A 104,138-nucleotide genomic window follows, 5' to 3' on the forward strand; every position below is an offset into this window, starting at 1 on the left:
ATGCGTAAATAAAAATTATATTAAAATTAATAAATAATTTTCTCCATAAACTGCCGGTTTATTATGAAATTATTATTAACTGGGGAAGCTAAGCTTTTTAGCTTACATTGACGCTACGCCACTGCTAGGTAGTGGATCAGAAATTCACTAATTTAAGCCTGGTTGTGAACAACGGTTTTTTAAGGAGCAAGAAACCCTTTGTAATGACTGTCTTAGGAAAGATAGGAATAAAGGAGGTCTCATGTTGTAGATTTACATACTTTTTTTACACTTTATTCTTGTTTATTTTATTAAATTGCTCAGTTGTAACTCCAATCTCGTATTCTGATGCGAGATGAGCCACAGTTTCTCTTTCTCATACCATTCAATTATTTCCATTTTTATATACTTAGCACAACACGTTTTCTGTTAATATCCGTGGAAGACATTTTATATACAAGTTATATTATAGAACGGCAATTCGAACAGTAGACAATGCTGTGTAACGATAAAGGCTTGTAATTAATGACCTCTCTAGCAAAAACATATGTATAACCTACTAATATGATGTACAAAACAGTATTTGATATAAGTTATTTATTTCTGAAAAAAAGAAGAGCCAGAAATAGACAGTCGGATAATCCACCAATCGGTTAATAGGGTGACGGATAATCGGGGTTCTACTGTAATAATTTTTGTCGAAGACTGTGAAGACATTCCATTTGTATGTAATTGTATACAATCTCTTTCCTTCTGTTTTTTTCTATAAATTTGTGAGGTGAAGGAAGCAGTTATATTACCGGTTGTTCTGTATGGTTGTGAAACTTGGACTCTCACTCTGAGAGAGGAAAAAGGTTAAGGGTGTTTGAGAATAAGGTGCTTAGGAAAATATTTGGGGCTAAGCGGGATGAAGTTACAGGAGAATGGAGAAAGTTACACAACGCAGAACTGCACACATTGTATTCTTCACCTGACATAATTAGGAACTTAAAATCCAGACGTTTGAGATGGGCAGGGCATGTAGCATGTATGGGCGAATCCAGAAATGCATATAGAGTGTTAGTTGGGAGACCGGAGGGAAAAAGACCTTTAGGGAGGCCGAGACGTAGATGGGAGGATAATATTAAAATGGATCTGAGGGAGGTGGGGTATGATGATAGAGACTGGATTAATCTTGCACAGGATAGGGACCGATGGCAGGCTTATGTGAGGGCGGCAATGAACCTCCGGGTTCCTTAAAAGCCATTTGTAAGTAACTAAGTAAGAAGGAAGCAATGAAGGGCAATATTACCAATTCACCAGTTGGTTTCTTCATTTTTTGTATTATTATTATTATTATTATTATTATTATTACTACTATAGTAACACAATTTTTATTTTCTTAAGTAAGCCACAACATTAATCATTGCTGAATGTTAGTGGCAAACTGTGACATGAAATGCTAAAGATATTTGACTTGCACGATTTACCTCCCCCCCCCCTCTCTCTCCATGCTAAGTTATAATATGTTAGAATCAGTGGCGGCTCCTGCATATTTCTTAAGAGGATGAAATAAATTAACAGCACTAAATGACACCTTCTTGAATGAAACATGCTACAAATTAGCCTACATGCATACATGTAAGACCAGGTAGTGTTGGGGTTGGCCTTCCCTTCTGTATAGCAATAATCTGTTCTTGTAAACTGAGTTTCCTAAATTGTCCAAAATATGTTATGATTTCACTTCCATTCATTGTTGAATAATTGCACAAATTAACAATTACAAGGAAATTCACAACCTCGTAGCATTTTTCGAGCACACTACAGCATCACACGTGTTGGAAGAGACCAGCTACTAACTCGTAACCGGAACCGTTTTACGGAAATGGAAATGGGAATGGGAAATAATCTAAGGAAAGCGAGAACACTGCACCCACCCACGTGATCCCTGTTGCCACATGTACATTTTACAAGTTCAGTATCACATGCTTTTGAAGAATGTCAGTTCTTGTAAAGTCATACTATCATTATTGTTCAAAGCTGCCGGTGGCCGATTAATTTTTTATGTTAAAAATGATGTAGTTTGGAGTACCTACTTTCAGTTTCAAATATATTTGTACAAAACTGACAACTTGGCTGATGCCCTGGCTAGTAAACAATGAATGGAAGTGAATTTCAGGGGCCAACTACGTAGAACTACTTCCTCTTTGTTTTACATTAACCCGACTTTAACTTTCAAATATCCACGAAAGTTTCAAACCATGAATAGCAGCCTATATAAAGTGCAATGAATAATATTTATGATTTATAATTAAAAAAAAAAGTTTATATGGTGTCTTTCAAAGCGTTGCGTTAAAACTGTTTTTGTTGTGCCTCCTCCTAGATGTGTTCTAGTCTAGTTGAATGCAAGATCGTTAGATGGCAGCAGTAACGAGCTTGCTGCACGACCAGTCGGTTTCTATTTCCCGCCCATGCGCTGATTCAGAGGAGGATCTCCTCCCTCTCCGTTCATGTACTCTCTTTAAAACTCTGGTTCTTTCTCTGGCCGCTAGTGCACTGTTATCTATGTATGTTAACTGCAGTAGAGGAAGAATGGAGTGCCTTTCCTCTACACAGACAATCTCGCATTTTTCTCACAGTTTTCTACAGCACATGAGCGCGCGTCGTTTAAAACTCGATCATCCGAGTTCTTCTTATAGCTGTGAACTTAAAAATTATCGAGTCTTCCTCGAATTTCAAGGCACATATTTTATTTGGTATTTATTTTCAAAAGAAGAAAAATGTGAGGAGGACGTTCCTCCCTTCCCTCCCCCGAGGAACCGCCACTGGTTAGAATCCACGTACTATAAAAAATTTCCACGTGTCAAGTTACGGTACACATGCCATACATTGAAAAGACCTGATATATTCAGTTTCTCCCATTTCTTAAATATATTTTGTTAAAAAATGTATAACGTAATATATCTTCCTGTTTTCTTTTCATTAAGGAGTGGCATTAAGAACTTCTCCAGTTGGCTTGGCAGCTTACATATTGGAAAAATTCTCAACATGGACTGAAAATGAGTGGAAGTCTTTGTCAGATGGAGGTTTGACAAGAAAGTACAAATTGGCGGACTTGCTAGACAATGTGATGATCTACTGGGTAACTGGGTCCATCACAACTTCAATGCGACTGTATAGTGAAACATTCAATAAAGCACAGTTTGCATTGCAACTGGACACGTAAGTTCCCGTAATGCATCCACATACTTTTGATTTTTTTGGTTTTATAAATTTATGAATGCACATTCTCTGAATTAGAATCTACGGGGTTCTTCGTATACGGTGCGATCAGTTTTGCTTTCCACTGGAGTGTTCTGACTATGGGCGAACTCGCACTTGTTAGCCAGTTAGCCGGTGATTATTGTGAGAGTAAAATAATATAACAAACCAAAAATATACAAACAAATTTACGCCACTCGTTAACTGGATAACCAGTTAGCCAAGTCTCAGTGATTAGGAGGACAGTAAAACAATAAAACAAATCAACCATACAACAATAAACAATAGTAATATGCGTTACAAGAGCTGTATGTTGAAGTTTTCATGTTCGAGGAAAAGTTTGAAAAAGTGAAACGTAGTTGAGCTTCTTTAATTTCCGAGAATTGAAAGAAAACATACCGCTCGTGTATCGTACATTATTGTGTGCGAAGATCGTTTATTACATACCTGAAAGAGGAATTTCTAATTAGTTGCAATGAAATCTCCATCTTGGTTTCTGTTCAGTGATGGCAAATTTGCAAAACAAAAATATCTATCTTCAACATTGTTGCTTTAAAATGTTTTCTGTGTTTACTATACTCCAGCAGGCCATGATATACGTCTGTCTTTTTTTTTTCCCCAGTCTATGATGAGTCTGGAATCTTGTTGATTTTTTCACGGCTTCCTTAATGTTACTTGCATCACGAATGCAGTAACTTTATAGTGGAGTTGTAGAGTTTACTTAATTCTTGCAAATATTTAAAAACAATAATTAACAGTGCAATTTAGGTGAAATTGCAGTGGTAAGTTTCCAATTTATAATTATTACTATGTTGAACGTCTCTAAAAATAATATGTTAAAAGCCTAAAGCAGTGAAATCAATATGTCACTTAAGCGGTAAGAAGAGGGAAATTGTTATGTGTGTTAGGTTGGGAATACTGAATGTGGAATTTTAAACTTTCCACTGATTGGTTTTGTGCGGAAACCAAGCAAATACGCACGATCTCGCACAAACAAATTTATGCCGCTCGTTAGGTGGGTCTTGATGATTAGCAGGAGGGTAAGAAAATAAAACAAACCAACCATACAACAGTACAGAAGCAAATTTAAGAGGCTCATTATGTACCAAATTATCAAATGAGCTGTTGAAACTGCCCACCTTCATTCTCCACACACTTTTCGCATCTCTTCTAAGAGAATTTTCTAAACCATTACGAATGTCATATAATCTTTCTTCGGTGAGAATCCTACATTGCTTTTTTGGTTTCTTAGACTGGACACTTCCAGTTTCCTGAAATTTATGATAAAGATTACGGACTGTCTACACCCAGGAATCTTTCTTGAAACCTTCTTCGAACTTCACGAGCCGACTGAGTTAACATATATGAATCGTAAATAAAGACACTCTGTGCCATTGTAAACTCATGAGGCATAAAACACTTTATGTATACTGTCGAATTAAGAAACGAACAACACAACACACACTCAGGAACAGCTGTACTAGGACTGCTACTCCTTCCAGTATGTGGCAAACGGGTGGGGACTCACTTTTAGGAAAACATAACTGATCGCACTATATATGGCTGCCATAGCACGGGATCTGGCTCCTGGATAACAGGTTGAGCATCAGCCGGTAAAATACTGCCTACAATGGCAGAAGCAGAAATGGATTATGAAACCTATCTTAAGTGGAGAAAAAGGGGGGGGGATGAAATTAATAAGAAATATTGAGAAAAACAAAAACAAAAGAAATAAAGAAATCAAGAAATTTATGAAAAGTGAAAAACTCGAAAACTACTTGCGATACGTGAAATTTGATTGCATAATTTGAAAGCTCGTTAAAATTTACATATATATTCGTACTATGTAGATCCAGTTCTGAAAGGTGATCAAATATATAAAACAATAATAAATTTTTGCGTGATTTTTTAATCATGTTATAATATTAAAATATTTTATTTACAGTAAAACAAATATATGAAAATGTAATTAACGCCCTTTATTTACTCTTTCATTTACTTACAGGTTTTATTGCTCTAAACTTAAAAATTTATGTACCGGTACAATGTATGGTACACTCCTGTTATATTTATTTTTAATTTAAACAGTTTATGAGTAAAATAAAAGGGCAAGGTAGAAGCAGTTCCAAGACAAGTAGTTGTCACTAAGTAGGTCAGAGGAATGCATACGAGGGCAACAACATGTTCTATTGTGCAAATCGTCCACACCTGTGGAGTAACGGTCAGCATGTCTGGCCGTGAAACCAGGTGGTCCGGGTTCGATTCCCAGTCAGGGCAAGTTACCTGGTTGAGGTTTTTTCCGGGGTGTTCCCTCAACCCAATATGAGCAAATGCTGGGTAACTTTCGGTGCTGGACCCCGGACTCATTTCACCGGCATTATCACCTTCATCTCATTCAGACGCTAAATAACCGAAGATGTTGATAAAGTGTCGTAAAATAACCTACAAAAAAAAAATAAAATCGTGCAAATCTGGCTTTCAGGTAATAGCTCCCTGTAAAGCAGGTTTGAATAATTTCAAGGAAACATTACTTGAAAGCCAGATTTGCATAATATATTTCGTTACTGGAGGTACGTTAACAGGAAGCCACAATTTAAGTCACACAGAATTTGTGTGCACTCAGAGTTGGGTTCTGGCGTCTTGTCAGCCCATTTGAGTTGTGTGGATATAAAGGGAAAATTGTGACGGTGTCGTGTATAGTTCCTGGGGTAGCTCAGTAGGGAGAGCATTCGTGCGCTAAGCGAAGGGTCTTGTGATCGATACCCGGCCCCAGAACAATTTTTGCTTGAAATTATTCAAACATGTTCTATTGTTTACAATCAATCTTCTTAATGTATCCAGCTGTTTGCTGACAACATAAAGTCCACTACAGTCCACTGTAGTCTATTCAGTTGTTGTTTTTCACGAGAAATGAGGGGTATTTTGATCGGTGTTCATTATAGATGCCTATTGCTAGTAGCCAGAGGTGGGGTGTAGTCAATATATACTGCAGGGCTGTGTCTTCTGCAACTGGTACTGATGATTTTAATTTACTTCTTTTGTGGTTTATGGATGGACAGTATAGAAGAATGTGTTCCAGATCTTCACCATGATTATTACACCACAGACAAGTAGGATTATCAGAAATGTGAAATCGGTGTAGGTACAATTGAGTGAAATGTGACCTGTTCTGGCTCTTGTTAAAAATGTTTGAACATGTCTGGGCAAGTTTTTGTACATGTCCAGGTCATTTGGTTTCTTTTGTACAGACTGTAAAATTTTTCCTTTGTCAGAAGAGAGCCAATTGTTGATCCATAGGTTTGTAAAATGAGACTTTACTGAAGCAAAAGCATTGGATAGAGATATCACTTGAAGAGGTCTTGGTTGCAAATATGTTGCCTGTTTTGCAATATTATCGACTTTCTCGTTTCCAGGTATACCACAATGACTAGGTATCCGTTGATATTGATATTGTTTACAAGAGCTGGCTAACCCCCCCCCCCCCCCAGCACCAAGCAGGAGTGACACTGCTGCCAGAAAAAGATGCGAACAAAGAGCCCAAAAGAACATTTCCTGACTTATTCTTTAAGAAACAGTGAAGGATCAATATTTATATTTGGTACTTACGTACACATTGTATAAACTTTTTTAAATACATATTATGCTTTCATGTATACAACTTATGAGTCAGTTTTAAGTCTAAAAAGGACCCCTATACAAAGGCTGCAAAAGGGTATCTGTCGGATACAGGGGGGAGAGCCATTAATCCTTCCCATTGAAGGCTTTAAAGAACCAACCTGGACAAATACCCAATGTCCCATCCCTACCTTCCCGTGGTGCAGCTGTTAGTAAGCATAATTTTACGAGCTGAACTAAAGGGAGGGGCTACTCATCCATTAGCACTGGTCAGCTTGATGAGTTAATGACTGAATTTGGTATAATTTTCCTCTATCCAATACCTAATTCCCTCTTTACCCTTTCCTATCCAGTCCTCTGACTGAACTCTTACTTTCTTCGACCCCGACGGCATTAGAGCATTCGAGGCCTAGGGGTTCATTTCCCTTTCCTTCCTCCTCTTTCTACTTTTCTGTTCCTAATGCTGACCTGCTATGGCACTAAAATCGTCCTCCAGTGGCTTAAGGAGGGAAAGCTGGTGATCAACAAGATCTCCCAGCTAGGTCCAATGGACCTGTCGACCAACAGCAGGTGTGGTCCTCCAGACATTCTGGGGGTTGTGTGTGAATGAAGTAGCCACCAAAACGTTAAAATATGGTGTTCACTTAAATCGGCTACAACTTGCCATTTAACATATTGGAGTGCAAGAGGTCAAATGACTTTATTGTCAAACGCCTGGCATTAGAAAACAACAACAACAACATTTTTATCCGAAATAAGTTCAGACCCCTTCATTTCGGGTAACAGAGGTTCTGTAGTTTGATCACCTGAAGACGAAGATAGAGCCAATCTTAAAAACTCGATTTCCTGTTTCATCACCAGCAATAGGAAAAGTCCAATCTTCACCGTGTTCAAACGATTCACCATTGCTTTCCACCTCATTTACACCTCAAATAGACATTATTCTTCGTTAGATTTAATGTGTCTTTATTGGGAAAAATAACACAAAATGGCGTTTTGCTTGAAATTGACTCCAGAAAGTAATTTTTCTCTCTCGCTTACAGCATCCCATGCAGAGTACCATCGGGATGCGCCATGTTTCCAAATGAGCTGATATATTCACCGAAGTGTCTTGTGGAGGAAAAATATCCCAACCTTGTAAGATTCACTGCCATGCCTCGGGGAGGCCACTTTGCTGCATTTGAAGAGCCTGCCCTTTTAGGCGACGACATCTGGGAAACATTCAAGATCATAGAGAGTAAGAAGAAGACTGCCTGAGTTACTGTCTGTTACTCTGCTAAAAGTTTTTTAAATACTGCTTTATACCATAACTCGACTATCTGAGTCTATTTCTCAACTATATTAGGTTCGTTCCAACAGGCGGTTCATGGATCAGTTCATGTACGGTTCCTGTACCATCTTATTCGCATGCGCTAGTTGAGCATCTGCTATGGGATTGAAACAACTGGACGATGTTGGAACGCTTTCTCGGATTGTTGTGTACTAAATCCAGAGATGCTATAACTGTGATCATCTTTGCTAAGAACGGGATGCTTAATTATTATCGTTTCACAGCTAATTTTAATTGCAGAAAATAGAATTTCGATCATTTTCTATAAAAAGATGACAAAAAATATGGATAATTCAATGTCTTGTACTGGGGGATTATCATCTAAAAATAGTTATTTTTTAAAATTATTATTAATATGTACGTTCTTTATTATACTTTTAATCAAAGCTGCATGTTGAAATTGTAATTAACTATTTCAATACCCAAATAATTTCCATTCCCTTTCTTTTTGGCGAAAATTTAAATTAAATCTCTAGTTTTATTATTCGTCTGCACTGTCACTTTTCATCTTAACCTCAATGATGTGAACAGTCGATCATGTCTTTCTTCAGTATCCAGGAGACGTTGGTGAGCTTATGCGCATGCGCGTCTCGCGTACTCTTCCGTACATGCCTCAATCCACTGACTACTTCTGACCGTTCCGAACCCGTGTCAAAAGCTTGTTGGAACGCCCGACTGCAGTACATGTTTCCGGTTCAGGACTGGTTCGGATTGTGTTGGAACGCTTTTTCTGTACTGCGCATGCTCACGTTAGTTACGGACTTTTCCTGACTGTCGTTGGAACGAACCTATTGGTGTGTATGTGTGCGTGCGTGCGTGTGTCATATTAGTTATTGTAAGATAGGCAGTGAGAGACCAGATTATATACACACATTTTAGGTAGAACATTATAAGAAAAATTCTATAGAAGTTGGTGTATACACTAACGTTATGTGAAGAACTAGAATTAAAAACTAGAAAAGATAGTCTTCTACTAGAAAAGAACGACATTTTGAAGTAGACAACAAACTAAACAAAGAAATAACGTGAGTCAGTGCAAACGTTAAAAATTGTTTTAGTTTCAAATTTTTTTTGGATAAGGGGGCGTATGTTGTCCCTAGGGTTGCCAGGTTTTCAGAATGCCGATAAAGGACAGTCTTGATGTTTAGCTCAAGAAAAAATACCGGTACGAATTTCTAAGATTGGGAGAAATCCATGCACATCATTCAATAGCGTGTTAAAAGCACAATATAAGGCAAACCTATCACTTTCTTGCACTCCGTATACGTTTGTATTAAAATTTTGGAGGCACAGTATTGATATCTGGGATTTTTATTTAGAAAATGTTATTGCTAAGGTCATGTTATAGAAAATTATTAAATGAAAGTATTGACCTTTTGGTAAACTTGTACATTTTTCTTAAAATGGTTCCTTTTTTTTTGGCATTTGTTAGCAATTTTCAATCTCTTGCAACTTCAAAAATATAAAATATAAGAAACTTACGACATAGTGTCCATAAATATGGGATTCTGACATCCTGTACCAGGTCAATATCGGACAGGATTTTTTTGGTCCTAAGTATGGGACACCAGGCAACCCTAGCTGTCCCTGTACCTTCTCACCCTTCCTGTGTGTGTGTATACGAGTGTATATAATGCAATCCTTATGGTTTTAGTTCATAACAAATTCCTACATTCCACAGTAAATATACATTCTACCAAAGACTCACCTGTGAATAACTAATACAAATATGAAAGGGCACTGATTTTTTTTTACAATCTAAATATATAGAGCATCACACAAGCCATTTCTATTCAAGAATATGGAACCCAGTGACTGAAGAGAAATTAAATTAATTTCTCAAGTTATAAGAAGTTTGTAAATAATTATTTTTAGGAAGATTTTTTTGTATGGTCTAAACGCAGGTTATAAATAGACTGGTTATTATTTTGTACGATGTATGTTTTTCTGTTTCACACATTGTAAAATACATGGAGCATTTAATGACAACAATGTCTTTGTTAACTTTGTATCTTTTATATGGAAGGTGTAATAAATAATATAGCAATATTGTCATTCATATCCTGTTTAATTACTTTGTATTTCAATTGTGTACATTAGATCAGTGGTTCCCAAAGTATGGGTCGCGACCCCTGGGAGGTGTGTAAAGAGCTGAGAAAGGTCGCGAGATGATTTAAAAAAAAAAGCTTTCTTAACATACATTTTGTATTTAAAAACATAAATATTAAACATACACAAAAGTTTCTGTTGTTATACAGTATAAAAATTATACAATAGGTGCGTTATGGCATTCCAAGGTAACAGCCAGTTAGGAGTAAAATTTGCATTGGAACCCATACATTAGAACAGGTAAACTCATTTAAATATTTAGGTTATAATTTGACATATTTACCTGTTACTGATATATCTGAAAATATTCAAAATTTTAATGGAGCCTTAAGAACCATCAACCAGGTTTTCACAACCACGAAAACCCAAAAACATACCAGGTTAAAAGCATATAAAGTTCTAGCAAGACCTGTCCTCATGTGTGGTAGTGAGGCCTGGACTGTCCGAAACTCAGATGTTCAACGCCTAACAACTGCGGAAATGAGATTTCTAAGGACTGCCGGCTACAGCTTGCTTGATCACAAAAGGAATGAACTAATTACAAAAGAATTGAAAATTACACCTATTCATGAACATCTCAACCACTATAGACAAAAATGGTTTAACCATGTCAATAGGATGGACTCAGTGAATAGGGATTATAAAGAATGGACACTTCGTGTCGGTACCTTTGATGTAGCCGGACTGATTTCAATGACCTTCAAGCCAGCTAAAGCGTGAGATTCTGCTTTCTCCCTAGAGTTGGCGCTGACATCACACCAGCTAGCAGTCGACACAGCAGAAATATAACACATATAATTAATACATCTAGGCACATTATGTACTCAAATAAAATAAATTGGATCCATAAAATAATAAATCCATCATTAGCTGTAATGTCTAGACTCTAGAGTTCCTTTATAATGAGAGTTGAGACGTTGACCCCAACAACAATTAAAATATGTAATGATTTGATAGCGCTGAAAATGGAAAAACAAAACTCTTACGAGAAGTAAAACCATATACCTATATTATATTATATATAAATATTAAACGAATTCGATACTTAATTTTATAACGTATTATATTATTTTATAATATAATTTATTATATCTGAAATATAAAATATTATTATTACAACTAGTTTGTCACTGAGAAATAAGGAAAAGCTGTTAACTTGAATTTATTTGAAGCAAAGCGTTAACTTACTGGATTACGCAATAAGGTAGGCGATGTTTGGATCCTGTGTCTCAACCAACGAGTTTGTATCTAGCTCGTTGGTCTCAACTCTATTCTCAGTTATTATCTTAGCGTATGCTCGATTACACTAACCTCTAGCGCTTGAAAGTGGAACTAAATGCTGGCGCACAGAGAAACAAAACATAGGAAAATTCGCTGTGTCCATTCTTTATAATCCCTATTCGCTGATGGACTGTTCCAGACTCCCAAGACAAATTCTCCGCTATATACCACATGGAAGACGATCTTTGGGACGCCCCCTGAAAAGATAGACGGATACCATAACAGGCCACTAGGCCTAATACCTGCAAGGACGATGATTATATTTTTTTTGAATGGGGACAAGTACCAGTACGGTAGTGGTGGATTGCAAATAAAAATCTTGCCCAAAAGTGGGTCGCAACTTCAAAACGTGTGAGAACCACTGCATTAGATGAGTTTTCGTTTCTCTAGAACGCAGCTCTGAAAACAGTTGCCTATGATGACTGCAGCAGCCTGTTTTAATAAGGGAGTCTTCATTGTATGGAATATGAAAATCTCCCTCCCTCCCACCTAGATCCCTATGTAAGGAAAGATGTTCATCAGGAAGGATGCTTAATCTTTGAGCAGTGTTAAAATACAGTACAGAAGCTTCCCATCTTGCTTCCCCCCCCCTCCATATCCAAAAACACTCTAAGACAGCTGTGGACAAAATATTAGAATCCCCGAACCAGTTAAGATGCAACCCGCAAAGCCATTAAAGTAACTAGCTCAGAGATGGAGAGGTGAAATGAATAATGCGAGCAGTGATGGATTGCTGATTCTGAGTTTAATTCCATATTACTTACTTACTTACTGGCTTTTAAGGAACCCGGAGGTTCATTGCCGCCCTCACACAAGCCCGCCATTGGCCCCTATCCTGAGCAAGATTAATCCAGTCTCTACCATCATATCCCACCTCCCTCAAATCCATTTTAATATTATCTTCCCACCTACATCTCGGCCTCCCCAAAGGTCTTTTTCCCTCCGGCCTCCCAACTAACACTCTATATGCATTTCTGGATTCGCCCATACGTGCTACATGTCCTGCCCATTTCAAACGTCTGGATTTAATGTTCCTAATTATGTCAGGTGAAGTATACAATGCGTGGAGCTCTTCGTTCAATATTAGCAGTTCTAAATTATACTCATATTCTTATATCAATACTATTTGCATTTCTTTCGCATTTGCCATCATTTCATGAAAACCACAGTTAATTTCAGTTACAACTATTTTCAATTGAGCCACTCAAGCACGATGTGCATTTTGATTTTGCATACTTCATTTGTGAAAACAATTGCTGACACAAATAAGTAGATGTAAGTAGTTTCTCGATTTTGGCTGCAAATAATATTATTTAGCTAAGTTTCATAAGCTTAGCATTTGAAAAACGTTGAAATACATCAATACCGGTACCTACTTTATATTAATACAGATGTTTAAAAATCGCATCATTTTGTACTGATATTAATTCAAGCTGGAAATTGATCTCTAAATCACTTTCCAAGTGTTTCAAATAGATAAATCGATCTTTTAAGAACTTGGTCTGAAAGACTGAAGCATCTGACATCTGGATTGTTTAATTCTTTCAGCTATTTCACCAAAGTCATTTTAATGAATTCCCCTGTCATTTATGATTATTTTTGCCACTTACAGAAATACATGCAAAAGTGTACAGTGTACCATTCTTACAAGGACACACAGGTTTAAGTAACACATCTCGTCATAAATCATACTAATCATCATCATCTACAAAAACAAGGATGAGGCTTATGGCCTGTAATTGCTTTCGCCATATTTTCTTGGGTCCTCCAATTAATCTTCTTTTATGTTCATACTGTGGATGGGTGACCAATTTCTGAGCAAAAAAAAAAAAGGGCCACTTGGTTTGGTCTCGATAAATTTTAGCAGGGTGCAAAGCCAGGGTTCGTTGTTGGAATAGTTAATATTTTTAATATAAAACTACCAATTTAATTATAATACAAATATGATTTAGATCGCAACATTTTGTACAATAATATTTTCAAATTTGCCTGTTTCTCAGTATTAACTTATTTCTATTTGTCAACAGGATACTGCAGAACATTCATTCTTTTTATCTTGGTATGCAAAAAAAAAAAAAAAAAAAAAAACTCTGTACAGTCGTACGTGCATACATTTACACCAAAGATTGCAGGATCAGCAGAACAGAATTAAGGGTCTTAATTGACAAATATCCCAAGTCCATTGACGCAGGCTAGGCCTATATTTTTCAGGAGAGCTATATAGTGTAAGAGAAGGCCCTATGGCCTTAACCCTGTCAAGATATATAAATAAATAAATTACTATTATTATTATTATTATTATTATTATTATTATTATTATTATTATTATTATTATTATCATTATTATTATTATTAGGAACATTGAATCCAGACGTTTGAGATGGGCAGGGCATGTAGCACGTATGGGCGAATCCAGAAATGCATGTAGAGTGTTAGTTGGGAGACCAGTGGGAAAAAGACCTTTGGGGAGGCCGAGACGTAGATGGGTAGATGGGAGGATAATATTAAAATCAATTTGAGGGAGGTGGGATATAATGATAGAGACTGGATTAATCTTGCACAGGATAGGGACCAATGGCGGGCTTATGTGAGGGCGGCAGAGAACCTGCGGGTTCCTTAAAAGCCATTTGTAAGTAAGTATTATTATTATTATTATTATTATTATTATTATTATTATTATTATTATTATTTTATACTAGTAGTCAGAAAGTATCGGAACTTCGGGTGGCAACGCCATACTCTATAGGCAACTTCTCTGCTTCGTCCGTGTGGTATGTGATATACTCTCCAGGCGTATAAACTCAGTGCGGCTACGTATGAGAATGGGGAAGACTAGCCGGGAACCAATCGAAATACAGTGCAGCTCTCAGCTTCGTTTAGTGAAGACGTGTAGGTATATGTGGTAAAATGAGCTTGAAAGAGCAGAGAGGTAACATTAAATTTTGTGTTAAACTCGGTAAAACATTTACTGAGACTTTGGCACTCATGCGCCAAGCGTATGGAGAAGAAGAAATGTCTCGGACCTGAGTGTATGAGTGGCACAAGCGCTTCACAAATGACCGTCTTTCAACGGATAATGATCCATGTTCAGGAAGACTCAGGTCGGCAAGAACGGAAGAAATGATAGCTCGAGTTGCACAAGAAATCAGACGAGACCGCAGACAGTCAATAGATGATGTGGCTACTTTGTTAGACATTTCGCATGGTTCTGTGCAGTCCGCTATGATTTGAAAATGCAACGTGTGTGAGAGCACGTTGTTCCAAGAAGCCTAACAGATGAGCAGCGGGAAGAGCGGCAACTGGTTAGTGGAGACCTGATTGACAGGGTGGACCAGGATCCAACTCTCTTGCACAGAGTGATCACAGGCTACGAGACATAGAGTCTCCTTTACGACCCGCAGCCAAAGCGGCAACGTGGAAATCTCCCGGCTCACCACGGCAAAAGAGATTCGGTTCTGTGCAGACGAATCAAAGGGGAAAGTAATGCTTGAAGTGTTCTTCGGGATCCAGGATCTCGTACATTTCGAGTTTATTCCTGAGGGTCGAACTATCAGTAAGGAGCCGTATGTTGCAATTCTTCGGCGTCTTCGTCATGCAGTTCGACGAAGAAGGCCCAACTTGTGGCAAGGAAAGAATTGGGTTGTCCATCACGGCAATACCCCAGGACATCGGTCGCTCTTGGTGAGCGAATTCCTCGTACAACACAAAATACCTGTCCTTCCACAGCCACCATATTCTCCAGATCTTGCTGCAGCAGATTTCTATTTATTCCCAAAGGTCAAATCCCTACTCAAGAGACGGCGGTTTGCGTCAGCCGAGGTGAAAATTAAAGGCTGGTTCACAACAAACCGGGAATGGAAACGACAACGAGAACGAGAACGGAAATAATGTTTAAATACATTTATTTTAACAATATTTCCGTTCTCGTTGTCATTTCCGTTCCCGGTTTATTGTGAACCAGCCTTAATGCTACAAACGCTCTGCGGGAAGTGACCAAAGATGGGCTGCAGGAATGTTTCGAGAAGTGGTATGGACGCTGGAAGAAGTGTGTCACTGCCTAGGGGGCGTACTTTGAAGGCGGAGTTGTGTAAATACGCCATCTGCAACAAAGATATCTACACATGTTCGCACTGAGTCTATACCCCTGGAGAGTAGGTTACATACCACACGGACGAGGCAGAGAAGTTGCATATATAGCACGGCGTTGCCACTCGAAGTTCCGGTACTTTCCGACTACTACGGGTAGTATATAAGTTTTATAAATTTATGAAGTTTGATTTGGTAATTTTGATTTATTATTGGTAAAACTTGTGCCAGCATGCAAAGTAAGAGTATTGAAATAAATATTTGTATGTTGCAAAGCACAGACTTAGATTCTGACTTAGGATTTTTTTTTTTTTTTTACAATATAGTAGCCTCTGCAAAACATGACATAGGCTATCAGGTAAAAAGTCATATTCGGTAAATTTTGGACTTGGAATGCTTGTCAACTCAGGTTTTCAATTCTATTGGTGGTACCTACTAAACGATCAATATTAATATCAGTTTATGTCTAAATATTATTGGCGAGCGTTATTGTTATTATTATTATTATTATTATTATTATTATTATTATTATTATTATTATTATTATTATTATTACTTACTGGCTTTTAGGGAACACGGAGGTTCATTGCCGCCCTCACATAAGCCCGCCATTGGTCCCTATCCTGAGCGAGATTAATCCAGTATCTACCATCATATCCCACCTCCCTCAAATCCATTTTAATATTATCTTCCCACCTACGTCTCGGCCTCCCCAAAGGTCTTTTTCCCTCCGGCCTCCCAACCAACACTCTATATTATTATTATGTATTAAACCTGGTGGCCTGTTACACTCTCACTCCATCCCTCATCATGATTTTCCACCTAACTTTTACTGTAGTGAGACTTCGAAGCAAATCTTTAATCCTTCCAATTGGTTGCTAGCCAAGAGAAAGCAAGTCCAGTGGTGGGCTTGCCACCTTTAGCCTCTGGACACGCTGAGGATACAGCATTTCCTCTGCATCTCATGGAACGGTTATACCGCCGTGACTCGGTCCTCATTGCCTTTTCTGTAGAAGCAGTGTACACCACGGACAGGTAAAGGTTGGAATTTGTGTAGAAGAGATTATGGAATGCACATCACAACCCCTTGCACCGCTATTATTATTATTATTATTATTATTATTATTATTATTATTATTATTATTATTATTATTATTAAGCTGTGTTGGAAAGAGTGGGCAAAGAAAGAATGACTTTGTTTTGTTTAAAAATAGAAGACGGTATGTGTGTTTGTTTGTGTGTGTGTATTAACGTAACTTAACATCCTTTTATTGGACCACCCCCAAAAGAAATTCCTGGGTGCGCCATTGGGGAGAATGTACTTCTCCCTAAAGGAATCAGCATAGCAAATGTTGCTACATTTATTATTGGAAGGATCTTTTTCTGCTTGTACAATGTTTCTGTCTGAGAAAGGACAAAATTTCACAACAAAAAATATAGAAGAAAAATGTATGTACTGCAATACCAATTATGATTAATGTGTTTATTGTACATTAATTGGTAAATTAAATAATTTAATTGTAACATTAACACTTACGTGTCAGAAGTCAGAACAACAGTTTGATAGAGTCATTAAAAATTATTGATAATTTTAGATACAGTACTGTAACAAAAATAAAGATTCTAACCACAATTTTTTACTGCTTTCGTCACTGTATACCGTAATGCTTAATACTCACTAATCACTTGCTTGCTTAGAGTTATTATACAGAGTGGGCAAAAAGTCCCTCTACACCCCTTCATTTTTCCTGGAAAACAAATCTGTGCATAAAAATTGTGTTCATGATATTGCCGGATTATTTCGAGATGTACACTGTTATTTCCAGTGTTGCCGTAATAACCAATGAACGTGTTGTATCTCCAAGTTACATGGCATGCAACAATGTTGGTAAGTATGCAAAAAAGAACATGATTGTGCAAAAAAATTAATAACAATTTGAAGCTCTGAATTCAACAGTTCTGGTGAGCTGTTCCTAACATCAGTCCACTTTTTCGTCATCGAAAACACCCTTTCCACGAAGGCATTCGAACCTAGTATACTGGATGTTCATTTCAAAATGTGTCATGACGTCACTGTTGTTGGGTCACCAATTTGAAGCGAGTTTCAGCTTATATGTTAGAGAAGTTGCCTATTATTTAAGGCGTCCTTTAATCTGAACTAGAGAACGTGTACGGTATAACTTGAACGTCGTAGCAACAGATGACGGTATGTACGGTCTGTGTGCTACCATAACTTCTTTCGAACTGTGTTTTGCGCCGGAAAGTCGTACGCAGGGTATTTGTTATCATCGGTTGCGTACGGTAACATTCCACAACACAAATCAAATGCTCCGTGTCCATGTTGACCGTCGAAGTTAATGTCAACAAATACGTAAGTAATCGTCTTAACCCTCTCCCCATATCCCGACAGTACGTATTTCCAAACAGTTCACATTCCTGCCACTACCGGCGTTACCGTACGTATCGGTACGTACTCTTCAGAATGAACGCCGTACTTGCTAGGCAACTTATCTGCCTCATAGGTTATACACCTCTGCGGAAGTATAGGAAGATTGAATTCTCTAGGCTCATCGGCTAGCCACATGACGGCATACAGCGAGCCATGACACATTTTGAACTGAACACCCAGTAGTCATTGTCAGTACTATAAAACATGAGTCGAGAAATATTTGTAACTTTGAGGCGCTAACGTGAAGAATTGTATCCATTTAGACACATCCCTCTTTTAACTGTACAGTCAGTAAAATTATCTTTCACATCACAAAATTCTGCATATAGCTCGTCCAAATTGACTTGATCTTCTAGGTTGAATTTTTAAGTTGAGAATTTCACTATTTTTATCTTCCCGTGTCTACCTGGTTGGCAAGTTGGTATAGCGCTGGTCTTCTATGCCCAAGGTTGCGGGTTCGATCCCGGGCCAGGTCGATGGCATTTAAGTGTGCTTAAATGCGATAGGCTCATGTCAGTAGAGTTACTGGCATGTAAAAGAACTCCTGCGGGACAAAATTCCGGCACACCGGCGACGCTGATATAACCTCTGCAGTTGCGAGCGTCGTTAAATAAAACATAATATTTATCTTCCCATTCAAAGTAAAATCTTCCAACTTTTCATATTTATTACAAGCTGAAAATTCATAATGGGGTTTGAGATATTTCAGCCAAAGTATCATATAAATTATCAAATTTACAGGAAATCTTGTTAAGAATTATTGATGAAACCTCGTTCATTAGTTTCTTAGTATCGCGCCCATAGGATTCATCATTCTTTCTTTGTGTGATCTTGATGTGGATCATGCGCAGACTGTTATGTGCTTCAAGAATAATGAGATCTTTCTTTTCCAGATAATTTGATACAGAGAAAGCAATGAAGCTTGCACCGTATATAGTCCATACTAGAGAACGTTCATATGATAAAACCTCCGTAAGGCCAAAATGTCCATATTGTCAAAATGTCCATACGGTGAAAATGTCCATACGACAGAAAGCACATATGATAAAACGTTCGTAAGGCGAAAATGTCCATGTACTAAATGTCCATACGACAGAAAGCACATATGATAAAACGTTCGTAAGGTGAAAATGTTCATGTACTAAATGTCCATACGACAGAAAGCACATATGATAAAACGTTCGTAAGGTGAAAATGTCCATGTACTAAATGTCCATACGACAGAAAGCACATATGATAAAACGTTCGTAAGGTGAAAATGTCCATGTACTAAATGTCCATACGACAGAAAGGCCATATGATAAAACGTCCGTTAGGTCAAAATGTCCATAGTGTCAAACGTGCATAATGTCCAAGTTCAAAGGAAAATTCTGCTTGAATAGAACACAATACATTTTATTCCATAACTCGTACAAATAAGTATAATCTGTGGTGTTCGGGTAAAGGGGTATAAGTCATTTTTTTGTGCAGATGGAACTTTGTTCCCCAAATGAACACACAAGTTAAATTATACAAGTGGGTGTGCAAAAATCAAAGAATATTAGCAGTTGATGTGTTTTATTTGTGTAGAAAATTATTTGTAATAAGGGTTCCAAGTTTAATTTTCACTTATATCCAAATTCATTTTTATGACATCTCCCTTTACCCAAACACCACAAAATAATAATCGGGAACCACTTTAAAGATGGTAACCAATACTTTTAAGGTAGCTATATGAGAATTTCTCCATTTTCTTGGTACCTGTTGTAGTTTTTCACAATCTGGAGAATTTGTCTTTGATTCGTCAAATACGCTTTATTCACCGGCTCTTTAATTTGTGTATGCCCCCCCCCTCTTGCTTGCAATATTTGTCTCCAAATTTCATTTCCTTCGCGCTTTAGGCACTGTATAAATCGCCAATTGGATGGATGATGTACAGCCAACACTCTTCCTCTTGCCTTAACACGGTTCAAGATGCAGTTCACTTCTATACCTGCTTCATCGGCACTATGTAAATGCTTATCTGTGCCATCCCTCAAAACCCGAATGTTATCCAGGTTGCTGTTATCATTGCAGCATTACAAATTTTCTTTCCCTGCATCGAAAATATATTTTTGTCCTATCTCTATTAAAGTCATGATGTTGGTACAGTTACCCACGAAAAGAAAGAAGTAGCTTACTCTTCTGTTATGGCACTAACTGAGGATTTCGTTCCATCTTCAAAAATTTCAGATCTGGTTAGTACCGTACTTGAAAATTTTTAAATAGATTACTATAACTACCATGAACAATGGATATAGTGTGCATTATAGAGCTATGGACATTATGACTCTGGAGATCAGAGTGAAGTGGACATTATAGAACTATGAACATTTTGACTCTGGACATCAGAGTGAAGTGGACATTATAGAACTATGGACATTTTGATTCTGGACATCAGAGTGAAGTGGACATTATAGAACTATGGACATTTTGACTCTGGACATCAGAGTGAAGTGGACATTATAGAACTATGGACTTTTTGACTCTGGACATCAGAGTGAAGTGGACATTATAGAACTATGGACATTTTGACTCTGGACATCAGAGTGAAGTGGACATTATAGAACTATGGACATTTTGACTCTGGACATCAGAGTGAAGTGGGCATTATAGAACTATGGACATTTTGACTCTGGACATCAGAGTGAAGTGGACATTATAGAACTATGGACATTTTGACTCTGGACATCAGAGTGAAGTGGACATTATAGAACTATGGACATTTTGACTCTGGACATCAGAGTGAAGTGGACATTATAGAACTATGGACATTTTGACTCTGGACGATTTAACATGGACATTTTCAACGTGGACGTTATTCCATGGACATTTTGATGTATGGACATTATAAACCTGGACTTTATGTCTGGTAACCGCAATGAAAGAATACTTTTACCCAGCGCTAAATTCGGGGGAAAAAGGAAGTGTTATAGGGGAAATAAAAAATGTAAGGCCTCAACCAAAAAAAAACATAAGAATACAGGGAAAATGTACAATCTAGCAAACCTAGATCACATTAGCTATACGTTTCGTTTTAGGAAACAAAAACATTAGCCTGCTGATAAAAGAGTAGATCTTTACATCTCGGTTGCGGACTTGAAAGTGAAATGATAAATTGATGATGGAATTCCATACTGCACAGGAACGAACAAGCAGAGACTTTCTACGAATTATTTTCTATTTATAGCCTAGCAGACCTTTCAATATTGAAAGATTTGACCTACATACCATTAATCTCTGTGACACCCCAGCACATCTATCTGATCGACAAGTGTGGCCGGGAAGTTCATTTTGCTGGCTTGGCGGTCATTCGACACAGTCGGATGAAGTCTATCTCCCTCACTCTCTCTTCCTCTCTCTCTCTCCTCCCGCCTGCATGGCATTCAGTGAAGCAGAGGCAACGAACCACGCACGACACGAGATCGCGGGAGCTGGTGTTAAGAAGTCGCAAGAGAGAAGTTTCAAGGCAGCAAATGAAAACTCCAGGAGAAGGACAAACAACGAAGGGGTATGTTATGTATTTTCGTGTTAGTTTTTCGGAGTGATTTTTCGCTTGTAGTGTTAATTGTTAGCACTTCTATTGAACTTTGGTAATAGATTCCAAGTTCACGATAGTTCACTACATACTTGTGTAGTAGGATTCTGTTGTCTTACCGAAGCATCCGTGATGGTAATGAAGCATCAATCCTAGATTGAGGTTAGAATTCTTTTGTGTATGTATTATACCAGCTATTCAGTGAAATTCAGTCTCGCTGCAAACTGTCATCTTCACTTATTACGTGAAAGAACTGTCAGAAGTGACAAAGGAAGTAAATAAGTGGGAGGCTACCCGTGAAAGCGCCAGGAAGTAGGCAGATTGTGTGACGTGAAGTTTGATCTTTATCTTCACTATCATTGTTATTTCTAATTTGATACTATTATTTCGTCTACGCGTTACATCTTTGTATTTTATGTTTTGTAGTCAAAATTAGAAACTTGTTATTAAAATATATTTAATGAATTTACTTAACCAATTTGTCATGATTTACTCCATCTGTAAGGACAAGGTTTTTTTTATCTACGATGTAACACTAAAGCGACAATACGAAAAGTGCCTTTTGAGACGGGGTTCCTTGTACCAGGGGAGAAGACATATTATTTTAAACAGAATTAAAGTTTTATTGGAATTTACGAATTACACCAATGCATTACAAGCTACCCAAAAATAACAAATTAGAAACAGATAACTACTTGAAAAAAATACAAACTGAAATTACAACATGTACAGAGAACAACAACAATTATGTCTAGGGCAAGATTTAGAGGACCAATGTAAATAAAGAGGGCGAAATTTGACCAGTGCAGTGGCTTAGCCAGGAATTTAAGATGAGGAGGGGACAAGTTTTTGAAATTTCACTTGACAAATTTGCTCGTCACGCAACATAATATTTAAAAGACAATAATAATAATAAATTATGAGGCATGTTTTTGTATGGGGCAGAAACATGGACATTACGACGAAGTGAAGAGAAGCGACTAGAAGCATTTGAAATGTGGATATGGAGAAGAATGGAACGTGTAAAGTGGAAAAACAGAATAATAAACGAAGCTGTGTTGAAAAGAGTGGATGAAGAAAGAATGATGCTGAAACTGATCAGAAAAAGGAAAAGGAATTGGCTGGGTCACTGGTTGAGAAGAAATAGCCTTCTGAAGGATGCACTGGAAGGAATGACGAACGGGAGAAGAGTTTGGGGCAGAAGAAGATATCAGATGATAGACGATATTAAGATATATGGATCATATGAGGAGACTAAGAGGAAGGCAGAAAATAGAAAAGACTGGAGAATGCTGAGTTTGCAGTGAAAGACCTCCCCTTGGGCAGAACACTATGAATGAATGAAAAATGAATAATTATTATTTAAGGGTATATGCACGTGAACGACCACAAATATCATAAATTGCAGGCTCTAAATTTCTAAAATTTTATAAGAAAATGAACTCACAATTGGACAAAAATTACAAGGTACCACAACAAGACTTATTAGAACTTAAATCTCTGATAAATGTATAAAAAAGTTACCAATAATATTTTTCAAACTAGTTTCATCAAAGTACGAAAAAAAAAAAAAAAAAAAAAACAATTCTGCAGTTGCATCATTTGGTAACCATATCATTGTTATGGTCTCTCTGACATCTTTAATATTTTTCCTGCTCGTAATAAACACTTATTTCTGAAAAGTAGACTACTCTCAGACATGTAGAGTTGTTTATTTTAATACTATTAATTTTTTATTTGCCCTATATAAAATATATTAAAATTTACATAATGCTTTGTGACCTAATTTTTATATTTTTAAAGAAATGGACATTATTGTAGTCTACCGTTTGCATAAATGTATGTTAAATCAGTGTACAACATTTCAGAATTCTATCTCTAATGGTTGTGGAGTTATGAAATAATATAGGCCTATGTGAAAATTTTCAAATTTTGGAAAGTTTAATTTAAAGTAAAAAGTGAATTCTAAAAAATATTATTAGTGACTTTTTTATACTTTTATCAGATGTTTAAGTTTTAATAAGCCTTGTTGTGGTACCTTGTAATTATTGTCTAATTGTGAATTCATTTCCTTATAAAATTTAGAGCCCGTATTTTCTGATAATATTTGTAATCGTTTACGTACATATACCTTTAATACTATGAAACTTAAAATTGAATTTAGACACTCCAAAAGTTGTTATAAAGCAAAATTCATTTCCTCGTTGCAGACGGCGACCCTAAATAAATTACTTGGACTATTTTTTTTTTTTAATAGATATTGAGAATGATAACTTCATAATTTCTTTGGAAATCATCGGCCAGTTAAAACAACTTGTTAGCAGAAATATAAAGGATTTCTTATTCATTGGAAATAATTTTTTCCGCTTATAGCAGAGCTGGGCAGCAAGAGCGGATTCTACTCTCTCACGGGGAGCCATATGATTTCTCTTCATCCCCTTTTTTTCCCTTCGAACACCGCGCAGCGTTGATTCAGTAACAGATGAATATTAAGCGTCCCCGTTTAGAGTCTGGATCCGCTCTCGACGCCTAGCCCTGGCTTATAGCGTAAATTGATTCTGTCTAAGAAAAGGCAAAGTTTCACAACACAATATTCAAAGTAAAAACCTTGTTATGTATAGCAATGCGAATTATGAATAGTGTGTTAATTGTAAATTCATTGATAAATAAATTAATTTAATTCTAATATTGACACTTATGTATGAGCTGCCATTGAGCAATTAGGCCGAGGAATCAATAATTTAAGACATAATAAAAATTAAAGTTTCTACCATAATTTGTTACTGTTTTTGTCACTGTATACCGTAATGCTTAATGTTCACTAATTATCTCCTTTTTATGGTTATTGTAGTTTGAGAGGATAGAATTTTAGGTGCAGAATATCGCATTTTTAGTCGCCTGAAATTGTAATTTTGGTGCCCAAATGTCGACTTTTAAGGGCCTAAAAACCGAGGTCTACATACTGTATAACTCTCCTTCCTAATATAGCATATCAACTGATACATCGTTACGCATTCTCCCCTGCTGCACGCATTATTTGAAACGCAAAAGCCGTGAATAAAATACCGTGAAGGAAATAATGAGAAGCAAGCATTATAATAAGCCGACGTAAGCAGAGCTCGGTATTTTATAATGTACTTGTAGAGTACATGCAGCATTCTGTGAGTGTAGCACTTGTGTAGTAATTCCTTTATTTTTAAATCTCTCTTCCTCATATACCATCACTCAAACATCTGGTTGACTAATTCAAAGCAATCCTCGTTTAAAACATCTGGTGACTAATTCTGTTCGATAAACAATGATGAGGTAATTCCATTCACTTTGCGTACAAGAAGTGTTGAAACATTGTTTTTGGTTTCTCTGAACGATGTGATATGTTTCACAGAAACAGTATGGGGAGACGAGAATTAACATCAGGGAAGAACGGACGAGTCTAGAATGGTGGAGATTGGGAATCTGGAGATTAAAAAATTGAAGAGGAGACATCGAGGAAGAGATATATGTCCGTTTTGCAGATAGAAAGATTACACTATACATATTCTACTTTCTTGCCCGAAAAATGATAGCACAGGGAAAATATTTATTGAAGAATCAATTCTAAAACTTAATTTAAGAGTAGCTTATAGAAAATTATGTATTATATTCATATTCTTTATTTGCCTGAAGGTACAAGAGTACAAGAGGCCTCGTCAATGTGATAATATAAAAAACAATGTGTCAATATTTAAAATATTAAAAGAGTAAAAAAAATAATAAAATTTAACTAAAATACTACATCATTTTCAAAAAGTTCATTCATATTATAAAAGGGATTATTTTGTAGCCATCTCTTAATCTGAAGTTTAAATTGTTTCATTAAGTGCCTTTATATTTGTTGGTATCTTATTATATACTTTTACTGCAGTAATTACGTAGCTTGATTTTGTTTTTTGCAGCCTTACAAGTGGTACGTTTAATTGATCATTATTTCTGGTTTCATAGCGATGCAGATCAGCTATACTTGTATAATTAGTAATATTCTTGTTTACATACATTAAAAGTTCAAAAATATATAGATTGTAGACTGTTATAATCTTTTCATTTTTGAAGAGAGATCTACATGATAGTCTGGGTGGTGACATTGTTAAAATACGAACTGCCTTTTTCTGCAGTAACAGAATGTTTGGAAGGTCCGATCGTTAAACGAAAAAAAAGTGAATAAATTATGGAACATCTATATATATAATTTGAACTGGTAATAGAAATTACGGGAAAACGGGTGAACGGATTTTAATGAGTGACCCCTCATTTTCATGCCTGGCATCCAAAGTTTTTCGGAAAAATAGTAGTTTTCAGTGAAATGTCAATTTTCCTACATAATTTTCCTATTTTTCAAAATCCATCTGTTGTCAGTTTTGAGAACTAATTTTATTGAATCACGGCCGACTTGATTGAATTTCAGAACAAAACACACACTACAATAAACAATAGGCCATTACACGAAGGCCATGACCTGCAGGATTGCCGACATATTTAGAGCTCAATTCAATTTGTTATTAAAAATTGATTCTGCAGTGTATAATTTTCTGAGTACAGCTGTGTATTGGATATTCAAATCTACGAAACTTGAGGTGGTTTGATGACATTATTACCATTAGAAATTAAATATTATTATAATTAGTATCATGATGCGTCTATTCCTCATTAATTGTACATAATATTGATGCTATATTGATGACATGAAAGTGAAACGTTTTGAGGTTATGTAAGTAAATGTAGAGAATATCTTAATTTAGATCTTCATTTCTATAATTTACTGAGTGACTACTATATATAACTACAAAACTTGAGTAAGATAATAATATTGTTATTAAAAATAAAATATTTTTATACTTATTAAACCAGTGGGGTTGGGTCTTTTTCATATACTTAATGGCGGTGTAGTGTAGATATGTGTCATTGTCTTCAGTATTGGCTCGAGAGAGCGCAAAAATTACAGTTCCTAAGGAAAGATAAAAAGTTATTACTTACTGATAAAATAAGAGGCCTAGAAAATTTTGTAGTCTCCAGATCATTTCAGCAAGATCTCTTAGTAAGATAAAATGATTTTACCCTCTACATTTCAAGTTCTACATGCAGCAGCTATACGAAAATGCTATTTTTCGAAAGCTTAGCAAACCTGACATATTTTTAACTTTTGCCTACAATCCACAATGACCTGAAATAGCTACTGCTATCGTCCTGACATTGATACTTGCGTTTTCGCGTTGAAACTCAAAAACTGAAGTTGGATAGGTTCAAGAAAAAGCATTTGGCCTAAAAAAATCCATTCAGAGGGAGTATGTTTCATTATTATGGAAGCAAATAACTATCGAAAAGACAAGTATCCTTCATTGAAAATAAATCTGAAAAATTTTTATTTGAACGTCTAACGAACTTAGTTTGCGCAGCATTTGCTGCACAAGCCACTAGTTTTATATTTAATGCATAGTAAAGAAGAAATGGGAAGAGAGAACTGAAGTGCAAGCATAATTATGCATACTAATTAGGGCTAGTTATTGTTTAGTGAACTCTTCGAAGACAGGTTGGAACCTCATAAGTGTTAATATTGTCATGAGGCAACTAGCCAGAAGTTATACAGAATGAACCTTAAGCAATGTCATTAATTTCAGGGGTTATTCTTTGAGATATTTCAAACAATAAAGTTTACTTCGGAATATGTATTATATGACTTTCTTGTGTTAAATTCTATCGTACCTGGTTTACATGTTTCGACCTATTATGGGTCATCCTCAGAACTGGTTGTTGTTGGTCTTGTTGCCCCTTGTTTTGTTTCCTGTGAGGGTGTGTTTGTATGGCACACAAAAACACACCCCAATGAAATTCTCAACACACAACTCAATTTCAGAACACACACACTCTTTGACTCCACATGACACCACACAAACACACCCTCACAGGAAACAAAACAAGAGGCGCCAAGACCAACAACGACCAGTTCTGAGGATGACCCATAATAGGTCGAAACATGTAAACCAGATACGATACAATTTAACACAAGAAATTCATATAATACTCGTACATATTCCGAAGTGATACAGTGTTAAAATTTGTGTAATCAAGATGAATAAAGTTTAATAGAATTGTACTGTTTTTGCTTCCTTTTAGAGATAAAATTGTCCTATTATAAAACATTTCATAGCGTGTTTTGAGAAAGCCATTGATTGAATTCCCATTGTGCTCAATGAATTTAAGAAAGCAGTGTATTATGGTAGGTAATAAATGATTGAAAGAATTTTAGTTTTGTCCGTCAAATGTGCAAAAATTTGATCCTAAGAAATGTAACTTTGAAAAATTCCTTTGTAGAACGAAAAGTTAGATTTATTCTAAACAGTGAGGAAAGTGGGAAAAAGCCAGAGGCGGTATGCTACCCCAAGATTTTTCTCTGGCATACCTCGATTTAAAAAGGCACACGCCTCCCTTACAACATAGACATAAATGATGTATACAATAAATTGTTTCGTGCAGTCAGTAACGCGAATCTTTGAAGCTTACGCAATACAGTAAATTTCTTAATAAAATAATTTCAAGTTACTTCGGTTATTTACTAGAACATTTTGCAATGTCCTTTGAGACTTATCATTTAAAATAATCTTAAAGCTTCAAAGTGCCTTACTTAATTATTAATAAAAAGTGCAACAAAAAATGGCAGTCACTAAATTGGCAACAATGGCCACCACAAGCTAAAGACCACAGCCTTCTATACTTGAAAAAACTGCCATTGTAAGCATTCCAAGGGTTGACTTATCAAATAAGCGTGTCTAAATACACACTGAATACAGTTCCATAACTGTGGTTTAGATTTACGAAGCAAACAGATAGTACTCTTTGCTGTGAAGAAATGTATAAACACATTTTTACGATCACATTTTTTCAGTGACGGTATGTCATTTTTCACTAACGGTATGTTTTCTGGCCATAGAAACCAGTGGCGGTATTCCATACCGGCGCATACAGTCTCACTTCCCTCACTGATCCTAAATGTCTGTTTTTTTGCCATCGTACATTGAAATATTTATATTTATTGTATATGCTGTAACTATTTTAGTAAACAAGATTATTATGTTCTATTCTGAAAACTACGCACAGCACAACCAATACTGAAAATTCAGACGTTTAAATGAGAAAATAAATAAATAAATAAATAAATAAATAAATAAATAAATAAAAATAAATTAATTAATTAATGAAATAAGTGAATAAATAAATAAAATAAATAAATTAAATAAATAAATAAAATAAATTAAATAAATAAATTAAATAAATAAATTAAATGAATAAATTAAATAAATGAATAAATTAAATGAATAAATAAATAAATAAAATAAATTAAATGAATAAATAAATGAATAAATGAATAAATAAATAAATAAATGAATAAATGAATGAATGAATGAATGAATGAATGAATGAATGAATGAATAAATAAATAAATAAATAAATAAATAAATAAATAAATAAGCTACCTTCAAGGAAAAAAACTACCTGATAATCTACATAATAGAATTTACTTTAGTTAATGATAAGTCATATGAAATTGAAATACAATATTGTGTACTTCAAATTATTATATTTCGTAGCTTATACCAGAGAGTTGAATGACAGTGAGTTTATAGGCTGACTGGAAATTCCGCGCCTTTGATGTAAGAGCATTAGAGCAATGACGCTATGCAATAAACTGAATTATGGAGTTTGACTGTTGAGCAAGTTCATTGACACGAACACTTAATTTTGGGATGATATCCAAGAGACAGACTGTAAGACCATCCGTCTAACTGCGATGCTAGCATCGCAATGAACTAACGGCGGTGCATGATGTGATTTGAAAGACATTTCTACATAGTTTATACTTACTACCCTATAGAAATCACGTATACATTTTTTAAGGGAACACTATACTGAAATTTCCAACGTCAAAATTTTTATGGATCCACTATAGTGAAATTAATAACTTCCATATTGTTTAAGTGCGATTCACCAAATTTTTATCACTGATATATCTGGTTAATAATGACACATGTATAAAATTTCATCGTCTAAGATAAGTGGTTTGGCCTTTATTAATATTATTTATTAGTAGTATTGTAATCAGTGCTTTTATCCCGGAGAAAAAGGTGGTGGAACTCTGTGTAGAATATATTATACTGGCTGAGAGATGATTAGTATCTAGTGTACGGGAATTTTGTCAGTTTTAACCTCCTTCTCGCCCAACTTTTAAGTCTTTCAAGATCTAAGCGGGGTTCAAGGAAAAATAAATTAATAATACATTTCCCGGTTTCATGATTCCGGCGCGTTCAACCAGAAGAAAAGCATTAATAATAATAATAATAATAATAATAATAATAATAATAATAATAATAATAATAATCTAGTTATTTACCGATTCATTTTACAGTGAAAACCCGTATACATAAGTCGATCTGCCATCTCTATCAGCAGTTCTCAACCTTTCTCAATGACGTACCTGATGTACATGAAGATGTACAATACATTGTATATCTGAGGATGGCAGTAACAGACGAGCGGATATAGCTGCTCTTAATAGACAGGCGATAAAGGCAGTAATATTGGATCCAACTATACGATTCGAAAAGGATGTATCCAAAGCCTTAGCGATTGAACAAGAAAAACACGTCATTTACCGCCCATGTGTTCCTCACTTGAGTGAGAGGTATGGTATAATGCGATTACACATGGGAGGTGAGGAGTTTGCTTTTTGGTGGTCCCGGATCGGCGTATAAATATACTACTGATATTTTAAAACAATGTGATATGACATCGCAAGATATTAAAAATATTTGTTTAAATATCTTAAAGAAATGCATAGGAATTTTACATAATCATTTATATAATGTTTAAATTTCTAAACTTTCTAAATTGCATAATGTACTATGATTACTAGCTATTGTATTGACATATTTCTTATTTATCTCTATTCCATATACTTACTTATTTACTTACTTACTTACTTATTGGCTTTTAAGGAACCCGGAGGTTCATTGCCGCCCTCACATAAGCCCGCCATCAGTCCCTATCCTGAGCAAGATTAATCCAGTCTCTACCATCATATCCCACCTCCCTCAAATCCATTTTAATATTATCTTCCCATCTACGTCTCGGCTTCCCCAAAGGTCTTTTTCCCGCCGGCCTCCCAACTAACACTATATGCATTTCTGGATTCGCCCATACGTGCTACATGCCCTGCCCATCTCAAGCGTCTGGATTTAATGTTCCTAATTATGTCAGGTGAAGAATACAATGCGTGCAGCTCTGCGTTGTGTAACTTTCTCCATTCTCCTGTAACTTCATCCCTCTTAGCCCCAAATATTTTCCTAAGAACCTTATTCTCAAACACCCTTAATCTCTGTTCCTCTCTCAAAGTGAGAGTCCAAGCTTCACAGCCATACAGAACAACCGGTAATATAACTGTTTTATAAATTCTAACTTTCAGACTTTTTGACAGCAGACTAGATGACAAAAGCTTCTCAACCGAATAATAACAGGCATTTCCCTGGTCGTGCCAGAGAATCAGTCCCATTCCGAGGCTTATTTGAAGGATTCGTAACAAGCTGTTTTTTTTACGGTGATGGGTTGTTAGCCCTTCGCCCAACCTCCAAGCTGGAGGACCACCCTCTATTCCATATATCTATGTATTTTTCTGAAATTGTTTTCCGGACCTATATGGTCATCTATTATGGCAAGCGGATGTATTGATAAATATTTTTAAACTAGGACATTAGCTGTACAACTAACCAAATTTATAATGAAAAATCGTCAAGTGTCGAAATAAACTTTTCTGTGTTCCAATAATTATTTTATTTAGACATGTTTAATTAAAAAACAATTACTACTTGAATTTATTTAATGGAGTGTTCCATGAAATATACAGAAAACAGCGATATATGTTTAGCTTACATTTTATGATAATTTATATTTTTATTTTACACTTTAAGTACCATCAAGCAGAGACTCACGTACCATAGATTGAGAAGCGCTGATCTGCCTATATCAGCCGTGGCGAAAATGTGACTCACGAACACATTGTGGCTCGCAATGATAGCTATGCATTTCCCTTGCTTCCTACCTCCCACAACCCCCACCCTCTCACTCACTGGAGTCAAACTCCGTTCCATTTGTAGGCCTATTTGTCTCTGACCTGCGAGTGGCGTATCGTCGCAATGTCTCTCTCGAAACCATGTACCTCTACAAAAACGAAAGTTTCAAGTAAGATGGGAGGACACATTTTTTTGCTGACAATATGATGAAAATATTAAATGTATGATTTGTTCACAAGTACTAAGAGCAAACGGTTGTATAACATAAAACGGCATTATAAGTTACTACATGTTACTGATGAAACATTAAAAGGTTAAGTGTTATTATTATTATTATTATTATTATTATTATCATCATCATCATCATCATCATCATCATCTCTATACGTCGATCCTTTTTCAGCAGATGTGCGAATAATGCGGTTAGATCTTCAATTTAAACTCACAGATTTACAATGTGATGTTAAATGAAAGCTAGATGTAAGGACTTGACAAATGTTCAACCTTTCAAATCTTTGCCAAAAACTAAATACCCCAAGGTTCGTTCTTTCGTTTGCTCTTTTGAAGTCATGTTCCCTACAACTTACGTTTGTGAAAAATTATATTCAACAATGAAACTAGTAAAAACCAAATTTAGATCACGACTGACAGACAAATACCTTCGTGATCAACTACGACTGGCAGTAAGCGACGTAATTCCTGATTTTGAAACTCTGTCGCAGAGACATTCTGAAGACAGTTAATTTTAGGTTGTGATAATGTTTCCTATGTTTTCTTGTTCATTTCTTTCTTCGTTACACGTTCTAAACATTAGTTTGTAGCCTTGTCCGGTATAAAATTTTATTCAAGTGCTTGACGTAAGGATAATGAAAATCCGTTAATAAGTCAGACAGTTGCTTCATTCCCCCTTCGGGTGTCCGCCTCCCTCCATAAGTGCTGTGCACGTTGCAGGTTACACAGTGGCTCGGCGCACGATCGCATTTTCGCCACGGCTGACCTACAGTATATGATCAGTTCTTTCACCTCTAGAGCACTTAACTTAAACGTTCGTTATACTTAAATTCTGTTAAATGGGAAATTCTTTCTTTATAAACTCTATGATTTTCATTATCACCCCATCACTTTCACTGCTACTTGACTACATAAGATATTTCATGAATTATATGTTGATATAAGACAATAATATTGTTTAAAGATACTCTTACATTAGCAAAATTAGCTTCTTTCATTGGTACAGAAAACTGTACAATTATACATAATATGAACTTATATTAATATTTTTGTAGAACGGTGCAGTGGTGATTTGTAAGTATGAAGTAAAGAAGTACAATTGAGACCCGGAATCCAAGAGGGGCCCAACTCCATTTTATATCGAAATCGAGTTAGATACACGATTGTATTGATTTCGTTACTGGGAATCTGTATACCAAAAATAGAGGTCCAACTCCAACATTTAACCATGCTAAAGTGATGTGAAATATCTATCGGAACCAAAGAGAGACCCAACTCCAGGCACTTGGCCTCTCTTGTATTCCATTAGGCAGTTGCGGAATTTTGTCGCTAGATGGCAGCAGGAGCGTTCTACATCAGTTTTTTGAAAATGGCTTCAGCTTCACACAACGAATCATCTGCTGATAGCATAAGCATAAGATAAGAATGTCGTGATTAAAAGTATCACTTCCTTCAGCATTTCAAAAAGACAGCAACAAAAAATGGAGAAAAATTCAAAATATCTGAGTATAAAGTTTTTACCTACAGCATGAGAATGAGGTTGCAGTTTCACGAACAATGTCAACTATTGTGTTTGATTACTTCAGATTAATTAAGCCAAATTCTAAGCCGGGTCTTCCCAATGTACCTTTGTACACAAAACCCTGTCGAGTGAAGGCTGTCAAAATTCGAGACTTAAACACAATCAAAAATCATCTAAGAAAGGACGTAGTCTCTTACATAGAATCACTGCAGTCAGCAGAAAACTTGTCCGATTCTGAGGGCGATTAACTTGTTAATGTGTATTGTGTAACAAATAAAAGTATTGTAAATCAAAGTGATTACTTGTCATTTACATTATTGTTTGTAAATACCACACATTAACATTCAAAACCACTCAATATGGCTGCAAACTTGTATGTAAAGGCTTCGGAATCCAAGAGGGGCCCAATATTTAATTACTTTAAAAATTTATTTCTCATGCAATAGTAATATACGTTACAAGAGCGGTATGTTGACGTTTTCATGTTCGAGGAAAAGATTGAAAAAGCGAAACGTAGTTGAGCTTTTTTAGTTTCCGAGAACATGAAAACAAACATACCGCTCGTGTATCGTACATTATTTTGTGCGAAGATCGTTTATTACATACCTGAAAGACGAATTTCTAATTAGTTGCAATGAAATCTCCATGTTGGTTTCTGTTTAATGACGGCAACTTCGGAAAACCAAAATACCTTTCTTCAACATTGTTGCTATAAAATGTTTTCTGTGTTTACTATACTCCAGCAGGCCGTGATATACGTCTGTCTCCCCCCCCCCCCAGTCTATAAATGCGAACTTAAAACAAACGGTAAGGTTATGTAATGATTTATTTTTCATTTTAATATTTTAACAATATTATTTATATAACATATTGCAGTAATAACATCGGCATCTGGAATCTTGTTGATTTTTCTCACGGCTTCCTTAATGTTACTTGTATCAGTAATGCAATAAGTTTCGTGGAGTAGTAGACTTTACTTAATTTTTGCAAATATTTAAAAACAATAATTAACATTGCAATTTAGGTGAAATTGCAGTGGTAAGTTTCCAATTTATAATTATTACTATGTTAAACGTCTCTAAAAATAATATGTTAAAAGCCTAAAGCAGTAAAATGAATGTCGCGCTTGAGCGGTAAGAAGAGGGAAATTGTTATGTGTGTTACGTTGGGAATACTGAATGTGGTATTTCACACTTACCGCGTATTGGTTCTGTGCGGAAAACAAGCAAATACGCACGATCTCGCACAAAATAATTAGTAGAAGCTTGTTGCCATGGTTATGAAAAGATGTAATGGAGGTGTACTTACGAGAAAAAATGTAGTTAGTCAGAGGCATTTTGTAGCAACAGCAATCATTTTTTTCAGTTTCCCAAAAGTTGGATGTAATGGACTTGGGCCCCTCTTGGATTCCGGGTCTCAATTGTACACCATATTTTTTTGGAACACAATCCTCGTTCGTACAGACCCAGAAACATAATTGGACCACCTGAGTTTTCCAAGTTCCACTTATAACATACTACGCAGCCCAGTAGCACTAATACCTGATAAGCTCCAGCCCTTAAATCTTATATCAGCATCGGAGACCTATACTACCCTCAAGACTTCACCTCAGATATTTTTAACTATTGCAGATGATAGATGAAATGAATGGAAAGTGGAGTGTGTTGTTAAAGAGAGGGCAACGGGAATATTCCCTCCAAAAAAGTCCTCTGCGACATATGCTTTGTTCACCTCAAATTCCACAATGATTAGGTCAGGAATCGAACACGGGCCGTCTGGATAGAAGACCAGAGTACAGCGCTGAGTCACAGAGTTGGTATTGACAATAAAGTATCTACAGACGTGCTGGTTTTCAAGGCCGAATGGTGTGTTATATGTCTCCCCCAACTGCACGGCAATTAAGACCTCTAAATTAATCTATCAGCTTTACCAACGTTCATCACTTCATTAGTGTGCTTGACAAACGTCACAGCAATAACTTTCAGTTTTATAAGCTTCGATGAAATCAGATCTGCTTGACATACAACGACCAACGACGATTCTTCAATGATATTGCACAGAATTTGTTAAAACATGTCTCTTCCGTAGAAACAAATATGATGTGGAAATGTTCTTATTGGTCTGTCATAACCTACTAAGAATACTTACTTACTGGCTTTTATGGAACCCGGAGGTTCATTGCCGCTTTCACATAAGCCCGCCATTGGTCCCTATCCTGAGCAAGATTAATCCAGTCTCTACCGTCATATCCCACCTCCCTCAAATCCATTTTAATATCATCTTCCCACCTACGTCTCGGCCTCCCCAAAGGTATTTTTCCCTCCGGCCTCCCAACTAACACTCTATATACATTTCTGGATTTCTGCTACATGTCCTGCCCATCTCAAAGTCTGGATTTTATGTCCCTAATTATGTCAGGTGAAGTATACAATGCGTGCAGCTCTGCGTTGTGTAACTTTCTCCATTCTCCTGTAACTTCATCCCTCTTAGCCCCAAATATTTTCCTAAGAACCTTATTCTCAAACACCTTTAATCTCTGTTCCTCTCTCAAAGTGAGAGTCCAAGTTTCACAACCATACAGAACAACCGGTAATATAACTGTTTTATAAATTCTAATTTTCAGATTTTTTGACAGCAGACTAGATGACAAAAGCTTCTCAACCGAATAATAACATGCATTTCCCATATTTATTCTGCGTTTAATTTCCTCCCGAGTGTCATTTATATTTGTTACTGTTGCTCCAAGATATTTGAATTTTTCTACCTCTTCAAAGGATAAATCTCCAATTTTTATATTTCCATTTCGTAGAATATTCTGGTCACGAGACATAATCATATACTTAGTCTTTTCGGGATTTACTTTCAACCCTATCGCTTTACTTGCTTCAACTAGAATTTCCGTGTTTTCCCTAATCGTTTGTGGATTTTTCCTAAAACCTACTAAGAATAGTTGGTAATAAATACCAGTACTCTATTTTTGGCAGTAAAACCAACCGTAAATATAAATTTTAGAAAACACTGAAAAGGAATATACAGAGTGTTTAAAAATAAACTGACAAAATTTTGTGGAATATTCTTTAATAAAAAAATAACACACACACACACACACATACACACACACACTCAAAGGCAAAAAGCTTCAGTCTTCTAGCTTAGATAGTTTTTGAGATATCAAATAAACATGATTTGTGATTAGGCAGTGTGTTGGTGTACGTCATACGTATTGGAAATTTTTGTTCAACTTCTAACGTGCGGAATCAGAAAACAGCACTCAATACACTGTCTCATCGCTCTGAGTTGAGTTTGTACAATTTTACCTATTAAAGTGGAAATCCTTTCAGTGAAAAGAAACAAAACATCAGGAATGTCTTTCCTACCCTTTCCCTTCTTTTGACCTTTCAGAGATTGTCTAACCTTCATTATTGGGACTGGGATTTAATAAATTCACATCTACTTGGAGAATTTAGTGAATTGTTTTCAGAACATGCGAGGGGAGATAGTAGGAGGAAGAAATAAAGTGCATAAGATTTTCTGATGATACGCGTTGCTAGCAGAAGAGGAGACGATACTAAGGGATATGCTATTGGAGTTGCATGACAACTGTGAGCAGTATGGGATGAAGATAAATGCAAACAAGACGAAGACCAGGAAGAAAAATAAAGAAAGTAAACTTGCGATTTCGAAATGAGGCACTGGAACAAGTGAACAGCTTTGAATACTTGGGGTGTACTATAAGCAGTAACATGAGCTGCTGCCAGGATGTCAAAAGGAGAATAGCAATGGCCAAAGAAGCTTTTAATAGAAAGAGGAGCATCTTCTGCGGACCTCTGGAAAAATGACTAAGGAAGAGACTAGTGAAGTGCTTTGTAAGGAGTGTTGCACTGTATGGAGCAGGAACATGGACGAAGTAAAGAGAAACAACTAGTAACATTTGAAATGTGGATATGGAGAAGAATGGAGTGTATGAAATGGACAACAGAAAGGACATGAATTGAAGCTGTGGGAGAAAGAGTGGATGAAGAAATAATCATGCTGAAACTGATCAAGAAGAGAAAAAAAAAATTGGCTGGTCATTCTCTAAGAGGAAATTTCCTACTGAAGGATGCACTGGAAGGAATGGTGAACGGGAGAAGAGTTCGGGGCAGAAGAAGATATCAGATGATAGACGACATTAAGGTATATGAATGTATGCGGAAACTATGAGGAAGGCGGGAAATAGGAATACTGGGTTGGAGAATACTGGGTTTGTAGTGAAGGACATCCTTGGGCAGAAACTATGAAAGAACATTAAAATATTATTCAAAATTATCAGGTGGTATTATAGTAAGTAAATTTATTTGATTTCTAGGCCGCACAGAAAGTAAATTCATGTTATGTGGCTATATTATATCTAATAATATGACTGGACAAGGACTCACATTTTCCCGCCACCCTAGACCTAAAGCGTGTGGCTCATTCACAATGAAAATTAAACATAACGTAAACGTTAACTTAAAAATGTAAGCGTTACGGTAAAATCAAGAACATTCACAATGGGAACATAAACATAACTGCAAAGACACTTGGTAACCATGGAAACATAACAACGACGTAATTTGCTGATATTCTGTCATATATATATATATATATATATATATATATATATATATATATATATCAGCGCTCCACGATTGTGTACTGTTTGCAAATCACGCAAGCATAAGCATGAAAGTTTGGAGTTCGCAAAATTTCATGTTAACGTCTTAAGGCAGCGGTGGCGAAAATGTAATCGTCCGCCGAGCCACTGTGTAACCTGCAACGTGCATAGCACCTATGGAGGGAGGCGAACACCCGAAGGGGAAGTGAAGCAACTGTCTGACTTATTAACGGATTTTCATTTTCCTTAAGTCAAGCACTTAAATATAATTTTATACAGTACAAGGCTACAAACTAATGTTTAGTACGTGTAACGAAGAAAGAAATGAACAATAAATGAACAATATCACAGCCTAAAATTAACTGTCTTCAGAATGTCTCTGCGACAAAGTTTCAAAATCAAGAATTATGTCACTTACTGCCAGTCGTAGTTGATCACGAAGGTATTTGTCTGTCAGCCGTGATCTAAATTTGGTTTTTACTGTTTTAATTGTTGAAAATAATTTTTCACAAACGTAAGTTGTAGCGAACATGGCTTCAACAGAACAAGCGAAAGAACGAAGCTTCGGATATTTATTTTTTTGGTAAAGATTTGAAAGTTCAACATTTGTCAAGTCCTTACATCTAGCTTTCATTTGACATCACATAGTAAAACAGTGAGTTCAAATTGAAAAGGTAACCGCATTATTCGTACATCTGCTGAAAAAGGATCGACGTAGAGATGATGATGATGATGATGATGATGATGATGATGATGATGACACTTAAGCTTTTAATGTTTCATGAGTGACATATAGTATAATGCCGTTTTATGTTATACAACCGTTTTCCTCGTAATACTTGTGAACAAATCATACATTTAATATTCTCATCATATTGACAGCAAAAAACTGCGTCCTCCCATCCTACTTGGAACTTTCGTACATGGTTTCGAGAGAGACATATGCCACTCGCAGGTCAGAGACAAATACAAATGGAACGGAGTTTGACTCCAGTGAGTGAGAGGGTGGGGGTTGGCGGAGGTTAGAAGCAAGAGAAATGCTCAGCTTCACTGCGAGCCACAATGTCTCGCGAGTCACGTTCTCGCCATGGCTGTCTTAAGGTAATGTTAATGTCAGTGTTTATGTGAATCATTGTGAATGATCCCATTTAGTAACCTGGCCGCAAACGTCTGCGTTTATGTTACGGTTATGTTTAATTTTCATTGTATGTTCAGGGGGCAATAGGTAGCTAAGATCAGAGGAGTACTGGACGTTTGAAGTGACGGCGCTTTAGATACTTGTTTCAGATGTGAACAGTGTGAAGCTATTCGGTATTTGTAGGCAAAAGACTCTGCGGCGCCTGAAATTAGAAGCTAGTTATTGGAGATTTACGGCCCGGATGTTACGAAGAGTATGCATTAAGTAACGAACTTCATTATTTGATAGTGAGCGCTGTAGCAAACTGTCAGCAACGACGTAAGGCGGGGATAACGCGGCGTGCGTTGAAGACTTGATTAGAGAAGTAAGACACTGTTTGTCAGAGTGCTGATTTAGCGGATGTGCCCGCTATCAGCGCCCACCACATTCACGACATCCTTCAGTACTTCGAGATTTCTTGACAGTGGGTTGGGTGCGACATGAACTGTTGTATGACAAAATAGGATGACACATTCGAAGTGTCGCAGAGCGAAGGCAGAGGTTTGTCTTCGGCCCATTGCTGTAACAATCATGGGACATTAATGAGGAGCATCGTTTCAAAACCTATTATGTGCAACTTACAATTTTTTTACACGAACGACGAAAAACTGGATTACTCGTAAACCGGAGAAGTTTTCAAAACGCTACACAAAACCATTTTTAAGTACTGGTTTCACAGTTTACAAATATGACGACTTGGAACCATCAGACTTCACAGCATGAAAGATAAATAAGTATAAAGTAACAAATTTAATTTCGTCCACTGGGGGACTTAATACGTTTTGAAACGATGCTCCTCAATTTGTTATTGATTATTTAACGAAGCTGTATAAACTAGTTTAGCACGAAGAAATAATTGCTAGTAGCGAGTTTTTGTTGAGACGAGGCCGAGAATTCGCCGTGGCATTATCTGATGTTCACCTTACTATTGAGGAAAACTCGGAAGAAACCCAATCAGGTTATCGAACCCACACCCGATCGCAGCTGCGGATCAGTAGGCAAATGCGCTACCGCCGAGGCGGTGTTAACAATTTTCTGAGAAGATGTGACGAATGTATGAACAGAAACGTATAAAAGTTAAATTTGGTACAGAGGGTGTAAACGATATAACTGCCAAAATTAAAAGGGGCAATCAATAAGTTTTCGGACTGCCCTAAGTATAGGCACCTCACAAGACATAGGGAATTTACGTGAGAAGTTACCTAGAATCAGGGAAACGCCTGGATTTTATACTAAATGCATTACTTGAAAGGCAGAAAAGAAGACTAGCCATAAGCCATATTGCAGATATGACATGCATTAATACACACAAGAAATTTCATCACAGAATGTTGGATAGTTTTTGAGTCATGTGGGAAAAGCTTCATCACTGCACAGTGAACTGAATTTTGAAAAAAAAAAAAAAAAAAAATGTAAATAATTTTTTTAAATCGTAAAAATGTATTTTTTTTTTTTTTCGTATGGCAGGACAGTGTTTTACACATACTAATTTTCATTATTGTACAAGATACAGTAATGGAGGGAAAAAATGTTGAATATTTCCAAACTTTTACTGCTGTAAGCTGTACCTAACCCCTTAATTGATCCATGAAAATAGGGTGTTCCGAAAACCTGACACCTGACAATAGGATTTTATTTTATAATATAGCCTACACTGTTATTTTTTTTATGAAGACGTATTTTAAGCTTAACCAAAATTATGAAATAATAGCGTATGCCATAACATGTAATTTAAAATTAGGGCTACCTGATAACGGCTACAAATACTAGGATTACGTGATATACTTGGCATGTTTTGTAAGATATTATGCTTTTGTGCGAGATCGTGCGTATTTGCTTGGTTTCAGCACAAAACCAATCCGCGGAAAGTATAAAATTCCACATTCAGTATACCCAACCTAACACACATAACAATTTCCCTCTTCTTACCGCTTAAGTGACATTGATTTTACTGCTTTAGGCTTTTAACATATTATTTTTAGAGACGTTCAATATAGTAATAATTACAAATTGGAAACTTACCACTGCAATTTCACCTAAATTGCACTGTTAATTATTGTTTTTAAATATTTGCAAAAATTAAGTAAACTCTAAATCATTACATAACCTTACCGTTTGTTTTAAGTTCGCATTTATAGACTGGGGGAAAAAAAGACAGACGTATATCACGGCCTGCTGGAGTATAGTAAACACAGAAAACATTTTAAAACAACAATGTTGAAGATAGATATTTTTGTTTTGCAAATTTGCCGTCATTGGACAGAAACCAAGATGGAGATTTCATTGCAACTAATTAGAAATTCCTCTTTTAGGTATGTAATAAACGATCTTCGCACAAAATAATGTACGATACACGAGCGGTATGTTTTCTTTCAATTCTCGGAAATTAAAAAAGCTCAACTACGTTTCGCTTTTTCAAACTTTTCCTCGAACATGAAAACTTCATCATACCGCTCTTGTAACGCATATTACTATTACGTAATACTACTATGACAATCATTATGATTTTATTTTTTTATTTTATGTGTAAATAAGATTTTTAAAATTTTAACGATAAACATTGTGGCCTGAAGATGCCTCAGAGATGAAGGCGAAAACCTTTATCAAATGAACTTGAACTCTGTACTTAAGTAATAAGTTATTGTACGGAATTTATTCAAATAAACACATAAATGTAAAATAAAACTTTTAGAGGTAGTTTGCGATTGAAAACGCCGCTACTTGGCTTAGGAACGTGATATGTCATCACAGGTCACCAAACTTCAGTGGGGAGATGTCAGACTAAGTGAAAAGAAGAATTATTACTTTAGGAAATACCCTGTTTCCTTTCTTCCATGGAGAATTAGTTACGGTGTCAGATGAACTTCACCGAGGACAGCAAACTTTGAGAGGTGAAAACCCAAGTTTCTATGGTTCGTCCCAGGAATCTTTGGAGTAGAAAGACGAAACAAAACCTCTGCGCAAGTGGTATGTGGGAGGGCTAGAGCCAATGACTGCTCTGGAGAGAGGCATTTTTTGAACGAAGCGAACAATCGCTTGCAGGAGGGGATAATTTCTATCTGAATTCTACTCCACCTTCTACCACGAGCATCTTACCCCTTAGAGGACTCGAGCTGATGCTGCCCGCAATACACTTCGGCACAGATAGACTTCGCCCCCTTATGCACGAAGTTATTCCACAGATCCCTGGGATGGATCATAGATAAAGAAGTCATCGATGATATAGACCAGCGGTATTCAAACTGTGGTACGCGTACCTCCAGGGGTACGCGATGTTGTCTCAAGAGTACCCACTGACTAGGTATAAAAAATGCTGACACATTAATTTTATTATATTTTTTGATAATTTTTGCAGTTTACACATTTTCTTTTGCATTATCAACTCTTGTATTTCCGTAATATTTTACATAATTCATTACTATTATTATTGGATAAATACTGTATGTATAATAGTAGTTGTTGTTGTTTAGTCAACTGTCCGAAGACAGGTTTGAACCTCATAAGTAACACCAATAAGGCATCACTCATGAGGCAACTAGGCCAGGAGATAATGGGGTAGGGTGACCAGTTCCTTTTCCCCTCCAATGCATACATCGTCAACTAGCTACATGTTACACTAATCAGACTTCAGATGCATACAAATAACAGTTCTTCGTCAAGTGAGATGTACTGCCTGGTAACAGATTTACGTATCAGCCAGAACCTCAATCAGAGGTAATAGTAGTAGTAATAGTAATAATAATACTTATGGTTTTTAGAGAACCCGGAGGTTGCCGCCCTCACATAAGCCCGCCATCGGTCCCTATCCTGAGCAAGATTAATCCAGTCTCTATCATCATATCCCACCTCCCTCAAATCCATCTTAATATTATCCTCCCATCTACGTCTCGGCCTCCCCAAAGGTCTTTTTCCTTCCAGCCTCCCAACTAACACTATATGCATTTCTGGATTCGCTCATACGTGCTACATGCCCTGCCCATCTCAAACGTCTGGATTTAATGCTCCTAATTATGAAGAATACAATGCGTGCAGTTCTGTGTTGTGTAACTTTCTCCATTCTCCTATAACTTCATCCCTCTTACAATTAGCCCCAAATATTTTCCTAAACACCTTATTCTCAAACACATCCTCTCTCAAAGTGAGAGTCCAAGTTTCACAACAATGATGATAATAATAGTAATAATAATAAAAATAATTTATTTTGCATACAACAGTAATCGTAGTATTTTGTTATATCTTATTTATATAATAATTGAAGTGCAGTTTGAGGGTACGAAGATGAAAAGAAAAATGTATTTTGGGGGTATGCTACCTAAAAAGGATTGAATACCACGGTATAGACTATAGAATCTTACGTATATATCAGGTGGGAGGAGGGGGAGGAATTGACTTGTGGACTGGAACTGTATTGTGGTAGAATTTCAGTGAAAGTGGCATGATATTTGTTTCGCATCTTTTTTTATTATTTACAAACACGCCCATTCCAGTTGCAATGACCATAAGGCTTTTTTTAGTTCATCTTCGGGGAAAGATGTACCATCTTGTTTTTTTAGATTCGTTTAGCAATTCTTCTTTTATTCCGTCCACAGTTCCTGCATATTCCTCATAGCCTTCATTCGTTCAACCTCTCCTGTCCAGTACTGATCACTTTCTTCAGCTCTTGTAATTGGAGCTCAGTGACGTAGAGGCTTTCCACGAAAAAGCGCTGCCAATTTATTCCCTCTCTTTTGTTCTCGGAATGCGTTGGCTGTATGTTGTGTCTACTGTAGTCTCCACTCAGCTGCTCGAAAGGAAGTGTATAATATTTTATTCCACGTATTTTTTAGTAAGCGTGAATTAATTTTTGCTGAATCAAATTGTGAACTGTATTTGTTACATGGAACATCTCTGTGATCTGGCCCGCCCGAAGCTATAGTTTCATTCTGTGATTCTATATTATCGTATATCCTCCTTTCTCAAGCCACCACCGCTATTATGAAACCTTTTCTGACAGGAGTTTTGTATCGTTTCTGATATGTAATGAGCAGGGAAAGGAAGGTCATGTCCTAAAAACGTGAAGAATATGTATGCATTTATGCCGTAAAATAGATAAATATGCTACAAAATAGCTATGCATTATCAGTCTGAGATTATTTTAACAGAATGATAAGGTATAGGTAACTTACGTTTAGTCTATGGATTTTGAAGTGCTTGCCTCATTGCTGAATGCTCCATTTATGCTGTTATAGTTTACAACTAAGCAGTGACGTATGTTTTCTGTTGTCTCTCAGCATAGCTTTGTAGCGCGAAAAACTTCGTTCTACGTCACAAGAAGTAAGAGTGGCTTGCACAAAATCTTTGAGCTGTTCTATGGAAAATTTTGTTGGTTTTTGGGGTGTTTTTCCTTCGAGAATATCTTGAATTTCTTTAAGTTAATAACAGCCAGGGTTTTTGGAAAGTTCATACTTAGGATGTAAAATATCATACGAAGGAGAGAATGATGTAAGCAGAAAAATTAACAAATTTTTACAAATATTAGGACTGCTAAACCATACCCTAAAACCAAGTTTAGTACAGAAACATTCCAGAATAAAGCTATACGAGTATAAAACCCTTGCACTACCAACTCCCCTCTATGGAAGCGAAATTTTGGTTCTGAAACAAAGAGATATCAGCAGATTAAGAGCAGCTGAAATGAAATATCTGCGACGAACTTAAGGATACACACTTCTGGACCACAAGAGGAACGAGGATATACTGCAGGAACTCAACATGCAACCGTTAGAAGAAAAAATTACAGAATACAGAAACAGATGGCTTGAACGCATTTCTCGTATGGAAGCTGGCCGGACACCCCAAGAAATGCTAAAATACCACCCTCAAGGACGACGACGACAATGGCCTAATTTCGTGCCTGGAATATGATGATGATATTTGCTGTTTTCTCGTTCACTTTATCTGCTACATTTCCTGGAACCGATGTTAAACTGGATATTGTTCTATCGAAATCTGCTGAAGACTGCAGTAAAGGAACACCAATTGCTAACTTGAGAGGCTCCCTATGAGGGCGTCATCGTTACGTTCAAAATTCATAAACATAAATATTAGTCGTGTTTACGAGGTTACACACTTTTAAAAATGAGGGAAAGACAAATAAACATACATAATATGCAGTTTCCCTGCATAAATGTTAAAATATGATGCTTTTATAAATAAAGGCAAAATATACACTTTTATGCACAATAAAAGTAATATCATTGTATTCAGAAATTTGTGATTCATGTAGATAATCTTTCAGTATATTCACACAACGACAGAGAACAAATATGCAAATGCATGAACTTCCTTTCCCTAGTTATGAGTAGCGCTCGGACATGCGGGATCTTAAAACGTTAAAAATAAGCAGGCAAATGGGCCAAAATAGGCTCTAAAATGCGAATTGGTATTAAAAACGTGGCTGTATAATCTATACTAATATTAAATCTGTAGCCGAAATTTTTCTGGTAATTTTCGATTTTCCAAAAATAATTGGTCCTAACATATATAATTAACAACCCTGAAACCGAAAATCGCTTTTTTGAAATTTTTGTTTGTATGTCTGTCTGTATGTTTGTTACCTTTTCACGCGATAATGGCTGAACGGATTTCGATGGAAATTGGAATATAAATTAAGTTCGTTGTAACTTAGATTTTAGGCTATATGGCATTCAAAATACTTTATTTAAAAGGGGGGTTATAAGGGGGCCAGAATTAAATAAATCGAAATATCTCGCGTATTATTGATTTTTGTGAAAAATGTTACATAACAAAAGTTTCTTTAAAAATGATTTCCGATAAGTTTTATTCTTTACAAAATTTTGAAAGGACTGATATTTAATGATATAATTGAGTTTTAAAATTAAAATAACGCCATCTAAGACGGTGCAATGAATTAAGAACAAATGACTTCGTCTATAAGGGGCCTTGGACAACAACAATCGAAACAGGGGCCTTGGACATCAACAATCGAAAGCTATTAAACATAGCCTACAGAGAATGTTTCTGTGTATTAACCGATTTGTATAATTAATTATTATTTCACCATTGGAAAGTGTAGTTTCTCTAGATGGACGTAATGCTATAATGTTATAACAGTAACGTCTGAGTAAATCGAGGACAGGTAAGATTAAAATAACTTCTTATGCACAGAAAATTTGATAGGCTATTTTGTACACTCGTTTTCTGTATTTCTTAAAATAATATTTATGTACACTCATTTTAATCTCAGAGAATTAACGAACAACGAGAGCGTGTTGATTTAGTATGCAGTAATAGTACGTTAGCTTAGCAATCCATTATTTTATAATTCAAATTTTAACTATGCTCAATTTAATCGTGTTAAAATGCATAAAAAAAATATATATATATATATATATATATATATATATATATATGCAATAAATGCAGTGCAAAAAAAATTGGGTAATGAGCGAAGCAGATTATCTTGCGCTGTTGTAAAAGTTGTTCCCTGGATCAACCGTCCTATTTTAATTATGTAATTACTTTATATTTATTTCTAACAGGTGCAGCGGAGCGCACGGGTAAAGGCTAGTGAATATATAAATTATAAATATTTTCACTTTGTTTGCTGTGCTGTAATTTTAACATGAGCAGCTGTGTTTTATGATGCTTTAAATACTACTTCTTTCGACATTTAACCTGTGAAAAAATATGACCTTTTTATCAACCCAACAATTAATCTGATTCTTAATAAAAATATATAATTTAATCAACCGATTTCTTAAATGACCACAAAACCAATAAGAGGGTTGAATTCCCTTCGCTGAATTTTTAATGATAACAAATACGAAACTTCCGTATCGGAGTGAAGTCATAATAAAATTTACAGCTCAGTTTTCTAGCTTAATATTATGTGGAACATGAGAAAGAATCTAACTTGATTTTATTTAATAATGCCAAGGGGAAAGATCTTCGAGGAATATCACTTTTGTTGACGTCGTACAAAATTTTGTCCAATATTCTTTTGAGAAGATTAACTCCATATGTAGATGAAATTATTGGGGATCATAGGCGTAATAGATCAACTATTGACCAGATATTTTGTATTCGACAGATAATGGAGAAAAAATGGGAGTATAAGGGTACAGTCCATCAGTTATTCATAGATTTCAAAAAGGCATATGACTCGGTTAAGAGAGAAGTTTTATATGGTATTCTTATTGAATTTGGTATTCCCAAGAAACTAGTTCGATTAATTAAAATGTGTCTCAGTGAAACGTACAGCAGAGTTCATATAGGTCAATTTCAGTTAGATGCATTTTCAATTCACTGTGGGCTAAAGCAAGGAGATGCACTATCACTTTTACTTTTTAACTTTGCTCTAGAGTATGCCATTAGGAAAGTCCAGTTTAACAGAGAGGGTTTTGAATTGAACGGGTTACATCAGCTTCTTGTCTATGCGGATGACGTGAATATGTTAGGAGAAAATCCACAAACGATTAGGGAAAACACGAGGATTTTACTGGAAGCAAGTAAAGAAATAGGTTTGGAAGTAAATTCCGAAAAGACAAAGTATATGATTATGTCTCGTGACGGGAATATTGTGCTTAATGGCAATATAAAAATTGGAAATTTATCTTTCGAAGAGGTGGAGAAGATCAAATATCTTGGAGCAACAGTAACAAATATAAATGACACTCGGGAGGAAATTAAACGCAGAATAAATATGGGAAATGCGTGTTATTATTCGGTTGAGAAGCTCTTATCATCCAGTCTGCTGTCCAAAAATCTGAAAGTTAGAATTTATAAAACAGTTATATTACCGGTTCTTCTGTATGGTTGTGAAACTTGGACTCTCACTCTGAGAGAGGAACATAGGTTCAGGGTGTTTGAGAATAAGGTGCTTAGGAAAATATTTGGGGCTAAGCGGGATGAAGTTACAGGAGAATGGAGAAAGTTACACAACACAGAACTGCACGCATTGTATTCTTCACCTGACATAATTAGGAACATTAAATCCAGACGTTTGAGATGGGCAGGGCATGTAGCACGTATGGGCGAATCCAGAAATGCATATAGAGTGTTAGTTGGGAGGCCGGAGGGAAAAAGACCTCTAGGGAGGCCGAGACGTAGATGGGAAGATAATATTAAAATGGATTTAAGGGAGGTGGGATATGATGATAGAGAATGGATTAATCTTGCTCAGGATAGGGACCGATGGCGGGCTTATGTGAGGGCGGCAATGAACCTCCGGGTTCCTTAAAAGTAAGTAATTAAGTAAGTAAGTAAGTAAGTAAGTAAGTAAGTAAGTAAGTAAGTAAGTAAGTAAGGGGAAAGATCAGCAATAAAATCCGTTGTCTCCATTTATGTCCCCTGGCAGCCATGATTCACGCTGTAACAGGACGTTAAGGATTAATCTGCGGGAGTATACGGTGTTAATTTAACAATGTGTTTAACATGATGTTAACAGTAACAAAAGTTGATGAAACATCTCTTCATTTAAGTTTACTGTTAAACTGCTTTAATAGCATGCCAAATATTGAACAAAGGTTGATTGAAAAAGGGCCTTAATGTTCCCATGAAGTTAGAGCTGAAGGTAATGAATGGTAGATACTGTAATCCCGACACAAGATTCCAGTCCTTGAAGTTGACGCTGCTAGCAACGTCTGCACACATTTGTGTGATTGACTGTACGTAACTCTGTGCTGTCGTAGTCTGTAATATGAGAATCTAATGCTCTCAGCTTATTTAAGGTCGTAATATTTCTTCTCCTTCTACACAGCACGGTATGTGTGCTATTTTGTGATGTTAACAGGAAGGTATGTGGTTTATTCACGTGTAATGTTACAAGCTTTTACTGAGTCATTGTTGCTAAGCGTATTTGCGATTGTCATTATTCGAGATGATTCCGAAGTTTCATGATTACGAAACGTAATGTGTGACCAGCTACTCAATTCAAGATATTTACGAGTATTGCAAGAAGCAAACCTTGTTGAAGAAGAAAGTGAAGGCTTGCTTGTCTTGTGGCATGTTATGATGGGCTTGTAGTTCACAATGATTCCGGCTCCGAGGCCCACTTCCCATTGTCAGCACTGTCGCTGACCATCTCTATTTAATAGAATTTCATTTTCCCCTCCCCCTTTTAACACATTTTTTCTTACTTATATCGGTTAATTTGGTTCACTAACTTTTAATACCACGATCTGTGAAATTATATTCATCCTTTTCCATCTGCCACATTCATAGAAATCACTACTGTTGCGTTGATCTGGTTGGCGAATTGGTATAGCGCTGGCCTTCTATGCCCAAGGTTGCGGGTTCGATCCCGGGGCAGGTCGATGGCATTTAAGTGTGCTTAAATGCGACAGGCTCATGTCAGTAGATTTACTGGCATGTAAAAGGACTCCTGTGGGACAAAATTCCGGCACATCCGGCGACGCTGATATAACCTCTGCAGTTGCGAGCGTCGTTAAATAAAACGTAACATTTTAACATTACTGTTGCTTAGACTGTTAAAATAAATCTGTCTTCCTATTGCTTACATTTGTTTAATCTTAGATAGCATCTCCATGATGTATAAATATTGTTTTCGTTATAATATTGAAGTTAAATGGAAGTATGTAGCATGTGATTCTCTTTGGCAAATAAATATCGTGCAATATTGACGTTTATAAATACTGTTTCCATTATAATATTGAACCTTAAATGCGACAAGTTCATGTCAGTAGATTTTGTGGCATGTAAAAGAACTCCTGCGGGACAAAATTCCGGCACACCGGCGACGCTGGTATAATCTCGGCAGTTGCGAGCGTCATTAAATAAAACATGATATTTTAAACTATTATTACACTCAAGAGAGCTCTAATTTACCAAGCGGCATGCTGGGGTTTTAGTTTATATAATTATACAGGCTGGATCGTAAGTAATGTCATTAATTTTTGGGGCTTATTCTTTGAGATACGTCAAACAAATAAGTTTAACACATTTTTTCTTGTTTTTGCTTCCTTTTCGAGATAAAAATTGCTTTATACGAAATATTTTATAGTGTGTTTTGGGAAAGCCATTGATTTAATTCCCAATATGCTTAGTCAATTTAAGACAGCAGTATACTCGTATTATGATAATAAATTATTGAAACACTTTTAGTTTTGTCCTTTAAATGTGCAGAAATTTAATCCGAACAAATGTAACATTTTAAAATTCCTTTTCAGAAGGAAAAGTTACATTTGTTCGGATCAAATTTCTGCACATTTGTAGGACAAAATGAAAATTCTTTCAATCATTTATGATCACAAGATATTGCTCTCTTAAATTGACTAAGCATATTGGGAATTTAATCAAAGGCTTTCCCAAAACACGTTATGGAATGTTTCATATAAAACAATTTTTATCTCGAAAAGGAAGCACAAACGAGCAAAATTGTATTAAACTTTTTTGTTTGAAATATCTCAAAGAATAACCCCCTAAAATTAGCAGTGGCGTAGCATGAAATTTTGAGCAGGGGAAGCTAATTCAAGTTGTCTTTCTTGCAATATGAGAAAACGTATTACAAAAATATAGTCTTAAAATAAATAGTAGTCAGTGTCAAGTCAGCAGTCGAAGATTGGTTGGAACCTCGTAAGTAACACCAATAAGGCATGACCTCAAATGGTACATAGTAAAATATGATTTCACCGTTTACACATATCTCTTAACAAACAGACACGTATACGTATAACATTAACTCACTCCCTGTCATAGTTAGAGGAATCACAATATTAACGGTCAATAAATACAGTATTAGTATCATTACGTATGTATGCATCTGTCTTTTGGTTGTATCCTTCATTGACAGCTAGGAAGTCGGTCATTTGTTTTTTAGATCACACTTTTATTCGTAAGTCAGTCTTTATAATAGAATTGTCCTAAAAATTCAAGTAAATTAGTGTCAGGAACTGTTATTTCACTCATAATTTATTATATCAGCCACAACGCACACTAACACTTCAACTGAACACAACTGACGAAAAGGGATAACTCGGAAACTACTTATTTTAAATGTTAAAGCTAGCTTCTTGTTAGCCTTGCGACCAGTGTAGTTTAGTTAGAAAGGGATGGAAAATCTGCGGGGTGGGTTACACAGAAGAATGAGTGAAAGAAACCAGTCTGCTTGGAAGCTGGTGTGTGCAGGCTTCTAGTTTACTGCTGCATCACAAATCATCCTGAGCTGCCGCATCACAATATTTAACGCGGTAATTATAAATTCTATTAAAACTAATAAATAATTTTGTCCATAGACTGCAGGTTTATTATGAAATTATTATTAACTGGGGAAGCTGAGCTTTTTAGCTTACATTGACGCTACGCCACTGAAAATTAGTAACATTACTTAGGTTCACTCTGTGGATATATACTACTTATGTTAATTGGTGTGGATTGGAAAGAGAGAAGGCTGCTCAGTAATCTTTATATGAAACGAGTCTAATTCAGGAAAGGAGAAGAAATGTCAGAAGGAAGCGGGTGATAGTAGGAGGAAGAAGGATAAAGTGCATAACATTTGCTGATGATATGGCGTTATTAGCAGAAGAGGAAATGATACTGAGGGATATGCTACTGGAGCTAAATGACAGCTGTGAGCAGTATGGGATGAAGAGAAATGCAAACAAGACGAAAACTATGGTTATGGGAAAAAAATAATGAAGTTAAACTTGAGATTTCTAAATGAGGCAGTAGAGCAAGTGGGCAGTTTCAAATACTTGGGATATGCTATAAGTAGTAACACGAGCTGCTGCCAGGAAGTCAAAAGGAGAATAGCAATGGCGAAGGGAGCTTTTAATAGAAAAAGGAGCATTTTATGGGACATCATTTACCGCCTCCCTCAGTTATAGCTTGACCGTGGTATAGTATATCGGAATACGATCATTTAATAAAGGTATTTTCGGGGACATGTTTCTTACAGTGTTACATTCATATCCGCGATGTTTCGGACCGAGTTGTATAGGGCTTGAACTGTAGGTCTGCTATAAATTATAATAAGGCATAACTTAAATCAATCTCCCTCTTTTTCTCTCTCGTACAGAAACACATGCATACATCAATACAACTACGTAACAGTGCTAACAGAAACTTTGTATATGAAGTTTACCTTCCTGAAAATATGATATGAAATGTAAACTCTAATTATTTTATTTAAGGGGAGGCAGAGGTGAAATTTTGAACAAAATTGAAGAAAATTTGTTTTTTTTTCCCATTTTTATTACCTTTATACACTATATTTTCATATTCCGATGTTGGTTTTTGATTTTGTGCCCTTTGAAGTGTGAAATTAAAACCAAGATAACTGTATTACTATATTATTCCCATAATAAACTAATACTTATCAATATTTATATACCTTCTCTGACCATATAAATAAAAAGAAATATTGAAAATTTCTTATAGTGGCCACGTTCAATTAGTACGCTAGCGGTGTCAAAGAGGACGGAAGCTTTGTAGTTTCAATAATTTTAATTATGTTGTGCTGTCCATTGTCGTCAAGTCTTTTGAAGGCCGCTCCAATACTCCATGTTATATTAATATATAGCAGCAACAAACAAGACGTGACAACGTCGCATTTTCATTTTATTATCGGAGCATGCAATAAAGACCTACAAATCTTAAAAGGAATGCCGCTGCCTAATAATTAAACGAGGCTACTATACAATATGGTGCATGGAGCATTTTATATCAAACGATATAAAGTTTTATAAAATTATTAATATTTACAGAACTATTGTACTTAGAAAGTTGAAACTTTGTATGTCCATTACTAATAACATAATTAGTATCCATGATCAATTTCAAACAAATCGGATAAATTTTGTGGATTTTGAAATATTCACCTCTGCCTCCCCTTAATCTCTCTTTAAGTTTACACATTACACCGGGATTACTTTCTTTTTTCTGCATTGTTGTGCAGTATGTTATTCATATTTCTCCAAGTGGCGGCCTAAACACCTGCAGACACATGAGTGCAGACAGTTACAAAAGACACATTACAATGCTTTCATTTCTCAAATGAGGTATAGCAATTCTTATACACTTACAGTCTTACTAATAAACCGTGTATAGTTTTTATACGAGACTTATGCAGAGTTGAGACAGAAAACATTACTAATAAATCGTGAATAAGCTATGGACGTATAAACAGGCTGTAACTATACAATGGGAATTGCTTTGCAGTAGTTATATACACAAAACCCCTTGTTTAAGCGTTGTATATAGGGAAAAAATGGCCGCCCCTTTAACAGCTGTTCGCATCGACTGTCATTTTATGATAATGTTTACCTTGTAACCACAGAAGAACAAACCAAAGATCATAGGTTTATTAGAATAATATTGCTGTAGCTTGTACTCTTTGACCAAAATGTAGTGTGGTAATCGATTAGGGCCAGTTGTACTATCGATATTTAACACGCAACACTAGAGCGCTCTACCGAATGCAGTAGAGAACCTCAGATATTCTATTACCTTTCGTAACGAAATAATGACGAAACTATGACGTAGCTGTGTAACAGTTGTACTGTTATACACGACGTATGTAGTGATTATTAGTAAGGAATTTACACACGACTTATAAACGAGCTACTCATTGTATGAGTATAAGACAGTTAAACGTCTGTATATAGAGTTTTTATTAGTAAGACCGTTAGAAATTTAAAATAAATATTATAGTTCAGACAATGATCTGAAGACATTAATTCGTCAATTTGAGCACAGAAACTTAATCATAAACAAAAGCAAAAAATATCTTTTGAATTCAATATTTTGTAACGTTAATAGAAAAAAAATAGTTCAGACAAGTTTTGGGGGCAGTGCCCCCATAACTCTGCGTGTGCGCATGGAAGACTACACTGTATGTAGAGATGGCCGATATTTCACAAACCGATATTTTGTCACAGGTATTTTTTTGTCACAGATAAACCTATGACTGATGACGCGAGATATCTGTGACAAAATATCGCTATCGAAATCTGCTCCGTATTCAGTACTCTGTGACTGATATTTTCTCCTCTACGTCGTTGGTTTGCGCGTGCGCATGATACAATAACAGCAATCTGGCGGTAGTTTATCCATCTTACTATAAATGATGTAGATATTACACGATTTAAATAATAACACCATTGGTTACCAGTGCATAATCTTGTGCAAAATCCTGTCTGAACAACTGTTTTGTTTTGTAATGATTTTCCAATGTTTTTCCGAATACTTATGTTTCGTTAATTTTTATTTTATGACTGAATATTATAATGTTAATACACGACTTAAAATAATTTATCCATTATATTATATACAATAAAAAGGATAACTTTTTAAAACGATTAGGATAATCATATAACCTCAATTTCATTTAAAACTGATCAACTGGTTTAATATCTACAATATAACCTCTTGGTACATGAAGTTAACTTTCGACATGTTACTGTTCAGTTAGGTATGTATTTATTTGTTAATGGTACATGTACATAATTTCTTTGTTGGATTTTCCCATATAAATCACTGATGAGTGGTGTGTATAGAGAAATCGTATTCATATTTCACTGCTCTTCAATATTTCCTGCTAATTTTTTTCGGTGTGACAAAATATCGGTGTAATTCATGCATATCGTGCTTACGTATCGATATAAAATATCGGTGTGACAAAATCACCGATAAAAGTCACAGATATTTAATTGTCACAGTCACAGTTATCACAGATACTTGAAAATATCGTTTGTGCGAGATCGTGCGTATTTGCTTGTTTTCCGCACAGAACCAATACGCAGTAAGTGTGAAATACCACATTCAGTATTCCCAACGTAACACACATAACAATTTCCCTCTTCTTACCGCCTAAGCGCGACATTCATTTTACTGCTTTAGGCTTTTAACATATTATTTTTAGAGACGTTTAACATAGTAATAATTATAAATTGGAAACTTACCACTGCAATTTCACCTAAATTGCAATGTTAATTATTGTTTTTAAATATTTGCAAAAATTAAGTAAAGTCTACTACTCCAAGAAACTTATTGCATTCCTGATGCAAGTAACATTAAGGAAGCCGTGAAAAAATCAACAAGATTCCAGATGTCGATGTTATTACTGCAATATGTTATATAAATAATATTGTTAAAATATTAAAATGAAAAATAAATCATTACATAACCTTACCGTTTGTTTTAAGTTTGCATTTATAGACTGGGGAAAAAAAAAGACAGACGTATATTACGGCCTGCTGGAGTATAGTAAACACAGAAAACATTTTATAGGAACAATGTAGAAGATAGATATATTTGTTTTCCGAAGTTGGCGTCATTAAACAGAAACCAACATGGAGATTTCATTGCAACTAATTAGAAATTCGTCTTTCAGGTATGTAATAAACGATCTTCGCACAAAATAATGTACGATACACGAGCGGTATGTTTGTTTTCATGTTCTCGGAAATTAAAAAAAGCTCAACTACGTTTCGCTTTTTCAATCTTTTCCTCGACCATGAAAACGTCAACATACCGCTCTTGTAACGTATATTACTATTAAGCTCATCTCTAACTGTATGATGTTTTCGTTAATTATTGAGTTTGATACACCACTTCACCACCTCGAAGTGTTGACGGTCGTGTTTCACAGTCTGCGTAGTGTTGTTAAACGATTTCTTGCAAGGTGAATTGTGAAAGGGCCAGTTGGTCTGATTGGACGGACCTTCCAGTGAGTAGTAGGCCTATCAGTTACGGCGCGGTGTACACTTTCTGGCTGACCGCCCACAGGACACAGACGTTGCGTAGAGCGGGGGGAGAAGAGGAAATCAGGACGAATTACGTACATTGTTCATTACTGCGGACTAAAGAACGGCCTCGGGCTCATTTATCTTGTAAAGGCTCTCAGTACAGGTGCACCGCCAAGTCGATTGAGAGTGAATTCGCACGCAGTCTACAAAAAACAAATGACTATAAATTTTATTTCAATATAGGCCTATGGATTGTGCTGTCGCTCAACAATGTGTGATAAGAGAAACTAAACAAATGACTAGAGGTAACCGTGTGTATTCTTTGCATTCGTTGACAGTCACGTCTTTAAATGCGTCGCAATGGAAGCAAGATGAGGTAGCAATTGGTGTAATAATTACAACGAAGTGCATATTAAGTGTTTATAAATAATGACATCAAACTAAATCTGTACAGCGTCTGTGGATTCAGTTCAGAGTGTCGTGCAGTTAATGCTACGTGTTTGTGTTATTTCAGAAGGCGTAAACTGGTAAGTCAGCCTCAACTCAGCAGTTATTTTAATTATAACACATTTCATACGTAATTGTAGTTCGTTTAGGCCATGATAATATGAATTAGAAGTGCATTATTTAAGTATAATATACCTTATACTCATTCATACATGGTAACAATTATAACGTACTATGATTATTTTAAATTTTTTGCGTTACTTTCTGTTCTTGGAAATCTACACGTGCATAACGTACAGTGACCTTTTTTTCCTGGATGTTTTCGCTGACGGCAAAATGGTTTGTTAAAATTACCGAAAAACACACAGGTACACCATCACTGAACCGCACGTAGCAAACGTGCTCGAATACACACGCTTACACAAGAAAGAGAACGAGAGCCATGATAGCTTATATTACGCAATGTTTCTAGAAGAAGAGCGTGGAAAGAAACGGCAGGGGGAAGAACGTTAGTAATGTGAATACACATTATATGACGGAGTAGCAATAATATTCATTAACAAATGTACAGACATATCAGTTGCTTGCCATTGCTCTTGTGCTTAAAAGTTAAGTTATTAATTATAATTCGTTTTGGAGTAACAAATTAATTAATGGTTACTTTATTAAAAAATAATTTGTATCTATCGCTATACTGGAGAATTACCACGGTAGCATTGAACCGTGCCGTTACGTTTACCACCAAATTTAACTACATACACAATGTTGTTCCGTATCTATTAATTCCCATACACTTAATAAGTGAAATTAACGAAAACAGCAGGTAAAAATTAAACTTAATTTTCGTATGCAAATACGGCTGTGAAGCTTGGACTCTCACTTTGAGAGAGGAACAGAGATTGAGGGTTTTTGAGAAAAAGGTTCTTAGGAAAATATTTGGGGCTAAAAGGGATGACGTTACAGGAGAATGGAGAAAGTTACACAAGCATTGTATCCTTCACCTGACATAATTAGGAACATTAAATCCAGACGTTTGAGATGGACAGGGCATGTAGCACGTATGGACGAATCCAGAAATGCATATAGAGTGTTAGTTGGAAGGCCAGAGGGGAAAAGACCTTTGGGGAGGCCGAGACGTAGATGGGAAGATAATATTAAAATGGATTTGAGGGAGGTGGGATATGATGATAGAGACTGGATTAATCTTGCTCAAGATAGGGACCATTGGCAGGCTTATGTGAGGGCGGCAATGAACCTCCGGGTTCCTTAACAGCCAGTAAGTAAGTAAGCAAGTAGTATGCAAATACAATAAATTATGCAATTCTGTTTTGATATTATCATACTATACATCATATGTTTGATATTTATTTCTTATTTTTCCACCACTTCACATAATTGTGCTGAAGCTATTATCCGATCCATTTTAAACTGCAACACGCTTCGGTTCTATTCGATTCCATTCCACTAGATATGAGCGACGGCAAACATTTCACTTTGTTTTAATTCGATTCGATTTCGCTAAATGGGAGCGGACCTTACGAAAGCCTTCAGAATTTTGACTTTGTCCACCACAGATGTGACCCCGCCATCACCGGGATCCGAACCTGGGTCCGCGAGCTAGCGCTAGTTCAACTGAGCTACAACGGCGGCTGTTATGACTTACATAAGGAGAGACTACATACGAGTCGCTAATACGGTGTTAATGAAGAAGTGCTAGAATGAGGACGTTATAATTATGATTCAAGACGTTCAGGTGTTCATCGATGTGCGAAGATTAGTTGTGTTGTGCCAGAGAAGTAAAAGCATCCAGTGCCTAGAAGCTGGGTATCGGCTTAGAGAACGCAAAGAAAAGGATAAACTAGTAATTCTTCAGGAGGATAACTGTCCTTAATCTGCTTTGTTCATTACAAATCTCGTCGGATCTTGCGAAGATTGTGTTCCGTTAATTGCTTATTGTGTAAGTATTATTGAGTCGACAGTCTTATTACGGCAACCGGAAATCATGGAGACGTAGTGACGAATTGAAATGTTTATTTTTATTTAAGTCCATATGAAATAGTTCCTTGCTTCAAATATTATTGCGTGATCAAAATGCATTTGTGTTTATTTTTGGTCTATGTAGTGCAGCGGTGACCAAAGCGGGTGTCGTGATACATCGCGTAATCACAGACATTCAAACGGGTACGAGGAGTTCCCTGTATATTGCTGTGTTTCATTCACGTACTGGAGGCAAGCAATGGTGATATCTACAAACTCTCTCTCTCTCTCTACAAGCAATAAGAGGTGATTTCGTAAAGAATGAGGAGAACTTTTTTGTTGAATAATTTCAAGGGAAAAATTGTTCCGGGGCCGGGTATCGATCCCGGGACCTCTGGTTGAACGTACAAGCGCTCTACCACTGAGCTACCCGGGAACTCCACCCGACACCGTCTCAATTTTTCCCTTTATATCCACACAACTCGCGTGGGCTGACGAAACGTCAGAGACCCACGACGAGTGCACACAATCTCTGTGTGACTTGGAATTGTGGTTTTCTGTTAACGTACACAGTAACGTATATATGGAATTGTGGTTTTCTGTTAACGTACACAGTAACGTATATATAGAATTGTGGTTTTCTGTTAACGTACACAGTAACGTCCCGGGAACGATACCCGGCCCCTGAACAATTTTTCCCTTGAAATTATTCAAATCTGCTTTACAGGGAGCTTCACCTGAAAGACTAGATTTGCATAATATATACGTTACTGTGTACGTTAACAGAAAACAACAATTCCAAGTCACACAGAGATTGTGTGCACTCGTCGTGGGTCTCTGGCGTTTCGTCAGCCCACGCGAGTTGTGTGGATATAAAGGGAAAAATTGAGACGGTGTCGGGTGGAGTTCCCGGGTAGCTCAGTGGTAGAGCGCTTGTACGTTCAACCGGAGGTCCCGGGATCGATACCTGGCCCCGGAACAATTTTTCCCTTGAAATTATTCAAATCTGCTTTACAGGGAGCTTCACCTGAAAGACTAGATTTGCATAACTTTTTTGTTGTTCTGTCGGACAAATTGTAATATATTTACTTTGCTCAACGGTTTAATTAGGATTAGGCTATATCAGCCGTGGCGAAAATGCGACTCACGAGCACATAGTGGCTCGCAATGATAGCTGCGCATTTCCTTTGCTTCCTACATTCCCCAACCCCCACCCTCTCACTCACTGGAGTCAAACTCCGTTCCATTTGCATTTGTCTCTGACCTGCGAATGGCATATCGTCGCAATGTCTCTCTCGAAACCATATATCTCTATAAAAACGAAAGTTTCAAGTAAGATGGGAGGACGCATTTTTTGCTGCCAATATGATGAGAATATTAAATGTATGATTTCTTCACAAGTATTACGAGGAAAACGGTTGTATAACATAAAACAGCATTATAAGTTACTACATGTTACTGATGAAACATTAAAAGGTTATTATTATTATTATTATTATTATTATTATTATTATTATTATTATTATTATTATTATTATTACTATTATTATTATTATTATCATCATCATCATCATCATCTCTGTACGTCGATCCTTTTTCAGCAGATGTACGAATAATGCGATTATATCTTCAATTTAAACTCACAGATTTACAATATGATGTTAAATGAAAGCTAGATGTAAGGACTTGACAAATGTTGAACTTTTCAAATCTTTACCAAAAATAAATATCGGAACTTTCGTTCTTTCGCTTGCTCTTTTGAAGCAACGTTCGCTACAACTTACGTTTGTGAAAAATTATTTTCAACAATTAAAATAGTAAAAACCAAATTTAGATCGACTGACAGACACATACCTTCGTGATCAACTACGACTGGCAGTGAGTGACATAACTTCTGATTTTGAAACTCTGTCGCAGAGACATTCTGAAGACAATTAATTTTAGGTTGTGATAATGTGTCTTATGTTTTCTTGTTCATTTCTTTCTTCGTTACACGTACTAAACATTAGTTTGTAGCCTTGTACTGTATAAAATTATATTTAAGTGCTTGACGTAAGGGAAATGAAAAACCGTTAATAAGTCAGACAGTTGCTTCACTTCCCCTTCGGTTGTCCGCCTCCCTCCATAGGTGCTATGCACGTTGCAGGTTACACAGTGGCTCGGCGCACAATCGCATTTTCGCCACGGCTGGGCTATATAGAAACAGTAATTGCCACGCTGAATAATGTATTATTATTATTATTATTATTATTATTACTGACCACTAAGTATGTGTTTCTATAATTCTGTACGTGCATGAATATTGATATTTTTAGATCTTCTCCCTAGAAGGATAAAATGATTAGGTTTTATCTCAATTTTAATCTTCGTAATCTTTAGATAAGGGTAACTATTTATTAGTTATTCATTTAATAATAATGATAATAATAATAATAATAATAATAATAATAATAATAATAATAATAATGTTGTAGAAAAACTTATTCAATATTATATGCCAACGAACTGTTAAACGCCAGGAATTGACATGTCTTAAATCATAGCCAAGAAGAGAAAGATGATATAAATAAAATGTACTGTAAGGAAGTCAGCTACCTAATGGGTTTGAAATATCTCGTGCTCTAAAGCCTTTTAATAGAACAGAATTTCTCAAAAGAGTAATGATTAAAATAGCTTAAATAACTTGTCCATAAGACGTTTTTAATTTAAAAAAACTACGAATTTCTCGACCAAGTATCGAGAGAAGAATTTAGAAAATTCCTGATTATATTCAAGAGGAAGGTTAACAAAAGAAACAAGAAAAATCTTATATTATTCGCTGGCTCTTGATGACAGCAGTGACATTACTGATACAGCAAAGCTTGAGATTTTTACCCGCGGGATTTATCAAGGGGTTAGTACAGGAACCACCACTGGTTGTAGTTTTCATGCCAACTACCTTTCCTCCGTCTCCTTACTTCATAGGCTGTCTGTCGCATGTAATCACTGCAGCTCGAGTTTTGGTCACCGCTGATGTAGTCCCATATATTGCTTTCAACTTGTATTTGCTTAAACATACATTTTTAGAAAGTAACAGAAAACATGTTTACGTATTATTTTATCCATAAACAATACATTTTATGTGGTTCATCCGTCTTTCTCAACATACCAGCCATCTGTCCGGGAAGTACTGCAGCGGGCTGAGTGTGCTTCTCTTCAGCAGTGGTTCTCAAAGTGTGGGTCGCGACCCCCTGGGGTGTCGTGTAAAGGACGAGGATTGCGAGGTGATTTACAGAAGAAAACAAAAAACGCCTTATTAATAGAGATGTGATTTTTTGGTATTAACGATATACGCGAAATGTGTTAAAAACTTAATTTTACGCATGGAAAATGCAAATTTCTTAAGAAAAGTCCAAAATTAAGTGAAATATATCCACTAAATTTCGCGAAAATGATAGAAATCCACGAAATTACTTCATAATCACGATACCATTAATAAAAAACAGGTTTTATGGAGAATTCGCATGAAAAATTACTCTTTCATCCAAATAAAATGTGAAAATGTTCTTCATTATAAAATATACCGATACATGAATATTTCTACACATTTGATCATTCAGAATTACATGCTTGTGACATCAACTGGCAACGATGTACGCAGTTTCAGGAACTACTTCCAGGGAGCAGCGCAAGTAGACAACAGTTATTTCTCTTTGTCGCAACAGCTGTATTCGTGAGATCAAGAGGGTGTCGTCATCCCTTCACAGTCGAATAAAATTGAATTATGAATTTATTATTAATGGTGCTAACAATTTTCTGTCATACGATGAAAGAGTAATGGAACAGAGAAAAATTCTCTCCGGCGCCGGGATTTGAACCCGGGTTTTCAGCTCTACGTGCTGATGCTTTATCCACTAAGCCACACCGGATACAACCCCGACGCCGGTTAAAATCGTCTCAGATTAAACTCCAACTCTTGGGTTCCCTCTAGTGGCCGCCCTCTGCACTACGTCATAGATGTCTATGAACGCAGGACCGAAGTCCACACATGTGCTGAGGTGCACTCGATATGAGTGACTAGTTGGCCGGGATCCGACGGAATGCATATAATATATATATATATATATATATATATATATATATATATATAATTTTCTGTCAGTTTCAAAGGAATTGTTTGAATAATAATTTAAAATGCTATTTTATTATTTTTTTAATTTCTTTAGGGTGCGAAATACGCACGAAATTACTTGCTTTTTATGAAATATTCATCGAAATTAAACCATTTTAATCACCGAAATCAGAATAAAATAATCACCGTAAAATCACACCCCTCCTTATTAACATAGAGTTATGTTGGATTTAGAAACATAAACAACGTTAGCATAAAAATATTACAGTAGTTATAAATTACAAAATAGTTAATGCGATGAATGGGCCTGTTTTTGAGAAAGTAGTTTCTCAAATTTGGATTCTGTATTCGATATACACAATTATTTCATTTTCACTTTCAAGGAGATTTCTTGTTTTTGTTTTGATTGACTAGAAACTTATTTTGCATAAATATGAGCTTGCAAATGCTATAAAAAATGTACGATTTTTTTTACATTATTTCCATTGAAATCTGGTCTACGGTGAAAAGTATAGCTTCAGCATTCTACTAGTAGGTGCATAGTTCAATTAGTCTTTACTTAATATTTTTTTTGGAATTTCAGTCTGTTGAACACAAGTGTGTGACTGTCGAAAGGTGGGTGCTCCTGTTATGGCCATGTTCCTGATATGGCCACCCCCCTATTGTGAGTTAATTAACCAAAAAATCCGCTAAATTGCAGCAGCTCCAGTGAAAGTTCATCCTGGTATGTCACTTGATCGTTTTCCATCCAGTCAGGTTGAGCAATATGGCGTCAGTTGCCTGTTTTGCGGTTTTCATGTGACCTCTTCTTATTTTTCTCTGGTAAGTATTCTTTGTTTTATGCATGTTTTTCAAAGACTTGTTTCATGAAAACCATCGTACTCCATTCAGTTTTTAATGTTCTGTTGATTGATGTTGTCGTTGATGGCGTATATTTTACGAGTTGTTCATAATCAAACGATTTTCGTGAAAGGTTACCTGCTCCTGATATGGCTATATCAAATGCACCATGGCCATATCAAGTTCATTTCACTTTTATTTTTTTACCTGACAAATTTACATGCCTTATAGCTGGGATTACGCAAAGATTTTGTATTTTAAGAAAAACATCTTAATTTTTTATGGAAAAACCTGTTTTGACTACACTTTTGAATTATAAAAAAGATTATTAAGTGTCATGTTTATTCATTTTACACCAAAATTATTTAATTTTAGCACAACTGCGCTATCAAACTGAAAACAATCACGATTTGTAGAACATGGAACAAGGGTGGCCATATCATGTGCACATGTTCCTGATATGGCTACTAGGTAGACTTTTCGAATTTGGGACTTTTTGGACAATTAAAGCTATTTTTATGGGGAAAAAAAATTGTTTTAAGAAAGTCCATTAGACTGAGAACGAGTAAGAAAGAAGTGGTTTACATTTTTTTTCAAAATGGCGGCTAGAAAAATTCTCAAACCTTAGCATGGCCATATCAGGGACACCTACCTTAATTGTTTTCAGTTTCTTCCGGAAAATGCTCAAAAAGCTGTTGTTATAAAGTGTGCGAACTTAATGCATGTTCGCAAAAATAAACTCAGTATTTGTCATATCATGTGGTACTTAGCCAAATTTTTCATGAGTTATTTAATACACTGGAATGAATGAAATTTCGTTTTGTCCTAGATCATAAATGTAACAGATATGTCGGGCTTGTGGGCTTGGAGGTTAACAACTTTTGTCAGGTTTACTACGCTGCCATCTAGTTGTTACATAAGGAGTCACATCATAATTCCCATTTGAATTGCATTAGCGACTGTTCTGCCATCTCGTGTTCGTTTACGGCAGACGGGTGGCGATCCTGGCGGTTGTTCTCTTCAAAATGCTGCCGATTTTAACGAAGCGAAGAGTTATCTGTTACATATATGATCTAGGGGTTTGTCAAGTAAAGTCGACTAGAATAAATTTTCTTTATAAATCCGTTGATTTTAGATTTTATCTCTGACTGTTTTTGCATTAACATCTTGGCCTTGCAAGCTGCATACTGTTCAAAATGTTTAAGTGTTCGAAAAATGTATAAGCTAGGAAGGCCGGTCGAAGAAGCCAAAGAGAACTGGAAAATAGTCCTGTACTGCATATGCCGATTTTTTTTTTGTCTTGCAGGTACCGGTGCATTACAAGTTGGGTGGTATCCACTGCTTTTGAGGGAAATTACCATTTTCGATTTTAAAGGGATTTGTATTTTTCGAATGAGGTTAAATAGCTACGTACCCCTGCTTGAGGTACTGGCTGATATATCTAGGTCCATATCTACTGGGTGTTCATTTCAAAGTGTGTCATGACGTCACTGTTGTTGGGTCACCGATTTGAAGCGAGTTTCAGCTTATATGTTAGAGAAGTTGCCTATTATTTAAGGCGTTCTTCAATCTGAACTTGAGAACGTGTACGGTATAACTTGAACGTCGTAGCAACAGATGGCGGTCTGTACGGTCTGTGTGCTACCATAACCTCTTTCGAACTGTGTTTTGCGCCGGCAAGTCGTACGCAGTGTATTTGTTATCATCGATTGCGTACGGTAACATTCCAAAACACAAATAAAATGCTCCGTGTCCATGTTGACCGTCGAAGTTAATGTCAACAAATACGTAAGTAATCGTCTTAACCCTCTCCCCATATCCCGACAGTACGTATTTCCAAACAGTTCACATTCCTGCCACTACTGGCGTTACCGTACGTATCGGTACGTACTCTTCAGAATGAACGCCGTACTTGCTAGGCAACTTCTCTGCCTCTTAGGTTATACACCTCTGCGGAAGTGTAGGAAGAGTGAATTCTCTAGGCTCATCGGCTAGCCACATGACGGCTAGAGATGGCCGATATTTCACAAACCGATATTTTGTCACAGGTATTTTTTTGTCACAGATACACCTGTAACTGATGACGCGAAATATCTGTGACAAAATATCGCTATCGAAATCTGCTCCGTATTCAGTACTCTGTCACCGTTGCAACGTCTGTGACTGATAATTTCTCCTCTACGTCGTGAGTTTGCGCATGCGCATGATACAATAACAGCAATCGGGCGGTGGTATTTGATTATTTTTTCGTGATATTTTGTTCAATATTATTTTTTTCAAAGTGATGATGTGTTGCAAAGTTATTAGCGGCATTATAATAATATAATCATGAATCTGACATTTTGTTTTCATATTTAGTCTGTATATATGCTTTATAAATATTTTATGTATTTCCCGAGATCTTCACATTTTCATATTACTGTGAATTTATTTTAATGTATAAGTATTTTCCACTCAATTTTTACGCAGTAACAATATTTTTTTAGTTATACTATTAATTACAAACTGAATAGTTACAGGAGCCTACAACATTATTTTAATAACTTTACCTGTACTTCTCTCATTTATATATGATCCAGTTTTAATGTATATCTCTAACACGAACAGTGCAGGGTAGTATTAATTAAAATAATTAAACCACTGATGTGTGGCGTGTATAGAGAAATCGTATTCACATTGCACTGCTCTTCAATATTTCCTGTTAATTTTTATCGGTGTGACAAAATATCGGTGTAATTCATGCGTATTGTGCTTACTTATCGATATAAAATATCGGTGTGACAAAATCACAGATAAAAGTCACAGATATTTAATTGTCACAGTCACAGTTGTCACAGATACTTGAAAATATCGTTTAAGCTCAACTCTAATGACGGCATACAGCGAGCCATGACACATTTTGAACCGAACACCCAGTATTATCAGGCAGTACATCTCACTAGACGATATGCGTCAGAGGAAGAACAATTTGTTTGTATGCATCTGGAGTCTGATTAGTGTATGTTAGCGATGTATGCAATGAAGGGGGGAAGAATTGGCCTAGTTGCCTCGTGAGTGATGCTTTATTGGTGTCACTCATGAGATTCAAACGTGTCTTCGGATAGTTGACTAAACAACAACTACGGTAGCAAGCAAATATCTCGCCCAAAACTGGATCGCGCTTTCAAAAAGTTTGGGACCCACTGCTCTGCAGTATGGCGAGAGTTACAAGATCTGTGTGTAACTATAGTCCCGTCGCTCTAATTTCCGGCAGCCAATCGCGTTGCAGGTCGGCTACATTTAAACGTGTGCGTCTTGTGATTCGCTGATTCATTTCTTAAGGCTCGATAAATACTTAATATAATCGCCCGCCATTTTAGCTCTTTCGTTGGCGTTCGCAGAAAGCACACGAAGACGTTATTTGCCGCTCAATTATTTGCTGAATTACATTGCGTTTGATTTATTTTCATAGGAGCTACGACATGATAATGTTTCACGGTGTGGCAAATAGATTCCTCGTATGGTAGCTCGGCAACGTAAGAACAAAAATGGCGAACGATACTACCTACCTAGACTTTTTAGAGCCTTCACTTTCTAGGACGTAAGCAAAGAGGCGGAGTCACGCCGGAAATAACAGCGTCGGGACTAATAGTGATAAAAATTTTCCGGAACCTTAAGCTTATTAAGAATTCTTGTTTAGCTTATTGGCTTCACTAAGTTTTGTAATATTGTACTCACTTCTTATAGTAATCTGTAGATTAAATTTAATCTGGAAATCAACTATGCGAAACAATGTTCTAGTTATAGGCCTATACCACACGCAATATTTGGAGCTAAGAGGGATGAAGTTACAGGAGAATGGAGAAAGTTACACAACGCAGAACTGCACGCATTGTATTCTTCACCTGACATAATTAGGAACATTAAATCCAGACGTTTGAGATGGGCAGGGCATGTAGCACGTATGAGCGAATCCAGAAATGCATATAGAGTGTTAGTTGGGAGACCGGAGGGAAAAAGACCTTTGGGGGAGGCCGAGACGTAGATGGAAGGTAATATTAAGAAAGATTTGAGGGAGGTGGGATATGATGATAGAGACTGGATTAATATTACACAGGATAGGGACCGATGGCGGGCTTATATGAGGGCGGCAATGAACCTGCGGGTTCCTTAAAAGCCATCTGTAAGTAAGTATATACCACATGCAATAAAAGATAGAACTTCGCACTTGGTATGGGTGTACAGAAGGTGAATTTGTAGATACAACGAAGCCTGGCAGTCTTGCGACAATTTAGATTATATCAGTAAGTTCTTAGAAAATGATATTCGTCAGTGCATGTTTCTTAATCACTATCAATGTTATGGTAACACAAACGTGATCATGGCTATTGTTTTGGAGTCTGTATTGAGTCAGCCATCTATTTATAATACAATACTTCTGATAAGTTGGAAGGCTTGGCTACTGGTGATGGCATTTTAATGTAGCAGACGGAAAAAGAATAGCTTTGACGGGTGACGGATTTTCTGGCGGAAATTACGATTTATATTGCCTTTGACTTTTTAGCTGCTGTCATTTTTAATTGTTTAATTTTTGGGGGAGCGTAAACCCACAAATCACTGCAGAACTAGTGGCAGATGATGTGGATGAATTATTATTATTATTATTATTATTACTATTATTATTATTACTATTACTACTATTATTATTGTTATTATTATTATTATCATTACTTTTATTATTATTATTATTATTGTTATTACTATTATTATTACTATTATTAACTTATTATTACTATTATTACAATTATTATTATTGTTATTACTATTATTACTATTATTATTATTATTATTATTATTATTATTATTATTATTTTAATCAAGACTGGTGAGAAAGTTGCGTTAATAATTGCTTTACTTGTATATAGATGTAATGAGTGGGTCTTATTATTATTGTTTTTTTAATTTTGACGAATTCTGACGGATTTCTAGGTGTTAGACTGACAGGGATACAATTGATGTGTTGGCAATACTGCTGGTTGAACAGTATAGCTATGTGCACTTCTCGAAGCAAGAAAGGAAAGACTGCAATAATTTAATCAGACGGAAAATTTGCCGAAAATTTTCGTAATTTTCTGCGCAGACACTCTAAGAACACATTATGTAGTCCACACCTGTGGAGTCATTTCACCGGCATTATCACCTTCATCTCATTCAGACGCTAAATAACTTAAGCTGTTGATAAAGCGTCGTAAAATAACCTAAAAAAATGGGCAAAGAAAGGGCTTTTTCTTTTGCACAGAATTTCCAGAACGACACAATGACTCACTCACGTTCCTGCCAGACTGTTTCCTTGATGAGAGAGTTGTTTACATGAATATACTTGTACTTCCTTGTAGCGCACTTTATCTTACTGTGAATATTCTATATTCCTCGTAGAGTACAGATGCCTTTTTGGTCAAGAAGTGTCGACAGCAGTGCGGTTTCTTCTACAGTTTAGAGCAGTGATATCCAACCAGGGGTACTCGAAGATTTTTAAGGGGTACGTGAAATTTAAAATAAGCTTACACGTTTTGTGAATGATCGGAGCTAATCATTGGATTACAAATCCGTTTTCCACCACTGCTTTCAATTCCTCTGAACTTCTCTGCTATAAATGTTCGTTGATAGTGCACTGAAAGTTAAATTCAATTTTTGTACTTTCGGAGTTAAGCCTCGTCCACACTTTTCAAGTAACTTGAATTCAAGTCACTTGAAAAGACGAACTTGAAAAGTGTGAACTATATGTTTCAAGTTGACTTGAAATCAATTAACGGCTTGAATTCAAGTTTCAAGTGAAGTTGGATCCCTTTCTACTTTTCACTTGACTTGAAAGGACACTTGAAAAGTGTAAACGTCACTTGATAACTTGAATTCAAGGAGAAGAGAGCGGAAATTTAAATTAACAGCTATTTTAAGATCATTAAATTAACAGCTGATTGTTTTTCAGTTCTACTGGAAACGTAAAAATAATAGGACACAGCAATAAGTGAAATAATGACCAAATATCTGAGTTTCTGAAGTTGTATAAAATTCACGAAGGCCTGCGGATTGTAGAAACTCCAAAGTTTCGTAATAGAATTGCAAAGAAGCTGCAAAGAAAGGAAGAGTTCATTGAAGAACTGAACAGCAGAGATTTTAACGTGGACACAGATGAGATAGCCTATGAAAAATAATAAAAAAAACATTAAACTGTAGATAGAAAAGAAGTGAGGAAGATAAGAGGGATTAAGAAGAGAAGAGAAGAGCGTTGCTTGAAGAGATGACATTTATCGCCGAAACTGGCATGGTTCAATGTGGTTGATAGATTTTTGTGGGGGAACTGTAACAGCTTCAAGATAATCATTTTCAATTATGGTAAATCAGACTCGCTTATATTTTATTACATTTGCGATAAAAATTATTAAATCTGCTTGAAGATTTCACTTATTCTATTCGTAATAGTCAGTGGCCGTGTATTTTTCTTACTAATCTAATTCCTAACCCATACTGAACAACGCGTCTTCCATTTCTTCAATATATTTACCATTTCCCTGGCACGGAGGCTTGCTACTTCAGAAATTCCTAATTGCACAACATCCATGGACGCCATTTTATCCTACTTGAAAACAAAATAACTTGAATATGTCTGAACGGCGACTTGAATTCAGGTACTTGAAATCACGTGACTTGAATTCAAGTTACTTGAAAAATGTGAACGAGGCTTTACGCTCGCAAAGAGTATTCGGAACTTAGTGATAGTGTCATTTAACACTTCTGCCATTCCCCTCTACTTATTTGTGTGAGCAGGGTTTCTCTGCATTGACATCGATCAAAATGAAACACGAAAATCGCTTGAATTCAGAACCATCTCTGGTACTCGCATTCACGAAGATTCGATCAAGAATCGAGGAGCTGGCGTGCAAGAAACATCAGACATCTCATTAACAGATCAGAATCACCTAGGTAGGTTAATAAGATAGGCTAACTTTTCTTGCCTTTGATATCTGTAATATTGTTCCTTTAATTATTTATTTAATAACATGATTCTCTTTTTATAGTTTAAAAATAGGTGATAGATTGTTGAGTTTAATTAAGTTTAAATATAATTGCGTATAATTTGAATTAACAACAATGAAGGTATAAGCTTGAGTGGAAAAGTGTCTCTATGGGTACGAGGAGATAAAAGGGTTGAATATAACTGGTTTAGAGGACTCACTTATGAAAGTATGAGAGGTCTACCTCCATATATTCAACATCTCTCCATCGAGTGTGTACAGTCCAAGAAGCAAAAAATGGCCCGATTCTTGAAGCTCCTCACAGAGCGCGATTCACACCACAACGATTTAACAACGGTCTACAACCCAGTATTATTACAGGAAAGTATTTTACAACTAATGAAAAAAATCACGAAGTTAATCTGAAAATAAGATAAAATTAATGCCTAATAGTCATTATTAAACAAACACGACACAGTACGACAAATCCCGATTATGAAAATTCATCGCAAGCATGCCGATAGCTCTGTGCTAGCGTGCTTGCTCGCAGACTACGAAGTTCAGGGTTCGAATACTGTTGAGGAAAGAGCTCTTTTTTAAATTATTTATGCAAGCTAATTTCGTTTAAAATCATTTTATTTTACTGCATGATTTATAAATATTCATCTACTATTAAGAATAGATCAATTTTTATCGCGTATTTTCAAATGTTTTTCGGGTTACGACAACAATTAACGTAAAATGTATTTCAATAACTACCAAAGCGATCTCGTTTGTACCACTGCTTTGGAGCACTGAGTACGCGCAATGCGTTGAATATGACATTTTGAAAATTCAAGCGGGCCATTTTTTTAACTCTACATTCTTGCTGGTTAGGAAGTGTTGACAATCACATACAAGATTGTAGTTTTCGAATTTATGACAGTCCAGAACATAGTACGAAATGAAAATATAAAAATTGGAAATTTATCCTTTGAAAAGGTGAAAAAATTCAAGTACCTTGGAGCAACAGTAAATGACACTCGAGAGGAAATTAAACCCAGAATAAATATAGGAAATGCCTGTTATTACTCGGTTGAGAAGCTTTCGTCATCCAGTCTGCTCTCAAAAAAATCTGAAAGTGAGAATTTATAAAACAGTTATATTACCGGTTGTTCTGTATGGTTGTTTTTTATTATTATTTTTTTAACTTGGTTATTTAACGACGCTGTATCAACTACGAGGTTACTTAGCGTCGATGGGATTGGTGATAGCGAGATGATATTTGGCGAGATGAGGCCGAAGATTCGCCATAGATTACTGATATTTGCCTTACGGTTGGAGGAAACCTCGGAAAAAATACAACCAGGCAATCAGCCCAAGCGGGAAACGAACCCGCGCCCGAGCGCAACTCCGGATCGGCAGACAAGCACCTTAACCGACAGAGCTACGCCGGTGGCTCTTCTGTACGGTTGTGAAACTTGGACTCTCACTTTGAGAGAGGAACAGAGGTTAAGGATGTTCGAAAATAAAGTGCTTGGGAAAATATTTGGGGATAAGAGGGATGAAGTTACAGGAGAATGGAAAAAGTTCACAACGCAGAACTGCACGTATTGTGTTCTTCAATTTTCGCTTAACATAATTAGGAACATTAAATCCAGACATTTGAGATGGACAGGACATGTAGCACGTATGGGTGAATCTAGAAATGCATATAGAGTGTTAGTGGGAAGACCTGAGGGGAAAAGATCTTTGGGGAGGCCGAGACGTAGATAGGAGGATACTATTAAAATACATTTGAGGGAGATAGGATATGTTGGTAGGGACTGGATTAATCTTGCTCAAGATAGGGACCGATGGCGGGATTATGTGAGGGCGGCAATGAATCTCTGGGTTCCTTAAAAGCCATTTGTAAGTAAGTAAGTAAGTAAATATGAACTCTACCTGGAGTGTAGATTGCTTTCTTATCAGCAGATATTTTAACTACTGAGATTCTCGAAGTGTCGATATAACAGTGCGGAAGCTCATCTTCTTATAGGCCTATTCTATATTTTTTCATGAGTGACCTGTTGATGTAAACGTACTCTTAAGTAGGTACTTTATTTTCATCACACTTCCATCATGTCAGCTCGGTTTATGCTGATCGTAAATAAAGCAGTGTAATATTTGTGCGCATCGGAATTTTTTAATTGTCCTGCTCAAAATCGTTTCATATCTTTCCATGCTCCGCTATTGCTACATGGAGTTCCACAAGAAGTCGTTCTCCTCATATGAGTAGGAAAGTATTAACAAAGAAGCTATAATACAGTATGTAGCCTAGGTTTCAACTACCAGTCCAGTGGTCACGTAAGTGTGGTCATAAAATCCATTATCGCAAGTTTTGCAATAGCTAATAAAATACAGTAGAGTAGCCTACAATATTTAGACCTGCCTACGACGTTTTCCGGGTAAAAATAGAGCTGAGGAAGACAATGTTACAGATGTTATACTATGGAGGCTCTTGATAAGGATTTTTCGTTCACGACAGATAACATCTTAAGAAACAGTAAATTAAAATCATCAGTACCAGTTGCAGAAGACACAGCCCTGCAGTATATATTGACTACACCCCACCTCTGATACTAGCAACAGGCATCTATAATGAACACCGATCAAAATATCCCTCATTTCTCGTGAAAAACAACGATTGATTAGACTACAGTGGACTATAGTGGACTTTATGTTGTCATCAAACAGCTGGATACATTAAGAAGATTGATTGAACATCTTAAGAAAGGACTTTCTCATTTACTGAAATTTCGAAGTTCCATATTTTTAAGAGTTCACAATAGTGAAATTAATAACTACTATACTTATGAAGCTAGATTCACCAAATTTTGATCACTGGTATATCTGGTTAATAATGACAAATGTTCAAAATTTCATCCGCCTATGAGAAATGATTTGCATTTTATAATATGTTATTAAAATATTGAATCGTTTTATATAAAAAGTCCCTTGCTCCATAATTTAAATTATTCTTAACTGATATTCACTTATACATGGATCCTTATATACAAGGAATCAAAACTTACTATAGGATTTTGCTGTAAAATTAACCAGTAAATTACTAGAATTTTTATTATAAAAGAATGAAAGATAAAAATATTAATAATCATAAAAAATTCCTAGTAATTTAACGATTCACTATATAGGCTACAGAAAACCCCAAAACCCCAATAATAAGAGAATATCAGTTAAAATAATGTAAATTTGGCGCAATGAACTTCTTATATAAAACGATACATTTTATTAAGATATTAATAAAACGCAAACCACTTAACACAGAGGGATGACTTTGTATACACGTGTTAATATTAACCACATACACCAGTGATAAAAGTTTTGTGATTTTAGCATTAAAAGCATGGAAGTTAGTAAATTCAGTATAGTCTCCCCTTAAAATTGGTATTTTATGAGTTTTACTAGATATAATAATTTTAGTCCAGACTTTGTAAAACTTTTTTGTTTGTTTCAAATTTGTAAAACTTTTTTGTTTGTTTTAAATTTTGGGTATATACCGTTTGTCCTGCCTTTCTTGATATTACGCGTTACCAGTAACCACTTAATTAACATGGTATTTTTACTTTAAGATTTAATATTTGCACAGTGTTTGAGTTGTAACAGAAGATTTTCCAGATACATTAATACTTATTTACATTTATACGTCCTCAGATCTTCGACAGGTAGTAGGCCTATACCTATATGCGTCGATTGTCATAAAAGTGTAGAAATAATAGCTGTTGTTGTGTGGAAATGAAATCTGTCTTGTGAGCACTGAGGAAGTTAAGTTAATGTCTTTTGTTCTCTAGTCTTCGTTAGCCTGTCAATAATTCTCATGAGGTCATAAAAATGTCCGTAACAGATAGCTGTGTGATGTTATCTACTAGAAGACTGAATTCTGTCGTGGTAAGGAAATCAGCAGACCGATAGCGTAGGTATATTCGGAGAGTACTGGGTTCGTCACTAGTTTCGGCTCAGACCTTCTCTCCAAATCTCACTAGAAACAACCACATTCGCAAACCTTGCATAACAGCATTACAGAAACCACAATCAATTGTTAGCGGTAACTTAATAGTGTGTGTTTTCCCGGTGAGCAGTCAGTAGAGAAGGAATTGCATTTCGCATTGTTTACTACAGTAGTGGTAAGAACGGAGCTGTGGCAGAATATTAAGTACAGTGCAAATGGAAATAGCGGAGACGCAGTACAAGATTGTTAAAATGAATTAAGATTTTTAACTTCTCTCTGGATATAACTACGATTTCATTCATTTTTAATCAGTCATTTAACAACTCAGGTGGGCCATTCTGCCTCAGCCAGGTCCCGTCCACCCTGATGAGCCTCAGAGACCCGGAGCCCCTAGCCCTTCAGCATCGGCAACCCGTGCTACCCTCAAGATTTCACCCCAGCCTATTTTTACTGTTGCAGGAGATAGATGAAATGCGGGAGGAGGTGGAGTGTTGGTGGAATGATAGAGGGAAACGGGAGTATCCAGAGAAAAACCCTCTGCAACGTCTGCTTTGTTCACCACAAATTCCATTACGATCTTGTCGGGGATCGAACCCGGGCCGCCTGTATAGAAGGCCAGCGCGCTACCACTGTAGCCACAGACGCGATGGCATTTACAGGCACTATGGCATTAAAATACTGCATGTACTGTGCTCCAACCACGAGAAAGTCTTTCCGGAATGAAACGCAAGGGGGGTGATGCTGTGAATGAATGTTGATGTCATAAGCTGTCATAAAGTCACACACGTGGATACTCGTTTCTCTATTGGCTAGCTCTCACAGCACAAACAATAACATTGACACACACATGTTTATACTACCCTAGTTAGAAAATTAGATCACTATTAGTCTCCTGGTCTTTTAATCTCTCCATACATATGCAGGAGAGAGCATGGTATTTAAACTGACGTTATAACGATAATATCATCTGTTTACTTCGCTCCAATAGATGACGCAATAGTAAGCACATTCCTTTCACGGTTGATCTGGTTGGAGAACAGCTATGTTACTTGCAAAACGCGTCTGAATCCCCATGCGGGAACAAAATAGGCAAACTCTAAAAATGACGGAATAATAAAAGGGAGGTGCCAAGCATTGGCAGTCCTGTGGGTGTGCATTGCCACCGCTGATTGGTTAACGTAGTGACCCGATTGGTCTGCTCTGCATTGGTTGTCCGCTAGTGCCTGTGTCAACCATTGCTGCCGACCACAACCAGTTTGTCCGCCGTCTCTTGCGCGCTACGTACTCTGGGATTCATCTCCAAGAACCACCACTCCTTCCTGTTAGGGTTACCGTTGAGATTAATATTTGACACACGTAAGTACTTATCTATACATAGGCCTACTGCTGAATATTTTGTTCCAATTAAGTTTTCGTGTGTGGACAGTTTTACATAGAAGTATGTGGATGTAGAATAATTATATTTACATTATGAATCGAGACTGTTCATGACCTTTTTGGGAGATTTTTTCGATGTGCTATTAGACGGATACATGATGATGTGAGGTCAGTAGCCTACGACACTTGACAGTTTTCACAACGGACAAACACTAATGGCCTACCCGGGCTTCGAATCCAAGCTCATGGCTTCCGCGCGACGTCCAAGTTTCGCACTGCGTTCGGCATGTGTCAACCAAGTTACGTTTATTATGTTAATCGGCGAAGGTTACTTATGTCCCAGGCACTATAGGAACTTGCTAAAAATATATTGCATATGCCTTGGATTTATAGTATTGATTAGTAGAAATTATTGATGTGATTACTGGGAGAGCTGTAAGTCCACCCTAAATACGTACCTTACTTAGATACGAAAATCGTCGTGCGTGAATAAAGAATACGGCCATATTTCGTTAATGTGACAGTGGGTTCCAGTGTCGCCAACATAGTAATAATACTACACACCTAATTAAACCTAACCTCTCACATAATACTATACACCTAATCGAACTTAACCTAATCTGTCACATAATACACACCTAATCTAACCTAACCTAACCTGTTACATAATACTACACACCTGTAGTAACATTCCTCACGTTTAGTATCAATTCATTTGCGTGTTTGCACGCTGCTACTCGTGTCGGAAGCCATCTAGTGGAAGTGGATCGTAATGCCAGGAATAAAATATGGCGACTTTCATAATAATTACATTTAGTTCGTTCAGTGTATAAGCTTATTTTGTGATATTTTAAGTGTTAATCTCGTAATAATTCCCTATATTATGTAGTACAATACGAATTGAAATGTGTTGTGGCTGTGATGAAAGTATTGAAAATTAGTTTATAGCGCTACATTGGCAGTGATAAAGATGTGCAATATTCTTTCAGTGGCCGGTGGATACTCTACTTTGTCCAGTTAATCGTTATAGGTGGTGATAGTGGTGTAATGGTTATTGTGCTCAGTGATGAATTCAGGGGGTGGTCCAGGAAAGAAATTCTTTAATTTTGTACAAGAGCGCTACCAAAGGAAGACAATTTTCAGTGGAAAATGTTTGTATTGAATGCACCTCTATTCGTATAAACATATTTAGAGTCGTATAAACGTATTTAGAGTAGAAGGCAGAGGGTTGTCCTTTGCACTACAGATAGAGTTCGAGGAGCTCTATTCGCCCCACTTATCAGCGTTGCCCTCACTACACATACGGCGGAGTTATGGCGGCGAGAATGTTGGCGGAATAGAGGTTTAAAGCCTTTAATAGAATTTCCAGATAATTTGTCTCCCTATTGGTTTGCAGTTTACATCTTCAAAAGTAATATAGGCTACCGTATTTCTTCAAAATAATTTTAAAATGCAATTTTTTCATTTCTATTGCAGAAATGAAGTTTTTTTCGCAGAAGCTATCAATTTCACGATAATTCTCGACAAATTTACTGTCAATTGTCACATCCTTATGGTGAAACTTGCATTTACTTCTTGATGCATAATTAATTGGTAATATTTCACATTCATAGCTAATAACAAAAAACCGTTCCTTGTGTTAGGGTATACTTCAATGATAGTCATTAACTGTCATGTTCACAATTTCGCAAAATCATGCACGTGTCACTGAAGATCATTGCTTCCATGCCTGTTGAGTCAGTCTATCAAACAGCGTCAGATTGTCTTTAAGAACTGAGGTTCTACACGTGATTTTGTGCAAATATGTCAAGGAATTTTTGCCGTTTTCCAGGTAATTCTCCATATACGCCTCACGGCTAGTCTTGTTTGCCTTTTAAGTGATGCATTTAGCATAGATTCCAGGCGTTTCTCTGATTCTAGATAATTTCTCAGTTTCCTGTGTCGTGTGTTGCCTACATTCAGGTATAATGTACATGCCTAAAGGCTGGTTCACAATAAACCGGGAACGGAAACGATAACGAGAACGAGAGCGGAAATAATGTTAAAATAAACGTATTTAAATGTGAGGATTCACAATAGTTAATTGTGAATTCTCACATTTAAAAATGTGTATTTTAACAATATTTCCGTTTTCGTTCTCGTCGTTGTTTCCGTGCCCGGTTTATTGTGAACCAGCCATAAAACGGAGAAACGGGAGAATCCCAGCTTTGTCCGCCCTGAGTGTTACTGGCACTGAATTTTCAGTGAAAAATCCCATGCCTAATCGGAACTCGAATCCATACTACCTCCATGATAGGCTGATAGTCTAGACCACGCAGCAGCAGCAAGAGATGTTAGATAGGAACAATTCATTATCACAGAAGTGATCCTTCTGCTAAAATAACAATCTTACCGCACTGACATAAGATGCTGTTTCACAGTGACTACCACATAAATACGTAGGAAATTACAATAAATTATTATTTGAAACACAATAATAATTTAATCACTTAGACAAGAACGCGATTTCGGGCAGTATTTCTAACATGCTACATCTAACAAGCAAACATTCTGTTGGGGGCAGATAAAAAAGCAAAATTTTTTTCTTCCACCGTGTTAACAATGTCAAAAGAAGTGCTTATACAAATTTTGACCACTCGACCGCAATTACGAGGCCGTCCAGAAAGTGATTTTCCCTGGAGCCGTTTATAGAAAAAAAGCACAATTTCATGGAAATATTTATTGAAACAGATACAGCAATTGTTTCGCTATTTGTCAACATATCCCCCACTGGAATTGAGACATTTGTCATACCATGGGATCAATTTTTGTGTCGTAGAAGTCAGCCGCCTCAGATCGGAACCAGCGTTTGACTGAGTCTGCACCTCTCTCTGTTGATCCCATGATATGAGAAATGTCTCAATTCCGATGGAAAATATGTTGAAAAATAGCTGAACAATTGCTGTGTCCGTTCCAATGAAATTGTGTTTTTTTTTCTGTTAGCGGTCCCTGGCGAATTAATTTTTTTACGATCCTCGTAATTGCGGTCGAGTGGCCAATATTTGTATAAGCATTTCCTTTGATATTATTAACATGGTGGAAGAAAAAATTTAACTTTTTTATCTGCCCCCATCAGAACGTTTGCTTGTAAGAGCAACAGAGATATTGATACTGTAAGGTCGGCCTCGGTAGCGTAGTGGGTATAACGCTGGCCTTCTATGCTCGAGATTGCGGGTTCGATCCCGGCCCAGTTCGATGGTATTTAAGTGTGTTTAAATGCGACAGGCTCGTGTCAATGGATTTACTGACATGTAAAAGAACTGCTGCGGGACAAAACTTCCGGCACACCGGCGACGCTGATATAACCTCTGCAGTTGCGAGCGTTGTTAAATAAACCATAATTTAATTTAATCTATTGTTGAACTTAATTATTTTCTGTCTTGTGAACTCGTAAATTTCTTCTAAATACAGGCAAAATCTATACTAATAATAAATCTGTAGCCGAAATTTTTCTGGTAATTTTCGATTTTCCAAAAATAATTGGTCCTAACATATATAATTAACCACCCTGAAACCGAAAATCGATTTTTTGAAATTTACGATAAGTTTTATTCCTTGAAAAATTTTGATAGGACTGATATTTAATGAGATAAGTGAGTTTTAAAATTAAAATAACTGCCATCTAAGGCCGTATAATGAAATAAAAAAAAAATGACTTCGTCTATAAGGGGCCTGGGATAGAAACAATCGAAAGCTATGAAAGATCGCCTACAGAGAATGTTTCTGTGTTTGTATGAAGTAATATCGGAAGATAAATTAACCGATTTGTATAATTAATTATTAATTCACCATTGGAAAGTGTAGTTTCTCTAAATGGACATAATGCTATAATATTATTACAGTAACTTCTGATATAATATAATATAATATTATATTATATATGTATTGTAATATTATATAATATAACTTAAGCTATTTGAAGGGTTCAGAACCATAGTGGGCCAAACGCCATTTACTGAATACGTAGAAAAGAAGGGTTAAAATTAAGTTATTACCATAATTCAATGGAAACCTATAACAAGTAAAATAAAGTATACACATTAAATCTAAATGATGTCAATGTTCATTAAAGTATGGTTGCATGTAATAAAAATTAGAAACATGTTAAAGGAATTGTCATTGCACCAATGAGTAGTCTCTGGACCAAAATGATCGCATTTTAATTATTTGGATGCAATTTAAATTAAGTAACATGTTAAACGATTTATCCTTCTATCAAACACGAATGTTCCCTGGATCAAATGGCCTATTTGAATTATGTAATTACTTTATATTTATTTCTAACAGGTGCAGCGGAGCGCACGGGTACGGCTAGTAGTAAATATTTCTCGTTTCCGCTTTCTTTTAAAATGTATCTTTTTTCCCCCGGAAAAATGAAATTTCCCTCGACTTACATCACTGACTGCGAGCAGGGAAGCCTTTTCCTTTCCTAGATCCGAACAGGGGATTTAATGTCGTGGTTTTAAAGCGCTCGTAATGTCCCGCAGGCCTATCTCACAGTCGTTGAACCTTGTGATGCTGACGGAGGTGTTGCATGGGCATTACTTCCGCTTTGAAGAAACTGCGTGATAAGAGAACCAAGGGGGACAATATAGCCTTGGAATGCTACATCAACTGACGGGAGCTGCGAATTCCAACAGCGTTCGATATGTGAAGTAGGCGTGGCATGGAATTTACTGGTGTGTGTCATTCGCGCCTTGCAATTAGAATCTTATTGCTTCATAAATGCCTGCTAAACACAATAACTTATTAACTTCCAGTTGCACATGGAAAGAAAGGCACATATTCACGTAAAACGGGTTCGCGTTTCTATATCGTTTTTATTCATTATTCGAGGGGTGCGGGGTAAAAATGTTAACCCACATTTATCAGAAGTGAGATAACTGTACTTCTAACTTCGTCAGAAAGTCCTGCATCTTGTGAAGGAAAATGTATCTCAATAGGTCAACGGATGATGAAGTTAGGTCATGTTGAAGTTCCCCTATAGTCGTGCCCAGCTGCGTATTTGCTTGCTTTCCGCACAAAACCAATACGCGGTAAGTGTGAAATACCACATTCAGTATTCCCAACGTAACACACACAACAATTTCCCTATTCTTACCCCTTAAGCGTCATATTAATTTTACTGCTTTAGGCTTTTAACATATTATTTTAAAGACTTTCAATATAGTAATAATTATAAACTGGAAACTTACCACTGCAATTTCACCTAAATTGCACTGCTAATTATTGTTTTTAAATATTTGCAAACATTAAGTAAACTCTAGGCCTACAACTCCACTAAAGTTACTGCATTTCGTGATGCATGTAACATTAAGGAAGCCGTTTGTTTTAAGTTCGCATTTATAGACTGGAGTATAGTATAAACACAGAAAACATTTTATAGGAACAATGTTGAAGATAGATATATTTGTTTTCCAAAGTTGCCGTCATTGAACAGAAACCAAGATGGAGATTCCATTGCAACTAATTATAAATTCCTCTTTCAGGTATGTAATAAACGATCTTCGCACAAAATAATGTACGATACACGAGCGGTATGTTTGTTTTCATGTTCTCGGAAATTAAAAAAAGCTCAACTATGTTTCGCTTTTTCAATCTTTTCCTCGAATATGAAAACGTCAACATACCGCTCTTGTAACGCATATTACTATTGCACTTCCCACCAACTAACTTATGCAAATCTTAGACATTTAGTAGGGAAACTATATGAAATGTGGCATGTAACAACAATTATTTAACAAATGCTGCTATCTAAAGCAGGCATCTGCGAAGTAGAAAATGATCGAAAATTTATTTTCGGTTATTTTTTTTTTTCTTTTGTCAATTTTGCTGCCTCTATTAATTTGCCGCCATAGGTCCGAGCCCATGTCGCCGTGTAGCGCAAGTAACTAGGTTCATAGATTTTGATATTTTTTTCTAGGTGCTATAACTACAATTTTGATAAACTATCTACAGTTTACGAACTATAAAATTTGAAGTCTACTGAACATCGCTTTAAGGGCCCCATACGTGCAAAGACTTACCTGCAGGTAGGCCTAAATACGTATATATATATATATATATATATATATATATATATATATATATATGCCAGGTGTTTCAGACCACCTGTATCAGCCTTTTTTCTCGAAAACTATGTGACACTGGTTGTTCATAAAACAATTTTGATAACCAAATCCTATGTAAAGAATTGATTGGTAGTAGTACCATTTCCCGTAACAAAACCGGAAGTAGGAGTACCTGTGCTCAACTTCGAAATTTCAAATGAGAACATGGGTCATTGAAGGTACCATTGGAAACTACTTTTAAAAAGAAATAATTTTTACTGACACTTTCTTTTCTAACTTTTATTGTTTACTCACAAAGTAACAAAAATGGTATCTTCTGAGAAATGCTGTATGTTGTTTATGTACGTACACTCTTCATTGTAAGTGTTCAAAATGTACGCCACCCTGTGCTAAACAATGTTCTGATCACCTCCTAACATTCGTGATTGCACTTCAGCACAGCTGAGACCCATAGTATGGTCCTATGACGATGTCCGAGGAGGCCACACCAAGTGTTGAGGCTCCACACGTGCTGGTAAAGGAGTGTGGATTAACCGGAGACCAGTAATGGTCGTTGTAGAGATTTACGTAACATTACTTTTGAAAGTTGCCTCATCAGTCCACAGAATTCTGAGCTTGAATTCACGGTCCGTGTTTAGAAACCAGATGCAGAAATCAACACGAGTCCGGAAGTCATGTCCCTCAAGTTCCTGATGGTGATGGATATGGTATGAATGAAATGTGTTGTCTTTCAGAATTCTAAACACTGTATTATGGTGCAATCCTGAGCAGGGCCGCCGACAGAATTTATGGGCCCCTATGCAATACTGTACTCGGACCCCCGTTGAAAAAAGTAACAATTACAAGTTAGCAGTTATTCTAACCATAATAATAATTATTATTATTTGCAAAATAAATAAGAGATAACCCCATAGACAGACACGAACTTAAAAATATACACTTTTATTACATTGAAAACTTTTAGCAACATTTCACATTAGCACAATATATTATATTCATAAAACATTATTCCTAAACACCTGTAATTTCTAACTTGCAGTCCGACATCAATAAACAACTCTCCTTGACTTTACTGATGCAAAATCATCAATTATATAATCAAAATTTAAAGACCAAGCAAGATCGCTCTCCAGACTAAGGAGGCCAGTTACTGAGTCGTTCTTGACACATTGTTTATCTGAATAAATTTTGTATTTCCTTCATTTTGCTGAAGGATCTTTCAGCATCAGCAACTGTCATAGGAATTGTATAGAATATTCTAATGGCTATGCAAATAGTTGGAAATAAACTGTCCAGTTTTAATTCCCTCAGACTATTTAGGAGATTCATAGGTTTCAGAGGGGTTGGCCCTAAATTAGAGGCATGAATTGATTTTAAATTTGTCGGCTCATCGCTGATCTCATTGTTAATGTCTCCATAATATTTTTCACGCAGTCTAGCACCCTTATTAATATCTTCCAATTTTTTCTGTCTCCCCTTGTGCTTCTCAGCTCCCGACTTATGCCTGTACTTGTCCATTGTGCAGTTAAACTATAACCGGTAATACTAATAAACAGAATTTACTAGACAAACGACAACGAAAAGATGAAAGTTTTGAGACGAAACATATAATGTACTAAAAGGAAACGTATCCTACGACTTTGGTTTGAGATAGTCCACTAGCATATTGTGGTGCGCCAGCGGTTGGTAGTTAAAAAGGACAAGCCAATAAATAATTGAACGTGTTCGGTACGAGTGACGGGAAGATAGTTCAGGCCTGGTTCAGACAAATGTCGGGGCCCTCAATTGTCGTGTCCGTGAACGTTAATGCGGGAAACTGATATTCTATTATATAAAAGTCAAATGTTTACATATGAAGTGATAATTGGTATTAATTCTACTATTGTTGGTTAATATGTCAAATTTATGTAACAAATATTTTACAAAATTTTATAGTACCCGTATGTATCTACGAATAATTATTCATGATATTAAAAAGTAATCAGACTCACTTAATCTGACGGGCCCATATGCACTCGCCCCCTTTGCCCCTCCCCCTTCTCGGCGGCCCTGATCCTGAGTCACGGGCAAGCCTTCTTGTGGGGGGAAAAATTAAAGATATGGTCTACTAGGTGCGTCCAACAACTAGAGAAGACATGAAACAAATAAATGTTAATGAACTGTTAATGAATGAGTTGTAATAGACAATAAACATCTTATACAAAATTATTAAATAATTGTTTTCAACAAAGTGGAGTACATGGATAAACTCTTTTCTTCTTCCACTAACATTAAAGGAAAGTGCGTAAATAATGTGCTGTTATAACCAAGGTACATGGCAGTAGTGTGCATGGAGGAACAAAGAACATGAACAATTATAGGCTATATGTGTTTGTGTTGGTACACCAGCTGGAAAGAAATTTTCGTTTAGCGGTATATCGAAGTTTTGTTCACTCTTTAGATGTCAAAAGAAAATGAGAACATAACTTCAGGCAATTCGTGTATCAATTTGCACGAAGACCGGCGTGGCTGAGGCGGTAGGCGCGTTTGCCTGCTCGGCGTGTGTTCGATTCCCGCTTGGGCTTATTACTTGGTTGGTTCTCTTCCCTCCAAGTTTTCCCTAACTGTAAAACAAATTTTAAATAATCCCATGGCGAATTCTCGGTCTCATTTTGCCAAATCCCAACTCGCTATCATCAATTCCATCGACGATAGATAACCTCGTGGTTGATACAGCGTCCGTTAAAAAACCGACGAAAAATTGTAGAGAGATTATCAGTACAAGAAACTGTGTGAATCCATAGTAAGTTATATTGGCACTATTACCGAAATGTAACTGACATTTCTGGATGGTTTCCAAATAGGAAACATGCCTTACGAAATGTTCAGTGATTGCACGTAGGTATGAGATAAAAAGAGAAAGAGAGAACCCGCTCCTATGAATTCATACATGCATAAATAGATTTTACTTAACTTTATAAGCAGGTCATACTCTTGAAATACATTGACCGGCCCAAATCAGGTTCATTATATATCAAAATCGGTGATGAAACTACAGCAAGATTTTATCCGATCTCATGACCACTTCCATGAATATACACATTCTATACATATACAGGATAAACTGTAATCTCATTAATTTCGGAGTTATTCTTTGAGATATTTCAAACAAAAAAGTGTAATACAATTTTGCTCGTTTTTGCTTCCTCTTCGAGATGAAAATTGTTTTAAATGTAACATTTCATAGCGTGTTTTGGGAAAGCCATTGATTTAATTCCCAATATGCTCAGTCAATCCTACCATAAGGATTGAAACGGGGAGTAGCCAGCCGGAGGATGTCAATAAAGAAAAGATCAACATTTATCTGCCAACAGTTGATTACTTCAAAGCAAAATACCAGCTTGAAGACATTGAGGTGATTGGTCTTCTTATTGGAGCTCGTGGTGTGATTCTCAAGTTCTTTGAAAGCTTCAGGAAGACTTTTGAACTACCACAGACACTTACTGCTGACATCATAACTTCAGTTTTGAAACGCTCTTGCCAAATTCTGAGTCATCATATTCACTCTGTTTAATTTTCTTTTATTCACTTTATATTCATATATGTTTATTTTAATTTTCTTTCTACAAAATTTATGTAAACATTTAATATTGTAAAATTCATGTAGGAGAGTATACTGAGTCCTTCTGGGCTACCTCCAATGGGAGGCAGTTATTATCTTATCTAAGAGAGCAGTGTATTAGATGATAAATTATTAAAATAATTTCAGTATTCTCCTTTGAATGTGAATAAATTTGTTCCTAACAAATGTAACTTTTCGTTCTGAAAAGAAATTTTAAGATGTTACATTTGTTCCGATCAAATTTCTGCATATAAGGGCCAAAACTAAAATTATTTCAATCATTTATTATCATAATATACTGCTCTCTTAAATTGATTAAGCATACTGGGAATTAAATCAATAATAGCTTTCCCAAAACACTCTATGAAATGTTTATATAAAATAATGTTTATCTCGAACAGGAAGCAAAAACGAGGAAAACTGTATTAAACTTTTTTGTTTGAAATATCTAAAAGAATGACCCCCTGAATTTAATGACATTACTTAGGTTCACCCTGTATAGTACCCCTTAATATTCAACTTCGATCACAAATACAGTGGGGTCATTCCATGCAAAAAAGTATGTCTTTGAAGTTTGAACCATGATGTCTCAAAAATATTGTAGTAGGTTATTCTGTATGTTCTAAATATGAATTTCACGCAATATTATATTTATATTCTTCATAGTTTGGCAGCAATCAGCATTTGAAGTATTGGTTTAGCAAGGAACACGGCTTCATTCATTGAAGTTTTCTTACTATGTAAAAGAAGATGGAAAAGTAATTTCAATACAATTCGGAAAAGGAGAGCCTAGTTTATAAATATCCCCAAAATGAAAATATATATATATATATATATATATATATTTAAATAGTTACCCACCGTAAAATAATTAAAAAAAATATATATATATAACACAAAATGCAATTCATTTTTACAGACGAAGAAACATGTGTTTAATTCTTTAGGGTATATTGATTCCACTGTGAAAATTTTAGAATGTAGACTTAAATACCATGCTAGTTTTTAATAAAAATAACCCACCGGAATAAAGGAACTCAGCAGGTAGGCTATCCCGTCGTACAGAATGTCGTCACTGCCGCGTGATGCTGTTTACACTGCTTCTCCTCTCCTTGCACTTACAGTAACTTCTTTGGATACTTCACATGATGAAGAAAATGTTTCAATAGTTATTTTGTTCTCGCAGACTGGAACTACACAGTGAATGCTACGTGTTCCCGGCACTGTCTTCAGCCTGAGAAACCGATCGTTATTTAATATATCAGCCTCATTTTAATGTTGTTATTTCCCGATAAACGAAATATCAACACCAGGAATATTAGTTTTCGCCCATTCATAGTTCTTTCGGCGCACATTCTTCTTCGCTCGATTTCCTCACATCACTTTGTTCTTGTTCACTACAGTCAGCGGATGCCATTTTTGATAATTTGATACAACACGAAATGCATATTGCATCACCTATCACTAAATTCGGTATTTTTTCTCGCATCCATTCGATAACTTTTCTATTACCTGTCTTTCTCGTATGTCCTTGGAGTCCGAAAGGGTTACAACACCACAAATACCAAAAACGACTTTCAGATTTTGGCATTTTCAATCTAATCAGGCACCAGTGCACTGTTAAAAATTTACAGCTTAAACAAATGCTTCCAGACGTATACTGTCAGCTCCTGCTGCGCGATCAAGATCAGGTAGAGGACAAACGGGTTTGAGATTACTCATCGAGTTATGACGTCTCGCGACCGCATAGCAAGCGATTTTCAACCGTCAGAACAAAAATTAATAATTTTTAATAGGTTATTTTACGACGCTTTATCAACATCTTAGGTTATTTAGCGTCTCAATGAGATGGAGGTGATAATGCCGGTGAAATGAGTCCGGAGTCCAGCACCGAAAGTTACCCAGCATTTGCTCATATTGGGTTGAGGGAAAACCCCGGAAAAAACCTCAACCAGGTCCCCGACCGGGAATCGAACTTGGGCCACCTGGTTTCGCGGCCAGACGCGCTGTTACTCCACAGGTGTGGACCAAAAATTAATAATTTTATTAATTTAATTACTCATATATTTTTGAGATTAGGTCATAAAACTTGGGAGATGGATTAAAAATAAGATTTTCTTCAATACGAATGAAATTCGCATGAATTTAAAATGTTGCATTCAATTTTTCAATGAAGCGTTTTTATGAGCTTCCCTTAATATTATTCGAATTAGTCTTTAAGATATTAAAATATAATTGTTCAGGTTTACAATGGCATCTCTTTAGTTTCGACAACACTTCATATAGGGTGTCTAGAATATTTCAAATTATGGTTAACATGTAACTGCCACCCATTTGTCAGTCATCCGTATGATTAAAATATTAATGATATGGCGGTCATAGTTGGCAGTTAATTTATTTTTTATAACAACATTATTATATTAAAAGCAGAAAAAAATTCATGACATCACTGGCATATTCTTAAAATTTTCTATTGAATGACCCAGTGCCTAAATTAACATAAGCACTGTGAATCTCCAAATGCGTACATTTTAGATACTTTAATGCAGTAGTTAAAAAAGAACATTTTTATATTTAATTTTATGCTCGACCATGCCGAAATGTAGTAATTATACACCTGATAGCAGCCCTTTAATGGACCTCATTAAAGTACACCTATTCATTAAAGTTCAGGTGTTCCACCAATTAGAAAATACCATTGTATCAATATAAAAGCGCAAGTATCGATTATTATCGGATATGAAATCGAAAGACAACAATAAATCACCTATATTTGAAATAAAGTCAGTTCTGTTACTATAATAATTAGCGTTAATTGTAAATAATATTCAAATAAATTCAATTTGCCATCTCGTTTTTCAATGTCTAAATCAATTTCAAGGTTAATGTTTATTTTACTCTCTAGATTATATCAAGGTCAATGACATTTGTTTCTCGGAAAAAATCAATACTTTCGAGTCTGCGCACATCTCACAATTTACGAGATATTGCACAAGGTCAGTTCCGCTCCCCAGTCAGATAAGAATAACATGAATACTTATGAATAATTTCAAGTTAGAAATATGGCCGAGCATAAAAAGTCGTATGAAACTTGCCTATAATGGTAATTAAGACGCTCGTATGAAAATTATGAAACGAGCGCAAGCGAGTTTCATAAACATACTCGCGTCTTAATTACTACCATTATAGGCTCGTTGCATAATGTACTATTGCAGTTTGTTTGAAATCTTCTCCAGAATTCTGAATACTCCTGTATTATTGCCCTATTACCACCACAAAATTAATGTAAAGGTACCATTTTTCAGTCTTTATCCTAAGAGGTTTTCAAGTTCCTTAGTGACCTCTGACCAACTGACTTGGGGCTCAAATAGTTTCTTACCACTAACTCGAGATCCCTTGCAAAGACATGCAAAAATGTATCCAGCCAATCATTCCCTGCCAACAGATTCCAACTGTTACTTTGGAAAGATGATGATCACAGTTTTTCACGTAATGACATGAAAGGTTAATTCAATGATATCTTAATTGAGAAATTAGACTTATTAGGAATCAAAGGTAATGCTTTAAACTTAATAAAATCGTATCTTAACGACAGAATTCAAATAACGAAAATTGACAATTATTCAAGTGAACCTTTAATTATTAATATAGGTATTCCCCAGGGCACAGTTCTAGGCCCTATTCTAATCTTAATATATATTAATGACTTATTAAAAATTGACTTACAACAATACAATTGTGTTCACTATTCTTATGCAGATGACACAGTTTTACTTTTTGGTGGAAAAACCTGGTATGACGCATATAATAATTCAAATAATGAACTTAAATTAATAAAAAAATGGTTTGACACAAATTATCTTTCTATCAACGAAAATAAAACCATAATTATTCCATTCTCATTATCTGAAAAATGTAATAAACCTCCTACATCTATAATAAGTATTAAATTACATAATTCTGGTTGTTGTCTTATACAGTGTAAATGTCCGATTATTAAAGAGTCCTCTGAAGTTAAGTATTTAGGCATAATTTTCGATAATTATTTAAAATGGAACCAACACATTAATTACCTTTGTAATAAATTACGTAAAATAGTATATAATTTTGTTTTATTGAGGAATTACTTGTCAATAAGTTTATTACGTAAAATATATTTAACTTTATTTCAATCGGTAATTATGTATGGAATTATGGGATGGGATAGCTCATTTAAATCCAGTTTTAATCCACTTTATTTATTACAGAAGAAAATAATTAAAATATGTCTTCATAAACGTATTTTCTATCTCAAAATTTGTTTCTAGACTTTAATGTACTTAACGTAAGACAAATTTATTATATTGTATTAATAAAATTCATACATAAAAATCTAAATAATTTTGAATTGTATTCTCAGGGTTATGAAACAAAAGGTATGAATTCTTTAAGATTGTTTGAACCAAAATGCAACACTGTTACAGTATTTAATCATAGTAGTAATTTAGGCCCAAGAATATATAACAAATTTATATTTAAATATTCTAATCTAAATTTATATACTATAAATGCAAATTGTATTGTATAATTATTAATTATAGTTGTATTGTATAATTATTAATTTCAATTCAGGAATCCGCCCCTGAGCACGAGTTCTACTCTTTCAGGGGCGAGCTAAAGATTTTTTCTCTGTACATTTTATATTTTATGTTACAATTATTAGCAAAATAATAAATTAATTAATAAATTCCATATTATGTTTCAGGATTATGATGTCTGGAGAGTCCCCTTCTCCACAGAGCGAGGTCATTTTTGACCTCAAGGAAACTGCTGTCAGCCATCCAATCAACGTGAAATGTATGCATGATAAAGCTGTGCAGCTCAGTCCAGAAGAGCTGTACGAATCTACAAGCACAGACACAGTTTATCACACTCTTGCGGCACAGGAATTGAATCACACGATTCAGATCCCACAAGCTCCACCAAGTCGCCCAACAGCAAATCGTCGGAGCATTGAAAATGAAGAAGCTATCGAGCAGATTGAAGAGATCCCCCTCGAGTGTGTGACTGAAACCTGTCCCCTGGATGCTGCTGAGCGAGGAGCTAGTCAGAGCATCGACGTACCAGATGGAGCACAGTCCGCAAAAGAAGAGGAGGAGCAGAAGCCGGAGGAAGACAGCTGTATAATTCAGTGCCTTTATTATGCAATTCAGTGTTGTGACTGCACTATACTGTAATACTGACTTGCCTCTCAGACAAACGGCTTGCAGGTTAATCCTTTCAGGAGGTTGAAACTAGTACTTTATTGTTGGATTTAAAAATGCATTTGTCTAATGAAATGCTAAGCCTAACATGATATTCATGATTGAAATGTTTACAAAGTACAGATAATGCACTTCATGTGATGTTGCATTTTTCTCCAGGGAAAAATGAACCTTTGTTTCAATTTAACTATTACAATATCCATTAGTATAAGTGAACTTAGTAATATGCCATGCATTTTAATGCTGGCGTCTGGGCTTCGAACCCACCTGCTGTGATAGTGTGCTATAATGTGATTCTGAAACGATTATTTATATATTTTTTCTACTATGTAACCACTTTGTTACAAACACTTGTATTCCTCAACATTTTATACTAGGGACCAGTTACAGAAAGAAGCTTACAGCTCAAACAAATAACAAAATTTAAATTTTCTTAAAAATAAAAGTTCCTGCTGTGTCTTATGCTAGGCCTATATTTTTGCACTTAACAATTTTTATGTACAAACACAATATTATATTTCGCCAAATGCACTCTGAAATGTAGACATGACAACGTATGTAGTAAAACTGGACAGTGAACTTTTTGTATGTTAGTATTGTATTGGTACCTGAATCACAGTGAAGTCTTCCATTTATGTATGAAGATGTATTATTACATTTTCAAAAATAATTACGTAGCAGTGTTGGGACGTAAGCAATAATACATTAATGAAATTATGACATGTGCCAAAGTATATGGACCTTCCAGGTCCCTTGTTTTTTCATTTTTCATCCACATTCATACATTTGCCCATGACATGAAATTCTATTAAAAAAAACACAAAAATAAAGTCCAAACACTGGAACACTTGTAAAAGACAATGGGTTGGGGACAACTCGCCACAGAAAATTGGCCACAGAGGCAACTCGCCACATAATTGAAATTGGTATCAAAGACAACTCGCCACATAAATGAAATTCGTATCAAAGACAATTAGCCACACATTAAAATTCAAGGCAATACTCAAATTCGCCACAATTTAGAATATATTTCTATGGTAACAAAAGACAAATCCAGAAGCTGTAAACTAATTCGGAAGTATGGCAGAAGAAATTCGCTTCACAAAATCAGGAAGAGGCTCTGACAAATTAATATATAAAGCACATCCTTCCTTGTATCACGTGCTGGAGTAACTGCAGTTGGAAGTGGAAGAAGTGGACAGATGCATAGAGACTGGAAGGTGGTCATTCTCCTACCAAAAATAAGCGGAAGTGCATCGACATGGACAGACGAATATCACGTATAGTTGAAGAATACCCGGGGTACAAGGCAGAAGGCACATTATAGAGCTTCTGGAAGTTATGGATTTATCTTTGTACCTCAGTGTGACAAACTGTCTGTGGCGAATTGTCTATCTATGACGAATTGTCCTTATTACCAATTTTCTGTGGCCAGTTGTCCCAGTTACCAATTTTCTGTGGCCAATTGTCCGGAACCGAAAGACAACAAGACACGGAAAAGAAGTTAAAATTAAAACTTAATACTCTTAAAAAATATTTGACTGCAAATCAAATACTATAAAAAAGGCAGCAACTACGTAATTGAAAATCGTATTTTACTGTCATCAGTTCAATATTTTGCTTATTTTTCTTAATTTTTGAAATTCATTTAAGAGAGAGAGGTATTTGAAGATCTTCCACACATTGAAGGTGCGGCTGTAGATAGGTATAATTAGCTGTTTGTGTATATATTAAAATTACTTGAAATGTGAAATTCTAGTCCTTCCATTGACTGATAAGTAGATCTGCTTAACTTTTTCTTTCTACCAATCTAACTGGTGAATGGAACACATTATTATTATTACTACTGATATTTCAATATGTGTAAGAGGACATGAATTATACATTATAAATCATGGAAGTACAGTCTCTCTTCTGTGAATAACAGTTTAATACAGTTTATTAATATGTCCTATACAGTGAGAAAGAAAAGGATTGAAAGATAATACATTTTTATTAGTATTATAGTGCAAAGCTGTCAGCTTCCACAGTTCGTGCTAAGTATATTACAACATCTTTCTTTGCTTCTCTTTCTCTCTGACATATTTAGGAGGATATATTTAATACCGACTACTTTTTCATTTGTATTAACTTGTTTAACAATATATGGCAACATTCCGTACTACACTTGTACGATGGATTTTATGTTTTTTATCATGTAATAATTTATTGTAATCCAACAGCAAAAATGTTGTGAGGTGCTTACAATAAACACACTTTGAAGTATGTTAAGAGTAATCTTTAAATTTAATATAAGATAATTTAAAATTAAGTTATGGTATCTTATGTTAATATTTGGATTGGCACCCCCAAGATATGGACACTCCTCATATATGGACAGATTTTTATGTCCCAACTGAAATTATATAGAAATAATGATAAATTTATCTTTCATTTACGGACACACTCAGACACGGACACGGACAACTGTTTCACAGTCCTAAAGCTTGCTTTACCTCCTGACTGCGGACAGAACCTGGATTTCAAGGCCTAATGTATTACAAAAATGGAAAATTTAGTTTTGAGAACTACACAGAAATTCCTTAATATGAAAGAAGACAATGAGGGTCTCGTAGGCTACCACTAGCCCAGCCGGCTACCCCTTGTTAGCTGGAAACTGGTGGATAAACAAAGTCATAAAATTTAACCTGTCTCACCTCTCTTCACTTCAATCAGTTGTTCTGTTTCGAGAGACATGGCACTGAATGTAAAGGTTAAGTTGAAAACTGTAAATTGAGGGATTGGGTGCAAGAAGGGCATTTTAGAGGATGTGCCCTTTTTGAGTAAAACGCTTTGTGTTCTCTGATCTGTTATGCATATTATCACCAAGTTGTAGTTCAATACTGTGATCACAGAGGGCAGGAGTACCCAAAATATAAAGGCGTGCATAGATCACATTATTACGGATTGAATTTTCAACATCAATTTTCTCAAAATTGCATTTGAGAGAAGTGCCTTTCTTGCACCCAACCCTTCAATTACAGTACTGCATAACTGTAGACTAGAACAAAATTGCATGGCACAGTACTGTAATTTCCTTTTTCGGTCTTTTCTACTGTAGTTCAAAGTTTCAAAGAATTTACTGTAGTATACTGCATTTAGAATTAAACTACAGCAATACATTTCATTTAAAGCGTGAAGGGATACATAATGGATATTATAAATTTACTGTTAGATTGGGGAGCCTCTCTCTCAATAAATGACACCTCCTAGATGAGGACAGATTATTACGTCCCTTCGATGTCTGCAAATGAGAGGTTTCACTGTACTGCTGTCACTGCTATTGTTATTGCTGTCATGCTGGATGTTGGATAAGAACTGAGAAGCAAGAACCTGTCAGTGAGTAATCAAATCATTATTGGAATGACGAAAGTATTCGAGAACTTTTATTCGAATAAATTATTCAACAGATTATTCGATTCTGCCCATCACTAGTTTGTATGTATACAATTGATGAGCAATTGGTGTTCTCTATACTGTTTCTTTCTGTTCTCAGTCTTCACTTCTTGCAGCATCTGCCATCTGAGCAAAGAGCAAAGTATTCGAATACTTGTTCACGATTCGAGATGTATCTCGAGAACTTACAAGAATCGAAAAATTCGTAATTTTATTTGAATGCTCGTATCACTATTAAAAATGTAACAAAGCATTTTTTTTACTTGTTATATTAGTTTATTATCCATTTTAACTACAACTCTAACACAATATAATTACTTATATTAAAAAAAAAAAAAAATCAAATCACCAACATGGTTATTTGTAAATTTTGGAGATGATAATAACAATAATAATAATAATAATAATAATAATAATAATAATAATAATAATAATAGCCATTATTGGGTGTTCATTTCAAAGTGTGTCATGATGTCACTGTTGATGAGTCAGCGATTTGAAGCGAGTTTCACCTTTTGTGTCAGTGAAGTTGCCTTTTAATCAAGGTGTTCAATCTGAACTTGAGAACGTGTATGGTATAACTTGAACGTCGTAGCAACAGATGGCGGTCTGTAGGTCTGTGTGCTACCATAACCTCTTTCGAACTGTGTTTTGAACGGGCAAGTCGTACGCAGGGTATTTGTTATCATCGGTGGCGTACGGCAACATTCCACAACGCAAATCAAATGCTCCCTGTCCATGTTGACCGTCGAAGTTAATGTCAACAAATATGTAAGCAATCATCTTAACCCTCTCCACATATCCCGACAGTAAAAAAAAAATTCACCTCAGTACATGTTTCGAAACAGTTCACATTCCTGCCACTACCAGTGTTACTGTACTTATCGGTAAGTACTCTTCTGAATGAACGCCATACTTGGTAGGCAACTTCTCTGGCACATAAGTAATACACCTCTGCGGAAGTGTAGAAAGATTGAATTCTCTAGGCTCGACTAGTCACATGACGGCATACAGCGAGCCATGACAAACTTTGAACTGAACACCCAGTATACAGTATAGATAATGCATTTGATATTACGACCAATTAACAACATGACTTTGAGGATGGATGTACAAAGGAATGTACTTAGGGTGTAAGAAAGCAGATGTAGGCAAATCTGTATATTAATGTACTTTATTTTAAAATTATTTTGCTCTTTTCTTTACATTACTTTGCATAGAGAAGACATTATGTACACAGCAGTAAAATAACTAATAACAAGTGGGAAATATAAAACAATAGTTTTAAATATTATTTGCAGAAATACGAAGACAAATCACATGGCGCGGAATGGAAGCAGACAGCAGTTCAGTGAGGAATAAAACGACCGTGCATTTTAGACAATAAGGCGCATCTGAGCATAGAGAGTCTACTAAATTTAATAAAGTTCTCTTCAAAGTCTCCTTCAGGCCGGTTTCAGTCTCTTCAGGCCGGTGGAGAGGAAGGACGCATTTTTACGCAGCGGAGAAAAGGTTAGAACAATGGACTGTGAGTTGGAGTTGTACCGGGCAAGGATAGGCAGCTGGGCGGCAAGGTCAAGGATGCAACGGGGCGTGAAAGGGACAGCTTTGGCAGGTCTGGCTGAGTGTCTCTTCTTTCACATAGTGACCGCGATACTACTAATTATTGGTGGTATCGAACTGAATCCAGGACCTACAAGCAGCAACGAGGCGACCAATGTCAAGTGTGGAAGCTGCAGAAAGAATTTACGAGTAGACGTGCTGTGCAACCAGTGTGAGAAGTGGTTCCATCTGACTTGTCAGAAGATCAAGAGGGAACAGATAGTAGAAGAAACGTGGCTGTGTAAGGACTGCGGGAACGAGGCAGGCAATAGGGAGCTCATCGGTCTTCGGAACGAGGTGAAGAAGCTACGCGAGAAGCTAGAGACGGCGGAGCAACAGATCAAGTATTTGGAGGAAGAAAATAAGTTGTTGCAGTAAAATAACCAATAACAAGTGGGAAATATAAAACAATAGTTTTAAATATTATTTGCAGAAATACGAAGACAAATCACATGGCACGGAATGGAAGCAGACAGCAGTTCAGTGAGGAATAAAACGACCGTGCATTTTAGACAATAAGGCGCATCTGAGCATAGAGAGTCTACTAAATTTAATAAAGTTCCCTTCAAAGTCTCCTTCAGGCCAGTTTCAGTCTCCTTCAGGCCAGTTTCAGGCTCCTTCAGGCCGGTTTCAGTCTCCTTGAGGCTGGTGGATTGGAAGGAAGCATTTTTACGCAGCGGAGAAAAGGTTAGAACAATGGGCTGAGAGTTGGAGTTGTACTGGGCAAGGATAGGCAGCTGGGCAGCAAGGTCAAGGATGCAGCGGGGCGTGAAAGGGACAGCTCTGGCAGGTCTAGCTGAGTGTCTCTTCTTTCACATAGTGATAGCGATACTACTAATTATTGGTGGTATGGAACTGAATCCAGGACCTGCAAGCGGCAACGAGGCGACCAATGTCAAGTGTGGGAGCTGCAGAAAGAATTTACGAGTAGGCGTGCTGTGCAACCAATGCGAGAAGTGGTTCCATCTGACTTGTCAGAAGATCAAGAGGGAACAGATAGATGAAACGTGGCTGTGCAAGGACTGTGGGAACGAGGCAGGCAATAGGGAGCTCATCGGTCTTCGGAACGAGGTGAAGAAGCTACGCGAGAAGCTAGAGACGGCGGAGTAACGGATCAACTATTTGGAGGAAGAAAATAAGTTGTTGCAGTAAAATAACCAATAACAAGTGGGAAATATAAAACAATAGTTTTAAATATTATTTGCAGAAAAACGAAGACAAATCACATGGCGCGGAATGGAAGCAGACAGCAGTTCAGTGAGGAATAAAACGACCGTGCATTTTAGACAAGGCGCATCTGAGCATAGAGAGTCTACCAAATTTAATAATTAAGTTCTCTTCAAAGTCTCCTTCAGGCCGGTGGAGAGGAAGGACGCATTTTTACGCAACGGAGAAAAGGTTAGAAAAATGGGCTGTGAGTTGGAGTTTTAAGAGAATCTTATTAGAGGAATTATCTTTCAAGAAAGAGCGAACTGAATGGATAACAGATTCACAGCCCTGAGGCGAACCAAAACCTAATTGATATGGTCGGAAATAATGACAGATATCTCTAATAAGAAGGCAAGATATTTTAGCTACAAGGCATCGAAAATTATTGCCTATTGCAATAGGACGCACACCGCCATCCTTTTTTGCAATAGCTAATAACGACGCTCCATAAAGGTAAGGGGAAATTTCAGGATTAACTCTCCCAGCTAACATAAAATTACAGAAATTAGAAATAGATGTAAGCAGTCTTTTGCCAGAATCGCCAGCAGAGATAGACACAAGATCTTGTAGACGTTGTGGGCGGATGCCGTCGATCCCGGAAGCTGAACCCTTCGGAAAACTTCGTAATCCCACGATGACATTATCTTCTGAAATCTTCAACAAATGATCAGTAAGGATAGGAGGATCAGGAAATGTATTCGCTCTTGAGGGAACCGAATGTTTATCTAATAAGGTTTGATAGTTTGAAATGTTAAAATCCGCTACACCATCAGAGGACAGAATTCTAACTGCACCACGTATGTCACCGTCTGCTACCTTCTGTTCGATGTGGTGGACATGAGAGGACTTAAAAGATTTTGAAGAAGTCTTTATATCAGCAAATTGAAAATTATTAATATTGTCTTTTATCTTCGAAACGAGTGATTTTTTCCCCAGACTTCTCAGAAACACGAAGCGCGACGTAGGCAAATAATAGGAGATTGCACCAACTTTCAACAGAATTCTGAGATAAATATTGGGAAATGAAATGAGACAAACGGCTTGCCGCTAATGCACGAGCCCCTTTAGGAAATACGAAGACAAATCACATGGCACAGAATGGAAGCAGACAGCAGTTCAGTGAGGAATAAAACGACCGTGCATTTTAGACAATAACGCGCATCTGAGCATAGAGAGTCTACTAAATTTAATAATTAAGTTCTCTTCAAAGTCTCCTTCAGGCCAGTTTCAGTCTCCTTCAGTCCAGTTTCAATCTCCTTCAGGCCGGTTTCAGTCTCCTTGAGGCTGGTGGAGAGGAAGGACGCATTTTTACGCAGCGGAGAAAAGGTTAGAACAATGGGCTGTGAGTTGGAGTTGTACCGCCCAAGGATAGGCAGCTGGGCGGCAAGGTCAAGGATGCAGCGGGGCGTGAAAGGGACAGCTCTGGCTGAGTGTCTCTTCTTTCACATAGTGATCGCGATACTACTAATTATTGGTGGTATGGAACTGAATCCATGACCTGCAAGCGGCAACGAGGCGACCAATGTCAAGTGTGGGAGCTGCAGAAAGAATTTACGAGTAGGCGTGCCGTGCAACCAGTGTGAGAAGTGGTTCCATCTGACTTGTCAGAAGATCAAGAGGGAACAGATAGTAGAAGAAACGTGGCTGTGCAAGGACTGCGGGAACGAGGCTGGCAATAGGGAGTTCATCAGTCTTCGGAACGAGGTGAAGAAGCTACGCGAGAAGCTAGAGACGGCAGAGCAACAGATCAAGTATTTGGAGGAAGAAAATAAGTTGTTGCGACGGGAAAAGGAAAATGGCGAAGAGAAGCAGAAGAAGAAGCATGGTACGGCAAGTGTTATCATCAGGGACTCCATCATTGAACACATAGGAAATCTACAATAGGAGTTGGCGACAGAGTGTTATCCTGGGATTAGAGTGAAAGAGAAGAAAAGCGTAATCGAAAATCAGGAACGAGGGGACCCGGAAAACATCGTGCTTCACGTAGGAACAAACGATTTGCGAAGAGGTGTTGATTACATCATGGCAGACGTATATGACTTGGTGATGGAAACGAAGAAGAAATATCTGGCAGCTGGGCTCGGCATCAGTGGAATCGTCAGATTGAGGGACGTGAACTGGAGAAAAGTGGGTCGTGTAAATAAAGCTTTCGAGTGGGTAGCGGAGTGTCTTGGTGCGCGTTTCGTCGATCCAAATTCCTGGATAGACGACAGATGCTTCGGAAGAGACGGAATCCACCTAAATTGGAGGGGGGCTGCAGACATGGGTTCCCTCTTCGCGTGGGTAGTTACTACAACATGGGGCGGTGGAATCGAGGACCCATTAGCGGGCAGGGAGACCGAAGGACCACCAGCGGTCGGCGGGGGTGAGAGTCTACCAGCGGTCAGAGGAGTCGAGGGACTACCAGCGGGCGGTGCGGTCGAAGACCTATCAGCAGGCGGCGGAGACCAGCAGTGACGACGAGGTGCCACGGAGATTCAGAATGTTCAAGTAAGGACAGGCCTATTAAGACTACTGCAGGTTAATTGCCGAAGTATTAGAAATAAACTTATTCTGTTTTGGAACTTGGTCGATGTTTATAATCCAGATGTAATAATTGGGACGGAATCATGGCTTAGGGAAGACATAAATGACTCGGAAATTTTTAGGTCGGATTATAGAGTCTTCAGAAAAGATAGAAACGAGAAGGGAGGGGGAGTTTTCGTTTGTACTAAGATAGAAATAGGTAGCAATCTTCTGTGGATACATGAAGTTGAAATATTGAATGTTCAGATAAGAAATGGGCGGGAAACCTTAGATGTAATAGCATGTTACAGACCACCCAGTGAATTAAACTATTTAACTTTGCACAAACTAAATGAATATCTTAATACAGTATCAGAAGACAGAAACGTAGTAATTGCTGGGGATCTAAATATCCCGAAAATTAACTGGAACGTGATTTCAGGTACAAATTCAGATGCACAGACCCTTGTTAATGAATTGATCTGGCGTAAAGATTTCACGCAGGTAGTAAATGGCCCGACGCGTGACAATGCCCTCTTAGATGTTTACCTACTAAGACCTGTCTCTCTCTTTGTCAATTCTGAAAGTCTTCATAAAATAAGTGATCACAATAGCGTCTTATTAGAAATCTTCTGGGAAAACACGGTAAATCCGAGGTCAAGTCCAGTGTCTGTCTGGATCTTCAACAAAACTGATGTCCATGAATTACAAACGTTTCTACGACAAGAGCATGATGACTTTCTAAGGACTAAAGGAAATATGAAAAATGTGTGGCATAAATTTAAGAGTATAATTTTCGAGGCATTAGTAAAATAATTAAGAAAAATCCGGACGCATTTAGTAAATGTATGCGAAGCCATAAGCATTGGGATAAATATGTCGAATTAATTAAGAAACTTGAGTGTGGAAAAAGGATAGCTCAGGAAAATTTTCTAAAAACCATTTTAAAAGAAGATGAAGATGAATCGATGCAGTTGTGATTGATTTTTCGAAAGCATTTCATTTGGTGCCACATAACATATTAATAGATAAGTTAAGTAGGCTAGGAATAGATAAGAGTGGTGCTATGGATCCAAGGATTCTTAAAAGGTAGAACCCAGAGAGTTAGAGTAGGTCATGAAATATTGGAAATTGGAAATGTAAGTTCAGGAGTGCCACAGGGCAGCGTTCTGGGTCCATTACTCTTTATAATATACGTAAATGACTTATGCCAGAATATTACATCAAATGTGAGGCTATTTGCAGACGACTGCATTATCTATAGAAAGATTAGAAATAATTCAGATGTGGATGCTATTCAAACAGACTTGAATAAAATTTGTAACTGGGCGTTAATGCATAGGATGAAAATAAATGGTTCTAAAAGTAAATCCATAACATTTTGTAAAACCCGAGAGGAAACTAGTCTTAATTATGAATTCAGTGGTGATGTAATTCCGCAAGAACAATGTTGTAAATACCTAGGAGTGTATTTAAACTCCAAACTTTCTTGTGGAGAGCATGTTGATAATGTTACGGGTAAAGCATGGAGGTCACTTCACTTTATAATGAGAATCTTGAGAAAGGCTAGCCCCAAATCTAGGGAAATAGCATATCTAACGTTAGTGCGACCGTTAATAGAATACAGAACTACATGTTAGGATCCCTATAGAACATATCAGATAAATTCCTTAGAAAGAATCCAGTACAGGGCAGCTAAATTTGTTAAAGGTAAGAGAGAAGATGGTAACGATACAATAAAAGAACTTAAATGGGAAACTTTGGAAAACAGACGTAGGAAAACTAGAATAACATCAATGCATAGAGCACATCTAGGTCAGAAAGCATGGGTAGACATAACGGCTCGGTTAGAAAAGCCAACGTACTATGGTAGGAACGATCATGATTTTAAAATCAAATGTAGGAAACAGAAAACGGATGTAGGTAAATTCTCATTTTTAAATAGAACTACAAATTATTGGAATGACCTACCTGCAGCGGTCTTTGAGGACTGTCCTTCCTTAAGGTGATTCAAGAACAACTTAAAAACTTGTGTATAAAGTGCAAATTAAAATTAAGGTGACATTTAACATTTAATTTTTTAAGGTGACATGTATTTATTTAGCCTGACGAGTTACTTCCTTGGTATGAATTGTAAATTATTTAAAAATAGCGTGTAAGAGGGCCTTACAAGGGAAGGGTTTCGTCTCTAACAGGAATTTCGTATTCAAAATTTGTATACAGGCCCATCTTTAATCTCTGTAAAGCTCCCAAAAGCATTCATTTGTGTAATGTGTGGTTTGTCTGTTAGAGCACTGCACAAGTTGAAGGGTGGGGAGAGCACTGCACAAGTTAAGGGGATGGGACACCTTACCCATAAGCCTAGCCTAGCCTAGAAGCTAGTGCGAGTGGTAAAATGTCTAAAGCCCCTTTAAGAACATTTTTCTCCAACGTTCTGCCTGAAAATATTGCAGCTAATCAAAAGTATATATTGTTATGTGAGTCATTGAATGCGCACAAGGACACAACCTTAATAAATGAATCATTCCAAGGCTAGGGCATGGAATGTATGATCATTCCATCTAAGAAAACTAATGATATCCAGCCTCTGAATATCTATTTCCTTAGACAATACAAAATATATACTCGGAGGATAACAGATTACATAAGGACTCTTGCTGAGAATCGAGAACTTAACTTGGGAAATCTAGCATTTATAATGAAAATGTATTCTGTTATTCATTTATAACCAGTTGTCTGCTCCAGTATTCCTGGCAGTCAGCTGGTTACGTGAATCCTGAACAAGTCTCGGACTTCAAAAATGTAATTCAGATAGCATTTGATTTTTCAGCACTGGAGTGTGGTTCAGAAGATTCTTCAGGTGTTGCTTCTGCGTGTTGTGCTTATTGCTCTGCTCCATGCTGTTTCATGCATTTTATAGAGAATCCTCATGTACATTTTTAAAGAAGTATATTGACCAATACCAACCAAACGGAGAGTTACACAAATGAATGCTTTTACGGTTTTCATCACCATTGTGAGATAAGCTTCTGTACAAATTTTTAACCAAAAATTCCTGTTTGAGCCGAAACCCTTCCCTTGTTAGACTAGAAATGTTTAGCTTAAATGTAGTTCTGTTTATAAGTATGCATAAGGGTGTAATTATTTGACTTATTTGAACTGTTGTATCAGTGAAGCGAGGTGAGTCAGTGAAGTTATGGTTTTACAGTGCAGTGAATAGTTCCGATCAGTGATAATTTATAGCATCAATGAAATGTATTCTATAGTGTCAATGAAATGCGTCATAGTGCCACTACAGTGAGTGAGATGAGAGTAAAATGAAAGACTATTGAAACTTATGTAGGGCCTATACATATGTAGGTTGTATTGTAAAATTTGGTATTTTATTAATGTTTTTTATTATTCTAGTGAAATTGTGTTCACATTGATGTATACTATAATAAAATACAAATAAATTGAATAATTAAAGGAAGAAAATCTCATCTAAATAAGAGGACTCGGGGAAGGATGCAAGAATACTTGTAGCATTACCGCGCTGAATGGCGATACCAATGCGCTGACGTAGATATTGACTGCTTCGAGCGTCCTCAGAAAGCTGCACTAAACTTCTGCTTATGGTGGAGATGAGAGCTTTGGCTTCACTACACCATGATCCAAACGTTTCAACCGCGAAAGGGACAAAAATATAATTATCTGCAAGATGTTTATATTTATGGTGTTTACTGACAGCGGCATTTTCTGCTGCAGATCCTGGTGTCTTAGAGGTTGAAGACAGGTGAGAATTTTATTTACTTTTATTTATTTTAGTAGGTTATTTTACGACACTTTATCAACATCTTAGGTTATTTAGCATCTGAATGAGATGAAGGTGATAATGCCGGTGAAATGAGTCCGGGGTCCAGCACCGAAAGTTACCCAGCATTTGCTCATATTGGGTTGAGGAAAAACCCCGGAAAAAACCTCAACCAGGTAACTTGCCCCGACCGGGAATCGAACCCGGGCCACCTGGTTTCGCGGCCAAACGCCCTGACCGTTACTCCACAGGTGTGGACAACAGGTGAGAAGGGGCCAGTGTATCCATACATGTGGAATCCCAAATTAAGGATTTGCCTACACGCCATGGGACTAGAGTCAAACCATCGGGTCTCTTGCCATCTGAACGGCTGATCCCGGAAGGTTCTAAGATGGATGGAACCCCTGAGGATGTTAATGCTCTTTTAATGATGTCACTGAGCGATAAATGACGTGAGAGACGCCCCTTACTCATGACACAACTTAAGGCATGGTGGCCATAAGAATCTACAATATTGCCACAGATACATTTATGAATGTGACAGATTTTGCAACCGAGGCATAAAGCCACGGAAACTTTAAAGGATCTGGGATCCATAAGGGTACCGGTGTTAGGGGAAGGAATTGCATGAAGCCAAGATCCTGAAACATTTTGTTGGAGAGCCAAAAAACGAGCACGATCTCTATCTGAAGAAAAGGATGACTGAAGGGACTCCCAATTCTTTTGAACCACTGGAAAAGACGGAGGATCAGAGTTATTGGAAACCTCACCCCATCGAACTAAAGCCTCCTGCACAAAAGGGATCTGAACCGAATCACTGTAAGAAGGAAAAATAGATTTGATTAGGTCTAAAACCCCGTGTGCAGAAGCTAAAAATGCCGGTGTACAAATATCACT

At 36.5% G+C, this 104,138-nt stretch overlaps 2 protein-coding genes across 3 annotated transcripts in view; both read left to right on the forward strand.

The window, feature by feature from the left end:
• LOC138716315 (juvenile hormone epoxide hydrolase 1-like) overlaps positions 1 to 10,223 on the forward strand; it is a 19,191-nt gene extending 8,968 nt beyond the window's left edge. Inside the window, exons 5-6 of the mRNA XM_069849267.1 lie at positions 2,946 to 3,180; positions 7,878 to 10,223. Coding sequence (XP_069705368.1) covers positions 2,946 to 3,180; positions 7,878 to 8,091 — 449 coding nt within the window. The 3' untranslated portion in view covers positions 8,092 to 10,223. The remainder of the gene's footprint in view (positions 1 to 2,945; positions 3,181 to 7,877) is intronic.
• An 11,182-nt stretch (positions 10,224 to 21,405) lies between these two features.
• Positions 21,406 to 92,964, forward strand: LOC138716149 (uncharacterized). Of its 2 annotated transcripts, none has more exons than XM_069848972.1 (2): positions 21,406 to 21,618; positions 90,199 to 92,964. In XM_069848972.1, exons 1-2 carry the CDS (start codon positions 21,434 to 21,436, stop codon positions 90,668 to 90,670), a joined length of 657 nt encoding a protein of 218 aa, XP_069705073.1. In that variant the 5' UTR covers positions 21,406 to 21,433; the 3' UTR covers positions 90,671 to 92,964. The 2 variants fall into 2 exon arrangements, with proteins under 2 accessions (XP_069705073.1, XP_069705074.1); XM_069848973.1 differs by lacking the exon at positions 21,406 to 21,618 and adding an exon at positions 56,082 to 56,538.
• Positions 92,965 to 104,138: the final 11,174 nt, after the last annotated feature.

Source organism: Periplaneta americana, chromosome 16 (genome assembly GCF_040183065.1).
Source record: "Periplaneta americana isolate PAMFEO1 chromosome 16, P.americana_PAMFEO1_priV1, whole genome shotgun sequence".
Taxonomy (NCBI): Eukaryota; Metazoa; Arthropoda; class Insecta; order Blattodea; family Blattidae; genus Periplaneta; species Periplaneta americana.

Coding starts and splice junctions, on each gene's coding strand:
- LOC138716149 (XM_069848972.1), top strand. CDS start 21,434: ATGAAGTCTATCTCCCTCACTCTCTCTTCCTCTCTCTCTCTCCTCCCG. Junction 21,619..90,198: donor GAAGGACAAACAACGAAGGG/GTATGTTATGTA, acceptor ATTATGTTTCAG/GATTATGATGTCTGGAGAGT.